Source organism: Drosophila willistoni (genome assembly GCF_018902025.1).
Source record: "Drosophila willistoni isolate 14030-0811.24 chromosome XR unlocalized genomic scaffold, UCI_dwil_1.1 Seg105, whole genome shotgun sequence".
In the NCBI taxonomy this organism is placed as follows: Eukaryota; Metazoa; Arthropoda; class Insecta; order Diptera; family Drosophilidae; genus Drosophila; species Drosophila willistoni.
Genome location: NW_025814054.1, coordinates 4721 through 148899, shown reverse-complemented (window position 1 = coordinate 148899; position 144179 = coordinate 4721). Strand labels below are relative to the sequence as shown.

At 36.8% G+C, this 144179-nt stretch overlaps 12 protein-coding genes across 19 annotated transcripts; 8 read left to right on the top strand and 4 right to left on the bottom strand.

The window, feature by feature from the left end:
* Positions 1-15107: 15107 nt before the first annotated feature.
* LOC111518945 lies at positions 15108-15738 on the bottom strand. The gene has a single exon (XM_023177238.2). The coding sequence runs from the start codon at positions 15660-15662 to the stop codon at positions 15162-15164; it is 501 nt and encodes a 166-aa protein (XP_023033006.2). The 5' UTR covers positions 15663-15738; the 3' UTR covers positions 15108-15161.
* A 5495-nt stretch (positions 15739-21233) lies between these two features.
* Positions 21234-24646, top strand: LOC6645088 (zinc carboxypeptidase). Its single transcript, XM_002067678.4, has 5 exons — positions 21234-21414; positions 21482-21997; positions 22168-22261; positions 24052-24348; positions 24412-24646. The coding sequence occupies exons 1-5, from the start codon at positions 21262-21264 to the stop codon at positions 24603-24605; spliced, it is 1254 nt and encodes a 417-aa protein (XP_002067714.1). The 5' UTR covers positions 21234-21261; the 3' UTR covers positions 24606-24646.
* A 42685-nt stretch (positions 24647-67331) lies between these two features.
* On the top strand, positions 67332-72542 carry LOC6645087 (putative uncharacterized protein DDB_G0271606). Its single transcript, XM_023177204.2, has 4 exons — positions 67332-67476; positions 69345-69534; positions 69604-70534; positions 72270-72542. Exons 1-4 carry the CDS (start codon positions 67398-67400, stop codon positions 72498-72500), a joined length of 1431 nt encoding a protein of 476 aa, XP_023032972.1. The 5' UTR covers positions 67332-67397; the 3' UTR covers positions 72501-72542.
* A 3200-nt stretch (positions 72543-75742) lies between these two features.
* On the top strand, positions 75743-85157 carry LOC6645086 (DENN domain-containing protein 5B). 4 transcript variants are annotated; one of them, XM_047011764.1, is made up of 15 exons: positions 75743-75797; positions 76276-76820; positions 76895-77004; positions 77750-78168; positions 78232-78521; positions 78586-79717; positions 79786-79992; positions 81011-81206; positions 81278-81626; positions 81689-81818; positions 83107-83357; positions 83418-83563; positions 83628-83746; positions 83806-84191; positions 84254-85157. In XM_047011764.1, exons 2-15 carry the CDS (start codon positions 76553-76555, stop codon positions 84679-84681), a joined length of 4431 nt encoding a protein of 1476 aa, XP_046867720.1. In that variant the 5' UTR covers positions 75743-75797; positions 76276-76552; the 3' UTR covers positions 84682-85157. The 4 variants fall into 4 exon arrangements, with proteins under 4 accessions (XP_046867720.1, XP_046867719.1, XP_002067712.2 ...); XM_047011763.1 differs by having other exon boundaries at positions 75754-76008; XM_002067676.4 differs by having other exon boundaries at positions 75754-76029.
* A 1651-nt stretch (positions 85158-86808) lies between these two features.
* LOC111518938 lies at positions 86809-89121 on the top strand. Its single transcript, XM_023177216.2, has 2 exons — positions 86809-88136; positions 88192-89121. The coding sequence occupies exon 2, from the start codon at positions 88266-88268 to the stop codon at positions 88965-88967; it is 702 nt and encodes a 233-aa protein (XP_023032984.1). The 5' UTR covers positions 86809-88136; positions 88192-88265; the 3' UTR covers positions 88968-89121.
* Positions 89122-90149: 1028 nt separating this feature from the next.
* LOC6645026 (choline-phosphate cytidylyltransferase A) lies at positions 90150-100776 on the top strand. 3 transcript variants are annotated; one of them, XM_023177142.2, is made up of 4 exons: positions 90150-90318; positions 95812-96524; positions 98479-98802; positions 98869-100776. In XM_023177142.2, exons 2-4 carry the CDS (start codon positions 95874-95876, stop codon positions 99649-99651), a joined length of 1758 nt encoding a protein of 585 aa, XP_023032910.1. In that variant the 5' UTR covers positions 90150-90318; positions 95812-95873; the 3' UTR covers positions 99652-100776. The 3 variants fall into 3 exon arrangements, with proteins under 3 accessions (XP_023032910.1, XP_023032909.1, XP_023032911.1); XM_023177141.2 differs by lacking the exon at positions 90150-90318 and adding an exon at positions 92680-92963; XM_023177143.2 differs by lacking the exons at positions 90150-90318; positions 95812-96524 and adding an exon at positions 98161-98381.
* Positions 100777-101171: 395 nt separating this feature from the next.
* LOC111518944 (serine-rich adhesin for platelets-like) lies at positions 101172-106553 on the top strand. Its single transcript, XM_047011739.1, has 2 exons — positions 101172-104730; positions 105920-106553. Exons 1-2 carry the CDS (start codon positions 101172-101174, stop codon positions 106501-106503), a joined length of 4143 nt encoding a protein of 1380 aa, XP_046867695.1. The 3' UTR covers positions 106504-106553.
* Positions 106554-109384: 2831 nt separating this feature from the next.
* LOC26530137 (RING finger protein 10) lies at positions 109385-113602 on the bottom strand. Its single transcript, XM_047011765.1, has 4 exons — positions 112858-113602; positions 110220-111764; positions 110000-110154; positions 109385-109933 (listed from the first exon to the last, which is right to left on the bottom strand). The coding sequence occupies exons 1-4, from the start codon at positions 112928-112930 to the stop codon at positions 109508-109510; spliced, it is 2199 nt and encodes a 732-aa protein (XP_046867721.1). The 5' UTR covers positions 112931-113602; the 3' UTR covers positions 109385-109507.
* An 856-nt stretch (positions 113603-114458) lies between these two features.
* On the top strand, positions 114459-129374 carry LOC6645149 (probable serine/threonine-protein kinase yakA). The gene is made up of 3 exons (XM_023177205.2): positions 114459-114674; positions 119909-120326; positions 126099-129374. Exons 2-3 carry the CDS (start codon positions 120184-120186, stop codon positions 129232-129234), a joined length of 3279 nt encoding a protein of 1092 aa, XP_023032973.1. The 5' UTR covers positions 114459-114674; positions 119909-120183; the 3' UTR covers positions 129235-129374.
* On the bottom strand, positions 114979-117398 carry LOC6645035 (protein enabled homolog). The gene is made up of 2 exons (XM_002067671.3): positions 117277-117398; positions 114979-116336 (listed from the first exon to the last, which is right to left on the bottom strand). Exon 2 carries the CDS (start codon positions 116326-116328, stop codon positions 114979-114981), a length of 1350 nt encoding a protein of 449 aa, XP_002067707.1. The 5' UTR covers positions 116329-116336; positions 117277-117398.
* A 1271-nt stretch (positions 129375-130645) lies between the features above and the next one.
* Positions 130646-131826, bottom strand: LOC6645133 (peroxisome biogenesis factor 10). Its single transcript, XM_002067669.4, has 3 exons — positions 131645-131826; positions 131389-131582; positions 130646-131327 (listed from the first exon to the last, which is right to left on the bottom strand). The coding sequence occupies exons 1-3, from the start codon at positions 131721-131723 to the stop codon at positions 130695-130697; spliced, it is 906 nt and encodes a 301-aa protein (XP_002067705.1). The 5' UTR covers positions 131724-131826; the 3' UTR covers positions 130646-130694.
* A 45-nt stretch (positions 131827-131871) lies between these two features.
* Positions 131872-141494, top strand: LOC6645119 (transmembrane protein 184B). Of its 3 annotated transcripts, none has more exons than XM_047011723.1 (9): positions 131872-131903; positions 132056-132197; positions 135565-135826; positions 135895-136060; positions 136521-136779; positions 136848-137187; positions 139050-139124; positions 139200-139284; positions 140949-141494. In XM_047011723.1, exons 3-9 carry the CDS (start codon positions 135566-135568, stop codon positions 141248-141250), a joined length of 1488 nt encoding a protein of 495 aa, XP_046867679.1. In that variant the 5' UTR covers positions 131872-131903; positions 132056-132197; position 135565; the 3' UTR covers positions 141251-141494. The 3 variants fall into 3 exon arrangements, with proteins under 3 accessions (XP_046867679.1, XP_023032912.1, XP_002067704.2); XM_023177144.2 differs by lacking the exon at positions 140949-141494 and adding an exon at positions 139514-140659 and having other exon boundaries at positions 131889-131950; XM_002067668.4 differs by having other exon boundaries at positions 131893-131950.
* The last annotated feature ends 2685 nt before the right edge of the window (positions 141495-144179 follow it).

Below are 144179 nucleotides of genomic sequence, written 5' to 3'. Positions count from 1 at the left end.
ATAGCATAGAACATGGCTAATTCTTGCATGACAATTTCACATTCATAACCCTTTTTCGGTCGGGTTGTTGCCCGTGTCTCGACTCCACTCGATGCGCTGGCTGTCGGTCCTCTGGCTCGTCTTCCGTCTCATAATTATTCTGTAAATTGGTTCAGGCCATCCAGAAGATACGTTACCATTGAGATATTGTTGACCTTTGGCTATTGAAACTTCTAACCAAACTCGTAAGTAATCTGTTACTATATTTACACTTAAAAACGAATTACAAATGATTTTGTTTTTGAAAATTATTCAATTTCGTCAGTAATTACTTATTCAATATTATCGTTAGTAAAACTCCTCAGAGCCTTACAAAATATCTAAGCTCTAAAAAGAGTATTTTAAAGTCCGTATTTTTTTCCACATTCTAAATGAATGTTGTTCTTTTCTGTTGTTTATTTTTAAACCATTTTTATTTCCTAAGGGTTTTCTGTCGTGTTTGGCATTTTTTCGCTATTTCCCTCTCCCAAGGTTTCATTTAGTGTAAGCCAAGCCGCGATTTTGCGATTGTTCTGTTAATTGTTAATTTTTATGGTCTGGTAATTGCCGCAGCGATGGAAGGATGAGGGGAGAGATAAAAAAAATAAAAAAGCAGACAGCAGCAGAATGAAGAAATTAAAATAGCTGGAAGGGAAGTTCAGGCTCTCCCAGGAATGAGCAGCGCGTAACCGAACGAACCGATAAAAATAATTTAGTAAGCAATAAAAATGCCGAAAATAACTTGAAATTGAATTTGAAGCGAGGCAAAAACTGGCAAGTGGCTTCTTCCTTCTTTGGTTTTTTTTGTATTTTTTATTGATAGAGAAATGGTCCAAAATGTTATCTATTTAGGTGGCAGAGGTGGTTCGGGTACACCCACCCACAGCTCTCAGAAAACATCAAAAAGCGAGGCCATTAAAGGCGGTTTTTTTTTTCTTTTTTTTTTGGAGCTTGGCAACCCTTTTACGCACTTACGCATCTTAAGCAAACACAGAGAATGTGTGAGTAGAGAAAATCGAAGGGTTTTAAAGGGGGTGAGTGTTGGTGTTTCAATTTTAAAGTAAATATTTGCCTCTAGGGTGCTCTCTGGATATTTATTACCTTATTTTTTTCCATCGAATGGACGGAGCGGTATAAAAGGGCAATGGCAGGTTGTTGTTGTTGTTAGAACTCAGACTTTGTCTATGGTCAAACAAATCGTGTCGACATTAAGCCACATTGAAGAGCTTGACCAGAAGCAATTTACGAAACGATTCAAATGGCCGGGGCTATATATTTCAGGATTTGCAGAAGGGGGAAAACTTTTACAAATAGGTGGGTAAACAGGGGGAGGTGAGAGAACAATTTCATTTTGATACTTTTATGTTGAGCAGGAAGCGTAAATAACTTGCATTTTTTCCAAAGTTGTTCTTCTATCACATCGTTCTATTAGATAAAAACTGTGTCACCATTCACTTGAGTTTATATATCTACTAAATTTATCTGAGTTTAAATTCGAATCATGTTGCTTTTGCAGTTGAAAACTATTTATTCATTTTGGCAATAATACAACCTAATTTACCATCTTTTCGATGAAACGTAAAGGTAACCTTTATACAAAACGTGGTTTTTTTCTACGCAATTCTTATAAAATTTTTAACTTTTCGCTATTCTTGTTGTTTGAATATTCCATGAATATCGATCAACTATGATCCCATAATAACGATTGTTCGGAAAATTAATGTTGGTAAAAAAAAACGAAAAATGAGTATCGTATAGTATCAATAGATAAAAGCAGCAAATTTTTTAACTTTTTGGCTTCCCAGAGGCTACAACAATTTTAAATATATCAAAACAAACATTAATACTTTTTAACACGTTGACGTCTGTTTATGCCAAATGGGTTTTGTGGATATGAAATATTATGAAATATTTCTGAGGTTATCTAAAGTAATTGTCTGTTTACATATACATATGTGTGATATTTGTTATTTGTGAATGTTTTGTTATAGTTTTGCTCTTGCTGCAAGATTCTTTGACCACTGGCATTTAATTTTGTTTCAGTTTTGACTTGCTTTATTGTCCTTTCCGCAGCAGGGTATCTTACCTTTTGTGGTTGTGAAGAATATATTCTCTGTGTGATACGATTTATGTGCTATCCGTATGTTTTCCTTGTCATACGAATATGTTCGATTTTTTTAGTCTGTCTTTATCAGACTTATAGACGATTTGTATATCCTTGTGAACCTTTGATTTTTACAGGTGAATCCAACATTGTTTTAATCATCTTGCGGGAGATGTCGATGTCGTTTTTTATATTCCACAAACTTCGTTTCTAGATTGTAGTATTCCGCTAATAAAATTCATGGACGTGTTTGTGATCATATTTGAAGTGTGTTTGGAGTGATAATTAATTATTCGTTCAAAGAATGGACGCTTTATATGTCAGTCTCGTTTAATCTGGTTGTCCTTTTTGCAGTCCATGAAGTAAAGAACGGGTAAAGGTGGTATAGGTAGGTGATGTCATTCATTTGCATCTTCAGTGGGAATTTGATATCCTTGTGATACGAATTCATCATAGCCAATATGTATTTATCTCTCACTATTACGAAAATGTCGTCCACATATGTAAATATTTGCTTTATAGTTTTATATTATCCACATTTGTACAAATATCTTGCATTTTAATGTCTGCGTTAATAATTGATGCTAAGAATGCCATCCTTTTAAGTGTGTATAATCCTTGTTATCATATCTAAAATATCTGTCTTCTGTTATGCAAAAAGCAGTCCAAGGATTTGCTTTTTGAAATATATAAAGAAATTTTGTAACTTTCTGTAGATAGAGAAAAATTCTCAACTCAAACCTTTTTTGCACACAATTTTTAAGTTGCAAAGCATACAAAACGTTAAAAATTAATTCTTTCGTTGTCTATTGAAGACTTTTTGGAGAACATTTGCCTCATTAGAATTTTCCATTTGAGAAACGTCATATGTATATAGATTGTAAATTTTTGAATTGTTTAAGAAAAAAAAGTTCAAAATTTGACACAATTGTGTAGATGAAAAATTTAAAATAATACCTAATAACAATTACTTTGATGTTAATTTTGATTCGTGGAATATTTTTGTACAAGTCATTAAATAATCTTTGTTAAATGAACTATTTCTTTCAGTGTGTGATGATTGTAAATTGATTTGAATACAATTTTTGCACTCTTGGAAGTCGGTTGGCATGTATTTTGACTTGTCAATTTGTTAAGATTAACTAGCCGAAATTTAAACAAATTACAATTATGTCTCGGGGAAATGAAAATCCCCTCGAAGCTACCCAGGTACCCAGATACTTATAGCCATGCAGCGAACTGGCAAAGCGACAGCTGACAAATGACACCAGTCGAAGGAACCGAAAGACCGAAGACCAGCATAGACATTAAGCGATTAACTCGTTGAGTTCGGAGGCCAACTTAAGCCATTTTAACATATTGTTAACGTGGGCAAACGAGGCATGTTTTAGCCCCCAAGCCCTATGCTTCCCCCATCCGTGGACCCACAGCAAGATGTCTTAAGGGGATTTCAATGTCCTTGCCTGATGATGCGTTTTTTGGACTTTCAACTGAACAATGACATGCAAATGTATGCAGATCTCTCGCTCTTGCTAGCCTTTTGTCGTCTTTGTTGTCGTCATGTCAACGTAAGGCAGGCAAATCGACAGGCAAGAAAACCCAAAACAAAAAATTCAACAAAAAAAAAAAGAGGAAATTGTTTCTAACCAAATTCAACTCGTTTTATTTTTTTTTTCGGTTATTTGCTTAAATCTGCGCGCATGTTTTGTGTGGTAAATAAAAAATGCAAAATAAATGCGTAAATCTCGTAAGAGAAAGGGATATGAGGAAAAAGTCGGTTGCTCAATCGGACTAGGGCCACTACGTATACATATATGTGTAGTTGAGGAGAGGAAAGAAGGGGAAATGGAGGTAAATATGTCTGCAAACTTTTTTATTTTATTTTTTTGCAGGTGTTTCTTCTGTGTGTGTGTTTGTGCGTGTAAGTGTGTGCAGACAACACAAGGACAACAACGAATAGAGACAGTTCATCAAGTTGACTTGTGATTTCCGGTTTTCTTTTCCTTCTTTTTCGCTTTTTTTTTCACTTTACTTACTTAACTTTAAAAGCGGATTTGGCGGAGACAAACGCCGCCCATGGTGGCATTAGGTATGAGGCATTGTAGCGCTTAGCTTGCTTGTCTGATCGTTGATGTGGGTAGAAGCTTACAAGGAAGTTCCAGGAGGCGGAGAACCCAGAAACACAGCAAACGCAAAGCAGTCCAATAATTCCAAAGTGGCAGTAAGTTAATAATGTGAGAATTGTGTTTTTCACCTTCAGGACGGGAGCCAGAACAAAAAAGGATTTCCTCATAAATCAGAATTTATTTTGCTGCAAACAAATATTAGACTGCAAAATATAGTAATACATAAATACATGTGAGACTGGTTTCTGATTCCGAAGAAATAAGTAGTCCCGTTTTGGTTTAAATTTAGTTATATAGTAATAGTTTTTATTTTACATTATATTTAGGTTTTACTAACTATAAAAATGATTGGATTAAATAGTAAATGTTTCGTCTTTAGGTTTTTAATGAGTGTGTTGTTTCTCATTCGTCGTTACACTTCTTTCATCTTTAATACTTCTTTTACATGTCTTCTCGTCTTTGGCTCGTCTTAAAAAGTGTTCTTCCTCGTTGTCTCGTAGCAGTGTTGCCACATCGTCGTTTTGTGGGTCGCTTGCCACCTCGTCTCTTATGGATCGCTTGCCACGTCGTCGTTTAACAGCTGTTCTAAGATGGTTTGGCCATTCGGCGTTTCCAACCCAAGCCCCACATATGTACATACATACATATGTATTTATAAATACATACATAATCCAATAATTATAATTTGAAATATTTTAGTTTTTAAAAAATGAAACGAAGCGCTTCAGCGGATAGTGGTCGAATTCGTAAAAGTTACACTATAGTATAGTATTAATTTTATGCTATTGGATCGTTGGATCGGACCACTACGCTCTCATATAAACCATGGATCGAGAAGCTTATTGAGAACTATCTCAGTAGAAATATCAAAACATATTATAATTATTAGCATTATCAGAATGGGATATAGTTGTAAACTATCATCAACTTATCTATGTTTTACAAGCACTAGCAACTATGAACAACTAAAAATTTTCCACAATGTCAAAAAAACAAAAAAATTCAAAAATTTTTGAAAAACGAGACTTTAAATTATAGAAAATTTATTGAACAAATTACCGATTTTAAAGGGTGTCTTGATAAAGACCCAATTTAATTACCAGTCTAGCCTTCTTGTCTTCTTCAGGTGTAGCGTGTTGCGTTTTCTACTCGTTTCCATTTCATTTACATTTATTACAATAACTCCCTGTTTCCAGATGTTACATTTGTTTCATTCCAATGTTGCTAAATTGATTCTATTCAAACGTAACATTTAAATTATAAAATACAATATATGTATGTATGTATGTACATACATTTATAAAATCTTTGTATATAAACTTCGTCATAGCCAAAGTTAGTTTTTTTCTAGCTTGCATATGATTTCACAATTTTTGAAATTCAATTAAATGCTAACAAAACACAAAAAAAAATAAAATATATTTATACTAATTCATGTACTTCAGTTTGTTTTCTTTTCATGTACTTCTTCATGAATATTTGTTTTCTTTTTATAGTAGAGAAGTAGGTACTAGACAGTTAGATGCTGTCTGATTAAAACTATCATATTTGAGATATGACAATTCGAAATTGATATAAAAGAAATTGGACCAATTTTTTTGTACCTATGTATGTATGCATGTTAATGGCGAGGCAGTCTTTCCTCCCCCACGTTTGTGACAAATTGAAATATTTTAAAGGTTAACAGTTCGAAAGGTAAAGGTTAATCTTAGTTATTGACCAAAGTCACTGTTTACCACCGATTGTTCCTATGTGAACTATATAATACAGTCATCTTGGTCAAATTTTGTAGAATCATTAATATGCATACGTTGCATTTTGTGAAAAAAAAGGATAACCGAAAAATGGCTCTCTTATTTGTTAAATTTTATATGTCTTTGGTATTACCAGCTAAATATTCATAATGATATAAAAATTTGTTGTTATATTATCGATATTTATAAAAAGGGCGAAACCTGTGGATGTCCGAATAAATGTTGTGCAGTAATAAAAATGTAAATGTTTTTTGTTGTAAATTCCAAATATTGTTTACAGATAAGTTTGAAGATATTAAAAAGAGGACCTCATTTGAAACAATTGTTTGAATAATCGATTATTTTAATTTTTATTCGATTCATCGATAAATCGATTGGAATGATTGAATAATCGATAACTGTCTTTTTTGTCATCACTAGCCACAGCAACTTTGCAAGTTGAAGCACATGTCACATAAGCAGCAAGGCCGGTGAAGAGAGGTTGTGCCGGAGATGGATTTAATAATTCTTATACAAATAAATTGGATCTTTCCGAATAAAGCGTTTATACGCTTAAACCAATTTAATTTAAATTTGGTGCATTACTGGCTCTAAATTACAGATTTTAATCACTTTTTTTTTATGTCTGTCATGTCATCTACATATGTATGTACATACATACATACATACATGTCCAAGTCTTGAAGAGCCGCTGCTGACCGGCGATGCAATCTCTTTGCTCTTTTCGGGTACAACAAGCCGGCCCATATAGTTATTACCATTGTATATTGATATAGCCGGTCGACTGTTGAGTTATTGTCAAAAGTTTACGGTGGATTTAATTCCGCAGACTCCCATACCACATGCTTCCACCATACTTCTTCAAGACGAGGTGCTTTTTACACTCTCCTCAGAGGATTCGTTGCTGGAATCTGAATTCTGTCCAACACCTGAAGAACCGCTCCTAACCGGCGATGCAGTCTCTTTGCCCTTTTCGGGTACCCCAAGCCGGCCCATATAGTTATTACCATTGTATATTGATATAAACGGTCGACTGTTGTGTTATTGTCAAAAGTTTACGGTGGATTTAATTCCGCAGACTCCCATACCACATGCTTCCACCATACTTCTTCAAGACGAGGGGCTTTGTACACTCTCCTCACAGGATTCGTTGCTGGAATCTGAATTCTGTCCAAGTCCTGAAGAGCCGCTGTTGACCGGCGATGCAATCTCCTTGCTCTTTTCGGGTACAACAAGCCGGCCCATATAGTTATTACCATTGTATACTGATATAAACGATCGACTGTTGTGTTATTGTCAAAAGTTTACGGTGGATTTAATTCCGCAGACTCCCATACCACATGCTTCCACCATACTTCTTCAAGACGAGGTGCTTTTTACACTCTCCTCACAGGATTCGTTGCTGGAATCTGAATTCTGTCCAACACCTGAAGAACCGCTCCTAACCGGCGATGCAGTCTCTTTGCCCTTTTCGGGTACCCCAAGCCGGCCCATATAGTTATTACCATTGTATATTGATATAAACGGTCGACTGTTGTGTTATTGTCAAAAGTTTACGGTGGATTTAATTCCGCAGACTCCCATACCACATGCTTCCACCATACTTCTTCAAGACGAGGTGCTTTTTACACTCTCCTCACAGGATTCGTTGCTGGAATCTGAATTCTGTCCAACACCTGAAGAACCGCTCCTAACCGGCGATGCAGTCTCTTTGCCCTTTTCGGGTACCCCAAGCCGGCCCATATAGTTATTACCATTGTATATTGATATAAACGGTCGACTGTTGTGTTATTGTCAAAAGTTTACGGTGGATTTAATTCCGCAGACTCCCATACCACATGCTTCCACCATACTTCTTCAAGACGAGGGGCTTTGTACACTCTCCTCACAGGATTCGTTGCTGGAATCTGAATTCTGTCCAAGTCCTGAAGAGCCGCTGTTGACCGGCGATGCAATCTCCTTGCTCTTTTCGGGTACAACAAGCCGGCCCATATAGTTATTACCATTGTATACTGATATAAACGATCGACTGTTGTGTTATTGTCAAAAGTTTACGGTGGATTTAATTCCGCAGACTCCCATACCACATGCTTCCACCATACTTCTTCAAGACGAGGTGCTTTTTACACTCTCCTCACAGGATTCGTTGCTGGAATCTGAATTCTGTCCAACACCTGAAGAACCGCTCCTAACCGGCGATGCAGTCTCTTTGCCCTTTTCGGGTACCCCAAGCCGGCCCATATAGTTATTACCATTGTATATTGATATAAACGGTCGACTGTTGTGTTATTGTCAAAAGTTTACGGTGGATTTAATTCCGCAGACTCCCATACCACATGCTTCCACCATACTTCTTCAAGACGAGGTGCTTTTTACACTCTCCTCACAGGATTCGTTGCTGGAATCTGAATTCTGTCCAACACCTGAAGAACCGCTCCTAACCGGCGATGCAGTCTCTTTGCCCTTTTCGGGTACCCCAAGCCGGCCCATATAGTTATTACCATTGTATATTGATATAAACGGTCGACTGTTGTGTTATTGTCAAAAGTTTACGGTGGATTTAATTCCGCAGACTCCCATACCACATGCTTCCACCATACTTCTTCAAGACGAGGGGCTTTGTACACTCTCCTCACAGGATTCGTTGCTGGCATCTGAATTCTGTCCTGAAGAGCCGCTCCTAACCGGCGATGCAGTCTCTTTGCCCTTTTCGGGTACAAGCCGACCCATATAGTCATTACCATTGTATACTGATATAAACGATCGACTGTTGTGTTATTGTCAAAAGTTTACGGTGGATTTAATTCCGCAGACTCCCATACCACATGCTTCCACCATACTTCTTCAAGACGAGGTGCTTTTTACACTCTCCTCACAGGATTCGTTGCTGGAATCTGAATTCTGTCCAACACCTGAAGAACCGCTCCTAACCGGCGATGCAGTCTCTTTGCCCTTTTCGGGTACCCCAAGCCGGCCCATATAGTTATTACCATTGTATATTGATATAAACGGTCGACTGTTGTGTTATTGTCAAAAGTTTACGGTGGATTTAATTCCGCAGACTCCCATACCACATGCTTCCACCATACTTCTTCAAGACGAGGGGCTTTGTACACTCTCCTCACAGGATTCGTTGCTGGAATCTGAATTCTGTCCAAGTCCTGAAGAGCCGCTGTTGACCGGCGATGCAATCTCCTTGCTCTTTTCGGGTACAACAAGCCGGCCCATATAGTTATTACCATTGTATACTGATATAAACGATCGACTGTTGTGTTATTGTCAAAAGTTTACGGTGGATTTAATTCCGCAGACTCCCATACCACATGCTTCCACCATACTTCTTCAAGACGAGGTGCTTTTTACACTCTCCTCACAGGATTCGTTGCTGGAATCTGAATTCTGTCCAACACCTGAAGAACCGCTCCTAACCGGCGATGCAGTCTCTTTGCCCTTTTCGGGTACCCCAAGCCGGCCCATATAGTTATTACCATTGTATATTGATATAAACGGTCGACTGTTGTGTTATTGTCAAAAGTTTACGGTGGATTTAATTCCGCAGACTCCCATACCACATGCTTCCACCATACTTCTTCAAGACGAGGTGCTTTTTACACTCTCCTCACAGGATTCGTTGCTGGAATCTGAATTCTGTCCAACACCTGAAGAACCGCTCCTAACCGGCGATGCAGTCTCTTTGCCCTTTTCGGGTACCCCAAGCCGGCCCATATAGTTATTACCATTGTATATTGATATAAACGGTCGACTGTTGTGTTATTGTCAAAAGTTTACGGTGGATTTAATTCCGCAGACTCCCATACCACATGCTTCCACCATACTTCTTCAAGACGAGGGGCTTTGTACACTCTCCTCACAGGATTCGTTGCTGGAATCTGAATTCTGTCCAAGTCCTGAAGAGCCGCTGTTGACCGGCGATGCAATCTCCTTGCTCTTTTCGGGTACAACAAGCCGGCCCATATAGTTATTACCATTGTATATTGATATAAACGGTCGACTGTTGTGTTATTGTCAAAAGTTTACGGTGGATTTAATTCCGCAGACTCCCATACCACATGCTTCCACCATACTTCTTCAAGACGAGGGGCTTTGTACACTCTCCTCACAGGATTCGTTGCTGGAATCTGAATTCTGTCCAAGTCCTGAAGAGCCGCTGTTGACCGGCGATGCAATCTCCTTGCTCTTTTCGGGTACAACAAGCCGGCCCATATAGTTATTACCATTGTATATTGATATAGCCGGTCGACTGTTGTGTTATTTTCAAAGGTTTACGGGCCGCTGTCCATTTTCCTCATTCGGTTCTATTTCAATTTCGTATTCCTAATTCACGGCCGCAACCTGGATTTAATTCCGCAGACTCCCATACCACATGCTTCCACCATACCTGCTCAAGGCGAGGTGCTTTGTAAGCTCTCCTCACAGGATTCGAGAACCTGTCTGAAACTTGATTCCAAAAATACTCACTGTTTGATCCAGAGGAGAGCTTAATGACAGACGACTGGCTACTGTCAGAAGTCTGTTATTCAATGTTTGAGCAGAGTTGAGCACTGTCAAAAACCAATGTGGAACGGTTGACCAGATCACTTGCAATTAAACGGAAGTTAATGTAGATCTTCTTGGATCTACTTGGTCCAACACGATGTCGCCACCCCAAGAGATCCTGAAAAATATTAAATTTCAAAATTTCAAATATACACATATATTTTTTTTATGACATGCAAAATTTCAACTCTGTAGCTCTTACGGTCTAGGAAAAGTTAGCGTCGATCCAGACGGACGGTCATGGCTATACGAACTCCTCTCGTCGTCCTGATCAAGAACATATATACTTTGTATGGTCGGAGATGCTTCATGCTATGCGTTTCACACTTTTGACCAAAATTGATTTACCATTTTTGCAAATCAATATAATAGAGCCAACTTTTTTAAAAATAACCTTTTGGCGAAACCATGGTTAGGGCATTGTGGTTAATTTTCCTACCATTTTAAAGTCGTCTTATGTGTATGTACAATGTACATATGTACATACATACATGACAATGCAATAATCTAACCATAATTACTGATTACTATCATTATAATTACAATGGACTTAGTTTGATAAGCCGGCCTCTTTGTTCATGCAGCTTCGTTACTCAATTACAAGAATCATGTTGCATGGCATTGACACGCCTACTCCGAGAGCAATTACCGAGTACCAAAACAGCCTGACTAACTAACTAACTAACTAACTGACTGAACGACTGACTGATGGAATAATTAAGACACACACACATGCTTACCATACACACACCTGTTGTGTTTGTGTGCCTCAAAGATTTCTAATTGGCAAATGTGCACGCTTGTGTGCCCATTAACCCCTTAAACACTCTCTCCCCAACAAAGACATTCTCAACAATTGCCACTTGGCTTTGATTTCGTTTTTCATATTGAGGTCTAAGACTCTGGGAGTGGGGCACTGGAAATGGAAGTGGGATTGAGAGTGGGCGTGGCATAGAGCGTGTTCAATAAGCGATTATTTTTTCAGTTTGAAATATTTCTCTTTGTCGAATTTTGTTTTCATTTAGGTCGTCGTCGTCGTCGCCGTGTTTGCTTTTTTTGCACATCTTTCTCCTCTGGCTGGCAGCTATTATTTGTTAAATGAAGCGATTTGTTTGTTGACATTATGCATGGAAGCGTTAAACACATTTTCGCTTTTATTTTTTCTACTGTCGAAAAATTGTTTTTGCAATCCGTCAGAGGGCGGTGGGCGGAGGGCAGTAGGGTGGTAAGTGGGTGGGGCAATGTGTTGCCCCCAGGTGGTTGAAGTGGTTGGGATTTTTTGGCACATACCTGACGTGAGGTGGCTATACACAAAAAAGGTGGTTGGGTCTTATGTGTGAATTCCAAACAAGCAGCGGCAGCTGTTGAACATCAATGTGGACCAAAATACAAAAAAAAAAAAGAAGAAAAAAAAACATAAATATTTGCGGATGAACGACAGCGCCAATGAAAAGAGCCTTACAGTACATCTTTCGTTGAAGATGGTTTATCCATTATATTGCAAGAAGTCGCTTTTTAAAAATAGACCTCTGAATTCTATATGTATTCATACAGTAATGTAAATTAAGGGTTCTTGAAGGAAAACTAAAATTAAACTCTGCAGAATTACACAATACAACAAAATTTCAATAGCTTTTGTCGTTCCTCGGCAAATACTCAACCAAAATACAAAGTGTCTTTTTGTTTAAAAGAGAAAATACATAAATCTGAAAGCAGTTTCCAAACTGATGCAAATTTACAGAGCTTTAGTTTTTTAGCAAAGCGACATTTGGTTCTGCAAATTAACCTTGAGCCCCATATGCTTGCATATATTACATGCATTTTATATCCTGATACAGCTCTCATTGGAACGATCAGTATAAAATAGAGATTTTATGGCTTATTGTTGACGTTAGTATCTACCCAAACTTCGCATGGGTGCTAAGTTTAACCAAGATCAACCAAGACCCCAAAATCATCGCTCTCACAGTAAACATTTTTTTAGTTCCTTTCAGAAAGTGTTATAATAAAACGTACGTAACAAGAAAAGGATAACTTTTCCGACCCTACACAGTTCATATATTCTTGATCAGTCTAAGGGCCTTCTTCTAACTGTCACTATCACTTCCTTTATGCCAAAGTTAGGCCAATTTCAGGAGAAATGTTTTAAATTGGTATTACATTGGTCAGACGCAGAGTAGAACACGTTTCAAAAAGTATGTGTACATATTCTTCTGGAAAAGCCGAGTCGATTAGCCATATCCGTCCTTTCATTCGTACTTTACGGCCTCAATTAGAAAGCGACTGCAAAAAAAACTTTAAGCTTTGAATTTCCTGATTGAAATCAAGTTTGACAATTCGTCAGATCAGATCACTATAACATTTAGTTGTCGAAGAAACCATCAATCGAAAAGTCTACTTTATCAAGAAATATCGAATAATGTAGAAATATAGATAAATCTTATTTAAGTTGGCCTGTTCAATGAAATTGGTTGGTTAATCAATTCCACTCCCCTTTCCGACCCGATTTCAAATGTAAATCGAGAGTAATTCCGCCCCGTTTTTGGAGTTGTTGTTCTTAATTCTCAGTGGAACACTTTTGATTCGATATGGTATGGTATCAGCTTAAAGGATTGCCTAGCTTTATAATAATTTAGGTATAAATTTGTTTTCGAGTGCAAATTCTTTCTAAAATACTTTGGGTTTCATTTGTGAATATAACAAATTTGCATTTAGTCTTGGCAAATCAATTTGATTTTTACACAATTTTAACATATATTTCATATCGAATATATTTGTCGTTTATGGGTAGTATTAAATAGTGGCATGAGCCTTTCGATTGATAACGTTCGGATATGAAAATAACTGACCTATTCTCATATCCGAACGTTATCAACATTTCCATTCAATATTTTGCTCAAAACATATTACATCTGGTATAGAAAAATATTAAAAAGTCATAATTTTGAAGGGTTTATAAGATAATTAGCAATTGTTTTTCAAAGACAAACAATTTGAAGCTGAATAATATTGGAAGCGAGAACTGGTCTTAAATCCGCTTTCGACAAAAACATTCAGAATCGAAAACGAGAACAGGACTGAATGAATTCAAAGTGGTTCGCACTACAAGGATAATTGAATTTCGGTGCGTCCCAAGTCAACTTCTTCCTCAAAAACGAATTATTTTCCACTATTTTAGAATATTTTTTTACATACGGATAATGTTTGTGAATCTCTCTTAAAAGTATTCGTCAATAGATTCACTTGCTTGGACGAATATGAGTTAATAACCATTTTCAGGTGAACAATACGTTGTTAAGGAAGCAAAGACTTTTGTGGGGAATATATTGAATGGCTTAAGCTTTTACCGCAAAATGAATATGGGAAAAAATTCGTTATCAGATGTCAATAAGTCAGGCAAGTTGCAGCATTTGCAAGCGTTAAAAAAGGTAATAAAAGGTGCAAAAAGTCTAGAGCCTGGGCTATAATAACTAATCAAGTTGTGTCCCTTGTTTTGTTTGTGTCACCATCATAAAGCCATGTTAACAGTTTAAAAAATGTAATAAAATACTGTTTGGTGAACAAACTCATCAGTGTTCGAAACAAACAAATTTAAATGTGGATATACATACCTTACGTTAAGCTTTAGATCCTATCTAAATATTAGCGAAAAAAAAGAATTAATAATTCGGCAGACACAAAAACCAAAATGTTATTGAAATATTTACGATTTTAACAAACAGCAACCAAGTCTCACTCCCATTATTTGATTTAGTTCAAAAGGTTTTCCTGTACAGGGAGACCACCAAAAGAAAACATGCAACTTCCTTCCTTTCGGTTCAGTCTTTTTCCTTCTTTTTTGGCTTATCCGTTTTGGTTAAGTCTTAGCCGCGTTCTCTGGATGACATTTTTGCCACATGGCATGCCATGTTGCCATTTTGCCAATAGGTAGACATTTTTAAGGCTAATTAAATCCACTTCATGACTTTGAAAAAAACGAAAATGCTAAACGCTATCCGGAACTTTGGCATGTCCTTACCAGTCAGCAAGCCAGTACGACAGGACCTCACCTCAAATTTATGTCATGTACAATTAACAACTAGCAATAGCTAAAAAACAATGGCAAAACGAAAAAAAAAAAACAACTGCAAAATGCCAAGAAATGTCCGTTTGAAATAATTTATTTATGACATTTTAAAGCTGTGTGTATTGCTAGATAACTTTAATATCAAGTCCTTGGGCTGCCTGGCCGCCACCAAAGGATTTGGCCAATTAAAAATGCGGCGTTGGCCTTATCGCACGCTCCAATGTGAGTACTCTTCCCTCCTCCTGCAAGCCCCTGTTCTTCTTGTCTCAACTTAATGTGGTTACAAAAGTTTCAGCAAAGGCAAAAGGTGTTGAAAGTTCTGTTGGGCGGAAGTTTTTACGTGCCCCCACAGGCGTTTCTTCTTCTCTTTCGGTGTCGTCGACGTCCTGTTCCCTGTTGTAATCCTACAAGCGAGCTAGAGCTTTAATCCTAGCTGGCTGCTTAACGGCACTGATAAGAAATAAATGTGAAGATAAACATTTTTTTATTTTCGTTTTTTTGGTTTTCTTTTTAAGGCAAAGGCAATTAGTGGACTGCTAATTTGGTAAAGTACTCAAAAGACTAGAAAGTTTGTACTTCTTTTCAATGGAGAAGTACAAGATCATGGTGCTTTCGACCAGTGTGACAATCTGCATCAGCGCAAAAATCATAAGCTTCACATGTAAGTCAATAGTCGTCTTTATCTCCGCAATAATTGAATCAGAGTGCATCCTTTCCCAGCATTCATGCACGTTGATTATGTAAGAGCCCAAGCAATGCATCACATAGGGCAGCACGAAAATCCATTCATAATGATAACGAGACGCCGGCAATAAGTCACTGGGCACAAGGAGAGCCCCCATAGGCAGCATGGAGAAAATAATCGCATGGATTAGAGTTACCGCTGGACTCGAGATCTCCAGTCCAATGTAAGGCAAAGCCCATTGGCCACAATACACCAATCTGGGGCTTAAAAGAATACTCCAGCAGGTGAACATCAGACTCAAGTAGATGAACAGTAGTTGCATGTATTTATACAAGTTCATTTTAAGTTTCATTTTGTAGATTTATAAATATTTATAACAATTTCTTTACAATTTACCAAGTGACTTTGAAATCTGGGAGTTCTATCCTAAAAAAATTGTAACTAATGTTGTTGGCTCACAAAGATGTTAAAATTTTTATCAGCTTTATCATATAAAAATATTTGCAATTCCATCTAAATTTGGTTATAATTCTTTCAAAAACTGTGTTAGATAAAATCTAATACCTTTTAATAGTTTACAAGTTTTAAAGACTCACTTGCCAATTTTCGAAAGGAAATTTCCAATTGGAGAATGTCCAAAAACAGATCAACATTCTTATGTACATATGAAGGAAGTTACTTCCAATATATATATATTAATATTGTTATAAAGTTGGTATAAAGAAAACTAACGACATCGATTCTATTAACCTCGTCAAAAGTGCAAGTCTGATTTGCATCAATTTGGTTTAGGTACTTAAAGGGCACCTCGAAATTGTGACAGCATTGATTAGCCAACATCGATACTATCTTCAGCCCTACTCCAATCTCTTGAAAAACCAAGTTCCTTCATTATACCCAAACCAAAAAATCATAACCAAACTTAAAAAGACCTTCAACTCTGACACAACCAAGATATAGTTTTTGTTAATAACACACAAATAAAAACCACACACTCGTGCAATTTTTGTTGTTACTCTATCCTTAGCTACAGGCATTAAATTGAAAAATCGGTTTAGTTATCAGTTTTTGAAAATTGGCTTTAATTAAACGGTTTATTAAATAGTCAAGTATTAATTTTAATAACAATAGGGTAACAAGTAACAAAGTTATTGATGAAATTCGCTGTTTTTGACCGCCAATTCCTATGATATAGTCACCCGTTCTCGATCAAATTTATTACAGACATAAATAGGTATATATAAACTGATAAATATAAACTTTTAAAAAAATCACTGTTCGAGATATTGCCTTTTCCCGTTTGCCGAGCTATATGAAATAGAGATACGATCAAGAGATACGAGATATCCAACCCCTGCAGGATATACTGTAGCTTTAACAGTCTAAAAGCAGTTTGCTTTAATCCAGATGGGTCGACATGGCTATAAATTCGTCTCGTGCCGATCAAAAATATATATACATAAATATATAGTTTATATGGTCGGAGTTGCTTCCTTCCATTTGTGAATATATATTCTCTAACGATATCGCTAGAAGCAGTAAATCGTTCGAGATCTACTATAAATGCAACGTAAACAAATTATTTAGCACTTCTTCTTATTTCGTGAGATACAGTATAAAAATCGTACGGTTCGGAAAACAATACCAATTAGTGTTATATGAAAAACAAATGAAGGAGTTGAAGTAACTTTATGAGTTTTAGTTTTTACATTGAAATAGAATATAGAACATTCTAATATAGAACATAAGTTATACTCAATATAATCGGCTCGGCTCAAACGCTTCTGACACACACATAAAGACGCAACTCCACATAAACTCTCTATGCCGATCACTGGCATACCTGAATATGTAAGTGATCACAGGGGTCTCCTCATGAAACGCCGCCTCCTACGGAGCAAGTAGGGCGATATACCAGAAACAGCCCAATAAATTACTTGCCATCATAATAGTCACGTTGACCACACACACACACCACACATGTAAACCATGCTCATACTGTCTTAACTACACTGTGACCCATATCAATCGAAACTACCCACTTGTCCTTGTATTGAGTTCCTATACCTAAAGTAAGCACTTAAACGCTTGACCCAGTACTAACTTCCTATCAAATAGAATAAGCACTTTTGTATTTCAAAGTGTCAACCTTTGTAATCCACCCGCTTATTCTATTCTGAAGAGGCCGCGGTACGATCAATAGCCACTGATCAGCTCTCTTGGCGTATATTTAAGGCAGCCATGTCCGGAGGAAGGGCAGTCTTAGTCTGGACTCAGAACCAGAATTACTACGGAGTAAATAAAAAACAAAAAGGAAACAGTTTTATGGTAAATAAGTGCGTAAAGGAAGATCCCTGTGTATCGTTCTCCTCTCTGCATCCAAAGGTTTACGGTAAGGCCACGACCCGACACCAAGACTCGACAACTCCCCTGTCTAAAATATACAGGATGGATTGAGTGTGGGGTGCCCCCCTCACGATAGGGGCTATCGAAAATAAATGACATATTCCTTTAATCTATTCGATTAGTTTTAAATCCAAGACCCATCTTGGAGAAGGGTTGTCAAAAAGTAAACGGTGTAGAAATTATGGGCCGGAACGGCAACCTTGGCCTTTTAAATTTTTTCAACAACCTTCAGACTTATAACAACTCTTATTCTTACAGACATTATTGCGATTACCCCCTATCGAAATTCAATTGTGATACAAGGCAACACCACAGCAGTGTCATACCCACAACTTTAGCCTCCCGCGCGGCTGTGACGAACTACCACGCTCATTGAAAGGCATAAAAAAGGTAAAGAAGGAGAAAACAGGAGAAGGGACATAACAAGTAGTCACACATCAAGCAAAAAGTAACCAAAAATGAGCGGGTTGGAGTTATCAGCTAGCCTCAAGGAAGCTATCAATGCCGTGGCAGAAAAAGACTCCCAACTGAAGCAGAGTAGAGCTCAGCTCCCGGCAGTTGCGGATGACAATAACAATAAACTATTTCGTCCCAAGGAACCGAGCCGCAGATGGAAGGCCTTGACCAGTTCCAACATAAGCCTGGCAGATAACATGCTCTTCCAGGACTTCGCCAATTCCATTTCAAATTATTATGGGGGGCCTGCTGAGCTCGAGACATGGATTAAAAAAGTGGAATATGGCCTCGAGATATTCGCAGCGGAAGGCAAGCAAGCCGCCTATAACTGCATGTTTTTCCACGTCCTCCAAAAGGTGAAGGGCGAGGCCCGAGCGATCCTGCAAGAAGAATGGAGCAACTTGGATTCCTGGCAAGCCTTGAAAACTAGCCTCAAAATGCATTTCCCGGACAGGCGCACCTGCGATGATATTATCGGCGAAATGGGTGAAATGTACCAAGGAAGAGACTCGGTAGAGGATTACTATCGGAAATTCAGCCTCCTCCATAGACAGTGGCTTGCCAAAATAAACGAGTTCTCACCAGAAGTCAAAGCCGCGCTGACCGAAGTACAAGGGAAAGCGAACACGAATACCTTCATCAAAGGGCTAAACAGAGATATCAAGAAACACATGGCCTTAACCTGGCCAACAACATTAAATGGTGCCCTTATTGAGGCCCAAAAGATAGTGAGGCAAAAAACAGCTCTTCGGCTCTGGGACGACGACAATGACTCACTGAACCAAATTCCCAAGGGAATTAGTAGAAATCGTGATAAAACATTCCGGGGGAGTTACAGAAGCGATAACAGAAGCTCCCCTTACAAATCGAAGAACCATAACCGCGGATCACATCGCTTTGTTAATAATAATAACCAAACACCAATCAACTAGAACTAATCAAAATCGTAAACCCATCCTAGGACACCGTCTCAATCTTCTAACTATGGAACCCACTCGCAAATAAACAAATAAGTCAAACGTGACATGTTTCCAAGGCAGGATAGTCCTATTGCTGTTCCCATTGACACGAGCCATACACACTATTAGATCAAATTAGTCTAAGACAACATACTTTCCTAATTACCTCAACATACAATACTTCTCAATAAAGCGTTACTGGTAAAACACAAAGTAGATTAAGTAATCCGAGCAATCTTATCTTTAACTTTCTATACATCGATGAGGCTGCCGGCTGTATAGGGATTCCGAACGTTGGAACCATATTCCCACTATATCGAGAGAATGTCCGAGGCGCAGTGTAAATGTCGCCGCAAATTTGAAATTTCGAGGCGACATCTGGCAAATAGCCGCGGATTCGCCGTCGAATTTTCGGTGACCGGTACTGAAGCGCAGCGATAGGCACGCATACACATACAGTTTATGTAGCGTTGCGTCTGTGTGCTCAGCTGCTCTGCTAATTCCAGCAATGACGTAGTAGGCTGATGGCAGCGCTGCCGGCAGCATATGAGCAGAGCCCATTTAAATTGGCTGTAACTTGTGTTCTATATATGTATCTGATCGGATTGAAATTTTGGGATTTTATGTTTTATTTCCAAAACTGTCACATTAGTAAATTTTATTTCCCAACTCCTCCACCTATTTTCGTATAGCACTATGTGATATCCGGATGATTTTTATACTTCATCTCAACCACCAAGTTTCATATTAATAGCATTTAAGACGGCTGACTAATACGCATACACACAGACGGACAGATGGAAATGGATATATCGATTCAGCTCGTGCTGATCAAGAATATATATACTTTATGGGGTTGCAACCGTGCGTTACAAACATCTGACCAATTTTAGAATACCCTCTGCAAGGGTATAACTATGTGAGAATTTTGAACCTTTAATATTTTTTACATAAATAAGAAATGTCAAGCTTCATTTGACTTATAATTTGTCCATATTGTCAGTCTCCCATAATACATTTTAAATAGACATCGAAACTTTAATATATTGCTTACAAAGTTGAAATTGAAATTAAAAAAAATATTGGTTAACAAAACTTTCAATTGATCCATTTGGAATTTAGTTTATTAAGGCCAAATGCATTGAAAAACGATTCAATCTTTTCTGATTGGTTAGATTTTAAGTCTTATTATTCTTGATTTACCAAATTTCTGATAAAAAAAAAAAAAAAATTAAAAAAAATAAATAAAAGAAGAAAAATTGGATATGTAGGAAAAGATTTCAATGTTTCTTCCTGGTTGAGTAGTTTCACATCTTTAGCTCATACATTAGCATTATATTAACATTTTGTGCGAAATACTTTCCAAGCAATTCATTCTCATTCACTCTCATCTGCCTGTCTTTTGTTCTGTTGTCTATCTCTCTCGCACCCGCTGCTTGTTACAGCAAAGCCATTTTGATGCGCCTTTCATGTCCAGGCTTCTTTCTGGCTTCTTACTAACTTACTAACGAAAACCTCACGTTGAAGTGCACACACACAGGGACACACACTTACATACCACATATACACCTCATGCGGTGACAACGACTTCTAATACCACCGCGCAAAATATGACCAAAGTCCTTTAAGCGCCTTCGCCCCAGGACAACGCAGGACATAAAAAAAGGAGAAGGCCTAAACACGAACAGAACAGCACAGCACAGAAATCTCCTTTTGCCAGTTCAAGTGGAAAATTTATGTGCCTTCGGGGCGGTAACTTCATTATGCAATGACCTACTATGAAATGCGGGAATGTGCACAAAATTTATGTGCAAAAGTTGAGAGACAGCCTAAGTAAAGTACAAGCAAACGGAAAGGTGGGGACCAGAGGGTACCCAGAACCCAGACAAACTGGAGACGACGACTGCCTGAAGTGTGAATAGTTGCTTTCGGTTTTTTAGTATTTTTTTTTTTCATGTTTTTTTACATTGTGCCTGATAAACACTGAACGGGGTACCTGTCGACCAGCGAGCCAGCTAGCTTCAGCTTTAGTGATAAGCGAACAATATGGTTCCTAATCAGTCAAGCAATTAGTTGATTTTAGTTCCAGTTCATGCCGAGAATTCAAAGTGAAAGGTACTTGAGTGGGAAATGAAAGGGTTAATACTTTTGATTGTCTTGATAGGATGCGGCCTTGTCTGCGGCCTTGAAAGTGTTCGCTATGAGAACTATAAAGTCTATCAAGTGAGAATCGATACCGCAAATCAATACAAAGTCCTGTCGAATCAAGAAAAACAACTAAAGGTAACGCATACAAAATTGGGCTAATTAGTAGAATGTTTGCTGAATGATTATTTCTATTCCTCTCTAGCTTAGCAGTTGGCGTGAAGCACGTCAGTTGGGTGAATACTCAGACATTATGGTTCCACCATCCAGTCAAGAGCAATTTGAACAGTTGCTTAACAATTTCAAGTTTGAATATACGCTGAAAATTGCAAATGTTCAAGAAATTATCGATCAGCAGATACCTAAGCAAAGATCAAGCTCTATGGACTGGACTCAATATCACACTCTAGAGGAAATCTATGACTGGTTAGATGTAATTGAGGCGAGGTATCCTAATATTGTGACACCATTCACAATCGGTCAGTCGTATGAAAATCGCACAATACGTGGCATTAAAATTTCATACAAAGAGGGTAACCCGGCAGTATTCATTGAATCGAATATCCATGCTAGAGAATGGATCACATCGGCAACCATCACATATTTCATCGATGAGTTGCTAGTCCCACGAAGACCAGGTCTTATTGATATAGCTAATAATATTGATTGGTATATCATTCCTGTACTAAATGTAGACGGGTTTTCATATTCCCATGAAGCGGTAAGCGGTTTTTTTTCCACTTAAGATTAGATTTCAATCGCATCAATTAACATGTGCCGCTTTCTTATCGTCATTGGGCTTATCTAGTTCTAATATTTATTAGTTGATAAACTAACTAAATAGTGCTGATCAATTGACTAATCTGTGTGTGTGTTTTTGCCGCCTTCTAGGAACGATTGTGGCGCAAATCGCGTATGCCCTCAGACCCAACGGGCGAATGCATTGGCACTGATTTAAACCGTAACTTTGATTATCTATGGATGTGTAAGTTTTTAATTCGTTCTCTTTTAATATATATAATTATATATATACCATAAGTTTGATAAGAATCTTAAAAGTTATTTACTCTTGACTGTCAACTGTGAGACCAAGTTGTATTTGTCTTCTTTACTCGACTGTTTCTATTAAGCTAGCATAGTCATTCGAAACAGGAAATCTGTTTAGATTCGCTTAAAGTATAATATAATAGTATCATAGAAAATATATGTATATACAGTGGTGGCAAAATTGTAGTTGTAGGTATAGTTGAATTTGAATTTTGTATGGTTTTCTTGGTGTTTAGCAGAGATTTACGGTAACAATAAATTCTAAATTGTTTTTTTTTTTTGAAACTATGACAGAAGGTGAATTAAATTCCCCATCAAATGAGATATTATTAATTCAAATCGGATCAAAAATATATAGACTTCGTCGCCTCTATAAGCTGTACAAGCTATAAATTCGCTCACCCACTTTGTCTCTTTCTATATTGCTAGGCTGCACCTTTCATTTCTCTGCAATACAAACAACAATTTGATAATTCAATTTGTTTCCTCTGCTTGTTTGTTAAGTGAATTTGTGACAATTTGTTTTATGAAAACATGTCAATAGAAAAGACACAGGAAAGAGTTAAGAGTAATTGTTTGATATACATATGTATGTATATGTACGTGATTGTCATCATATTTAAATTCTAAAGTTATTTAATAAACAAATTATGCAAGAGGAGTTAAAACATTATCAATTTCTAAGCTATCCTAGCACATTTTCATTTTCAGGCACTTTTGAATTCGGTTATCAATTCTGCTGACTTGCCAATTGGTAGTATTGAGGCCAAAAATAGTCACAAATGTTAAATGTCAGAGAATTCCATGACACCAACATTTCATTTATGCGATATTAAAAACAAACTGCCCTCGCAATCTCTAGAGATTTCTGTGATATCCCCGACATTTTCATTTCCAATTGTACCTAAATTGAATCAAGAACTGAAATATTGAGGTAGACCAGAGTACGTCAAGTGAAGTGAACTGTGGTTAAATTTAATTAAAATACGAAACATAGATAAACCTTTAAGTTTCATCAGTTTCGTTTGGACTCTAGAAGCAAAAAGAATATGTAATTCAGTCTCTTACCATTTAGGCTAATTAACTATTCATAGTTAGGCTCAATTGAAATGAGTTAATAAGGACACGCAAAAGCGGAAAGACCACGGATGGCATAACATAGGCCAACATCCATTTTGAGGCAAGAAAATCGTCCTTTTTTTGGGGTACCTTATATGAACCGAATATGAACAAAACAGGAAATTCCTTATTTAAAGTATCTTTTAATTATTTTTTGTCTAGATCGAGAATTGGCAATTGAAATTTGTTTTTTGTTATCCTTTTGCAATTGTCCTTACATATTTTGTTAAGTTAATTCTAGACATTAATTATAAATTTGGCGTAGATGAGAGGGTAGATACAATAAAGTTGGAAGTTTTTGAAGAACACGGTTTTGAATTTGAAAATATACCAACATTGTACGCATGTACATATGTTTTCCACATTAAGTTGGGATTTTTTTCCATATAAGTGACAAAAAATTGATATATGTCAATTTTTAGATGCGATGATTTAGAAGCAATTTCGTTCCTTTTATTTTTTGCCAATTCCCATATTATATTAAAGTTTCCAGTGCTCTTCATATTGGTATTTATGTTTATTAATATTATTGTATCTATTTTTATTCGTGTTTGTTTATTATCGAAACCAGCTGACTATAAGAAACGTTTCATTTCGTTTTACTTGCAGTGACCGGGGCCAGTGATGATCCATGTTCGGAAATTTATGCAGGACCTTCGGCCGAATCTGATCCAGAAATAAGTCAAATGACTGCTTACATTGACAATCACATACCGGATGGTAGTATCAAAATCTATATATCCCTTCATTCGTATGGCCAATATGTGCTCTCGCCTTGGGGACACACCGATCAAGAATTTCCCGAGCATTATCCTCAAATGATGCATGTGGCTGAAGGGTTCGCCAATGCCCTAATCAGACGATACGGCACAGTTTTTACCTATGGCTCTAGTGCCACAACCTTATGTAAGTCCATGATTTTCTAAGCAAGTAGCAGAGATACTGATTGAATTAATTTTCTCGTTCTAGATCAAGTGTCTGGATCGGGCAAGGAATGGGCGTATGCCGTTAAGAACATAACCATACCCTACACCATAGAACTACGTGATAAGGGTCAGTTGGGTTTTCTTTTGCCACCAGAAGATATCCTACCAGTGGCTCGGGAGCTGACGGATGGCTTTATAGGCATGATAAATGCTGCACGGGAAGCAAATGTTTTGTAAGATGTTGAAAAACTGAAATAAATCAAACTCCACCACCTTAACCCCCCGCTCTGCCCGCCATACGCCTCTTTACACAAAACGCGAACCCCCTCTCCAGTGACGTTTCTGGCCATTAGACGACGCCACTGCGACGAAAGCTTTTGCTCCGCCCCAAACAAGCAACCCGAACAGCTACAGAAACCGAAGCTTCCAATCAGAGACGAGGGAAACGACGACGAAACGAAACTTTTCGCCGAGTTGCGACATCGTTGCACTGCAGTTTTGTTGCCCGTTGTGGTTATTGTTGTTGGTAGAGTCCCTTGTGTTTCCTACATTGCTTTTTGTTTTCTTCCTTTTTTCGTTGCTGCTTCTGTGTGTATTCTTTTTTTTTGCGTTTTTATTGGCACAGTCTCCGCCTATTTTCAACGCGCGCGCAGCATCCTGCCGACACGGCACAAGTGTGCGAAGAATGCGAGATAAAGCTCCTACACATAACACATATATCGGGAAACGGGCAACAACAATCGAAAGGATGTCGCAACGAATGGCAAACGAGCAAACGACCGAAATATGGCGTCCGTCTTGCCTCAATAACTATATATATATATATATCCTTTTCTACATGGTATCCTTGAAGTGTATATACATGTATATATATCCTGTTAGTCTTATATACTGCTCTCCCCTGCTCTCATCTGCACTTGGTTTCTTGTCTCCTTCATTCATTCCGATGCTGCTTCTCTTCTCTTTAACGTTATTTTTTTTCCTGTTTTTTGCAATTTGTCTAATGAAATTGCGTTTTCCACTTGCGTCGCTCCAAAAAAAAAAAAAGAAAGAAATGAAAATAAAATAAAAAATATAGATACATAGATAGAGGAGAAAGACACTGAGAGAGAGAGAGAGAGGGAGGGAGAGAGAGAGACAGAGATGGGGACAAAATTAAATAAAAATAGTCGTACGAAAAATCTTGGAAAATTTGAGAAAAATATTACGTTCGCACTTTTTGCACAGCTCCTTATGTGAATGTCCTGTGTCTGGCTTTTTACTCACTGCTCATTCTGCATATAAATTGAAATTTACTAGCTACCTTCCCCCACCGCACCCGTGCCACCTACCTCCTTTTGCTTTCAATGAAGCTGCTGCTGTTGCTGCTGATGTTGTTGTCAGTTGCACCTTTATGACAGTTTTCTTCTTGCCTGCCACTTTTCTGTTGGTACCCTATGAGTACCAGAACTGGGTATATTGGGTATATACATATATAGACAGCCAGTTTTAAATACAACAGTTAAATAATCAATAAATTAAATGTTTATTTAATATATACCCACTAAGAATTTAAAGCCCAGAATCTTTAAGACCGAATACGATTTTCGAGGATAATCGAATCGAAATATTCTATTTTGTTTGCCTCTTTTTTGGTTTTTTTTTTAATAAGGTATCAAGCAGTCGGTGCTCCCATAGATTTAATTTATTTTTTTTCTTATGTTGGTTTTGTGTCTTTTAGTTTTCTTTTTTTTTTCTCTTTCTGCTCCCGTGTTGCGCATATTGTGGTGATGAATTTTTCTCTTTGAGTTATACTTACATGGAATGAGAATGAGCTGGCCAAATGGCTGGAAACAGTGGCAATAAAGGAGAAATAGAATTACTTAGCCAAATTGCAAAGCTTAAAGAGATGAATTAAAAAATTTCATAGAAAAGATATTTTCGATAAAGCATTAAACATACAATAAAAAGAAAATATCTAAGAGATAGAAATAAAAACCCCTTTTGTCATTGCTTTGTAAATATTAGATTTAAGATAATTGTAATTATTGAACAAAAAAAATTAATTGAAGTTGATCGATGAAAACTAACAAAAATCGGTTAATGAAATATGTCGTGTAATTTGGTTGCATTTCTTATATTTTTACGTAAACAGCTTTTGAGAAGCAAGATCGTCCTAAATTTACAACTGATTTTCGAACGGCGAAATTTTGAAATATTTAATACCAATAAGGACTTTGGTAATCTTTACGCTCTATTTAATCTCTCATTAAAAAACAATATTTTATTAATATTTATTCTAGTCAACAATGTCAAGTTTCACACAGATATTTAATTTTTACAGTCTAAATGTGTTAATAGCCCAAGAATAAATGAGTTAAGCAAATATTTTTTATTTTTGCAGTGTTATTTGGTCAGTTCTTTGCAACACAGAGAAGAAGATTTCGATCCCACAAAGTATATGTACATATATGTATGTATGTATGTATGTATATATATAAATTTTTCATCAGCACCAACAGCTGATTTAGACATCTTTCAGACTATATAACCAAAAAAAAATATGCGAAAAGAAACTCCGATTACCGTTGCATTTTCCAAAAAAAAAAAGATACCCGAAAAGTGACTTTCTTGTTTCTTTCAGTTTCTTTATATGCATATTAAAGTTTGTATGTTTTAAATTGAAATTACCAGCATGAACATAATGAAATACAAATTTGTTGTTAAACTTAAAATTGTCAAGTTATTTAAAAAAAGGGGGAAACCTATCGTTTAATTTACTTCCCAGATAAGTTTAAAAGTTTTAAAAAGTGGACCACATATGAAATAAGGGTAAATATTTACTTACGTTACTCGGGCCCAAAACGGCCCTTAAACTACATAAATTTGCTATCAAACGAAAGAGAAAATTCCAAGAGCACAACCTCAGGTGCGCCTTGGCGATTTATTATGTAGTTTTTGTGTAAATCACAAAAGAAAAACTATGTTTTTAGCGGGACTATAGCTAAAAATAGCTATTTCCGGCTAAAAGAAGTTGTCAAATTTTGATATAGTGTTGCCAGATGCCAAATGTCGGATACTCGAATACGCGCGCTTTTTGAAACTTTTGTTCGCACTATTCTCAACGATCGAAAATATTGATAATATTTGAGTTTACATTATTTCTTGATTTTAGAGAACAAATATAGTTCAGAATACAATATTCAGCTGCCAGAGCAGCGGAATATTCCTTAATTTTATAATTTAGAGTAAAATATTGACTGCCAGGGCGGTCAAACAACGCGCCAAATAAAAAATAGCATTTGCCAGCACTGAAATCTAGCTTTAGCCGATTTTTTCACTTTTCAACACTGAAATCTCGAGTAGCTTAAGTAAATATTTACCGAAATAAGTGCTTGAATAATCGATTGTTTTCATTTTTATGCGATTCATCGATTAATCGATTAAAATGATTGCATAATCGATAACTGTCTTTTTTGTCATCACTAGCCACAGCAACCTTGCAAGTTGAAGCACATGTCACATAAGCAGCAAGACCGGTGAAGAGTGGTTGTGCCGGAGATGGATTTTTGAATTAAAAAGTACCAATAAGTTGGAACTTTCCGATTAAAGCGTTTATACGCTTAAACTATTTTGATTTAAATTTGATGCCTTAGTGGCTCTAAATTACAGATTTTAATCACTTTTTTTTTATGTCTGTCATGTCATGTACATATGTACATACATGTACAACATGTGGCATGGGAACAAGTACGCCGTTTTAACGTTTTATCTCAAACGTTTTATCTAATTACAATCATGGGCCATAGATGGTAAATTTTTTCGGCTCACCACAGCCCATTTCTATTTCTTAATAGCAGAATTTTGCCGCCCAAGAGCTTGAAAATGCGCTGCAAACTAGTCTCGATCTTTGGCCTCGGTTAGGTGTAGGAATTCTATGAGACAGGTGGCCTCACATAGCCATTTTATATCTTTTGCTTTCCAAACAAAATAAAGAAAAAAAAAAGAAAAGGAAAAAAAAAAAAAGAAATGAATAATGATTCATCTTCCCGTTCTGAGCTTAGATCTGAATTCTGTCTAAATCCTGAAGGGCCGCTCCTAACCGGCGATGGAATCTCTTTGCGTGTGACTTAAAATATATTTGTAGCAGAGTTTGTGCCGGGCTGGTCAATTCTTCCTCAAACCATTATGTTTCCCTCGCCATGCTTTATTCCTGTGTTCTGAATTGGGAGCACCCATTATATTCCATGAAATTTTTTTTTCAAATCTTTTTTTAGCTGACAGCTGACATGAGCGGCTTTCGACGTGAAACTCCACCATTCTATGTCGACAAAACTCGTGGATTCTTTTGGACGGTCGACACGAATGACCGAAAATTGTCTTTAATATTTCTTTCAGTTTTTTGATATGTAAACTAAATTTTGTATGTTTTAAATTGGTATTACCAGCTTAATATTCATAATGAAATAATATTTGTTGTTAAATCGCAAGTTATAAAAAGGGAAAAACCTGCGGATGTCCAAATAAATGTTGTGCGTTAATAAAAATTGATAGATTTGTTGTAAATTCCAAATATCGTTTACAGATAAGTTTGAAGATATTAAAAAGTTGACCACATTTGAAATAAGTGCTTGAATAATCGATTGTTTTCATTTTTATGCGATTCATCGATTAATCGATTAAAATGATTGCATAATCGATAACTGTCTTTTTTGTCATCACTAGCCACAGCAACCTTGCAAGTTGAAGCACATGTCACATAAGCAGCAAGACCGGTGAAGAGTGGTTGTGCCGGAGATGGATTTTTGAATTAAAAAGTACCAATAAGTTGGAACTTTCCGATTAAAGCGTTTATACGCTTAAGCTATTTTTATTTAAATTTGATACCTTACTGGCTCTAAATTACAGATTTTAATCATCATTTTTTTCTATGTCTGTCATGTCATGTACATACATACATACATATGTACATACATGTACAACATGTGGCATGGGAACAAGTACGCCGTTCCAACGTTTTATCTCAAACGTTTTATGTAATTACAATCATCGGCAATATATGGTACATTTTTTCGTCTCACCACAGCCCATTTCTATTTCTTAATAGCAGAATTTTGCCGCCCAAGAGCTTGAAAATGCGCTGCAAACTAGTCTCGATCTTTGGCCTCGGTTAAATGTAGGAATTCTATAAGACCGATGGCCTCACACAGCCATTTTATATCTTTTGCTTTCCAAACAAAATAAAGAAAAAAAAAAGAAATGAATAATGATTCATCTTCCCGTTCTGAGCTTAGATCTGAATTCTGTCCTGAAGAGCCGCTCCTAACCGGCGATGCAATCTCATTGCCCTTTGCGGGTACAACAAGTCGACGCATATAGTTATTACCATTGTATACTGATATAGCCGGTCGACTGTTGTATTATTTTCAAAGGTTTACGGGCCGCTGTCCATTTTCCCCATTCGGTTCTATTTCAATTTCGTATTCCTAATTCACGGCCGCAACCTGGATTTAATTCCGCAGACTTCCATACCACATGCTTCCACCATACTTCTTCAAGACGAGGTGCTTTGTACACTCTCCTCACAGGATTCGTTGCTGGAATCTGAATTCTGTCCAACACCTGAAGAACCGCTCCTAACCGGCGATGCAGTCTCTTTGCCCTTTTCGGGTACAACAAGCCGACCCATATAGTTATTACCATTTTATACTGATATAAACGGTCGACCGTTTTTTCACTGTCCTGAACTCCTGCAATTTCCACTATTAGAACGGCGTCTGAAATATTGCCGTCTGTTGTCAACATGTCACATTTTACACTAGGTATATTTAGTTTCCATAGTGGCAACAAATGTTTTATGCCACCCAATTCATTGTTTCCTCATTGGGTGCTGCGACGAAGAGCCGTCCATTGTACTCCGTCACTGGAGCGACTTCAATAAAATCTAGGGATCCAACGTTCGAAAGGTGCCAAAGAAATCTTCCAGCAGAAACAACCAAAACATAAGGCCTATTTTCGGGCAGAATATCAGTATTGGAGCCGCCGTCCATTTTTCTCAGTTGGTTTTATTTTCATTTCAATCATTTCGATCTGCTCCTAATATCACGAACCGTTCGTTTTATTGATTTTAAAATTCAACGTTCTTACTAACTCACCAAGATTTTTTTGCAAATTTGAACCCACGCTTTAATATTAATTGCAACTCATGATCTTCTATCAATAAGATCGGACAATCTCCACTTTTTGTTAATATTGTTGAGAAATCCCGATTGGTCACTTACTTCGAAGTGTTTCAGCCCTCCAAAAAAGTGTGGGCCCAGCAATTTATCGACTATATCAAGACCGCGGGATGCAACCGATGATCTGGCTTACAATTAGACTTAAATCTATTTTCACAAAGAACTCTGCTTCAATTTAAAACTTACATGTGTTTTGACATCATAAAACACATATCAGAACTAATTAAACTCGATAAATTTTTGAATATTTTTAGAACGGTCTTGTTCACATTGAAAACGTGAACCCATCATATTTGACAGTTCCTTACTAAATACGTTATTGTATTAAGATATTGTACCGAAAAGTTTGTACCTTTGTATGTATATACATATGCCAAGGTGTAGGAGTAATACATTAAGGGCATTAGGTGGTGTTTCTATTTTCAAGATTTGATTTTTCCAACTACCAAGCGATGTTCTTTTAGTTTTTAAAAAATCTCAAAACATTTTGGCGTAAATCAATATTATTTTAAATCTATTATTGAATAGTTTTTTTTTAAGTATTAAATTTATTCATATAATTTTAAAAATCAGCTGCTTAAAACTTGATTTGCCAGCAGAAAAAATCACATCAAAAGTTGCAGCTTTTGTGAGTTGTGAAGAAAGAGTTTTCAAAAGAATTAAAATATGCCAAAAATTGCTAAGTGAATTGTGAATTCTAAATTCTGAATACATTGTATTATTTGTTCAATTGTTTGATGTGTTCTTAATGTGTATTTTATAAATCTAAAGATCTGGAATATAACTTAGAATCGGTAAACATCATGGATAAGAAAGACCAAGTTGAAAGCTTGTTAAGTGAACCTTCTAGAACAGTTCTCTTCTGGGGTCAAAGCAATATCTAAAGTCAACATTTTTAAAAAAGAACGGCCAAGAAACACAAGCTGAAATCATAGATTGTTATTTGTGAAAAATTTTAACAAAGCCTTAGTGATAATCGCATAAACAGCAAAAAAGTTTTTCTAATCCAAATTATTTTTCGATCGATCGTTCCTATGGTAGATATAGGGGAACAATCATGCTGAATCCGAGATATACATTACATACTGCCTTTTAATCTTACCAATGTTTCAAAATTGAAATATTTTGCCATAGTGTAGTCGAAACTAACTACAATTTTTTTACTAAATATCTACTTATATAGAGTATAATATGTACTCGATAGTACTTCCTGAGCAAGGAATTAGGCCCGCAATGTTAAGGGGTAATAGATTCAGTCTTACCCGTTTTAACTTTAATAAAATTAAAATTGAGGCTAATAGTAAGATCTTGTAAATTGGATCCTTCATATGGAATAATGATTTACCTCCAAGAGTTACTAATGTAATGTTTAATTTACCATTTCATGGTATGGTGCAGGGTTTAAGTACCGGAGGGTGAAACGGTGAATTAAAGTCAGAAACAGAAGGATCCAGTCGGGACGATCTAGCTATGCATAAGTTAACTATTAAGTCAACTTATTTAACGGTATTTATTAACTACAAATAAGTGTCCCAAATTCAATTAAAAAAGTTATTACTAAGCGAGTGCTTAGTAGGCAAGGGACGGTAGAAAAATTTTAAACTTTTATTTTAAATAAACTCGATTAGAGAGCATACTTTATACTAAATTTAATGGATGTTGCAGCTAATCAAAGCTAAATACATATAATTTATGGGGTCAACAAAGCTTTCTTCACGTGAACCATAATTTGCAAACAAAATCAGTTAAGATATGGTAGATCAATTGATAATATCGATCAATTTTTTGATTTTATTAGTTGTAATTTCATGGAATATGTTTTCCACTTACACGTTAATTAAATGTTCAAAGCGAAAGCTAATTATTTTATAGAATTTATATTTATATATGGATCCATATTTTACGGACTCAAAAGCAATCAAATTTTGTATTCTGATTAATTCGTTGGTTTTTTTTTTTATTATCCTTTTGTGAAACTAGTCACCATTCAGAATTGATAATTCAATTCTTTCAATCTCGATTGACAACCAATTTAAAAATCAAATCAAAGTTGCTTTGATTTTTCGACCAAGCCTACAATAGCAGAAAAAATGCTTTAATTGCTGCCAAAGCAATAAACTTCAACGGCAATTGACGCTTGACACTTTTGCAAAAGGCCTGAAAGTGGACATAGACCTGGCCACGATGCCAGCTGCTGCTGCTGCTGTTGCTGTTGCTGCTTGGCTACATCAGAGCCGAAGCGAAAGTATGACCATGGATTGGTTTGGTCCAACTTAGTTCGGTCCAATGGTTCAGGCTTTTGGCTATTCCCAACGCGCGTCATGAAGCTGCGGCGTCTAAGCCTTTTTTGGTAGATAGGATCGGCTTGAAGAGGATCGCATATATACACACTCACACTCTGAATACGGAGAGAATTGCGTGCCTGGCGCTCAGTTGGTGCTGGCTACATGGACCCAGAGAGTTATGACAGGCTTTCAGGCAAATCCTTAAATGGCAAAGCAACCAGCAGTTTATGGACTGACGACAACCGACATCCAGACAACGAAGAAGACACACAGAGTAGAGACTGTGGCAGAGGGAAATCTGGTTGCGAATGATTGGTGTTTCGTAAGAAAGTTAACTTTTCAACTCTTTGAAAGGGTTCCCGTTCTCGTTTTCCTGTGAATCTGCGTCGCCTGCGTTGCCATATACGAAAATGTCTAGACAGGTTGGTGGAGAATAAAATCACAGCAGCCCGAAGCCTAAAGCCCGCAAACAGAATCAGAGAATCATTCAGCAGCCAATGCCAAGTTTGGTGAGGCCTTCTTCAATGATTGGGGACCCAATGAATGAAAGAGCAATTAGTATGCACAGATTGTGATCAGTATCAGTCGGAAGTAATGCTAATTTTTTGTTATTTTTTCTCTTCGTTTCTTTTTGCTTTCCTTAAACATTTTTACCTGTATGTTTTGTAGTATAAAGGGTATAAAAAGGGTATGCTAGAGTTAGAAAACGCAATTAATCCATTCACATTCGTTGTTGATCGTTCGTATGAGTCTAAATTTATCTAGAATGTGATTTCACATTACTATCCGTACAAAGAAAAAGAATATTTCAACACATTAAGGGCTTATACAAAAAGGTAAGTATTGGAAAAGATTGTAGGTGAATGAAAACCAAGTAAATTAAATTCATAGTTAAAAGATATTTGTCTATATTCAAAAAGTTCGATTTCGAACGGATAAGCCTGGCAAGATCAACTCGACTTTTGACGCTGATCAAGGAATCTATATAAATTGTGGGTTCAGGAAAACTATCTTCTGCCTATTACATACATATTGAAAGGTGTAATTATCAAGGACTTTCATTGCAATTTAATGAAAGAGGAACTATATTAATGAAAATTGGAAATTTGTATTTAGATTGTTAATATTTGAAGTAATCGGTATCTTAGAAAGTCGTTCATTTGATGAGTCTATCTATATTGATGTGATGCTGCCTTTTGCTATGTATGTTGAGCTACTTTTTCTAAGTCTTTGCTCAAAATGGTCTGATGCATTGGCCCAGGAGATGTCATTAACATTTGTCAGAGAAAGAGTAAAAGAGATAGGTACAAAGAGAGTAGGATGGAGACATAGAGATAACAAGAAAGAGAGAGAGGGAGGGAGATAAAAGAAAAAGGAAAAATAAGATCCAGCAGGTGACTGAATGCAGCTGACAGATGAAGACGAAACCGGGAACGGGACATCCATTATGCAGGCAGCTTGTCTATACCATTAAGAGCGTTAACATTAGTATCCTGTAGGCAACACCTGACAACAACGACGACAACTAGGATGAGGAGGAAGTCGACCAGGACGAGGACCACGAGGAACGTCAACAGCGACGAGGTCAACTCCAGACAAAGGCATGCAAATGCGATTTAGCCGGAGCTTCTTGAAGCAGGAGAAGAAGCGAATAAGGCCTTGTAAAATAAGAAAACAACTTTTGCGTTAAGCAGATAAAAAAAAACACACGAAACGCATTTGCATATACTAACCATGAAGGCCCCAAAAGAACAGAGTGTGAGTGTGAGTGTAAGAGAGATAGAGAGAGAGAGAGAGAGAGAGAGAGAGAGAGCGCGAGGAACTGGGAAACTCTCAAGAAGCGAAATCAAAAGCTTTTTAAAGGATATTTCATATAATTTCACGCAGACCGGACTTGACTCTGTTTGCTTAAGCGGCAGCCGTAAGGAAAGAAATTGGAAAGAAATCCTCCCACCCCGGGCCAAGTGCCTTGTGACTTGCGACCCCACTCTAAACAGCCGTTGCTTTACCCACGTGCCAAGCGGCTTAAAAAAGCAGCATCCTTGCCTCCTTGTCCTTCGTTTGGTGAAATTTGCATGCGACTTTTAAATCAATTATTGTTAAATATTTATTTCTTGACAGTCCATTTGGGGGTTTACTTTTCTTCTTTCTATCTGGGAATGGGAATGAGAATGTATATGGGGAGTAGGGCATATTATCCTAACATAAATTACATGATTGATTTCATTCAGGAGGGCAACAATAGAATGAAAACAACAACAACAACAACGAGCATACTGTGGGCAGATCAACGAGGGACCAGAAAACCCACCAAAACCAAGACCAAGACCAGGAACAGGACCCGGACAAGGACCAGGACCAGGACAGAGAATAAAGTAAACAAAATGCAAATGCGCTTTTCTTTATTTTATATATATTTTTTTTTTTGCTTCCTTTGGATGGCTTGATTAAAAAGCTTAGAAATTAGCATATCATTTGTGCAAGTTCTGACAACAAAAGAAGAGCCAATATTTGGAAATATTTTCAATTGATTTTATGATGGCATGAGACCGGAGCACGGAGGGCGGCGAGGCCCAAGAAGCCACACAAGGAAGGAGGAGAGGAAGGTAACATTTATGTCAGAATGTGGAGGAAACAATTTACCACAGAATAAGTCTAAATATAGTCCAAATTAGCTGATATCGATATACGCATGCCAACTTATATTTTTAGTTCAATAATTTAACCGTTAGCCGAGCTACTGAACAAGTCTTTTGATTTAAATTTGAAATTATTGCTAAAAGCATTTCGGAAACTGAAGGAATAAAATGAGTGCTATAAGCAAATATTAGAGAGATCTGGGTTAGGCTAACAACTGTCACTTAATAATATGTTTTAACTATTAGTCTATCTGCCTACTGAATCATATTCTTTTATTGTTTCTGTTTTTCCAATCAATGCAAAATACATTTTGAATCAATGCCTCATACTTAGATAAGCTGATGTCTTTGTTTGAAGGCTGCTCAGCCTTTTTATACCTATTGAAACTATGTATAAAAAATAATTTTACCAAACTGATCAAAGAAACAATATTTTACTTACTATATATCGCTTATCAAATATATCTCAAGTGAATGGGCCAAATGAAAATAAAGTTTGACGAGTTATTGTTATTTAAAATAGGCATGGTTTGATTTGGTGTACTGCATTACAAGAGCATCTCAAACATAAGCAATAAATAAATACCAAAAATCAGTATTTAAATGGATTAAATGGACATGAAAGGTATTTCATCTGTAAAGGCAAAAGAATTATTAGTGTTTACATTTATGGCAAGTTACAAAGATTATCTTATTGAAGTATTAGAAGACCTATATATACATATTGTCATAGAAGTTGGAACAGGTCTATGATGATGAAAGTGATAATTCAAGTTCTATAGCTTCTAGTTGTTTTAATTCCGTGGACTCAAATTTGTCCTTTCTATATAGGTGTTAAGTCAAAAATAAGTATGCCTTTTTGCAGTAACAACAATAGAAGCAGATTTTTTAATTAAATTCAATGTGTGACTGATTTCCAATAATAGGTATATTTACATGTTTCGTTGAAGCTATTACTTTTAAGCAGAGGGACAGTGTTTAGGCTAATGCTTTTTATCTGTGATACTGTACTGGTTTGTAGTCTAGTGATTAGTATCTACTGGCTTGGAATAATTAGCGGGGAAAGAAGACCCTTTTGAGCTTGTGAAGGTGACATGTTTTCATAAAAGGAAAAATAAAAGGAAACCTTTGTGCTTCCTAACCTAACTTTAAACTAAGATCTAGGTACTATAAAGAGCTAACTTAAATGTAGCGGCTTAGTACTAGAACTAACAAGAAAATGGTCTTAAAAATCCAGGTAGTTATCTAAGAAATATGATGCTCACATACATAAAGGTTGTCGTAAAATTATTGAATGCATAATGGTTTTAATTCCTTTCGATTCATAAATGCTACATAGCTGTTCTAGAGTAACATGGTAAGTTTAACATCAGTTTTAGTAATTTATTTTCGCACAACTGCAATCTTTTGATACGAGTAGCAGCACAGGTGATTCATGTAGAGAATTTGTATAATTTTAACAATTAAAATTACATTTAGTGACCCCAGAAACCACATCTGGATCCATACATAATCCACCATTTTCTATGAGGCCCTTGTTAAGCATGGATTCGTTTGATTTTATGAACGTAATCCCAGTGATCTATTTAAGTTATTTATCCGCATATGTAAACTTCACACCAAAATTGTTATAAAATAATTATAAATTGGCTAGAAATTGGATGACCTGGAAAATAAAGTGGTTTTTTAATTTAGCTTATTGCTTTATTTATTTTATTATGTGTCCTATTTTTATTTAATTTCTTTAGCTTCTTTTACTTTTATTTCGGATTTCATACACATACATACGTACTTATACATGTTCATATATTGTACATAAATGTATGTACATATGTATGTATATACATATATATGTATGTATTTTTACGCTCATCTTGGGCCGTGTGTTTTGCTCACTGGCGCGTTGACATTGCCATCAAAATGCTTTGACGTGGTTTTTGATTGACAGGAAACTCATAAATAATTCATGTCATTAAATCATGTTACATTTTTTTTTTATTTTTTTTTTCTTGCTGCTCCTTCTTTTTGTGCTGCTTTATACTTTTTTCCGTCGCTTTCTGGTCTTTGCTTTTGGTCTTTGGAGGAACATCTTTGAGGTCCAAAGAACGAGTGGTAACAAGTTTGGCTTCCAACCACTTGGCTGGACATTTGGGCCATCATCGTCCTCATCATCATCATCATCATCATCATCACGTTGGTCGTCTTGTCGGGTTTCTAGCAATTAAATGTCAAAAAAAAAGATGAAGAAACAAAAATAAAGCTAAAACTGTTCTCTTTTCTATACCTCAATGTAACTCAATTCCAAGCTCTTCAACAAACATTTTCTTTCTTTTTTGCTTTCATCATATTTTGTTCCTTATACTCTGTCGACAAAACTTGAGCGAAATAAGTTTTCAATGAATATAATTATGCAAAACAGCCGAAAAAAAAAGAAAATCAAAAAAGGAAACAAAAATTAAAGCAAAATATTCTGTCATAAAAGCAGCTTGAAAATTATTTAAATATTTCAACGCCTTCTCCTTCATTTTTTTTTTTTTTTTTGTCCGGTGTGTGTGTGTGGGAGGGGGGGTGGGGAGGGGTAGTAGAGCTGCTGTCCGAATATTTTATTATTGCTTGTTTTAATTCCTTGTCTCATATTTTTACCATTTTTTTTGTATTTTGTCTTTTCTCAATTGTCCTTCAGCTGGAAAGTTTTTAATTCTTATCAAGGAATCGCTCCTGTTTTTAATGAAATTTTTGTTGTTGTTGCTGTGTAAAAGGATTCGCATTTGCATAATTTTATGTCAGAGCCATTTTTAATTTGTGAACGATGTCCTTAAGAAAGAGAGGCGTCTTGCGTCTTAAAGCGAGAAAAATGTTACCAGGATCTTTAATTGCTTTCGCTGCCCAACCGCACATACAGACAAAGGCACTCATACAAATCTGTAGCCCTGGATGTACATGAATACATATATGTATATGTATGTGTGTATGTGTGCCCATAGAGAAAGCTTGATCCTTTTGTTGTTTTGCGGCGATAATAATTACACGTCACGCTGCCATGCAATCAAAACATTATTTGTGCAAAATCACGGAACTGAACTGAAGCGGAAGTGATGAAGGACTTATTGGCTGCACGCTTCTCCGTTCGTTGTTGTTGTCGTCGTCCTCCTTCATTCAGCAATGGAAAAAGTTTAAAAAATATTTCACCCCTCAACCTGCACGATCTCCACCACCCCACCCAAAACATACCCGTAGTCGGCCCCTTTCTGCTGACGCATTTGCATCGCACCCAAGTCTCTTGAAGTCGGTGCCTTCTTCCGTGTTAAATTCCACGCAACGCGTGCGGTCACGTGGCAGGCGACAAGCAACGACGGCGGTGGCTATTGAGGATACGCCCACTTTCATGATAGTCACACAACACACACACACACACACACACGCAAAGAGAGATTTCAACAAAACGTCGAACATCAGTCAGTTAGTCCTTGCCAATCATCAGCTACGGAAAATCGTTCAAAATTATGTAAATTGTTTTCTCTGTTTTTTTTTTTGTTTTTTTTCTGTCGGTGTGTTTTGTTTTATGAATGAAAAGATGGTAACCAGAATGCGAATAAGGGAAAGGAGAACGAAAATTTGCCTAAATGCTTGACAACCGACCAACAAGCAGCAACAGGAGACTGAAGTCTGACAGGAACATATGTTGCCATCATCAGCCCGTCATCAGAGTTATCACTCGTAACCCTTTCTCGTTTCTATTCCTTTAACGCCTTTAATGAACGAATTTAGATGGGTCTCTGAAATAAAGGCCTAAAGAGAAATGGAATGCAAAAATGTTATTTAAGTCGAAAAATTTCAACTTATTTTCTTCAATAATATGTAGGACCAGAGAGTGGGGTTAAATCTATTCTTTGAAAGTTATTTATATGATGAAACAGTAAATAAGTTTATTGAACTAGCATCGTATTAAAAACTGAACTTTGACTAGTCGTTCAACTGAAAGCTAAATATGTTATATAGGCGTTCGACCTTAATAAAGCTTTTCAGAAATTATAATGATTATTTAAAACTAAAAATCTTAAATTTTATTACAATGTCAAACACAAAATATATATAGGTACAACTCTTGAAGTATATTGAAGCTCACAATCAAAATTCCAGCTCTGTAGCCGCGACGGTCTAGAAAAAGTTCGCGTGAATCCAGACTGACTGACGGACAGACATGGCATTTAAACCTGCCTTGCGTTGCACACTTCTGACCAAAATTAATATACCCTTTTTGCAAGCGTATAATACAAGGATTATGAAACCAGATACTATTAGGTAAATATTTTTTTCAGCTACTCTGGCCCAAAACGCGCGAAAACTGCATTTGGTATCAAACGAAAGAGAAAAATTCCACGAGCACGACCTCAGGTGCGCATTGACGAGTTATTTTGTAGTTTTTATGTAACTAAGAAAAAAAAATTTGGTAAATATTTACTTAAGCTAATATTCAAATATTCCTCAATTTTATAATTCAGAGTAAAATATTTGGATGCCAGGGCGGTCAAACAACGCGCCAAAAAAAAAATTAGAGTTTGCCAACACTGAAATCTAGCTTTAGGCGATTTTTTCACTTTTCAACACTGAAATCTCGAGTAGCTTAAGTAAATATTTACCAAAAGTACCTGTTTCCGGCTGAAAGACACTGTTAAACTTTGTGATAGTGTTGCCAGATGCCACATTTCGGATATACAAATACGCGTGCACCTGAGATCGTGCTCGTAGATTTTGTACCACAAATCATGATTCAGAGTAAAATATTCAGCTGCCAGAGCACTCGAACAACGCGCCAATTTAAACAACAAACTGGCAACGTTATAATCCACAAAAAAAAGCGTTTCCCAACACTGATATATAGCTTTAGCCGAATATTGTATTCTGAACTATATATGTTCTCTAAAATCAAGAAATAATGTAAACTCAACAATATTTTCGATTGTTGAGAATAGTGCGAGCACAAGTTTCAAAAATAGCGCGGATTCGAGTATCCGATATTTGGCATCTGGCAACGCTATCTCAAAATCTGACAGCTTCTTTTAGCCGGAAAAATCTACTTTTAGCTATAATCCCGCTAAAAACATGATTTTTCTTTTGTTAATTGCACAAAAACTACATAAGAAATCGCCAAGGCGCACCTGAGGTCGTGCTCGTGGAATTTTTCTCTTTTGTTTGATTTATGTAGTTTAAGCGCGTTTTGGGCCCGAGTAGCTATAGTAAATATTTACCATTTACCGAAATAAGTGTTTGAATAATCGATTGTTTTCATTTTTATTCGATTCATCGATAAATCGATTGAAATGATAACATAATCGATAACTGCCTTTTTTGTCATCACTAGCCACAGCAGCCTTGCAAGTTGAAGCACATGTCACATAAGCAGCAAGACCGGTGAAGAGTGGTTGTGCCGGAGATGGATTTTCTAATTAAAAATAACAAATAAATTGGAACTTTCCAACTAAAACGTTGAAGCGTTTATAAACGTTTAAACTATTTAATCACATTAGTTTAAAAACTGCGGTAGAATTTTTTTTTTTTTTTGCAGACTTTTATGTCTGTAGCTGTACGGCATTTGTTGTGCACTCATGTCATGTACAACATGTGGCATGGAAACAAGTACGCCGTTTTAACGTTTTATCTAATTACAATCATCGGCAATAGATGGTAAATTTTTTCGGCTCACCAAAGCCCATTTCTATTTCTTAATAGCAGAATTTTGCCGCCCAGGAGCTTGAAAATGCGCTGCAAACTAGTTTTGATCTTTGGCCTCGTTAGGTGTAGGAATTCTATGAGACAGATGGCCTCACATAGCCATTCTATATCTTTTGCTTTCCAAACAAAATAAAGAAAAAAAAAAAAAAAAAAAAAAAACAGAATAATGATTCATCTTCCCGTTCTGAGCTTAGATCTGAATTCTGTCCAAATCCTGAAGAGCCGCTCCTAACCGGCGATGGAATCTCTTTGCGTGTGACTTAAAATATATTTGTAGCAGAGTTTGTGCCGGGCTGGACAATTCTTCCTCAAACCATTATGTTTCCCTCGCCATGCTTTATTCCTGTGTTCTGAATTGGGAGCACCCATTATATTCCATGAAATTATTTTTTCAAATCTTTTTTTAGCTGACAGCTGACATGAGCGGCTTTCGACGTGAAACTCCACCATTCAATTGTCGACAAAATTCGTGGATTCTTTTGGACGGTCGACACGAATGACCGAAAATTGTCTTTAATATTTCTTTCAGTTTTTTGATATGTAAACTAAATTTTGTATGTTTTAAATTGGTATTACCAACTTAATATTCATAATGAAATAATATTTGTTGTTAATTTGTCAAGTTATAAAAAGGGAAAAACCTGCGGATGTCCAAATAAATGTTGTGCGTTAATAAAAATTGATAGATTTGTTTTAAATTCCAAATATCGTTTACAGATAAGTTCAAAGATATTAAAAAGTTGACCACATTTGAAATAAGTGTTTGAATAAACGATTGTTTTCATTTTTATTCGATTCATCGATAAATCGATTGAAATGATAACATAATCGATAACTGTCTTTTTTGTCATCACTAGCCACAGCAACCTTGCAAGTTGAAGCACATGTCACATAAGCAGCAAGACCGGTGAAGAGTGGTTGTGCCGGAGATGGATTTTCGAATTAAAAAGAACCAATAAGTTGGAACTTTCCGATTAAAGCGTTTATACGCTTAAGCTATTTTGATTTAAATTTGATGCCTTACTGGCTCTAAATTACAGATTTTAATCATCATTTTTTTTCTATGTCTGTCATGTCATGTACATACATACATACATACGTACATACATGTACAACATGTGGCATGGGAACAAGTACGCCGTTTTAACGTTTTATCTAAAATGTTTTATCTAAAATGTTTTATCTTATCACAATCATCAACCATAGATGGTAAATTTTTGGCCTCATATAGCCATCTTATATTATTTGCTTTTCAAAGAAAAATCATTATCCATTTTTCCCTTCTGAGTTGAGACTTGTCCAGCGATTCGTTGTTCAAAGCCTGAAGAGCCGCTGCTGACTGGCGATGCAATCTCCTTCTCATGGATCATCACCTAAGACTCCTTTATTTTGAAGCTGTGGCTCTGCCCTGCATTGATTAGACGGCACCGCCGCAGAATTTATCTTTATGTGGATATCGTACCGTGAGCGCAGCGATTCCTTTTTCCTTATTAATACCTAATGCGCATCGCAGACTAATACTTTTCATTTCTGTACATTTTGATGACAAGAAAGTTTCTGCTGGTTTCCATTATTGAGATGCTTTAAAGAGCAACAGTTTAAAATTAGTAAATTATTTTCATAATTAATTTCTATTAATACCCACCCACTAATAATTTCTAATAGTAAATTCAAAATTAAGGCTAGTTTTAATACATTTAATGGTTGGTAATACATCCTTTACTGTAAATGTTTGGTTGTTTCCGCCCCAATTTACCCATTTCCCTCGACTAGTACCGGTATGGAATCGCTTTTATTGGAAATATTCCGGGACATAATACTGGCATACAAATTTTTAATAACATTCAAATCCGGGGCTCTGCTCGATCTTTGACCTCGGTTAGGTGTAGAAATTCTATAAGACCGATGGCCTCTAATAAAGAAAAAAAAAAAAAGAAATGAATAATGATTCATCTTCCCGTTCTGAGCTTAGATCTGAATTCTGTCTAAATCCTGAAGGGCCGCTCCTAACCACCGATGGAATCTCTTTGCGTGTGACTTAAAATATATTTGTAGCAGTCTTTGTGCCGGGCTGGACAATTCTTCCTCAAACCATTATGTTTCCCTCGCCATGTTTTATTGCTGTGTTCTGAATTGGGAGCACCCATTATATTCCATGAAATTATTTTTTCCAATCTTTTTTTAGCTGACAGCTGACATGAACGGCTTTCGACGTGAAACTCCACCATTCAATTGTCGACAAAATTCGTGGATTCTTTTGGACGGTCGACACGAATGACCGAAAATTGTCTTTAATATTTCCTTCAGTTTTTTGATATGTAAACTAAATTTTGTATGTTTTAAATTGGTATTACCAACTTAATATTCATAATGAAATAATATTTGTTGTTAATTTGTCAAGTTATAAAAAGGGAAAAACCTGCGGATGTCCAAATAAATGTTGTGCGTTAATAAAAATTGATAGATTTGTTTTAAATTCCAAATATCGTTTACAGATAAGTTCAAAGATATTAAAAAGTTGACCACATTTGAAATAAGTGTTTGAATAATCGATTGTTTTCATTTTTATTCGATTCATCGATTGAAATGATAACATAATCGATAACTGTCTTTTTTGTCATCACTAGCCACAGCAACCTTGCAAGTTGAAGCACATGTCAAATAAGCAGCAAGACCGGTGAAGAGTGGTTGTGCCGGAGATGGATTTTTGAATTAAAAAGTACCAATAAGTTGGAACTTTCCGATTAAAGCGTTTATACGCTTAAGCTATTTTGATTTAAATTTGATGCCTTACTGGCTCTAAATTACAGATTTTAATCATCATTTTTTTTCTATGTCTGTCATGTCATGTACATACATACATACATACGTACATACATGTACAACATGTGGCATGGGAACAAGTACGCCGTTTTAACGTTTTATCTAAAATGTTTTATCTAAAATGTTTTATCTAAAATGTTTTATCTTATCACAATCATCAACCATAGATGGTAAATTTTTGGCCTCATATAGCCATCTTATATTATTTGCTTTTCAAAGAAAAATCATTATCCATTTTTCCCTTCTGAGTTGAGACTTGTCCAGCGATTCGTTGTTCAAATCCTGAAGAGCCGCTGCTGACTGGCGATGCAATCTCCTTCTCATGGATCATTACCTAAGTCTCCTTTATTTTGAAGCTGTGGCTCTGCCCTGCATTGATTAGACGCAGAATTTATCTTTATGTGGATATCGTACCGTGAGCGCAGCGATTCCTTTTTTCTTATTAATACCCGATGCGCATCGCAGACTAATACTTTTCATTTCTGTACATTTTGATGACAAGAAAGTTTCTGCTGGTTTCCATTATTGAGATGCTTTAAAGAGCAACAGTTTAAAAATAGTAAATTATTTTCATAATTAATTTCTATTAATACCCACCTACTAATAATTTTTAATAGTAAATTCAAAATTAAGGCTAGTTTTAATACATTTAATGGTTGGTAATACATCCTTTTCTGTAAATGTTTGGTTGTTTCCGCCCCAATTTACCCATATCCCTCGACTAGTACCGGTATGGAATCGCTTTTATTGGAAATATTCCGGGACATAATACTGGCATACAAATTTTTAATAACATTCAAATCCGGGGCTCTGCTCGATCTTTGACCTCGGTTAGGTGTAGAAATTCTATAAGACCGATGGCCTCTAATAAAGAAAAAAAAAAAAAAGAAATGAATAATGATTCATCTTCCCGTTCTGAGCTTAGATCTGAATTCTGTCTAAATCCTGAAGGGCCGCTCCTAACCACCGATGGAATCTCTTTGCGTGTGACTTAAAATATATTTGTAGCAGTCTTTGTGCCGGGCTGGACAATTCTTCCTCAAACCATTATGTTTCCCTCGCCATGTTTTATTGCTGTGTTCTGAATTGGGAGCACCCATTATATTCCATGAAATTATTTTTTCCAATCTTTTTTTAGCTGACAGCTGACATGAGCGGCTTTCGACGTGAAACTCCACTATTCAATTGTCGACAAAATTCGTGGATTCTTTTGGACGGTCGACACGAATGACCGAAAATTGTCTTTAATATTTCTTTCAGTTTTTTAATATGTAAACTAAATTTTGTATGTTTTAAATTGGTATTACCAGCTTAATATTCATAATGAAATAATATTTGTTGTTAAATTGTCAAATTATAAAAAGGGAAAAACCTGCGGATGTCCAAATAAATGTTGTGCGTTAATAAAAATTGATAGATTTGTTGTAAATTCCAAATATCGTTTACAGATAAGTTTAAAGATATTAAAAAGTTGACCACATTTGAAATAAGTGTTTGAATAATCGATTGTTTTCATTTTTATTCGATTCATCGATAAATCGATTGAAATGATAACATAATCGATAACTGTCTTTTTTGTCATCACTAGCCACAGCAACCTTGCAAGTTGAAGCACATGTCACATAAGCAGCAAGACCGGTGAAGAGTGGTTGTGCCGGAGATGGATTTTTGAATTAAAAAGTACCAATAAGTTGGAACTTTCCGATTAAAGCGTTTATACGCTTAAACTATTTTTATTTAAATTTGATGCCTTAGTGGCTCTAAATTACAGATTTTAATCATCATTTATTTCTATGTCTGTCATGTCATGTACATACATACATACATATGTACATACATGTACAACATGTGGCATGGGAACAAGTACGCCGTTTTAACGTTTTATCTAAAACGTTTTATGTAATTACAATCATCGGCAATAGATGGTAAATTTTTTCGGCTCACCACAGCCCATTTCTATTTCTTAATATCCGAATTTTGCCGCCCAAGAGCTTGAAAATGCGCTGCAAACTAGTCTCGATCTTTGGCCTCGGTTAGGTGTAGGAATTCTATGAGACAGGTGGCCTCACATAGCCATTTTATATCTTTTGCTTTCCAAACAAAATAAAGAAAAAAAAAGAAAAGAAAAAAAAACAGAATAATGATTCATCTTCCCGTTCTGAGCTTAGATCTGAATTCTGTCCAAATCCTGAAGAGCCGCTCCTAACCGGCGATGGAATCTCTTTGCGTGTGACTTAAAATATATTTGTAGCAGAGTTTGTGCCGGGCTGGACAATTCTTCCTCAAACCATTATGTTTCCCTCGCCATGCTTTATTCCTGTGTTCTGAATTGGGAGCACCCATTATATTCCATGAAATTATTTTTTCAAATCTTTTTTTAGCTGACAGCTGACATGAGCGGCTTTCGACGTGAAACTCCACCATTCAATTGTCGACAAAATTCGTGGATTCTTTTGGACGGTCGACACGAATGACCGAATATAGTCTTTAATATTTCTTTCAGTTTTTTGATATGTAAACTAAATTTTGTATGTTTTAAATTGGTATTACCAGCTTAATATTCATAATGAAATAATATTTGTTGTTAAATTGTCAAATTATAAAAAGGGAAAAACCTGCGGATGTCCAAATAAATGTTGTGCGTTAATAAAAATTGATAGATTTGTTGTAAATTCCAAATATCGTTTACAGATAAGTTTAAAGATATTAAAAAGTTGACCACATTTGAAATAAGTGTTTGAATAATCGATTGTTTTCATTTTTATTCGATTCATCGATAAATCGATTGAAATGATAACATAATCGATAACTGTCTTTTTTGTCATCACTAGCCACAGCAACCTTGCAAGTTGAAGCACATGTCACATAAGCAGCAAGACCGGTGAAGAGTGGTTGTGCCGGAGATGGATTTTCGAATTAAAAAGAACCAATAAGTTGGAACTTTCCGATTAAAGCGTTTATACGCTTAAGCTATTTTGATTTAAATTTGATGCCTTACTGGCTCTAAATTACAGATTTTAATCATCATTTTTTTTCTATGTCTGTCATGTCATGTACATACATACATACATATGTACATACATGTACAACATGTGGCATGGGAACAAGTACGCCGTTTTAACGTTTTATCTAAAATGTTTTATCTTATCACAATCATCAACCATAGATGGTAAATTTTTGGCCTCATATAGCCATCTTATATTATTTGCTTTTCAAAGAAAAATCATTATCCATTTTTCCCTTCTGAGTTGAGACTTGTCCAGCGATTCGTTGCTCAAATCCTGAAGAGCCGCTGCTGACTGGCGATGCAATCTCCTTCTCATGGATCATCACCTAAGATTCCTTTATTTTGAAGCTGTTGCTCTGCCCTGCATTGATTAGACGGCACCGCCGGAGAATTTATCTTTATGTGGATATCGTACCGTGAGCGCAGCGATTCCTTTTTCCTTATTAATACCTAATGCGCATCGCAGACTAATACTTTTCATTTCTGTACATTTTTATGACAAGAAAGTTTCTGCTTGTTTCCATTATTGAGATGCTTTAAAGAGCAACAGTTTAAAAATAGTAAATTATTTTCATAATTAATTTCTATTAATACCCACCCACTAATAATTTCTAATAGTAAATTCAAAATTAAGGCTAGTTTTAATACATTTAATGGTTGGTAATACATCCTTTTCTGTAAATGTTTGGTTGTTTCCGCCCCAATTTACCCATTTCCCTCGACTAGTACCGGTATGGAATCGCTTTTATTGGAAATATTCCGGGACATAATACTGGCATACAAATTTTTAATAACATTCAAATCCGGGGCTCTGCTCGATCTTTGACCTCGGTTAGGTGTAGAAATTCTATAAGACCGATGGCCTCTAATAAAGAAAAAAAAAAAAAAGAAATGAATAATGATTCATCTTCCCGTTCTGAGCTTAGATCTGAATTCTGTCTAAATCCTGAAGGGCCGCTCCTAACCACCGATGGAATCTCTTTGCGTGTGACTTAAAATATATTTGTAGCAGTCTTTGTGCCGGGCTGGACAATTCTTCCTCAAACCATTATGTTTCCCTCGCCATGTTTTATTGCTGTGTTCTGAATTGGGAGCACCCATTATATTCCATGAAATTATTTTTTCCAATCTTTTTTTAGCTGACAGCTGACATGAACGGCTTTCGACGTGAAACTCCACCATTCAATTGTCGACAAAATTCGTGGATTCTTTTGGACGGTCGACACGTATGACCGAATATAGTCTTTAATATTTCTTTCAGTTTTTTGATATGTAAACTAAATTTTGTATGTTTTAAATTGGTATTACCAGCTTAATATTCATAATGAAATAATATTTGTTGTTAAATCGCAAGTTATAAAAAGGGAAAAACCTGCGGATGTCCAAATAAATGTTGTGCGTTAATAAAAATTGATAGATTTGTTGTAAATTCCAAATATCGTTTACAGATAAGTTTAAAGATATTAAAAAGTTGACCACATTTGAAATAAGTGCTTGAATAATCGATTGTTTTCATTTTTATTCGATTCATCGATTAATCGATTAAAATGATTGCATAATCGATAACTGCCTTTTTGTCATCACTAGCCACAGCAGCCTTGCAAGTTGAAGCACATGTCACATAAGCAGCAAGACCGGTGAAGAGTGGTTGTGCCGGAGATGGATTTTTGAATTAAAAAGTACCAATAAGTTGGAACTTTCCGATTAAAGCGTTTATACGCTTAAACTATTTTTATTTAAATTTGATGCCTTAGTGGCTCTAAATCACAGATTTTAATCATCATTTTTTTCTATGTCTGTCATGTCATGTACATACATACATACATATGTACATACATGTGGCATGGGAACAAGTACGCCGTTTTAACGTTTTATCTAAAACGTTTTATGTAATTACAATCATCGGCAATAGATGGTAAATTTTTTCGGCTCACCACAGCCCATTTCTATTTCTTAATAGCAGAATTTTGCCGCCCAGGAGCTTGAAAATGCGCTGCAAACTAGTCTCGATCTTTGGCCTCAGTTAGGTGTAGGAATTCTATAAGACAGATGGCCTCAAACAGCCATTTTATATCTTTTGCTTTTCAAACAAAATAAAGAAAAGAAAAATAAAAAAGAAATGAATAGTCTCTTTGCCCTTTTCGGGTACCCCAAGCCGGCCCATATAGTTATTACCATTGTATATTGATATAGCCGGTCGACTGTTGTATCATTGTCAGTTTTTTGGGGGCCGTTGTCCATTTTCCTCATTCGGTTCTATTTCAATTTCGTATTCCTAATTCACGGGCGCAACCTGGATTTAATGTCGCAGACTCCCATACCACATGCTTCCACCATACCTCCTTCAGACGAGGTGATTTTCAATTTCTCCTCACTGTTACTGCAATTTTTCATGGAACTAGCTGGTCCAACACGATGTCGCAACCCGAAGAGATCCAGCTTGAATTTTAATTCTAAAAAATACAAAAGTATAAAATTGAAATGAGAACCTTGGCGGTACGGAAAAAGAGACCATTTGCATTCGTTAGCAGGTATAATATAGACTGCAGATAAAAATATATTTTATATAATCGGAGATGCTTCCTTTTATACGTTCCAAAGTTAATATGCCTTTTCACATATAATGTAAATTTTCAATAAATTCATCGATGCCTATGTTCATCGATGGTTTCAATATTCATAGTCGACGAAAATCGGTCTAAAATCTCGATGTGTGTCCGATGTTTTTCTGAATTAATAAAGTTCATTTCATAAAGTTAACAAACTTATGCTCTCAAATTAGTGTTTAAAATTAATCTGAATTAAAAACAGAGGGCCTTGCAACTTTTTTGGTAACTGTTTTCTTACCTATAGCCATCAAAGTGAAAAAACGTTTTATCTAAAAAGGCTAATGTTTGCGAATGAACGGCCTTCAATCTTAGGATAGGAAATAACGAAGTTATTGATCAAAGTCACTGTTGTTCACCGATTGTTCCTATGGTAGCTATATGATATAGACAATAGCTCAGAAAATAACGAAAGTTATTGAGGAAAGTCACTGTTCGCAACTTTGCCATTTGTATGGGAGCTATATGATATAGTGATCCGATCCGGCTAAATCCGATATATACAACCTGTGCACTGTATACAAGCCTGATCAAAAATATATATACTTTATACAGTCGGAGATGCTTCCTTCTATGCGTTGCACACTTCTGACCAAAATTAATATACCCTTTTTGCAAGGGTATTCAAAGAGAGTGAGAACACTGAAAAAAGAACGAAAACTAGTTACTGTAAAGAGATCTTAATCTTATAAGGTTTAAAGATGCCTAATAGTAAAGTAAATAGACAAAAGTTTCTCGTTAGAGGAAGAAACTTGATCCTTTATTAGTTAGGAGGCCAATGTTCAGCATAATTCTCCGAGTATTTAGCTAAGATGGTCGTTTATAGGTTAAGACAGATCATATGATACCAATTGGAGAAAACATCAATATCAACGATTACGAGCACAGGGACACGGGAGTTGACCAGAACAGTTGCAAAATTTTTGATTGAAAATGGAAATATTTCCTCTTATTTTTCGTAATTTATTGATGACAATTTATTATAAACAAATCAAAGTTTGGGGAAAAGTAGTTGACGAATTTGTTGATGTGTAATTTGGAAAGTATTTCACTTACAATTCCAAGTATTGGAATAAGAATTTTATATCCCGTTTTATAGGTGGATTCAACCCATAACCTGCTGCTAACCTTCAGAGAGTCCTAAACAACTTGGCCTTTGGGTGTCCTTTGGTTCCTAATCTAGTAAATCGAATTTCCTCTTCGTTTTTTGATGCGTAATGGAACGTATTTGAAATATGTAAAACGGCTTTTTGTTTTTTATTTTATTCAAAGAATCGGCAAGAGATTTTGAGGACTCCAAAGAGTGAAAAGTAGATTTAAAAATCATTTTCGAATCTTAAAAAAGTTTAGTTTGTTGCATTAATAAACTAATGTACTACTTTAAATAGCAAGAGAAATTATTCGAAGATTCTTGAATGAATAGCTACCACTTACATTTTCAATTTCTATTCACACAATTTAAATTATAAAAGCATCGTATGGAATTTGTGTGCACAATAACTGATACTTAAAATATAGGATATCTCCTGTTTAAGAGTGCAAGCTTCTCATTTTAGATTGAATAAAGAGAACGTAACACAATAATTGGCAAGAGTATACAAACTTTCTCACTTCGAGACGGTAAGTTACATTTCGAATGATTTTCAGATGTATTCCAATCGGTTGGCATTCAGCAAGGACTGCCAAAAAAGATTTATGATTCAAATATATGTTGGAAATCCACCATATATTCCAGCTACTGCCATCATCCATCGTAGACTAAAACCAAATTGTACGCTTTGTCATGTTCGGCCTCATTAATTTCGCAGGCAAAATCATGGAACCATCGACTTGACCAGCGAGAACTATGGCATTATGATTCGCTCTATTTCCGCTGGCGAGCAGCAACAACAACAACAATAACAGTAGCAAAAAGTATGAACAACCCCTCGGTAGACCTACAAAAAAAAAAACAGACAGAAAAAAGAAATAGTGCGTGCCATCGCCCTTCGAGAACATGTAGATGGGCCATTTATTTATTGCATAATAATGAAGTGAGAAACGTTACAAATCAAAACACTCGACGCCCCAGCATCGAGATAAACTTTTGTCTACTTCCTCGTCCTTGTCCTGGCCCTAACCGTCTCTTTTATTCAGTTTCTCTGTTTCTTTCTTTGTGTGTGTGTGTGTTTTTTTTTTATCATTCTAATATAATATATATTTTTTTTTGGGGCAATTTTTGTGCATTTGTCAGCCGCAACGGAATTGAAACGTTTGCGCTTTTATTGCGACGAACGTGTGTCCTGAATGGGCCCACCCACCCCGCCACCCGGCCCTTTCGATGGATAAAGATGATGTCCTGCTGAATGGTGGGAAAGATGAGAAAATATGAAACAGATAGCAATAGCTGACAGGAAGTAATATATAACAAATGTGCCAAGTCAATAGACCCCCATATTAATGTGATGTATCAAAAGGGAAAAATCAAAACAAGAGAAAGGAACTTCAAATTGCAATGTAATCGATAGTTAGAATGGGAACGACTACCACTAAAAGTTTATCCAAAACATTGAATATAGGGCAAAAAGTACATAAATATTTCTAATATCATTCTATTCCTCCTTATTCATGTGTTATTAGTAGGTACATACTTATAATCTGAAAAAAATGTAAAAATTGCGGAAATTTCAATTGAATTTTTGCCTCTTGGAAAAAAGATATATATCATAAACTATATGTATTCTCGATCAGCAGCTAACGTGTTCTCTTGTTCGGCCGTTTGTCCGTAAGAAGACCTAGATATCAGAGACGATAAAAGCTAGAGCTACCAAATTTGATATGTAGATTATGTCGTGTGGACAAAGATTTAGTGTTTTCCAACTTTTTTGCAACACCCAATTCCGCCCACAAGTTTGTCTCCCATTTTAGACCACTGTGCAACTTTTCGAACTGTAAGCTTTGTATACATATTTTAAAAAATTATGTTTTTTTTGTTTGATTATATTTAAATCAATCAACTGTTAGTTAAATTTGTTGGCTTACCAAGTAAGCAATTTTTTTTATACTCTTGCAAAAATTATAATATATATAATATATATATATTTTTGATCAGCACAACGAGACGAGTTCATATAGCCATGTTCGCGTGTCTGTCCGTCCCTCCGTCCGCCACAAACAGTGACTTTTCTCAATAACTTCGATGTTTTCTAAGCAATTGTCAGAAAAATATTGTCAAAAAATATGCTAGTTTTGTATACCCGTTGAATATAGTTATCCGATGGTAATTAAATTTGGTACAGTCAAAATTAAATTACCATCGGATAACTATATTATATAGTTGTCATATTAATATACACAGCCTAAGCTTATACGCTAGTTTTTAACACAGATTGGGGATGCTAATTTCCACAACAAAATTTTGAAGGAAGCTTTTCCGACCCCATAAACCATATATACTCTTAATTAGCATCAATAGCCGAGTGGATTTAGCCATTTCGGTCGGTCCATCCGTGCGTCTATCCTGAAGAACACCTAGATCTCGGAGACTATAAAAGCTGAAGCCACCAAAGCCGGTATTATGAATTTTGTCAGATATTCGAAATATGGAGGAGACGTTTCCAACCACGTAAATGATATATACTTACATATACATTTGTCGTCAGTGTGAAGAAGTATAGAAAAATCTTGGTAAAGAAGTCTTCGTGAGAAATATCTTTTAAAATACAAAAATATTTGCCAAAAACTAAGGACATAACGATTTTAAAATGACCTGCACTAGAAGGGTAAAACAAGTATCCTATTGGAGATATTTTTCGATAATTAGCGATATTTTTGTTGATGTTGATGTCTGGCGTTAAGTCGATTTATTATCAAAACAGCGTTTTTTTTGCCATCTATAGTTCCCATAGAAACAATCGCTTGAAAACAGTGTCTTTCTTGAATAACTTCGATACTTTTAACGCGTATGCTTTCAAATTAAACATTTGTTAGTTTAATATATCTGTTAATGACTGTACCGAATTTGATAAAGATCGGGTAAGTATATCATAGCTCCCATAGGAACGATCGGTGGAAATCAGTGACTTTGATTAATATCTTCGCTATTTCCTATGCTAAGATAAAACGTTTTTCCACTTTGATGGCTATAGGTAAGGAAAAAGTTACCAAAAAAGTTGCAAGGGTATACAAACTTTGACGCGGTCGAAGTTAGCCACGGCCCTCTGGTTACAATTAGCGCCCTCTCCTCTCAACCCGTCTCTAATGGAGTTTTCCGACTTTCTTAAAATTCAGATCCTGAAATTTTGTTTGATTTCTGGGCATGTCAAAAGGCGTTGAACAACCTAAGGCCTTCTATTATATGTATCTCTTCAATGCAGAAAGTAGAAGAACTCAAATAACTCATAAGCTGAACAAATATTTTATAATTGCACTTTAAAACATTAACCTGTTGACCTTTCTTGAAATCGTATCTCATTTAGCACGGTCCAGATAACAGATGACCCATCGCGTTTCAAACTTAAATGCAATATTTTTTCACAACCCAAAGCATCTTAAATGTTATCGGATAATCCAGGTTTGCCACCTTTTAGCAAGCTTAAAGCTCGAAAAGTTAAACAAGCCTAGTATGACACACTGCGTCCTAAAATTAGTTTTTCTTTACACCTTTCCATATATTCCTTAGTATTCTCTGATTTGCAAGAGTCACCTTTTATCTATTGCTATAAGTCAAATTAATGTAATTGATATATATATGTACATACAGTTGCGAGCAAAAAAATAGTAGAGCAAAACACTTGCCGAAATTTATTACTATAACTTGCAAGATAATTTTCAGATCTGCTTAAAACCTTTAAGTACCGTTATCAGTAATACATTTTAACTTCACTTAAACTATTGCTAGGTTTTTTTTATATCCTTGCAAAAAAGGGATATTATATTTGGTCAGAAGTGTGAAACGCATAGAAGGAAGCGTCTCCGACCATATAAAGTATATATATTTTTGATCCGCACGACGAGACGAGTTCATAAAGCCATGTCCGTCCGTTCGTCGGGATCAACGCGAACTTCTCCTAGACCGTAAGAGCTACAGAGGTGAAATTTCGCATGTATATCTCGGATTCAGCCAGATCGGACTACTATATCATATATCGGGTGACTATATCTTATAGCTATGCAAACTTTGACGCGGTCGAAGTTAGCACCGGCCCTCTGTTGTTTTGCTCTATTTGATGTGTTAAATGTTCGCGATAAAAGATTCATTAAAGTATTCCAATTTGCAGACTTAAATGGGCCTAAAGAGGATTCAGATCAGAAACCTTATGGATGAGGACAAAACATACATAGAAGTCTGTGAAATTTTTAGGTGCTTTCCAACTGTAGTTCAAAATGTGAAAAAGGTAAAAAAAAATATCAGAAAGACGTGGCCGAAAGCTTAAAATCTAGCCCTAATTAGAAAAAAGAATAGGTCGAGACTCAAGGCTTTGCTCTTTTGCATCTGCTGTGGAGATCCAGGAAGAGCCTAAAGTGCCGGCCAGTGTTTGGACAGTGCTGTGAGAGTTACCTCAAAATAACTTGAACGCTCGCAGCCCTCGAAAAAATCCGCTTCTCCCACAGAAGAACATAAATGGACGGATTGAATGCTCAAAATTTAACATAAAATGGCATTTGGAGAAATGGCGCAACATACTGTGGTCAGATGAGTCCAAAATTTTGATGTTTGGACAGAGGGGATATAGGCTGTATATAGTCGGCGACAGAAAAACAAGGAGTACAGTCCACAGTACACCACCAAGACTATTAAACATGGCAAATGAAGTGTGTTGGTGTCGGGCTGTTTTTCCTATTACGATGTTGGTCCTATATGCTGCATATAAGGCATAATGTGTAAGTACGTTAAAATTATTGAAGAAGTAAAGGTACCACATGACGAAGAGAAAATATCACTTTGTTGGATCTTTCAACAAGACCATGACCAAAAATACACAAAGAAAGTGGAACAAGCTCGTATCGATAATGCTAGGGTAGATTTAATGGCCAACACAGTCGACCGATCTGAACCCGATTGAAAATTGGTAGTGCCACGCTAAGAAGGGAAAAGCTGCTGCAAAGCCAACCATTAAAAGAGGTCCTTGGCCTGCTATAGAGCGTACATGAAAGGCCATAACACCAGAAAGGTGTCAGAAAGTGATAGATTCGTGCATGATTAAATTAGATGCCACTAATTTAAAATATGCTGATATTAACTTGGTCTTTATTTTGAAACTATATCCCCGGAATAAAATTCTATACTTTAAAATTTTGTACTCTTAAAAATATGTGCTACTATTATTTTGCTCGCCTCAATTTGGCACTATTGACACAAAATCTTCATTATTTTCGAAAAATCAAAATGGAATGGTTTTTTTTTGTTTATAATATAATTACTAACAGAATAGTAAATTTGCATACCAAGAAGTCTTAGTCTAGCCCCGATAACCTAACTTTCTATGCTATTTATAAAATGGGTGATGCCACTACTATTTTTTTGCTGGCAGCTGTAGGGGAGGGGAACCAATTATGATTCGGGTTTTGAAAAACCTCAAAATTTTTTCCTCAGTTCAGGGAAATGAAATATTAAGAAGTTTAACATTTAAATATTAACCCAACGCAACTGTTTTCCAAAGAAAGTATGTTTATTTGAGTTACTCAAAAAATATTAGAACAGATTTAATCTGGATATATTTTTTAGGCCGAAGTTTTTTTTTTAAGCCAGTTATGAGTCACCTTAAGAAATTCACTGAAGATAAGAAAATATGAAAGGAATGTCAGACCAATTGTTGTGATTTAATGGTTTATTTATTATGAAGGCCTTCAATGGCAAAAACAATGAAAATGCGATTGATCGAGTTGGCAGCGATCAATTTCTTCGGCAACAGCTTTAGGCAAACGATGCAGAATTCTGTTTCTTCATCAGATGATGGTGATGTGGGACATAATGGGCATAACTGGTCACCCCAGCTGAGTCATAACCGGGATTTTATAGACACCACATAATCACATAAATCTATATACAATCACAAAATATACTTTTAATCACTGTTCACTGTTAATTTCACTAAATTTTGGTACTTTGAAAAAAATTAAAATACCTTTTTCGCACGATTTTCAACACGATATTTGGTACGCGTATATACAATGCGATTATTAACGTTGGTGTCTGTCCAAAAACTGCTGAACGTCTAACGAACATGATTTACAGGGCTCAAACTGTCATTCAATACCGCATTTCAAAAATATTTGAAAATATCACAACTGGGCCCTTTCCCCTATATGTACATATATGTATATACATATGTTAAATGCCAATTCCCACTGGCACAATCCACCATCCATCATTTTATGTTTTACTATTGCAAGTGCTGTGTGGTCTTTCTCAATATTACGAAGTATTAACGTGGCCAAAAACAACCATGCTGCAAAAGAGATTGGTAGGTATGGCAATACTAAATATTCTCGATTAAATGTCACATAAAAACTCTTGAATGGTTCGTGATATTAGGAGCACATCGAAACGATTCTGATTTAATTTCGCTATAAATTCCCGTATGGACATACATTTTTACATATGGTATCATTACATACTCTGCGTTTGTTGTTATACCCTTGAAAAGCGTATATTAATGTTGGTCAGAAGTAAGCAACGCATAGAAGGAAGCATCTCCGACCATATATTCTATATATATATATATTCTTGATCAGCTTGAACCATAGGAAAGAGGAAAGAAAACATTTACATAACAATTGAAATAGAACCGAATGACGAAAATGGACAGCGGCCCCCACACTGACATTCTGCCCGAAAATGGGCCTTTTGTTCTGGTCGTTTCTTCCGTGGAATGTGCCAAGGACTTTCGCACTCTGCTGGAAGATTTCTTTGGCAACTTAGAAAGGTTGGATGCCTAGACTTTAATGAAATCGCTCCAGTGACGAAGTACAATTGACGGCTTTTCGTCGCCACCATGGAATGGGTAGCATACCGACCGTTTATATCAGTATAAATGGTAATAACTATATGGGTCGGCTTGTTGTACCCAAGAGATTCCATCGCCGGTTAGGAGCGGCTCTTCAGGACAGAATTCAGATCTAAGCTCAGAACGGGAAGATGAATCATTATTCATTTCTTTTTTTTTTCTTTATGTTGTTTGGAAAGCAAAAGATATAAAATGGCTGTGTGAGGCCATCGGTCTTATAGAATTCCTTCATTTAACCGAGGCCAAAGATCGAGACTAGTTTGCAGCGCATTTTCAAGCTCCTGGGCGGCAAAATTCTGATATTAAGAAATAGAAATGAGCGGTGGTGAGGCGAAAAAATTTACCATATATTGCCGATGATTGTAATTACATAAAACGTTTTAGATAAAACGTAATAACGGCGTACTTGTTCTCATTCCACATGTTGTACATGTACATATGTATGTAAAATCTGTAATTTAGAGCCAGGACAAGGCATCAAATTTAAATAAAAATAGTTTAAGCGTATAAACGCTTTAATCGGAAAGTTCCAACTTATTCGTACTTTTTAATTAGAAAATGCATATCCGGCATGAACACCCTTCACCGGCGGTGGATACCAGTTACTCCCTGGTCAATGTGCACAAGCATTGGCAACAATATCAGGCAGCCATGCGAAAGAAGCCCTGAATATCTATTTTTGGAGTTGGAAGACTTGCATTTATTAAAAAGATATAAATATGAACTTAAACATTTTAAAAGAAAAATTTAGGCAAAGTGCTGAAAAGCTGACCATAAAAAAAAACTTTACACTTTATCAGGACAGCGACCCGAAGTTGGTATGGCACTGCGCCCATAACCTCAAACCGTCAACAGGGACCCCGGATTTGAATGTTATTAAAAATTTGTATGCCAGTATTATGTCCCGGAATATTTCCAATAAAAGCGATTCCATACCGGTACTAGTCGAGGGAAATGGGTAAATTGGGGCGGAAACAACCAAACATTTACAGAAAAGGATATATTACCAACCATTAAATGTATTAAAACTAGCCTTAATTTTGAATTTACTATTAGAAATTATTAGTGGGTGGGTATTAATAGAAATTAATTATGAAAATAATTTACTATTTTTAAACTGTTGCTCTTTAAAGCATCTCAATAATGGAAACAAGCAGAAACTTTCTTGTCATCAAAATGAAAAGTATTAGTCTGCGATGCGCATCAGGTATTAATAAAGAAAAAGGAATCGCTGCGCTCACGGTACGATATCCACATAAAGATAAATTCTGCGGCGGTGCCGTCTAATCAATGCAGGGCAGAGCAACAGCTTCAAAATAAAGGAGTCTTAGGTAATGATCCATGAGAAGGAGATTGCATCGCCAGTCAGCAGCGGCTCTTCAGGATTTGAGCAACGAATCGCTGGACAAGTCTCAGCTCAGAAGAGGAAAATGGATAATGATTTTTCTTTCAAGAGCAAATAATATAAGATGGCTATATGAGGCCAAAAATTTACCATCTATGGTCGATGATTATAATTAGATAAAACGTTTGAGATAAAACGTTAAAACGGCGTACTTGTTCCCATGCCACATGTTGTACATGTATGTACATATGTATGTATGTATGTATGTACATGACATGACAGACATAGAAAAAAATGATGATTAAAATCTGTAATTTAGAGCCAGTAAGGCATCAAATTTAAATAAAAATTGTTAAAGCGTATAAACGCTTTAATCGGAAAGTTAACTTATTGTATTTTTAATTAAAAATATCTCCAAACACTTAGTGAAAATTACTGGTAATACAAAAAAAAAAAAAAAAAAAAAAAAAAAAAAAAAAAAAAAAAAAAAAAAAAAAAAAAAAAAAAAAAAAAAAAAAAAAATAAAAAAAAACAAAAAAATAAAAAAAAAAAAAAAAAAAAAAAAAAAAAAAAAAAAAAATAAAAAAAAAAAAAAAAAAAAAAAAAAAAAAAAAAAAAAAAAAAAAAAATAAAAAAAAAAAAAAAAAAAAAAAAAAAAAAAAAAAAAAAAAAAAAAAAAAAAAAAAAAAAAAAAAAAAAAAAAAAAAAAAAAAAAAAAAAAATAAAAAAAAAAAAAAAAACAAGAAAAAAAAAAATAAAAAAAAAAAAAAAAAAAAAAAAAAAAAAAAAACGATAAACTTATCGGAAAGTTCAAACTATTATTTATTAAGTTCATTTTTATATTAGAAAATCCATCTCCGGCACAACCACTCTTCACCGGTCTTGCTGCTTATGTGACATGTGCTTCAACTTGCAAGGTTGCTGTGGCTAGTGATGACAAAAAAGACAGTTATCGATTATGCAAGCATTTTAATCGATTAAATGATGAATCGAATAAAAATGAACACAATCGATTATTCAAGCACTTATTTCAAATGTGGTCAACTTTTTAAAACCTTTAAACTTATCTGTAAACGATATTTGGAATTTACAACAAATCTATTAATTTTTATTAACGCACAACATTTATTTGGACATCCGCAGGTTTTTTCCCTTTTTATAACTTGACAAATTAACAACAAATATTATTTCATTATGAATATTAAGTTGGTAATACCAATTTAAAACATACAAAATTTAGTTTACATATCAAAAAACTGAAAGAAATATTAAAGACAATTTTCGGTCATTCGTGTCGACCGTCCAAAAGAATCCACGAGTTTTGTCGACAGTTGAATGGTGGAGTTTCACGTCGAAAGCCGCTCATGTCAGCTGTCAGCTAAAAAAAGATTGGAAAAAATAATTTCATGGAATATAATGGGTGCTCCCAATTCAGAACACAGGAATAAAGCATGGCGAGGGAAACATAATGGTTTGAGGAAGAATTGTCCAGCCCGGCACAAACTCTGCTACAAATATATTTTAAGTCACACGCAAAGAGATTCCATCGGTGGTTAGGAGCGGCCCTTCAGAATTTCGACAGAATTCAGATCTAAGCTCAGAACGGGAAGATGAATCATTATTCATTTCCTTTTTTTTTTATTTTTATTTCTTTCTTTATTTTGTTTGGAAAGCAAAAGATATAAAATGGCTATGTGAGGCCATCTGTCTCATAGAGTTCCTACACCTAACTGAGGCCAAAAATCGAGACTAGTTTGCAGCGCATTTTCAAGCTCCTGGGCGGCAAAATTCTGCTATTAAGAAATAGAAATGGGCTGTGGTGAGCCGAAAAAATTTACCATCTATGGCCCATGATTGTAATTAGATAAAACGTTTGAGATAAAACGTTAAAACGGCGTACTTGTTCCCATGCCACATGTTGTACATGTATGTACATACATATGTATATATGTATGTACATGACATGACAGACATAGAGAAAAATGATGATTAAAATCTGTAATTTAGAGCCACTAAGGCATCAAATTTAAATAAAAATTGTTAAAGCGTATAAACGCTTTAATCGGAAAGTTCAAACTTATTCGTACTTTTTAATTAGAAAATCCATCTCCGGCATGAACACCTTCACCGGCGGTGGATACCAGTTACTCCCTGGTCAATGTGCACAAGCATTGGCAACAATATCAGGCAGCCATGCGAAAGAAGTCCTGAATATCTATTTTTGGAGTTGGAAGACTTGCATTTATTAAAAGTATCATAGATATAAATATGAACTTAAACATTTTAAAAGAAAAATTTAGGCAAAGTGCTGAAAAGCTGACCATAAAAAAAAACTACACTTTATCGGGACAGCGACCCGAAGTTGGTATGGCACTGCGCCCATAACCTCAAACTGTCAGCAGAGCCCCGGATTTGAATGTTATTAAAAATTTGTATGCCAGTATTATGTCCCGGAATATTTCCAATAAAAGCGATTTTAAAACGGTACTAGTCGAGGGATATGGGTAAATTGGGGCGGAAACAACCAAACATTTACAGAAAAGGATATATTACCAACCATTAAATGTATTAAAACTAGCCTTAATTTTGATTTTACTATTAAAAATTATTAGTGGGTGGGTATTAATAGAAATTAATTATGAAAATAATTTACTATTTTTAAACTGTTGCTCTTTAAAGCATCTCAATAATGGAAACAAGCAGAAACTTTCTTGTCATCAAAATGTACAGAAATGAAAAGTATTAGTCTGCGATGCGCATCAGGTATTAATAAAGAAAAAGGAATCGCTGCGCTCACGGTACGATATCTACATAAAGATAAATTCTGCGGCGGTGCCGTCTAATCAATGCAGGGCAGAGCAACAGCTTCAAAATAAAGGAGTCTTAGGTAATGATCCATGAGAAGGAGATTGCATCGCCAGTCAGCAGCGGCTCTTCAGGATTTGAGCAACGAATCGCTGGACAAGTCTCAGCTCAGAAGAGGAAAATGGATAATGATTTTTCTTTCAAGAGCAAATAATATAAGATGGCTATATGAGGCCAAAAATTTACCATCTATGGTCGATGATTATAATTAGATAAAACGTTTGAGATAAAACGTTAAAACGGCGTACTTGTTCCCATGCCACATGTTGTACATGTATGTACATATGTATGTATGTATGTATGTATGTACATGACATGACAGACATAGAAAAAAATGATGATTAAAATCTGTAATTTAGAGCCAGTAAGGCATCAAATTTAAATCAAAATAGTTTAAGCGTATAAACGCTTTAATCGGAAAGTTCCAACTTATTGGTACTTTTTAATTCAAAAATCCATCTCCGGCACAACCACTCTTCACCGGTCTTGCTGCTTATGTGACATGTGCTTCAACTTGCAAGGCTGCTGTGGCTAGTGATGACAAAAAAGACAGTTATCGATTATGCAATCATTTTAATCGATTAATCGATGAATCGAATAAAAATGAAAACAATCGATTATTCAAGCACTTATTTCAAATGTGGTCAATTTTTTAATATCTTTAAACTTATCTGTAAACGATATTTGGAATTTAAAACAAATCTATCAATTTTTATTAACGCACAACATTTATTTGGACATCCGCAGGTTTTTCCCTTTTTGTAACTTGACAAATTAACAACAAATATTATTTCATTATGAATATTAAGCTGGTAATACCAATTTAAAACATACAAAATTTAGTTTACATATCAAAAAACTGAAAGAAATATTAAAGACTATATTCGGTCATTCGTGTCGACCGTCCAAAAGAATCCACGAATTTTGTCGACAATTGAATAGTGGAGTTTCACGTCGAAATCCGCTCATGTCAGCTGTCAGCTAAAAAAAGATTGGAAAAAATAATTTCATGGAATATAATGGGTGCTCCCAATTCAGAACACAGGAATAAAGCATGGCGAGGGAAACATAATGGTTTGAGGAAGAATTGTCCAGCCCGGCACAAACACTGCTACAAATATATTTTAAGTCACACGCAAAGAGATTCCATCGGTGGTTAGGAGCGGTCTTCAGGATTTAGACAGAATTCAGATCTAAGCTCAGAACGGGAAGATGAATCATTATTCATTTCTTTTTTTTTATTTTTATTTCTTTATTTTGTTTGGAAAGCAAAAGATATAAAATGGCTATGTGAGGCCACCTGTCTCATAGAATTCCTACACCTAACCGAGGCCAAAGATCGAGACTAGTTTGCAGCGCATTTTCAAGCTCTTGGGCGGCAAAATTCGGATATTAAGAAATAGAAATGGGCTGTGGTGAGCCGAAAAAATTTACCATCTATGGCCCATGATTGTAATTTGACAAAACGTTTGAGATAAAACGTTAAAACGGCGTACTTGTTCCCATGCCACATGACATGAGTGCACAACAAATGCCGTACCTACAGACATAAAAGTCTGCAAAAAAAAAAAAAAAATCTACCGTAGTTTTTAAACTAATGTGATTAAATAGTTTAAACGTTTATAAACGCACAAACGTTTTAGTCGGAAAGTTCCAATTTATTAGTTATTTTTAATTAGAAAATCCATCTCCGGCACAACCACTCTTCTCCGGTCTTGCCGCTGATATGACATGTGCTTCAACTTGCAAGGTTGCTGTGGCTAGTGATGACAAAAAAAAAAAAAAAAAAAAAAGTTATCGATTACTCAATCATTTCAATCGATAAATTCACCAAATTTGGTGTTGGGCAGCTAACAAAACAGATTCTCTTAAAGACTAAAATAGCTAGAGACATAAAATTTAGCATGTAAACTCAATTAGCGCGTAGGTTTTGTTTGTGTAAAAACTTTGCCATGTACGGGGGGGGAAAAATCAAAAAAAAATTTTGGCAATTTTTTTACTAATGCAATTAAATTTGGTGCACTAAAATCTATTGTTAATGTCCATTAACGTAACATTTTTAAACAAAATTTGACTAAAAGCAGCCAAGTTATGCGTTATGCCAAGTTATTATTTATAATTAAATCAAAACAAAAATTAAAAAACGACAGATCGCAATTTTTTTATTTAATCCACTTGTACATTTGTATATTTCAGAATGGGTTCAAACTGCATATGAAACACTTGACACAAATTTTCCGGGAATTCGAGCCTGGAATTTTTTAATTAACATATCTATAATTTGTTTAATTTTACAAACGATAGGTATTGAGTGAAAAGCTTTTCTTGGTCTTTTTATGTACCATTAAATATTTGTTTCTATAAAGATTTTTAATTTTTCAAAGTGACCGCCCTTATTTATTGTATTAATACATTAACTGTGTTATTTTTATATATGGGTGACCATTGTTTATGTATATATTACGATTTTAAAATGTTATATTCTCCTTCTTCAATAAGAACTAAGTTTCCGGAAGCGGGATGGTGACATTTGTTATAAGTGTTTCATATTCACCGTTCATCCCAACCCAAATTTTACGGTTTATGTCAGTTTTGAGTATAAATAAACGCCAAATGAAAAAACCTGTGGCGGCACTGCGCAAAAGCTTAGATACTTTATACAGCGAAAAGCACTTTAACAGAACAAAAAAAAAAAAAGAAGCGGAAAAGCGAAGCGAATTCAAAAAAGTGAAGATAAAGTGCGCTTAGATTTGAAAACCAAAATTCACTATATGTATATAACGTCATACCTTAACGAACTGGAACATAAATTGTCTGATTACCTTTTGTATCATAAATTGCACTAATACAATTAGCGACACCATATTTATAAACATTTACGCAAATATTTATATATGTGTTATATTTATAGAAATTTATAAAAATATGCTAAGATATTTATTTTATGCAAATATTGTCAATGGGCGAATCCCATTCTGTCCAAATTATTAAAGCAATACTTGTTTTAAAATTTAATTCTTAGACTGTTTAAGCCACATTTTGATAGATATCATATGTTTTTCGGATGCAGTCGGATTAGACCATAGAAAAACATTTTCTTATGACGACGATCGACTCAATATCAAGCTAAGTTTATAAAAATCGGAAGGTTATGTTATATATATACATACATCCCTGTATGTGTATTATGTACACAGGTGGGATTAGGTTAAATAGTAGCTTAAACATGGAAGGGTTCTTCGTGTCTTCGTGTGTTGAGGTATGTGGTGAGGTCTGGGGTGGAGATTTGTTGTGTTTGATTTTGACCAAAAATTAAAGAAAAAACGTACTATAATTGCTGACTCAAATCTTTAAACTGATCATTTCGGGCATGAAAACCAATTTTTCAAGGTATGCACTTTTTTCACTTTTTTCTTTTAATTCAACTCCGCTTTTGTTTAGTCGTCGACAGCTCCATTAATATTGTGCCACCGAAACGGCGTTTGTTCGAAACAATATTATTACCCCATATTATTAATAATGGCTTATCCGAAGAAAAACCGTTATAAGTTCGAAACAATATTATTACCCCATATTATTAATAATGGTTTATCCGAAGAAAAACCGTTATAATATACATGTACATTTGAATATCAAGTGACCTACATGAAAAGGCTCTATTGAATTTACCCAAGGCAAAAAGGAGAAAGAAAAAATTTCGGCAAAGAGGAGTGTCAGCTAGCATAAATTTCAGCATACAACGCGCGTCTCGGCACAGGCAAAAAGGAGAAAGAAAAAATTTCGGCAAAAAAAAAGAAGAAACACACACACAGTTTTCCGCAGTTTCCATCGAATGATTGAAATCAAATAATTAAAGAACGAAAAATCTAACAACAATAAAAAGTTATTGAAAGTTCCTTGCTAGTGTTTAAAACGCGAACGATTTGTAAATAAATTTGCGGTAAATCAAACAAGTTTCCATTAAAAAAAAAAAAAAAAAAACAAGAAGAAAAAAAACACACACACTACACAGCGAAAACCCGAAAAGAGAAAATTTTGAAAGGAGGAAAAACGTCTGCGGCCAAATGGAGGGAAATCATAAATAAAACATAAATTATGTTTTTTTGGCAGGCGGCAAAACAAAAATTAAATTTCCAAAATAAAAAGGCACAACAACAATAACAACAACGACAACATATTTTAATTTATAAAAACCGAAACGGATATATTGTTGTATATATAAATACATACATATATATAAATATATATATAGGTATATATATATATATATATACATTTATATATTTGATTGTGTATGTGTGTGTGTGTGTTTTTTTTTTATAAATAGAAAAATCAATTTCGCACGCAGCTAGCACACGCTCCCTTGGATGTGTCTCGTTCTCTTGGGCTCTCTCTCGCCTGTTTATACTTGGGCTACCCTCTCTCTCTCTTCTGCATGCGCTCTTTCGATTTATTTGGCGCGCGCCTGTCTCCGTGTGTGTGTGTGCGTGTGGGTGGTGTGCGTTTGTGTGGGTGTCTATTTAGTATGTCCAGTGAGTTAAATGACTTAGCTTTTGCCTGAGATATTGTATATATCTATGTATGTGTGCATGTACATATGCATATATAATTGAATACAACTCAAGTGCTTTTCTTTGGCTACGCTGCCGACGTAGTTGTTGTTTATTATTTGTTTAAATTGTCAAAAAAATAACAAAACAGAAGAAAAAAGGGGCAAAAGCCAGTGTTGAATGAAGGAAACAAAAAGCGCGCGCGCCATTCAAATAAGAGATGAGAGAGAGAGAGAGCAAGACAAGCGAGAGAGAGCAGCAGCAGGGACTGTTATTAAGAACGACGAGAGAGCTTACCGTTGTTTTACTGCAGCCCTAGACCAAACCCTTTTATAGGTTTGTCCTGTTTACAAAAATTGAATTTCCCAGCCATAGCATACAAGGATACGCAGAGCCAACAAAAACAATAACAAAAACAACAAGCACGAATAACGAAAAGCCTAAAAACAAGTGGTTGGGCCATCAAGAAAACTGTAATTTCCGTTCGCTCGCACAACCTCCCATCCATACCCCCAGCCCACCCGCGCTCTATGGATAAATCAGGGGTGGCAGGTGGGGGTCACCACACGCATCACAACATTTCGAAAGAGGCAGCGGCAGCAACGGCAACAGCAGCAGCGACGTACGCAAGCAGCAGCATCAACAAATTAAATAAATTAAATTTACACACATAGTTAAATTAGTGAAAATTGAAAAAATTGTCGACGACAAAAAACAACAACAAAAAAAAAACCAACAACAAATAAATAAATAAATACAAAAAAAAAAGAGAGAGATACAGTCATAGAAACATAGAAAAAGAGAGAGAAAGAGAGAGACCGAACAAGAGATAGATAGAGAGAAAAGAAAAACACGTAGAACGTGTCGAGCAACAAATTAATAATAACAACAACTGAGATATCGTAAGCAGCAGCAGCAGCAGCAGCGACACCAGCAGCAGCAGCAGCCGCCGCACTAGTTCAAGAGGAAGATGGGCTGTGGACAGAGCAAGATACATTTATATCCCAGGAAATCGAAGAGTAAAGCAAATGGCAAGAAAGGAGGACATGGTGAGTATTACTAGCAACACACAGTAACAGTAGTAGCTACTAGGACCAGGACCTTTTTGGGCAGCATGATGGAGAGAGAATGTGAAAGAGAGGGGATGGGGATGTATGAACAAAAGCTTACACGCATGACGACATCAATTTGTCTGATAAAACCTCCAAACTATATGTATACACTTGCACACACACACACATAAATATATATGTATATTTATGTATATAAATATATGTATGTATATAAATATATGTATGTATGTATGTGCTTGTGTGTGTATGGCCACCTGTTTCCATACAATGAGGACATCATCATTGATTAATATGTCACTAGCAGAAGCAGAAGGCATTTATTGGCCTAATAATAATAAAATCAAAAGTAAATCTAGACATTTGTGTCAACTCTCTAGTCAGTTGATCTTTAAAGGGATAACTGTTGATTCTAATTTATAGGCCTCCTCCACACACACACACACACACACATAATGTTTCTTGTATTTTTTTCTCGTTCTAACCTAGAGCATATTAAAATACTTTTGGTTAGAAGAAAGGGCGCCTTCTTTACCTTGCTGGTTACTGTTACTGTGTTTATGTATAATTAACTGCTAAAAAGGGCAACTTGTTGTTGCTAAAATGGGATGGGGCGGGTGTGGTCCTTTGCCCCCCCCCCGCTTCTCTGTCTCTTTCTTTCGCTTTGTGTTTGTATAAAAGGGTTAAAGGCAAAATGTATAGCATACACAAAGGCGCCATTGTGCTCCCAAAAAAAAAAAAATTACTTATAAACGACCCAAATTTTTAATTTTAATTTCTACTCCCCCCCAAGTCATCCATTAATTTTTTTTTGTGTTGTGTTGTGCTGTGTGTGTGCGTGTGTGTGTGTGTTAAGTCTTCGCCTTGAAACTTATATTGCTAGATTAATTATAAAGTTCTTTTTCGCTCATTCAAAAAATTTGAAATTTTTGCATCAAACGATTTGTTATACCCTTGCCAGAATCGTATGTATATTATAAAGCATAGAAGGAAGCATATAAAGTATATAGATTACTGAATAGGCACGATTAGCCATATCCGTGAGCTTTAAGCCACGATCATATAGCCATATCGGTGGAAAAAACTCCCTCCTAGACCCTTGCAGTGCTGAAACTTCGCACGTGGGCACTTCTCGGGCTCAGCAGGATCGGTCCACTATATCAAGCACAGTGACTTTTATCATTAACTTTGTCAGTCTCTAAGAGACTAATAATTGGGTCAAACGTCATCAAGATCTAGTGAGTGTATTATATAGTAATGATAGGAATGACAAAAAATTTTTTGCTGATGCAATTACCACTAATCCAGTTTATTTACTTACGCTCAAATTAATCCACATTTCTGGCTAATTTAAACAAATTCGAAACCCTAAATCATATAAACATACAATAAAATGAATCAATACGGTTCACCAGATATTTTTGGGAATGTTTGAATCAAGTTTCCAGTTCAGAGCCTTACGCGAATATCTCGATAAATAAACAGATTTCATCATCGAGTTCCTAAGCTTAAAATTATTGTAAACATGTCTTTATTTCATGCAATGTCATTATTTTTTGTATAAACTAGTGTAATCCATGAAACTTTTCAAGCTTGGTTAGAAATGTTTATATTCACACAGTTTTAGATTTCAACAAAAATATTGATTGACGGGAATTTTCAATCGCACAAATACATGTTTATGTATGTAAATATTGCTTTAATTTAGCTTAAACGCAGAGAATGTAATTTAAGATGATTTCATTGCCAAAAAAAAAAACAAAAAAGAAAACTGCAAATTTTCTGCCAACTCATGTTGTATCATATTTTGTGGTTTTTTTCCTCTTGTGGCATTTTGCAATGTCTAGCCGATTCAGATGCCGAAACAGATGAGGACGAAGGCCATATCGAGGACGCCGAAAAGGCACAGCAACAACAACGTGAACGCGAAAAGCATGATGAGTGTGAAGAGCAAAGCAATAAGGACATACAAGATACAGAGGAGGATGTGGCTGTTTCGCTGCTGCGTGCCAAAAATCTATCTTTGCTGCAGAGCCAGTAAGTAATATTTTATGTATATTTCTACTCGATATCCTTCAATTGATTGATTAAAATTCGCTATTGCAGAGAAATCTCGTCAAGCCAACAGAACTTCTTTCGTATGCTCGATAGAAAGATTGACGAGGGACCCGATTACGATTCTGGCAGTGAGACAGAAATCGCCTTGGAGGAGGCTCGACTGAATGCCCTGCGACAGCATTGGGAATCGGCAAGCATAACCGCCTCGATATGCTCGTCCACGGCCAGCCGATCACTTCAGACAACGCCTATACGGCAGGTTCAAGTGCAGGTGCAACAGGTGCCACTGAAAACTAAGTTGCTGATGCAGCCCTCGTCCTCTGCGACGGCAACGGAATATTTGCCCCAGCATGTTTTGGTGGGACGGCAACAGCAACAACAACAACAGCAGCAGCATCAACAACAACAACAACAGCAGCAGCAGCAGCAGCAACAACAACAACAACAACAACTCATTCTTCTGCCTCAACTGGAGGCAAGCGTTGTCAATACGTCCACAGCAGCTGCTGCTGCTCAGCTAGCCCAGCTCCAGCAGCAGCAACTCTACCAACAACAACAACAACAATACCTGCTATCTCTTCCCGCCGGAGTTGGTGTCGGTGTAAGCCCTAAACGGATTATTTACACCGGCTCACCCACACCCGTCGTCACTAGCTCATCCTCTGGTGGTGCTGGTGCACTTGCTCCACCTCCTCCACCACCTGCAACAGCCATACAGTACATGCAGCCTCCACCCGGTGGAGTTGGCTTCCTTAACGGCGCCGGCGCCCTTCAGCTAGCCTACTATGGTCAAGCGCCGCCGAACACTGCCACAACATCCGCTCTCCCTCTGAATGCTTCTGAAACGTATCACGAATCATCACAACTGCAACAACAGCAGTTGCAAACCGCTCCACATGGCCAAAGTCAGCAAATGCAGCAGCAACAGCAGCAGCCACCACCAGGCGCCTACTATGGCGACATTATCCATGGGGTGCAGGTGAGTCTTGACCAAATCGATATGAACTATATAGCCTAATGGATGAGCAAAGTATTTGAGGAATCATAGACCTTCTTTTCACATGATATGTACATACATATATTCTACATTCTCTGGTTGTTATTACCATAATTGCTCCTACTTTGATTTTACAAGAAATCCGTTCCCTGTGTCGTTTAAAGTTAGTTAGTGCTTGTTATTTAATCAAAACGTTTAGACGCCCAGTACAGCTAGAGATAAAGAAAGCAGGCAAAAGAGTCCACTGCTTCCTGTTGATTATACTCTCTAGAAATAATAAATAATAATAGATAAATGTCACACCGACATTTTTGAGGTTATGATAAAGTGTTTTAAGTACCCTGTACTTAGTTTTTGTCCCTCACGTCAGGTTTTCGAAAAAAATGGGTTGAAATTATTCAAAGTAACTGCATTTGCAATATTTTATTGTATAATATCAACATAATATTATAAAAAAACATTATTATTTTAACCTGTTAAGATAAAAAACATAATTTAATAATAAATTTACAAAATATCAAAGTGGTACTTCTTTGCTATAATGCAGAATATCTTACACATTAGTTCTAAAATGTGTTAAATTTTACCCCCAAAAGTATGCTATAAATAGTTGAAGAATTTTCTTGCATCTGAGAAATTGTTTATTAGTAATGTTTCCAATCGAAGGCTTTTTTTCCTTAAACAGAATATTCTAAAATCTGTAAAAATGTAAATAAAAAATCTGTAGCATACATTTGGGTAACTATTTTGATGATATCGTCTGATTTTACAAAATCTGAACGTGTTGGGCAAAAACTGAGTTCATATTCAGAATCAGCTTACCCGAATTATATATATGTATGTAGATCTCAAGTTAACGTCACCAAAAATCATGTCGAACTGTGCTATTAATACTCAAGTCTATCAGCCGATTAGAATTTTGAGATTTGATAACTACATACATATGTACATACATATATACATATGTATGTATGTAAAAATATAGCTTAAACTGAGCAGATTTTCGCAATATCAAGGGATTCATAACATTTAAAGTTGTTCGTAATTCGTAAATCCCAAATAATGAAATAATAATGATCGTAGAAAAAAATTTAAATTTCACAAGCCAAAAATTCGTTTTCCACAATTTATGCAGCTTTTAGCTCTCTTCTCTGCTTTCGTAATGTTCTCTATGTTATAGTGTCCCGATCCGTTGAATTTTCATGCTCTTCAAGTGTCATCTTAATAGCGCTTAAACTTAGACGTGAAAGTAATTTAAACAGATGGATGGTCATGAATAATACGACGGGGTTTCACTTCCGGATCAAGTATATATACATCATGGACAACCATTTCACCTATTTTTGTCAATTCCTAGACTAAAATCTACTACAGTAGAATCTGGTTATAAAGACTCTCAAGGGACCGACGATTTTCGTCGTTATATCCGGAAGACGGAGTCCCTTTCATATAAGTTTGTATTGGGACTAACCAATCACTCATTGAACTTTAGTCGCTATAACTGGACGGACGTTATAAGCGGATTCTGCTGTAATTGTTGCCGCCCAGTTTCTAGGTGTTTCCTTTAGGCGAATTAGAACACACTTCTCATTACAATAATGATTTCAAAATGTTCATTTTTGAGTATGTATGTATATTATAAGTAACGATGAAACATCTGAACATTAAATTGTTTTTAGCTATTTTCTCTAACTGTTTTCTTTGCTTTGTTTTATAGCCTGCTCCAGCAGCAACGGAATACAAATTTCCGCCAGCCATAAGCGTACAGAGATTGGCTCCCCAGGTACAGAGGCAGCTGCGAGAGACACAGGAACTCATAAAAGACTCGTGCCCGCAGCTTTATGCGGCGGGCTATGGCAGCCCAGGACCACCGATACGCAATCCCAACAGAAACCCAACTAGAACTAGACCCACCCTGGAGACACAGTTCTCTCAGGAACTCTCGTGATATCTATATATATGTAAAGATCAAGCAAAATGAACAAACAAACCAAAAAAAGAATAAAAAAAAAAAAAAAAACAAAAAACAAAAAAAAAAGGAAAGTCGGAATTAGTCAACTGCGCCAAAGAAAGAAAATTTACCAAAACCGAAAACAAGAAAAACTAAAGCAAAAACTAAAAGAGCCAAAAAGTAAAAAAAAGAATATAAAGAGAAAAAAACTGCACTCAACGTTTCAGAAACCCCTCTCCAAAAAAATATACGACTAAATGTATGTAAATGTATTATAATACAACCAGAAAGAACTAACCTATATACCTATGAGGAGCAAATGCATTACAAACAAAAAAAAGAAATGAAAAAAATCACAAAATATTCAAAATGGAAATTCGAAAGTCGGCAGGCAATAAATTGAGATAGATGAACCGAAATTGTAATGAATAAATATAGATCTAGTAATCTCAGTGTATAACGATAAAATGAAACGCAACCCGATGAACAAAAAAAAAACAAAAAAACTTGAAAAAAACTAAAAAAAAAAAAAAAAATGAAAAACACAAATCATATAAATGACTTCTACTACATTCTCACAGCAAAACCAAAATTTTTGTTTAGTCATAATCTCATGGTGTAATTTTTTAAAACGTACAACACAAAAGCAAAACATAGCAAAACAAAAAGCAACAAAAAAAATGAAAATGAAAATACATAAATATAAAAACAAAAAAGAGAATATTTTCCTGTAAAATGTGTGTGAAGAAAGAAACTAAGCAAAAGCCACTAAATGAATGAAACAACAACAAAAAAAAACATAAAACAAAAAGTTGTCAAAGAAAAATAGTAACGATCGATAAATTAATAGAAAGAAAGAGAGGGAGAGAGAAAGAGGAAGGGATATGGTTACGGATAGAAAGTGAAAGGGCAAAATGATTTAACAAATTGGATATATACTATACTATATGTATGCATATACATACATATATGTGTACATACATACATACACATTGATAAGTACGATTATATTAAATGTGAATGATATATTATTTGTATGTACGATGGAAGCTGTCTTAGTAATATTTGTATAATTTAGTTCTATTTATTATTATGATAATTTTGGATGTATAATAGTTTTTTTCTTATATGGAATATATATATATAAATATATATTTAAAAATGAATGCGAAATAAAAAGCAAAATCAATTAAGTTTAAAAAACAAATGTTTTCAATTTATTCATTGTTTTTTAACTTCATAAGCATCAACAATTCTCTTTCCAAAAATATTTTAACTCAAAACATACTAATGCACAAAAATTGCATTTGTTTATCAATCCTTAATCTTTTAATACACATTTTCAGAATATACACATAGGAGGATCTAGGGCTGTAAAATGGGTGAAATTTGCCCCTTAAAGTATGCAACATAATATTTATTGTTTTCAACAAATGTATAACTTTTCGTATGTCTTACTATTCAAAAAGTCTCTATCAACAATATTTGCTACGAAGATTGTTATTTACGCACAGTACATTCCAGAAGTTCTTTGAATGCTACAAAAGACGCATTCCTGGGCTGCTTATTGCATACTTTAAGGGGCACATTTCCCCCCTTTTTACAGCCCTAGATCCGCCTCCAATCTGTTATACAGATAATTTAATTAATTTCTTCAACATTCTTAAATTGATTTTTGCATATCCCAGTAAAATTGATATTTGTGGATCATTTGTTAAGCGTATTACAGTTGTTTAACTAACGGTAACTACAAATAGGATCATATTCGAGAAAGTTTAAACTAAAATCAAAATTTTGGTGTGCCCTAAATAATATTTATTTCATATTCAATCTTAAAATTTCATTTTTAAATGGCAGAGCAAAACATACATCTACAAATTTTTTCAAGTCTCTACAAAATTTAAATATTATCAACCTAAAATATAAAGAATCCCCTTACAAGTAAAAATGTCTTAAAGTATTCTGAGATATTTGAAACTCTTTGATCATTGAACGTAAATATTATTTGTATCGTTCGTCACGGAAAATAATGTTCTTTTCGTTTAACAGTAATAATTTTTGCTTTGCACTTAAAGTAAACAAAAAAAAAACCATTTGTTTATAAGGCGTTCTATTATAAGAAACAATTCTCAAAGTGTGTAACGTCCGCAACAATTCGTAAGTTCTTTAAAAATAATTATTATTGAACAAATGCAGAAATCAAACGTATCATTGATGGTCTATAAATTATAATTGAGGACGTAGACGTTGTAAGCACTAGATATAAAGGTATAACTGTAAATTAGAGCAATAGACAAATATATTTGATTTTCAGAAACAAGGGGCGGTAGACGGAGTAGGACTTGTGTTTTAAAATATTAGCACAAAATATTACTATAAAGAAGGCCTTGGACTTCACAAGATAACTAAAGCTAATACATGTAAGAAAAATATTTCCTATCTATATTTAAAAAAAAAACATTTTTGATGTTACAACAAGGATAATGGTTTAAAATGGAGAAATATATCACGTGTGAAGTCCCAATATCGACACATACAGAAATTTCACATGCAGAAAACTACAAGCCTTTTTTGTTGGTCGTTGTGCGAAACATTTTTCTCAGGAAAGTTTCCCAAGTAAAAGTTATTTTATAATTTTAAAAATTTATTTCAATTTGGTGTGGCCAACTGAAGGTATCAAAAAAATTTTATCGATGTCGTTGCTAGTGTTGGTACCGCCGCCTACCAAGTGAAAAGGTGGGAACAGAAAAGATACAGGGACTTTATTTGAAAAACGGAGAAAAAGCTTTGTTAAGGAAAAAGAAAAGACTAATTTTCAGCAAACAACATTCAGGGACTGATTGCCTAGCAGAGCAAAACGGCTGTTGCTACCAAAAATAACAATTTTTCTTAAGGAAAAAGCCACCCGAATTGGCGGAAAAGGCTTTACTCTTGTGAAGTGAAGTGCACATTTTTCCAACATATTAGATTTCCCGTTGTTCGGTGGCGTCGCAATAGAAAACTCACAAATCCTATTGATGAGCTAGTGAGTTCGGTCATCTGCAGAAGGCACGCAAGCAGGAAACAACAATGGATTTTCCCATTCATTGTCTGCAAATAGAAATGCTTAAATTTATCATTGACTTTCTTGAGCTCAAAATACTGGGCTCAGTAAAAATAAGGGCGGTATTCAAGCGATAAATTGTATATCGAAAATAAAATCGATGTTGCAAAAACATCGTTGTTTCCAGCCCTGCTTGCCAATGTGCGTGTGCGAGTGTGTGTATAACAACAATGTTGACATATTTACAACTCGTACGTTTTGCGAGTAACTTAAATCGAATATAAGAAAGAAATAGTTTATAATTAGGTCTATGAACCAAATATCAGCAGTTTGCACAGCTGTTGCTGTTTAGTGTTATTTAACAAATAAGACCCGAATATATGTACATATGTATGGACTTTTAGATTCTGCCAAAAATTCAAAGATAGAAACAACAAATGCATTGTGGGTGTTGAAGACATTGTGAGTGAAGTGTGCGAGAAAGTGAGTGTGGGGGGGATGTGTATTGATTGATACAGGGGAAAGGAGATGAAGACAATGAAGACAAACTGTGTGTTTGCCATTGGCATAGAAAAGTTTTAGCATATATGTACATATCTATGTACTATGTATGTACATAGGATGACATACAAACATTAGTACGCATGTAAAAATATAAGAAAAAAAATATATATACATTCAATTGTATATATGCAACTAAAAATAATTACAACAAATTGAATTTTGCAGACAACATCATTAACTGTGAAATTGGAAAGTGTAAAAATTGCCAACCAAACTAACAACGGTAATTTACACACACAGACAAACACAGAGAGAGAAGCAGCACGCACACAATGAGTGCTTAATGCATACATATATGTATGTGCGTGTGTATGCGTGCATGTGTGTGTGAACAAATCGGAGTAGCATAAGAGTGCCGTGCCTCCGTCCTCTCCCCCGCCACTCACAAGACACACACACACAAAAACAGAAAATTCACAAATTTTGAAAAATAGAAAAAATTATGACGACGCGTGAAAATGTCGTTGCCAGTCGTCTATCCAAATTGATGTTAAATAATGCCAGCCCAACAACAACCTCACCACCTACAACAACCAATCATCCAAATCCAGCATCACAAACGAAACTCCAATCACCCATTTCACCTGGCGAGCAATCCGAGTTGAATCAATTGAAGCGCGAGGCTGATCCACAATTCTCGCGTTTCGCCGATTATTTTGTGATATGTGGCCTGGATTTGGACACGGGCCTAGAGCCAGATCGTTTTGCTGGTAAGCCAGTTTGATTGTTTTTTGTTATCAATTGCAGACAGTAATAAATATGTGTTAATTTCTTTAATTTCTAGGAGATAATTTGCACTGCTCACCCTTGGACAGGGCTTACAAAAGCAAACCTTTGGCTCATTATCCAGAAAATGTCTCCTGGAATCCATTTGATGCCCATGGCATATGCATGGTATGACAAAAACTATAGTTGATTACTATATCGTAGGAAGATGGTAAACTAGCTATGCCCAGGCTGCTTTTTATGTATGATAAATTGTTTAAATAGTTAAGAGCGATTAATTTCTTAAACAAGACTTACAAAAAGTTGTCTTAAATTCTTGAAATTGGAAAGTTATGATAGTTGATGCCAGAAAAAAGTGCATTATTTTAAGTTACAAGTAGAATTAATCAAAGGATATATGCACATAGGAAGCTTTTGTTTATTTATATGTAAAATCTAGAGTATACTAGTTAAGTTAAAATCAGCATCAAGTAGATTCTAGATAGAACTGAGAAAGTTGTCTATGTATATGCATATATGTATATACATATGTATAAATATGGATGAGGGTGGCGAGGCCATTCAATTGAGCTCAATTGGCTGCCCGACATGCGTTGACGATAGCCCTTTCCAATTCAAATTGGAAATTTCAAAATTCATGGTTGGCTGGCTATGAAACGGCAGCGGCAGCGGCTGGTTTTTAATTGATGATGCCACATGGCCATTGGCCCAGGCAGCGATGGCGATGACTTTGGCCTCGCCAGATAGCTTATCATATAGATAGATCGAGTAAGAAATATACATATATATATATATATACAGTGTTTATATGTGTTGTTTGTTGTTATACACTTTAAATCAATGGATTCCACTTATAAACTAATCTCATTCATTATCTCATTTTGCTCTTGCTGTCTCTTTCGTTTTGGTGTAGCTCTCCTTGCCGCAGGGTTTGCGTTTCCGCACCCAAAAGCACAACATTGAGCCGAAATTTCATTCGTTTGCCACCACCCGTGAAGATGGCAAGCGATGCTATGGCTTCAGTTTGGTTTTCTATGAGGAAATACGAAATCGTAATATATGCGGAGCTATACATACTCTGCAATCGATGTTCATTACCGAACTCTCGAACGGCCAACAGGGGCATTCGTTGAATCGCGTCAAACAGGACGGCGATGGTCCGGTAAGTCGTTCTCTGCCCCGGCATTTCAAGGTGGCTGGCCAGGCCCCCCAGTCCGCACAAAGTTACTATGACATCAACAAAGATAAGTTATATGTGGCGAAAAGTATATCGTTAATATGCCAGGCTCCCTATGCCTTTGCGGCTCAGATGTTTCTCAAGAATCTGTATAGGTAAGTGACCACGACACAAGCACAATTTAGACAAAATAATGATTAAACTCGTGCTCTGGACAGGTGTCTTCCACGTCAGCCTGGTGCTGGTATCAGCCTGGAATCCTATGTATACAATATACTCTACGAGGTGATGCTGCCACAGCCGGGGAAATCCATACGGGTTTATATGCCGCCATCCGAGCCGCATTTATCAGCTGTTGCTTTGATCCTGCAGCGACCTTTATTGGCATTGGAATTGCCACTTTTGGATTTCCCTTTGCGTTTGCTCTTTAATTATCTGGGCGTGGAGTGTGTCATCCAATTATTGACATGTGTGCTTCTCGAGAATCAAGTTCTCTTACGCTCCACAGGTGAAATTGACTTTAAATTAAGGAATGTTTCCCATTTGCAATGTCTGATTTCTTTGTTTCTTAGACTACCAAAGACTCATGATTGTGGGCGAGTGCATTAGCGCGCTGCTTTTCCCATTTGTATGGCCCCATGTCTATGCTCCCATCTTGCCGGCTGCGTTGCATCACTTCCTGGATGCTCCGGTGCCGTTTGTTATGGGTTTGCATGCCGAATGCGAGGCAGCCCATAAGATCGGAAGCGAAGCGGTTCTCTGTTTTGTGGATATCGATAAGAAGCACATTCAATTGCCCGAGGAGTTGCCCACTTTTCCGCATAAAATGGATTTTATGGCAGAGATTCGTTCGGTGCTGGATAAGTTTGATATATGCCGAGATACACGAGGGGAGCAAGAGATCGGTTTAAAAAATGGACTTCGTGGTAATGGGATCGGTGGTGGTGGAGGTGTGAGTGGTCCAGGTGGCATCGATGCCATGATCTCAAGTTGCACTTTGCCAACAGGCTTGCAAGCGGCACGACGCAGCAAAGAGCGTTTCCATCAAATGCAGGAGACGGTTTATACACTTTCATCCGCAGGATCGCCAGCGCAATCGCCGGCTGTGGACTACCAGCCTCTAATTGCCCATCCATCAAAGATTGATCATGTGCCGCGGATTGCCGACTTTTTGCGTCGCAAAGGGGGCATACGCAGCGGAGGAGGAGGTGGTAGTGGGAGCGGGCAATCCCCTGTGGGTAGCCCTACATTTTCGCTTTCCTCCTCGCCAGTTGTTGCGTATCATGATGTGGATGCTGTTGATGCCACCATGCCCCCGCCCTCCTCTCGCCTGGGCTCTCTTTCCAGACGCACCGAGAAACCCAAACTGACTTTGGTGGAGCAATACTATCAGGATTTGCGAATCAATAGCTCGCTGCGTGAGATCTTTCTCAATCGATTCGTTCACATGTTCCATGCATATGCCGACTTTGTTATTTATCCCAATCAGGCAAAGGACGAGTGGCTCTCGAATCGTGAAACGTTGCAGAACTTTGACAAATCTTCGTTCCTCTCCGATCAGCCAGAACATCATCGGGCCTTCCTCTCCCGCTTCCTCGAATCTCAAATGTTTGCAACACTCATTGATAACAAAATTTTGGCCATGTGGGAGACCAAACCAGATGAGCAGTTGCAATTGTTCGATCAGCGAATTAAATTACTGAGGTAAATGTGAATCTTTGATCTCTGTAGATTCAATGTTATTCCAATATTGTTCTATTCACTTATTGCAGACGACGCCATGGCGAGAACATGATATGCGCCACCAGTTATGAGCCTTGTGTGGTCAGCCAGGACTCACAGCAGGCGTTTGAGAAGCGTCTCAATTGCATTGATATCGAAGTCACACCACCCAGTGAGATTCTATCAAATCGCGCCGCTTACTTTCGCAGCTTTCCACTGCTGGACATGGGTGTTTTGAATCAGGAGTGCGCCTCGAGGTAGTTTTTCCTTTGTTCTACTACTATTTGACTATAGACTATCTATCTTCAACAAGCACGTCCACCAGCAATACTTTTTTAATTGAACAACTATCCCCACAGTTTAGTTAGCTAATCATCCCATGTACCCAAGCCTCTAACTGAAAGGCTTGTCCTAAAAATTAAAATTTGATATTATGCTAAGTGTTAAAAATTTAGTTGTAAATATTTGCGTGACCTTCCTCCTTTATTTGATTGTCTTGTTCAAGTCTCGTGTTGTCGTCCAGCCGGGAAGATCTGTTGGCATATCAATTAAGGCAGAAATAAATGATCAAAAGAATTAGAAATATCGTAGATATGAAATAGAAAATTATAGATAATTCGTAAGAAAATTCGACAACTAAATAAGTTTTTTAACACTCGATGCAAAAACATATATATTTTTTTTATTTTGGGTAAATTCTTATTATTATCCCAAATGGATATTAACTAAATTTAAAATTATTATTACTTTGAATTTCTTTCTTTCTTCTATCGATATGCCACAATATCATCTGCCCAATTAGCAAGTTTATAAGTCATTCGAATTAATTTATTTTGTTTAAATTTAAATGTTAAATTATAATTTTTTTTTTTGTCTTGGTCTTTTTTTTTTTTTTGTTTTTTTTTATTTGTTTTGATCGTTAACCAATAAATTTGTTTTGCCAAGTTAACCGAATATGTATATTTTGTTTCTTTATTTTAGTTTGTAACAGTTTGAATTCATTTTGCTTCGACAATTGCACCGCATGCCAGCACATATACAAGATTGATAACCACACCCATCTATCCAATCCACTCCACTCCACTTTTATCCACTCCATTTTGGTCCAGTTCTTTCTGTTGACATCCTTAAACTAATCTGCTTTCTATTTATTCTCTTCAAAATTCAACTAAAAACATAATAAAAAAAAAAACCAAAACAAATGACATGATTACTTAAAAATCTCATCCGCGCTAACCTCCATAAAAATAAAAACAACAAATTAATCGCGAACAGAGGCAATAGCCTGCGTCGTGTGAAAAATGGAAACAAATGGCGTGCCAGGGAGATTTCGTTGGATCAGAAATCGAACAATGCCAATAACTCGAATGTCAATAATCTGAATCGATTGTCAGCAAATCTTTCCTCAGCGGATGTGAGTCCTGCCCTGATAGCCCAAGCCAATTGGACATTTGTTGAACGTCTCTTAAAGGTAAAATCCGAGACTTGATTTCTACAAATTCTATTTATATATAAATGATCAATTTTCCCCTCCCAATAAAGGACATAAAATCAAAGACTAAACGTATGCTACTGGAGAAGATGGGTAACGAGGCGGTTGCCTTGGGCCTCAAAGGCGATGGCATTGAGGAGAATACTCTTATAGCCAGCATGTGTGATCTGCTGGAGAAAATCTGGTCGCATGGCCTGCAGAACAAACAGGGCAAATCAGCTTTATGGTCGCATCTATTGGCCTATTTGGAAATGCAAGAGACACGCAATGGTGGAGAACGCAATACAAGATCTGAACAGCAGTCCAGTACAGTGGTCACCAGCAGTCCTAGCAATAAGATGAATATAGCCTCAGCATCACCAGCTCTGGCTTGGAATGCCATGCGTAAACGTATGGATTGTAAGTGGCCGACAAATTGCATCTTCCATCTGAGATTCGCTTACAAATTTGTTTGTATTTAGATCTTTCCACATTCCAAACGGATTTTGATAGTCCGCCAAGTCCAAATCGAAGTCGTTCAAGGGATCGTAATAAATTTGTTGGCCTAGAGCAGTTATGTCCACTACCTGAATCTTTGGAGTTCGATGTGAAGTATGATAATAATTGCATTAATTTTAAATTTAAACAATTTTAGCTGCGTGTGTGCATTTGTCGCTTATTTTTTGTTATGGTTAGGATAAATATTTTCTTAATTTTTAACTTTGATGTGATTATTGATTAGAAATGGACTTATTCAGCCAAAGTTTCGGTATAAAATATATTATAGGATATATGTATGTGCAAATATCCCTAAGCTTTTAAGCAATATTTTCATCTACTGAACACGTGAGGGAATTAGATTCAGATTCTTGACGTCGCCCTTAAACTATTTAAAAGTAGTCATCATTTATGCGGAATACTTTAGCTCAATCATAGAAAAGATTCCAAATCACTTAAACAACTATCCTAGTTAAAATACTTTATGCTTTTTGCAAATAGTCTCCTTAACAAACTTGTAAGACTAGTGGACTTGTAGTTAATCGAATGGTTATATGGTTTTATATTCACTTTTCTGCACTATCTATATATTTTAAAAATATTTGATAAACACTAGATTTAACTTTAAGGGGATATATACCAGGGGGGTTGCATGAGTTCATTTCAATCTTATTTGGGCAGAAAGTATAAGAAAACACACTTAAAACATTTACTTACAACTAATTGGCTTGGCCGGAATCGCGTTAATCTAGAGTCTACCATTTCAATATTGGCTAGACAATGTCGATTAATCGTTGAGTAATGCCAGGGAAGATTGTATATCTGTTTTCTGATTTTGTTTTGACTGACTGACTGACATCCGACCACATTGGTTCGCGGTAGAAGGTTATTGCTTGGAAAATAGACCGCAACCAAAACATTTCTTCATTTAACTTCGTTTTTCAATTTATTAATAGGTAAAGCAAGCCAAAGCTTTTAGTTTTTTATTGTATCATTTATAAAGTCTCTAAACATCAGGCTCTTGTATCTAGTGTGATGCCCAAGTATCTGACACTCGAATTTCACTTTATGTTTTCCGTGACCAATCTTGTGATGGATGTAGGGACGTAGTTATCCTTAGGTGTTTGTGTGAAGAATATTCGTTTTATTTTCCTGAACAAAATACGATTTTCCTTTCGCAAAAATATGAGGCTACAGAATTATATGAATCTTTGCAAATATTATATAGCACAGAGCAAAAGATGAAGTGAATTAAAATCGTCTAAATACTTTTGAAAACTTTAAAGCACAAGATAAAAAGGTATCAAATTGGATATATAAGAAGAGAAATGTAAAATGTAAAAATTTACTAACAGATTATTCAAATTTAATATCTTTTTATTTGTTTTTTTTTTGTATAAAGAAATGTTCTGGCCATGGCTGATATTAAAACGCACATTGGTTATACTCGGGCATGGGTGCGTTTGTCTTTGGAAAAGAAGCTGCTTTCTCGCCACTTTCGGACTTTATTGTCGGATGAGACCCTCTTGCGGAGTATGTACAAGCGATCGGCATTTCTGCGCTGCGAGGAGGAGAAGGAGCAATTTCTTTATCATTTGCTTACACTGAACACAGTGGATTACTTTAGCTTTACCAACATTTATCCCACAACGAGTAAGTAGCCAGGCCCGGAGTTAATCCCTGAATCATACTGATAACGTTTGTATTCCATAGAGTTGCCCTATCGCGTTGTTATCTTCCCTTCAAGAAAATATGGCTCTTATCACACTTCGAGCAATGTTTGGATTATGGTGGCGGGAACTATGAATGAAACCCAAAGGGTGCCCGTGCCCAAGGGCTCACTAGAGTTCATTTTTCATGTATGTTGAATTCTAGTTAATGCATTATCATTTGGCTAATCATTTCCGATTCCTCCTTTTGTAGTATAAAAATTTGGGCCTACTAACCACCATGCGATTGGGGCATGATAATACGGGAGCTAGTCACAAGTGGCTGGTGGAACAGGTGGTGATGCGAAATGAGGTCACTGGACACACCTACAAGTGAGTATGCTTACGGTTACCAATTAACTTTAATTTAATTTGCATTAATGTATGTTCAGATTCCCCTGTGGCCGCTGGCTGGGTAAGGGTGTGGATGATGACTCAACGGAACGCCTGCTGGTTGGTCAACGTGTTTCAACGAGTGCCAAGAATGCCGAATTAGAGCCCAACGCCGCCACCAATCGTACTCCGCCCAGAACTCGCAGTCCCAGTGTCCAGAGGCAGGAATCGGTGAATCCCTCGGAAATTCAGCATCAATTGGGCAATTGTGTCAATGTCATTGTCAAATGGCATTACAAACCAAGTCGAGATCGGGATGTTGGTACTTTAACGAATCTGTTGTGTGGAGATGATGGTTTGGTTAAATGCCTAGAGCAAGTATTTCTTTGTGGATTTCGGTCAACTCGTTTCTTTGGCAGAAATCTTTACATTTGGGATTACTTTAGTGAGTAGATTGGCCCTTTTGCTGGTGGACTTTAATCATAATGACAAATTTTTTACTTTTAGCGAAAATAAAAGAGCTCTTCGAGCAGAATCTACAACAAGATTTGGAGGATTCTGCATCCAGCATGGATTCGTCGTTTAGTAATGGCAGCAGCAGCGGTGGAAATAGTTTGCAACGCCGTGAAATCTCCAGCATTTGGCGTCTCTATGTCCAGCTGATGGATGAGATTAACAGCAGCACCAATAGCCTGGGTAAAGATGGCAAATTCCAATTACTCATTTGCCTGAGCCTAAGGGAGCATTTGCTTACACGCCTCATTAAACCCATGGCCCTAACGAAAGTCACCCATGAGATGTACGAGGAGGATAGTTTTTTGCGGCGACGAAATCTATTGACTTTCCTTATACAAATTCTCGAGCCGCTCGATGATTGTCATATTGTTTTGGAGAATTCCATTACCCAAGGTATACGCATTCCATCACAGTGTTGATATGCAGATCGTAAAGAAGGATGAGACGAAGCACCTGCACCAATTCACCCCACTGACATTTAGCAACCAGTGACCTAGAGAATACTCATATACATATGAAATCTCCCAACACACACACACACACAAAACACATTAAACAACCATATAAATCTCGAATTTCTTGTTAAATCCTTAAATCCTTACCTTAACCCTTAATTGCCATCCACAAATCAAGTCAAAAAAAAACAAAAAAACAAAAACAAAAAAAAAAAAAGAAAACAAAAACTAAAAAATCAAGCCAAAGTTTAACTAAAATTCCTCGAATTTTGAGAATGATAAACAAAAAAGAAACGATAAAAATTTATTGTGCAATTAATATATGTTTACTACTCATAAATGGAAAACTGATTTTAAAATGTTGTTCAAAGTAGTTAAGATACTCATATTCCGTATACCAATGGTAAATTTTGTTTTATTTTTTTCTTGTCTTTTTTGCCTTTTAATTGATAACAAAAAAAACCAAAGAATCTTTTTTCTACACCATATTATTATATTTATTATGAACGAAGGAGTGAGAGAGATATACCAAGTGAAATGCAATAGAATGGTGTTTATTGTTTGAATTAAGTTTTATATTTTTTTTATTCATTTTTATTCTGTAAACAAAGCAAACCAGAAGACATCAATTTTCAAGTTATTAGCTTTAAGTTGTAAAAAAAGGTCAATAAATATGCAAAAAACAGAAAGACATTCAGAGAACTATAAATTTTCACGTCTTTTCAATTAAATAAAAATTATTAAAATGTTTGTTGGTTAAGAGACATGTCATCTAACAATAAGAGGGTTTTCCTGGTTGGGAGTCTGTTTTTTGACCATTTGAAAACAGAAAGAGTTATTGGAGACTCCTTCAACAAAACACCATCAGCTTTAACCAAAGACGTATCCTCAAAAATGATCGAAAATTAAAAACCAAAAGACCGGGGCTAACTTCGAGCGCGCCGAAGTTTTTATACCCTTGCAAGTTTTTTTGTTGTTAATCTTTCCTTACCTATTGTCAATGCCTACAATCTTAGGCTTATTGATAAAAGTCACTGTTTTCGTCAGATCGTCCCTATGGAAGCTATTTGATATAGTCATGCGATTTTGATCGAATTTGCTACAGTCATTTGTAGGTGAACGAAACTAACAAATAGCTTTAAAAACTGTTCGTGACTTTGCCGTTTGTATGGGACCTATGTATATAATATAGTAATCCGATCCGGCTGTGCAATATATACAAAACTAAATGCAAAATTATCAGTACCGTAGCTCTAGGGGTCTAGGAGGAGTTTGCGTTGATCCCGACGGATGGACGGACGGACATGAATATAAGAACTCGTCTCGTCGTGCTGATCAAGAATATATGTATATACTTTACGTGGTCGGAGACACTTCCTTCTATGCGTTACACAATTTCAACCAAATTTAATATACCCTTTCTGCAACGGTATAAAAATCGATAAGAAAAATAAACTGTTATGTTCAATTAAAAATAAAAGTAGGCCTTGTGTTTCTTCTGTCATTTTAATTTTCAATACCCCAGATTCGGATCGGATTCATTTCAGTAGCAAAGCACAGCACAAAGCGAACACATCAAATACTTTCAGTGAATTGAGTACAAAAATAAAACAAAATTTTAAAAAAAATGTAAAAAAAACCATAAAAACAAAAACACAAATGGTAAGTGAGAACAAAAGATGGAGAGAATAGAAAGGACTTGACTTAGTAAGTATAAGATAATGCCCAGTTTTCTCTTCTAGGACAACGCTCGCAACTCTGGCTGGAGGAATCTGATCCGAACGATGGCCTCTTATATCAATTTTCTATTTAATTACGACAATCGGTTGTTTGGTCAAATGTGCAGTCATGTTTGGTTGATGTGTTGGAGCTCCTTGAAAGCCAGAACAAAGGCCTTAATACTGACAAATGGGCCAATGAAGAAATATAGGATCCATGTTTGGAAGACAATACCACAAACATTTGTCCAAATGATGAGGTTGTACTATGGATAGATTCTGTAAGTGTGGAATTTATAAGGAGCAAGTGTAATCAACTGCACTACCATTTCTGGAAGATCACATTCGAATTTTGTCCAGGAACACGATTCGAATGTGATCTTCCAGAAATGGTAGTGCAGTTGATTACACTTGCTCTTTACGAATTCCACACCAACAGAGTCTATCCATAGTATAACTTCATGGTTTAGACAGATGTTTGTGATATTGTCTTCCGAACATGGATCCAATATTTCTTCATTGGCCCATTTATCAGTATAAGGGCCTTTGTTCTGTTTTTCAAGGAGCTCCAACACATCAACCAAACATGACTGCACATTTGGCCCAATAACTTTGGCTCGTGATAGGCGCAAATATGTTATAAGATCAACCGCCTGGTAGTCTTTGATTAAGCAAAGAGTTTCCGATACCCAATCCATAGTCCAAGAAAACTCACTTGATAGACGTCCCGCCACACCAGCAGCAGGAAGTTTTGTCACTGAACCTGTGTCAATTCAGGAAATCGTGGCCGCAACAAGCACACTAAAGCCGAGTAAGGCACTAGGACCAGATGCCATCCCCAACCGGACCCTCAAGCTGGCAATGGCGTTGCGCCCAGACTCATTTTTGGAGGCATACAATAAATGCCTATATGAAGGAGTTTTCCCCACGATCTGGAAACGGCAAAAACTGGTTCTGATCCCGCAACCAGGGAAACCCACAGGAACGGCCTCATCTTACAGGCCCATCTGCCTGGTGGATACTATGGGCAAAGTTCTAGAGGATCTTATATGTACCCGGCCTCACAGAGCCATAAATGCCGGAGGGGACCTATCGTCCAATCAATTTGGATTTCGCAAAGCCAAATCGACGGTCGACGCCATTGGTTGCCAAGGTTGTCAGTATACCCGCGGCAGCCATAGAAGGCACTCGATGGAAGCACGGGACGAAGGAGTACTGTCTGATTGTCACGCTAGATGTTAGAAATGCTTTCAATACTGCAGACTGGGGATGTATTTTGGACGCATTATACAACTTTGGAGTCCCAGAGTATCTACGCGCAATTATCTGGAGCTACTTCGAGGACAGGCAACTGTGCTTCAGTACAACGAACATACTCGGTTTCTGCAGGGGTACCCCAAGGCTCCGTTCTGGGGCCGCTGTTGTGGAACATTATGTATGACGGGATCCTTCGCTTAAACCTGCCGGCTGGCTGGGAAATTGTTGGATATGCTGACGATGTCGCTCTGGTCATAGTGCTACGGAGGAGAAGAGTGATCCCAAGAAGAAGAAACCAACCATATCATGTCTTCAAGGATCTCAAAAAATTGGAACATTGACTGTAATTGCTGAGGTTAAAATTGATAGTGACCCCTCAGAAAATAATCCGGATGTCGATTATAGTAGCGATTCATTAGAAGGTGCAGATACGTGTCCAGAAAGGTATGTGTAAAATAAAATGTTATATGAATGAATATTACAGGTTTTGCAAACTTAGCCAAAAAGTGTTTCCTAAATGAAAGCGATGAGAGTTTAGAGAATGCTTCGGAGTCGTTACATGATGCTTGCGGTATGGTTAAATGTGATATGAAGCCCAGAGCTCCATCACCTGAAATGGATGTTGAAATGACAATGCCCCAGGAAAAAGGAACGGCACCTTTCCTAAGAATTTTCCCCGAGAACAGGCAATATATTATCGTGGTTTCATCCGACTGCAACGACAGAGTTTATTGCAATTTGCTGAAAGATTTTTTTCCACTGCAGACCGGCGATGCAATTTCTTTGCCCTTTACCATGGAATATCGGCATACCGTTGGATCATTGTCGTTAATACCCGCCATATCCACCACGAGGTCGACATCTGCGACATTGCCGTCTGTTGTCAACATGTCACATTGTCTACTAGAAATATTTGGTCTCCATGATGGCCCCAAAGAACAAATGTATCGGGCCGCCCAATCCATGGTGTCGAAGTTGCCAAAGAAATCCTCCAGCAGAGTACAAAAGTTCTTGGCACATTCCACGGACGAAACGACCAAAACAAGGACTATTTCCGGGCCGCAGTCCATTTTCCTCAATCAGTTCTATTTCAATTTCGTATTCCTATTTCACGGGCGCGATCTGGATTTAATGTCGCAGCCTCCTATACCACATGCTTCCACCATACCTCCTTCAGACGAGGTGCTTTGCAAGCTCTCCTCACTGGATTCGAAAACCTGTCTAAAACTTGGTTCCACAAAAACTCGCCGCTTGATCCAGAGGAGAGCTCAATGACAGAAGACTGCTTACCTTCGGTCGACTGAGTTCAGCACCTTTATGAACAACTGAAAAAGGACATTCTTCTTGGAACTATCTGCTTCAAGACGATGTTGCAACCCCAATTGATCAATCAAATCTATTGCAGTTAAAAATATAAAAATTAAATACAAATATAAAACTAAAATGAGAACAATGGGGGTAGGGATTTGCAGATATAATATAGAGATATAGTATAGAGGGCAGGGTTTTAAAATATGTGAAATTTGTACCCAAAAGTATGCTATGTATAAGGGTTTTTTGTTTATACATATATTTCCCCCTCCTTTGACAGTAGATTTGGGGATTTATCTGTTATTTTAGCAACTTTTATGCCTATAATTTAGGACACTTTTAAGATCTGTTCGAATATTTTTATACTAGTTTTTTTTTCTTACCCTTTGCAAGGCCTTAATAAGCCAAAATAAAATAATATTCTTCACCTTCTGCTCACTGGAGCACTGATCCTTCCTTTCCGTTTATTCAGAAAAATTGCTGTCTTAAGATTCACTTCTTTTGTTTTTTGTTTGTCTTTTTTATGTTTGATACTCAGGCTTGACCTTATTGCTAGATTGATTAACATGGACTTCTCTATATACCATAGTTGCTTCACCTGTTTTACATTTTCGAAGATGACCCAAACATTTACTCTTTTCTTAGTTATCTCTCTTGTGAGTGAAGGATATATGCTTCTCCATCCGAGCTGAGAGCAGCTAAATGTGTAATGTGTCGAACATGGAAACCTAAGTGAGGATTTTTTTGGTCTTAAGAAAATAACTTTTTTGACTCCCGAAAATTAAAAGTAATAAGATCAATTTATTTTATTCAGCATTATATTCATCCCAATTATGTTTTGTGTTTTCCCAGGCAAAAATTCCATCTTATTTCCAATTCCAAAGTCCGTGTCCAAGTTCGAATGCAATATCCATCCATCCTTGAATCCTAAATCCTTCAAGCTAGTAAAGAAAGGTTCCAATTTTGAATTTTAAGAGAGGGCGGGAGTTCAGCAAGAGCGTGTCCACTCAATAAAAGCGATAAGAATATCGATAGTGCTGGCCAAACATCGATGTTTTATAAAAATACAAAACCATCGATGTATCGATGTTATTTCCAGCTCTAATTTATCATTCTTATTTTGCGCACGAAGTGTTGTTGTTTTGCTACGGACGCGCACGCGTTTTTTCAAAATAAAGACCGAGTTTCGTTCATATTGTTATAAAGAAAAAGGCTGAAAACACACGCGTCGGCAACTTTTTGCAATCGATTTTTAGCCAATATCAAGAAAAAGCGCCTAAATCATTGTCTTGAAATTTCTAAAGAAAGTGTGAAAGTAAGTTCTGTGTCAAAAACAAATGATGACGATGACGTGTAGCTCCTGTGACGTGAGCAATAATTCCCAACCGCACTTGGTCAGTCTTGTTGTTGTATTGGTTGGTCCTAGTGTGGAGGAAAATAGATTTTGCCCAAGAGAAATGTGCGTCTTTAACTCGGTGACTATCGTCTGATATGATTTGTTGATGCCACGAGTGAGAGAGAGGGTGAAAGAGGGACTTCAAGGCTCTTTTGTTTACATAATCGTAGTTTGGGGCTTGCCTAGAGATATCTATGAATGTTTATATGTATACATACATACGTACATACATATATGCATATCTGTTTATTCGCTAGAACAGCTGCTGGCCTATTGATTTGTGTTATTTTTCTTCCCTTTTTTCGTGAGTTTTTAGCCGGCAAGACGACGCCACGTCATTTCTCATGACATGTACTACCTACCACTTGTGTGACCCTCTCCCCTTCCTCTCACCTTCCGCTGTCCGTACGTCCCATTCTCCTCTGCTGCTGCTGCCACTTGCATATTGTGAACTTTAGTCTAATCGTACGATTTCCCCAACAGTTGTTGGCATCATCACCGTCGCCATCATCAAAAACAGCGTTAACGTTAACCAATGTTTTTGTTTGCATAACGAATATAATTTATTTAATTTTTGTTTTTTTTTTTTTGTGTGTTTGTTGTGTGTGTGTGTATGGGGCAAGTATTAGTCATTTATGAACGGAAAGCTGTCGTCGGCAGCGCTGCTTGGTCCACTTTCCCATGCAATGGCACATACCACCATGACAATTCTCTTACCGTTAGATAGTAGGTGTGTGTGTGTGTGTGTGTGTGTGACTGTGAAAGCAAGTGGGAGAGGGTGAGTGAGATAGAATGATCGCATAGCACTCACGCACAATCTGAGTCAGCTGTTTCTCAATGAATTGGATTTTGCGTTGTTGTTGTTGTTGTTGTTATGATATTCGCATGCGTAAGATAAACAATTTGCTTACCGCTATATTTCCAGAGATATATTTATTTCCGTGACTGATTCTTCATGTGTTTTGAAACGTAGACAATACTCCAGTAAACTGTTCTACTAAACGAAAATAAGATCTTTTAAACAATCTTGTGGATCACAGAATTATTTGGCTCTGTCCGTCCAAGAAAGCTTTTACTGTACTTAGAATTTGTGTGCATCATCAAAGATCACCTCATCGATATAGTTTATATGTACATAGTATTTGGCGAGTCAAAATAAATGAGAATAATACGGAGCCAAATATCACAATCAAACAAATGTAACAAAGCGAGCATCCAAAATAAAGATCATTCGTTCACATTTAATCAAAAACGTATTACGATTATTTAAAAAATAAAACATTTCCACACAACTTAAACTTGAGACTTTTGGTCAAAGAAGTGATCAAAAACCTTGGCCAAACCTTTAATATAATCTACTATATATTACTGAGTATCAAAAAGTGTGCAAAACTAATAATAAAATAAACATACATACATACATACATACATATATGCAGTTTTCGATAAGATTATCTTGTCAGCAGATAATTACCAACGTTTATTAGTGAGTCAACAGCGTTAGCTATAGGTACGTATGTACATATATAAATGTTTGGAGAGTATCTTTGAATTCAAGGAAACAAAATACAAATTTATAAAAAATATATAATAGTTTCAAAATCACTCAAGACAACCAAAATTTTGGACTCATAATAATATAATATGTTTAGATTCACTAAACAAACGATTCACTACGAATTGTAAGAGGAATATGGTATCCCTTTGAGTCCCTTCATTCCTGGTCATCGGATTTTAATCGTGTTTTCTTTGCTTTTTCTTGTTAAAAGTAAATACAATGCTGAAACATTACTTCAGGTTATAAGTGATATAATGTGGTTGTATTATAATTGATATGACAAAAGTCATTTATCATTTCCTGGTAACGTGCTCTGAAATTAAAATAAAATTCTTATGAATTTCCAAAATTCTCACGTATTCATACAAAGATACAGTATGTATGTACATACATACAATACAGCATCCCGTATGAGTGTGATTTTTTGGTACCTCGAGAAGGTTATCGCAATAATATACTAAATATACATATATATGAGTAGTACATATGCATAATATAAAATAGTATCACCATCCTATATATAGACAACTGTGTGGTGGCTGCTTATCAATAACAAAAACTGACATTCATCGTGTATAGGAACAAAACTCTCGAACTCTCGAGGAGGAGGGTTCGCCATTAACTGTACTTTCACCAGTTCAGTTCAGTTCAGTGGACGCGGCCAAAAACGACGAGGCAAGCAAATCAAAAAAAAAAAAAAAAATTAGTTTTCTTATTTGCCAACATAGCACAAAAAAATATTTTTTGAAACGAGTATGAGAGCTAAAAGTTAGAAGTCCATTAACCCTGAAATCGTAGAACGATGTCAGGCGAAAGCGTGTGTTGAAGAATGAACCGGATCCGCTGATGTTGTATGCGATTAAAAACAGTTATCGCCAGTGTATGTGTGAGTCCATGTTTGGTGGACATTACGCGGGTCATTTTTATCTTCTTGTATCAGTTTAACTTGTTTGGTAAAGTGTGCCTAATTACCTTTTATTTTAAAGTGCAGCGGAAAAGAGATAAGGTAAGGGCATCTCATCACGGTAACTACCCACATGCCTATATACATACATGGGTTGCAATCTAATCTAGTTGTTGTTTGTTTATACCCTTGCAAAATGAGTATATTCATTTTGGTCAAAAGTGTGCGACGCATAGAAGTTATTATACGACCACATAAAGTATATAGAGTGGCTTACAGCTTAGGAGAAATGGCCCCAAATTAGGCTAGAAGTGACCCGAAAATAAGTGGAATTTAGCGAAACGGGGGTCATACTAAGTTCTAACTTTAGTTAATAAGTTTCAGACTTAGTTTTTGTATGATAAGGTTTCCTTAGTGGCATTGTTTTTGATTCATTTTTTAGTTTTTTATTTATTATATAATATTGAAAAAATATTAAGAAAATATATAAAATAAAAAAAAAAAATTTATAATTTTGAACCCCTGACTAACTGTACTTGAATTTTTCGAAATCCCCTTTAGTTTAGATTTTATACACAGTCAAATATTTTTAAAGGCGGTGGTTGTTATTATTTGTGAGGCACTTTACGTCTGTCCGTCAAGGTCACCTCAAATTCCTCCTAGACCGTAAAAGGAACAGGGCTGAAAGTTTTCCATGCCCAGCTTGAATTTGTCGTCTGTAGGTAAAGAAAGAGTAACAGAAAAACTTGCAAGGGTATACAAACTTCGGCACAGCCGAAGTTAGCCCCGGCTCTATGGCTTTCCTTTTAGTACCTGCCAATTTTGCAAATGATTCTTTTTTTTTTTACACACACATTTTCAGTCCATTCACATACCACCTCTCCTCTCTCTCTGTCTATTGCTGTTTTTCTGTTTTCTTTTTTGAGGTTTTGTTTACATTTTTGATTCATCGTTGACGCCCTTCTGTCCTCCAACATCACACTACACGGTCTTAGGTGGAATCGTACGACTTATGCCTTGTGACGACAATGACGATGGCGCCGTTGCCTCGGTAGATAAGTTAGATATGTAGTCAACGGTGGCAACTGATTCACTTAACCGCTTGGTAACTCAGTTAGCATTTGTTTTGGGCGGGCTCCAACCTTACTCAAATGCTCTGGGAGATAAATCATTTAGAAGGTTAGACCTACCCAACCCCAAACCTTTGGCTAACAATTAGAGATATCTCTCTCTCTCTCGCTATCTGTCTGACATAACAGAATGTGATCTGCCACGAACTATACTAGTAGATATATACATAAATCATGATGTATATGTTTAATATGCATGCGTCTTCCTAGACGGTGTTGGGGCAGGGTACGAAGTGCAGTGATGCCAAAATTTGTCAACAAATATAGCTGAAACGAAGGCTGACGCCCTAACTTGCTCCTAAAATAGCTAAAAAAAAAATAGCTAAAATGAAATTGATATTGATATTGTTTTAATAAAAATTCAACTATTCAATCTATAAATTAATCTCAACTCGAAGCAAATTTCGATATTCTGCACAAAATTTTAACTATTTAAACTATGGTTTATGCAAATGAAAGAGATTTGCCTTTATCGTGCACTTGCAATAAACACAGTTCACTTCAGTTGGATATGTGGACACTTGTCTCACCCAGTTTTTATCTTTAGGCAAAAAAAATGATCGAAACTAACAAATATGCAACCAATTCCGCTATTAAATCACTTGTATTTTAGCTAATTACGATATTTGAAAATAGCTAGATTAGTATTATAGCAATTGGCTTTAAAATGTAGTCAGATCTAGCTACAATATAGCTGATTTGACAGCACTGGTGGTGTGAACCCCTGTGTTATAATTGTCTGGCTAAATTTAATTTAAAGCACGCAGCAAACAGCTGATTCAGTGAGAGAGACGCGTTCTCTCCGCCTCTCTCCCTCTGTCTGACTCGCACGGGACCCTAGGCTGGGCCCTATGCCCCCAGGGTATCAGGTGGGGTCTTAAAGTGTGACGAAAGAAATTAGAAATTTCCATATCATGTGGTAGGTTAAATGTCAGCAGTTGGAAAATATGTGCATATATTGATTTTAACAACTTTTTTTATATATAAATAACAGATACATACATATGTATATGTATGTTAGTATGTACATATGTACATATATAGACCGAACGGGAACTTCAAATTGTATTATGTAAGAGTAGGGGGAAAGGAATTGGAAAATGCACTCAAATCAAAATCGATGATAGTCATGACTAATCTTATAACATTTTTAATATTCATGGGTTTTTCAATATTCATATACATTTGTATTTTTGTTAACTTTCCTCATACTTTTGCCTATTTACTCACAAATTTTTTGTTGTGTTTGTTCTACAAAATTCCCGTAAAGTTTATTATATACATATGTACCTACATAATGCTTAGTTTTGAATGTTGAAAATCCTCTTGGGGATTGTAGGTCATCGTAAGTGCGACCCATGTTATAGCAATTATCCTTCAATTTCTCGGTCTAAAAGATCGAGCACAGTTCATCTGATTCCTTGCACCAGCACCAACAACAACCATGCCCCCTAATCGTCCCTATCTGTCCATTGTAGTAGCGCTTGGTGATTATTTTAGTCGCTTTAGTCTCTCGATTTAAGTACGTGCCAAAATGTTGCGTTATTTTTGTTGTGATTTATTTTAGCTGCCTTTTTTGTAAAGAATTTGTATGGTGCATATATAAATACGTCGAGATATATATATATGTATATAGGTATATAGTAAATATTCGCGTGGCAAATCAAAATCATTTTCCGTTGGCAATTAAAAAAAAAACAACAAACAGAAACAAAAACAACAAAAAATAAAAACAGAAACCGAATTGATTTGACCATGGAAGTGTCACGTGGTTTAAAGCGTATTCATTTCTCATTTCCCGTTTTGGTTTCTTCTTCCAGTTGGATGCCCGTCGTCATTGTGAATCTACTCGAGGAAAGCACATCATCAGATAGACGCTGCGATGGCAACTTCATCGGTAATCGCCAACAATAACACAGCAATTAACACATCACAGGGTGCTCCAGGCTCTAGCTCCAGCTCCAGCTCTAGCTCTAGCTCCTCCACCACGACATTGACCACACGTAAACGTACCTACGAGACGTCCATCGGCATGCCAGCACCAATAATTGTTGCTGTAGCTCCAGCAGCTTCTGCGCCAAATCATTCATCTTCTTCTTCCCATTCGCATCCACATCGCACAAGTCCGCGTTTGGAGAGTATCAAAGTGGTGGGATCAACTATGACGTCGGCGGCGGCGGCGGCGGCGGAGGCAACGGCAACGGCGAAACCAACAGCAACAACAGTAACAACAACAAGTAGTGAGCCATCCACATCGGCCATCACATTGAGGGACTCAACACGAACAATTTCTCAAAGCGATGCAGATGATGGCATCGAAGCCGGCGCTGCAGCAGCGGAGGCGGATTTTCAAGTCGCAGGCGCCTCTTCCGTAGCGGATTACCTTAATGGCGGCGGAGTCAAACGCAAATATGTACCACAACAACAACGAACCATTACACAGATTCCAGTTCCCATTGCAATAACAGTTCCAGCCTCCATCAACAAATCCCAACAGAAATTCTTCAATGGCAGCGGCACAGCCGATTTGGCGGTAAGTTAATACCAACAACCACAATGTTTTTTTTGTTCACGATCAAGGTCAAATCGCATCATCTTTGTCTTGTCTCTGACTGACTGAAATATTCAATATATGTATGTAGATTTATACGATTCAGTGGAAATTTGTTTTGGCCTAAATACATCTATTTCGAATCTATATAAATTTAAAAACTATTAACTATTTAGACCTAACAGATGCCAATAGAAACATATGTATGTGTTTACATGCCACTCGAAAATGCACACAGAGACCACCCGCTCCTCCCACGCAGTCAACGAGAACGAGATTTTTTGGAAAACATTTTCAATGCCAATTGAAATTCGAATTATTTATGCAGTATTCCTTTTACAAGCAAAGTGAATTTATTTAGCAAACAATTTCGCCAATTTTTAAATTGAGTCAACTGCGGTGATGTCATAACGAATTGTATATACCTTATAATTTCCACTCCGAAAGCTCTTCTTTGGATAACATACATATCTGATGCATAAAAATTCAAAAAGGAAATACGCCATAATTTAGGTGACAAATAGTTTTAATTGTTCGAAAAAAATGTCTTTAAAAATGGAAGGAAATACAGGAAAAATTTTGAGTAACCTCAGGAGGTTAATCCATCAGATGCATTTAAAGCTCGCTTCATTTTGGAAAATTATGACAAAAGTCCTAACCCCAATGTTTCGATTTCAGAGTGTCCTTACAAAGGTTCTTCTAAAAGCCAAAACTAGTGGACAGAAAATGACGAAACATATCGGATTATGTTCCTTAACGAATAGAGATCTATATCATTGTGGCTTCACTTGATGAGTCTAAATGAATATAGATGCTCTCAATTTCCCTAAATCGAATAGTTATGCAAATGAAAAGGTGATCAGAGAAGATTGCGTTTTTGGTGGATAAAGAATCGAGGACTGTATTTCCCTGCCTCTAGCCGTTGGAATACCTAGATAGATCTCTCGGGCAATAATATTAATTGTCTTATTATTAGAAATCCCGCCGAATTCATGTTGATGTCAGTCAAGACTTGGCTATGAATTTTTGGCAAACTCTTTAATTGATTTTGCATTGCGATGATGAAATGCCTTTTTGTTTAGCTTTGATTGGCGCCTTTGTTATTAAATGGGTGATTTATTTCGTTTTATTTTATATGTATATATGTCCCCCGATATAGTACCTATGTATGTGTATGTATCTACATCGCCTGATTCTTTTTTTTTTCTTTTTTTTTTTGTTCTCTTGCTTCTTCTAATGCTCGTGCCAAGTCGGGTGACTATTTTCCTGTTCATTTTCAATTTGCGGCAATTGAAATGAAATGCCAGGCCCAAAGATAGAGAGAAACACGGAGAACGAGAAAGAGAGAGAGAGACAGAGTGGGAGAGAGAGAAAGAGTGAGAGTGTGTGTGACAGAGATAGAAGGGGAGAACAGCAAGAACGAGAAATAGAGACTTGGTCTTCAATTGTATTGATTTACCGCCAATTAAGTTGAGCGAGATGCGCAATTCCAAGCGCACCGATCCTCCAGAGCCGAGCCCGAAAGAACCCTCTATATAGTAAGCCGAGCATTTTATATTAAAGAGCGGTTTTTTTTTATGTAATCAGTCACCCAAGTGAAAGCATCTGGATCAGATCATATATTTATTTACATTTTTTTTTTGTACACAAAAACAAGGAACTCTAGCCAACAGAAACTATTTTATTTTAAATAAATATTTATTAGTATATACATTTTGAAGAATCATGGATGAAAGTGATCCAGCACCAGCGACACCCGTACCAGTATCCATACCACTCCCACTACCCATACAAAAAGAATTTAAAATGTTGCCACTCATAATGGACTTCAAGGAGTTTGTAAGGGACTGCCATCACCCACTGATCATATCTCTGTGCATCGCGGAAAACTAATCTTTGCCTTTGTCTCTCTCAATTTCTCTCCATGTATTTGCAGACCATTTGCAAACCAGCTCCGTTTGCCTGTGATGAGGAAGCAATGGTGGAACGCCAACGCTGCGATTATACGCAACGAATTACTTATCAAATGGCACGATCTGGTCAGACGCCGCGCAGGGTGCGGGTGTATGCCGATGGCATCTATGATCTATTCCATCAGGGTCATGCGCGACAACTGATGCAGGCAAAGAACATCTTTCCCAATGTCTATCTTATTGTGGGAGTGTGCAATGATGAGCTCACTCATCGCATGAAGGGACGCACTGTGATGAATGCTTTCGAACGTTACGAAGGAGTGCGTCATTGTCGTTATGTGGATGAGGTGAGTGCGAATCAATAAATGAGAAAATGTTGTCTATTATTATATTTTTTGGGTTCTTTATTACAGATTGTTCAGGATGCTCCCTGGACTTTATCTGATGAGTTCATTGCCGAGAATAAGATTGATTTTGTGGCCCACGATGATTTACCCTATGGCCATGATGGTCTAGATGACATTTATGGTCCACTTAAGGCACGCGGCATGTTTGTAGCCACCGAACGAACTGAGGGTGTCTCGACCTCAGATATTGTGGCACGAATTGTCAAGGATTATGATCTGTATGTGCGCCGTAATCTGGCCAGAGGGTATTCGGCCAAGGAGTTGAATGTATCTTTCCTTTCGGAGAAGAAGTTCCGTTTGCAAAACAAAATGGATGAGCTGAAGTCGCGCGGCAAACGTGAATTGACCAAGGTTAAGGGTGACATAATTACCAAATGGGAGGAGAAGTCGCGCGAATTCATTGATACGTTCCTATTGCTTTTTGGACGCGAGCGTCTTAATCATCTTTGGAACGAATCAAAGGGTAAAATCATTCAGGCCCTAAGCCCACCCGGTAGCCCCTCGGGCTCTGTTAATGGTGATGATCTCGAGGCGGCCGATGATGGTGATAATGGTGATTCGAGTGATGAATATTTAGAACTGCCACCAGAATATAATACCACTGGCACCACGGGATCTGGGCCGGGCAGCAGTACTTCGCTGAATGTTAAACAACTGGCACGTCGCAGTTATCAGAGTAGTTATGTGGCGACAGATGGAAATGATGATGATGATGACGATGAAGATGAGGATAACGATAATAATGATAATGATAACGATGATGTAGAGTATGAGAGGCGCAGCAATTGAGGCGATTGATTCATCAATTTTCACTTTCTCTCTATCTTACTATATCTATATGTATCTGTATCTATATCTTTATCTGCATCTATCTATCTAGCTCTTACCACTCTTTACCTCTAATTCACTCTCAAAATGCTATTGTAAATTAATATGTTTGTTAAAGGAAAAAAGATGATAGAACTATATTATAATTAGTCTAAATGGGGTTAAACAATAACAGAAACACCAACAAAAGATATCTAAATTAGCGAAATAGACAAATAGAGCCACAGGAAAAGATTTAAACACACAAAATTATTAATGCAAAACAAAGAAAAAACGAAAAGAAATTTGCATCAAACATTTATTTGTGCCTTTTCAAGATCTTACATAATACCACCAGAGTTTTAAGAATAATTTTGTTTTTTTTTTGTTAAATTCCTATACAAACATACATAAACATAAAATAATGCGAAATTTCGCAATTTTAAAGGAGGCCAAATTGTGCTAGCACCTATTCCCCGCTACTCCAGTTTACCCCTATCCTATCCTATACACAACAACAATCAATTCGCATGAATACTATTTACATCTAGTTCTATAAAATAGTATTTTGTAAACTTGGTAGACTTAGCTTTAGACAGCACTTGCGTGCCAATTTCTCTATCATTCGAGTCACGTCACTTTTCACCAGTAGCAAATTGATTTTAGCCAAAAAGAAAAAAGTGGAGAAACGCGCAAAAACTCAATCCCATTCAAAAAAGAAAAGCAAAAGATAAAGAAATTCAAGTAAATGATATACATATATATACATACATATATACAAACAAACAAACAAAAAATTAACATAGAAAAAGACTCATTTTTGTATTAAGCATTAAAAGTATAACACACAAATGTGGGCATGAAAGAAATGTTGAAAGAAAGGAAAAAACATACTACCGAAAAATTAATATATAGAAATATTTATATTAAATTATTTCGCATCAAACATTTTAACTATAAGTTAAAGAACAAAAACAACAAAATATACCCATACACACACACACACACACACATGGCAATATGTGAATTGTATTGCAACAAAAATGCTTTGTTAAATGATTTTTTGGTAATATAAAAATGGAATAAACAAATGAAAGAAACGTAAAATGTATTTTTTTTTTTCCCCCCGTCTTCCCGTGAAAGCCAGAGGTTCCTTAAATTTCTATGAAAAACTTCAAACGAGAGCAGCCGCTGGTCGAAGAGACTTTGTAGAAGTCACTAGTCAATCAAAAAATTTGATTTTGGTGGGAGATGTTAAGAAATGGCGCATTGCCAGATCAGGTTTTGATTAGAATTAGTTAAACTATTCAAGACACAATGATTATCTTTTGGATAGCGAACCCTCAAAGTTAATTGAATTGAAATTTATGCAAGCTTCACATTCTAAATTCCCTTTAAAGACTATACTATTTTATGGCCCATTTCTTTGCTAAATCACTGAAAGTGTATAAAGTCAATCGACAATCGCGGACATCCATTTAGTTTTAAAAGAAAGCCCAGAGATGTTACTGCTGCCACTGCTGCTGCTACTTGCCGGACAAGAAGCCTGGACTCAGAGATTCCAGATCCAATTACCAAATATCTTTTCCGCCGGTGGTTCAGCTAATAACAATAACAATAACAATAACCGGAGACGACAGCAAAACAATAATAACAACAATAATGCCGCGAACTTGGCGAATTATTTGGCAATTCTCAATGCAAATGCCTATCACAATAGTTATCTGAATACTCTTTATCAAAATAATGCTCTAGCACAATGGAATCTCTACGATTATTACTATGGATTGGGAAATCCAAATTCGCCATTTTTCCCAACAACATCGGCTCCAGTGACAACTACTACAACAGCATCGCCGACAACATCCACTACGATTGCAACTTCGACAGAAAGTCCAACTACATCAACAGCGATTCCCACATCAACAGGAAGTCCAACAACATCCACGGCTATACCAACATCAACAGGAAGTCCAACAACATCCACAGCAATTCCAACATCGACATCCTCAACAACAGGAAGCACAATTTGTTTACTGTTTCCCAATCTGCCAATTTGCACGACAACAACTTCCACAACAACCGAATCGACATCATCCACAACTGAATCGACCACTTCCACGGCTGTGGCTGACTCCTCAACATCATCCACAACCGAATCGACAACATCTACGGCTGTGGCTGATTCCTCGACATCGTCCACAACCGAATCGACCACTTCTACGGCTGTTGCTGACTCCTCGACTTCATCGACAACTGAATCGACCACTTCCACTGCTGTGGCTGATTCCTCCACATCATCCACAACTGAATCGACTACTTCCACGGCTATACCAACATCAACAGGAAGTCCAACAACATCCACAGCAATTCCCACATCGACATCCTCAACAACAGGAAGCACAATTTGTTTACTGTTTCCGAATCTGCCAATTTGCACGACAACAACTTCCACAACAACCGAATCGACATCATCCACAACCGAATCGACCACTTCCACGGCTGTGGCTGACTCCTCAACATCATCCACAACCGAATCGACAACATCTACGGCTGTGGCTGATTCCTCGACATCATCCACAACTGAATCCACAACTTCCACGGCTGTGGAGGACTCCTCAACATCATCCACAACCGAATCGACCACTTCTACGGCTGTTGCTGACTCCTCAACATCATCCACAACCGAATCGTCCACTTCTACGGCTGTGGCTGATTCCTCAACATCATCCACAACCGAATCGACCACTTCTACGGCTGTGGCTGACTCCTCAACATCATCCACAACCGAATCGTCCACTTCTACGGCTGTTGCTGACTCCTCAACATCATCCACAACCGAATCGTCCACTTCTACGGCTGTGGCTGATTCCTCGACATCTTCCACAACTGAATCCACCACTTCCACGGCTGTGGCTGACTCCTCAACATCATCCACAACCGAATCGACAACATCTACGGCTGTGGCTGATTCCTCGACATCATCCACAACCGAATCGACCACTTCTACGGCTGTGGCTGACTCCTCAACATCATCCACAACCGAATCGACAACATCTACGGCTGTGGCTGATTCCTCGACATCATCCACAACCGAATCGACCACTTCTACGGCTGTTGCTGACTCCTCAACATCATCCACAACCGAATCGACCACTTCTACGGCTGTGGCTGATTCCTCGACATCATCCACAACTGAATCCACCACTTCCACGGCTGTGGCTGACTCCTCAACATCATCCACAACGGAATCGACAACATCTACGGCTGTGGCTGATTCCTCGACATCATCCACAACCGAATCGACCACTTCTACGGCTGTTGCTGACTCCTCAACATCATCCACAACCGAATCGACCACTTCTACGGCTGTTGCTGATTCCTCAACATCATCCACAACGGAATCGACAACATCTACGGCTGTGGCTGATTCCTCGACATCATCCACAACTGAATCCACAACTTCCACGGCTGTGGAGGACTCCTCAACATCATCCACAACCGAATCGACAACATCTACGGCTGTGGCTGATTCCTCGACATCATCCACAACCGAATCGACCACTTCTACGGCTGTGGCTGACTCCTCAACATCATCCACAACCGAATCGACCACTTCTACGGCTGTTGTGGACTCCTCGACTTCATCGACAACTGAATCCACCACTTCCACGGCTGTGGCTGACTCCTCAACATCATCCACAACCGAATCGACAACATCTACGGCTGTGGCTGATTCCTCGACATCATCCACAACTGAATCCACAACTTCCACGGCTGTGGAGGACTCCTCAACATCATCCACAACCGAATCGACAACATCTACGGCTGTGGCTGATTCCTCGACATCATCCACAACCGAATCGACCACTTCTACGGCTGTTGCTGATTCCTCGACATCATCCACAACCGAATCGACCACTTCTACGGCTGTTGCTGACTCCTCAACATCATCCACAACCGAATCGACCACTTCTACGGCTGTTGCTGATTCCTCGACATCATCCACAACTGAATCCACCACTTCCACGGCTGTGGCTGACTCCTCAACATCATCCACAACCGAATCGACAACATCTACGGCTGTGGCTGATTCCTCGACAACATCCACAACTGAAGCAACATCAGCTACAACACTGAGTTCTATTTGTATGCAGTTTCCTCATCTACCAATTTGCACTACAACTACATATACAACAACAACAACAGAAACCACAACAACCGACGGGGATACCACTACTGCGTCGTCCACATCCAGCACTACAACTGACATAACAACATCTACTGCAGTTACTGATTCATCAACGACAACCAGTGGAGATACAACAGAATCCACCACGGCAGCAACGGATTCTACTACTGCGTCGTACACATCCAGCACTACAACTGACATAACAACATCTACTGCAGTTACTGATTCATCAACGACAACCAGTGGAGATACAACAGAATCCACCACGGCAGCACCGGATTCTACTACCGCGTCGTCCACATCCAGCACTACAACTGACATAACAACATCTACTGCAGTTACTGATTCATCAACGACAACCAGTGGAGATACAACAGAATCTACCACGGCAGCAACGGATTCTACTACTGCGTCGTCCACATCCAGCACTACAACTGACATAACAACATCTACTGCAGTTACTGATTCATCAACGGCAACCAGTGGAGATACAACAGAATCCACCACGGCAGCAACGGATTCTACTACCGCGTCGTCCACATCCAGCACTACAACTGACATAACAACATCTACTGCAGTTACTGATTCATCAACGACAACCAGTGGAGATACAACAGAATCCACCACGGCAGCAACGGATTCTACTACTGCGTCGTCCACATCCAGCACTACAACTGACATAACAACATCTACTGCTGTGGCTGATTCGACAACCAGCACTACAACTGACATAACAACATCTACTGCAGTTACTGATTCATCAACGACAACCAGTGGAGATACAACAGAATCCACCACGGCAGCAACGGATTCTACTACTGCGTCGTCCACATCCAGCACTACAACTGACATAACAACATCTACTGCAGTTACTGATTCATCAACGACAACCAGTGGAGATACAACAGAATCCACCACGGCAGCAACGGATTCTACTACCGCGTCGTCCACATCCAGCACTACAACTGACATAACAACATCTACTGCAGTTACTGATTCATCAACGACAACCAGTGGAGATACAACAGAATCCACCACGGCAGCAACGGATTCTACTACCGCGTCGTCCACATCCAGCACTACAACTGACATAACAACATCTACTGCAGTTACTGATTCATCAACGACAACCAGTGGAGATACAACAGAATCCACCACGGCAGCAACGGATTCTACTACTGCGTCGATCCACATCCAGGCACATACAACTGACATCACACAGCAACGATTCTACTACCGCGTCGTCCACATCCAGCACTACAACTGACATAACAACATCTACTGCAGTTACTGATTCATCAACGACAACCAGTGGAGATACAACAGAATCCACCACGGCAGCACCGGATTCTACTACCGCGTCGTCCACATCCAGCACTACAACTGACATAACAACATCTACTGCAGTTACTGATTCATCAACGACAACCAGTGGAGATACAACAGAATCCACCACGGCAGCAACGGATTCTACTACTGCGTCGTCCACATCCAGCACTACAACTGACATAACAACATCTACTGCAGTTACTGATTCATCAACGACAACCAGTGGAGATACAACAGAATCCACCACGGCAGCAACGGATTCTACTACCGCGTCGTCCACATCCAGCACTACAACTGACATAACAACATCTACTGCAGTTACTGATTCATCAACGACAACCAGTGGAGATACAACAGAATCCACCACGGCAGCAACTGATTCTACTACCGCGTCGTCCACATCCAGCACTACAACTGACATAACAACATCTACTGCAGTTACTGATTCATCAACGACAACCAGTGGAGATACAACAGAATCCACCACGGCAGCAACGGATTCTACTACTGCGTCGTCCACATCCAGCACTACAACTGACATAACAACATCTACTGCAGTTACTGATTCATCAACGACAACCAGTGGAGATACAACAGAATCCACCACGGCAGCAACGGATTCTACTACTGCGTCGTCCACATCCAGCACTACAACTGACATAACAACATCTACTGCTGTGGCTGATTCGACAACCAGCACTACAACTGACATAACAACATCTACTGCAGTTACTGATTCATCAACGACAACCAGTGGAGATACAACAGAATCCACCACGGCAGCAACGGATTCTACTACTGCGTCGTCCACATCCAGCACTACAACTGACATAACAACATCTACTGCTGTGGCTGATTCGACATCCAGCACTACAACTGATATAACAACATCTACTGCTGTAGCTGATTCGACAATAAGTACTTCCACAGATATAACAACATCTACTGCAGTAATTGATTCGTCGACATCCACAACTACCGAAAATATGTGTGTATCCAATCCTAATCTTTCACAATGCAAAAGCAAATTGGCGGCCGAGGTGGAGCACGTTCCAACTGTACTTAGTGAGCCATATACTGGTCCGGAGCATCAGTTGTCTATTCAATCGAAGCCCCAATCTGTGTCTTCGCTCTGCTTCTACTATCCTCGTCTTTGTACGAAGCCGGAAGAGGCACAATTTGTACGATTGACTGATGGACATGGAAAACCTTTGCTTCTCATATCACCGAACTCGATTTCCAGCCGTTCTGCCCCGACAACCGGTCTTTGGCGAGCCATGAGAAGAAGACTTCGAAGAGCATCTGCTAATTGAGTTTCTTTTGTTTAATTTAAATAAATAAAAAATGTAAAATTTTACACCAATTGGGCACGATTTAATTAAAACAGAAACCAAAACGAAAAAGTTAATTTTATTCTACAGATGAACCGTTACGTATCAGTTAAATATCAAATGTGACAAAAGCATAAATAAACATAAAACTCAGATCACAATAGAAATGGAAACAAACTGATTGGAATTTAAAATTGGGTTCTGACATGGCACACATGAATTTTTGTCAACTCATGAACAGAGTGCAAAATGTTCCCAAAGACGTCTATTTAAATCTATTAAAAACCTCATAAATTATCAACATTTAAGAGCTTAAAATAAGTTTATCAAAATAAACTATGCAAATATGAAGTATATTTAGCTGCTTCCCAAACTGCCAGCTACATACATAAGTCGAAGCTGAATGTCTGACAAGGGGAACTTCAGGTATGCGAATCACCGATTTGGATGAATTTTGGATATGTTGTAGAATACCCCGTCATTTGAAGCTGTGTGAAATATTTCGGCGCACTATTCTATATTTTCCTAATAAATCGGCTTTAAAGTTATAGCTTTGGTGACTTATAAGTAAAACGCCGAGTGGTCAACAAGCAGCTCGACGGTATAAGGGGTAGAGGTCCTGCCTAAAATCGACGGAACTCTGGTTCAACCCCCGCCCGAAACTAGTTAGTTTTGGGTTTTCATTTTTTTGCTTTTTCAATAATTATTTTTGTCTAATAACGTTATAGGTCTTTTGATGAAATTTCTCGATTTTCTTCTATAAGCGTTAAGAAGTTTTGCATCCGCTTTATCATATTTTAAACTTGCCTAAAAAATACAGTACATAATGGCGTGCGTATAGCTGGTATTACCTTAAGCGTACAAGTTAATAATAGATAATAATAATAATTTGCATCTACAATAATTTCAACATACATAAAAAATATAACGTTATTAGACAAAAATAATTATGGAAAAAGCAAAAAAAAATTAAAACCCAAAACTAACTAGTTTCGGGCGGGGGTTGAACCATAGTTCCGTCGATTTTAGGCAGGACCTCTACCCCCTACACTGTCGAGCTGCTTGTTGACCACTCGGCGTTTTACTTATAAGTCACCAAAGCTATAACTTTAAAGCCGATTTATTAGGAAAATATAGAATAGTGCGCCGAAATATTTCACACAGCTTCAAATGACGGGGTATTCTACAACATATCCAAAATTCATCCAAATCGGTGATTCGCATACCTGAAGTTCCCCTTGTGAGAGAGCAAACGATGAATTAGTCCAATATCTCAATTATGAATTCATTATAACTCCATCCATTGTTCTATTCAAGAACATAAATACATAACTATACATATCTAGGTGTCATATTAGCTATCACTGTTGGTGGCCGTCCATTAATTGGGAGTATAATCAAGCGTCACGTGACACATTGTATTGGCGCTCTTTTGTTTGTCAGTTAGTGGCAGAAAGCTTCTAAAAACCATATTGAAGTGTAAATCTGTTAACTATCTATTCAAAAAGTTCTGAAAACATCAAATTTTGGTGTTCAGAAGGGGGTCTGGGATGGTAACATCGTGTAATTACGGGGGGTCTCAGAGGATTAATGCATTTTTTTTTAGATTTCTAATTTTATTAAGTTATAGTTATAAGAATGAATATGGAAATACTCCGAAATTATATTAAAGCTTTTAACTATATATCTTCAATTTGTTGCAGTCCTAAGTCAAGAACAATATATAGTCATCAGGTAATGTTCCTAAAATCGGTCGATTAGCCAGTATTTTTAATTTACCCTAGCTAACGTTTGAAATCACATCTGTAAACAAGATTTGATTATAAAAAGCTGTAACATTGGATTGGATTTCCTTCATCAGCTTAGTTGTGCAGATGGCTCCACGAAATATTCTCTTATATCCGAATCATGTCAAATGTATTAATTTGAATATAAAAGTACTATACAATTCTTTACAGAATTTCTCAGTATAATTTGTCTTTTATAGGGATTCCACATCGAAACCTGCATTGCTAATTTGTCTCAATTGATAAATTTCAGAGTCGATCAGTTTCTGATATTGTAAATTCCTCTAACCTTAAATCCAAATGTCAGTAGTAACAACGAATTTCTTCAAAGGGAAATTAAAATGTAACGATTTTTTAACTCTGTATGCCCTTTCATGATGCAATTAAAACGTTTAATAGATAACTTTACCCTCTTTAAATGCTTTAATTAATTAAATATAGCTATCTAAACTATTATACTGAATGATCATTCTTCTGAGTCTTTTAACTATAACGTTCCATACTTATCTTAGACGTAATTTGGTGCAATATACTAGTCAAATAGCCTGCTGATGGACTTGCTATTGTCTTCTTTGTTACTTCGTCTTTTAGTCACTTTGTGGTAGTTGCTGCCTTTTGATATTTGAAAGTGCCTCTACTCAACTGCTCTTGATGATGAATCACATGTATACGAATGTATTTGCATAATTTATATAGTCGGAGCCAGCATTTGAAATATTATATAGTCCTAATCGTTAACTGTTATCCTAAGATCCAAAACCCAAGACCTTGATTCCAATTGGTTTGTCTGTGAAAATAAATTTTGTAAAAATATATAAAAAGTGTGCAACAAGACGCAATCATCAAATGAATACCTCTGTCCTTAAAAAACCTTTATGCAAATCGCTGAACTAAAGTTTATCACATTTAATCCTATTTGAAAATTAGGTGTTTGTTGCATTTTTCTATGTTCTGATGCCTTTATTAAGTAACTTTAATTGTTACAGAGGATTAATGCATATATGTAAGTATATATCTTATTTTGTAACATGAATAAGGGAGAATTGGTTAAACAATAAAATTAGTAGGCAAAAAAAACCGTTTGCATCATTTCAATATTCATTTCCTTTGCGTCTCGGGCGCGTCAAAAAAAAAGAAGAAAAAATAAGTGATTAAAAATATATGTCTAATATGACGAACAATCTGTTATTTTAAAGCTCCTATGGAGCTCGGTTCATCCCAGTGGTAAATAGGGGAATCATTTTGGCCTTGCCCTTCTTGTGTTTTTTAGTGTTCGATTCAGTTGAAGCTTGTGGTGCATTGGCATTGCCATGGTGTTGCTTCTTCTGATCCAAGGCCCCAACAAGAAGTTCTCCGAGACCCCAATGGCCCACCGAGCGCATGTCATCTTCACCAGCAGCGCCAGCAGTGTTTTTGGAGGCCGACGGATGAACAGTTGGTGGTGGAGGCGGAGCCGAACGTCCCCAAGCACCCACATGAAAATCTAACGAAGCACTGGTGCCTGGTGACGATGAACTGCCAATTGAGGGCCATAACTCCTTGGGACTGGGACTCAAGGGAGTAACCAAAGGTGTAGTATTACTGGCATGGTTGATGGTCATGGGCAAAGCTTCCTCAAAGCCGCACTGAATACAAATAAAAAAGATTTAATTGCATGGAATGGAGGGCAATGATAGATAATTCATACTCACTGTGGGAAACTCATGTGATGATTCTAGATTCAAATTGGCTGCACTGGCTATAAGTTTGCCCATTTGGCGGTCATTCAACTCATTGATTTGCTGCTCCCGTTTGCGTTCCTCGCGTTCACGTCGCTGACGCTCCTTGTGGCGATTGTGTAGATCCTCTGTGGGCACAAGAAAGGATTCATGAATAAAATGTGTGAAAAATGGAAATGCACAAGTAATTTACTTTCAAACAACTTCAATATTCCTCCAGAGACTATGGGCTGTTGTAGTTCCACTTCTACGACTGAAAACTGACAAGTCAATGGCAAGTGACCCAAACAAGTGAATTTTCTGCGATGTTCTTCATCCATTGAGTGTTGTTCCTTTTGTAAAATGTTTGCCTCGATCACCAAAGGAGCCAAATCCAAAGAGCCATAACAGGCTTGCAACATCTTCACATTCAATGGGTGCAAATAGATATGTTGGCCATCATTGGATTGATAAAAATAATAATATTTAATGGTGTTATTGCCATTGCCAAACGTATTGGCAGCAGATGAAGATGAAGTTGAAGCCTCGCCAGATGATACAGAGGCTACTTCATCGGTGTCAACTTTCGTATCGCCTTCATTGACCAAAGTAGTTTGCTCTTCCAGATCTTCGACATCGTGGTTATCGTTTGCAACTAATTTTTCACTACGTTCGTTAAGCATAACAAGAGCCTGCTGTATAAATATATCCTCCGGACAGGATATGTCGGATTCGGACATTAACTCTCGACGTTCACGCTCTATAATGCTCTTGACATCTGCACGTTTGGCTATTAGAAATTTAGTATAGTGCTTGGCCGCCTCATCATGACTGCTCATCAATGGGAATCTCTCTGTACCGGCTGCACCTCCTGTTGCATTTATCCCAAAACGCTCTATATACATTGAGCCCTTGCGACGACGCATCAGCTGAAAGGTTATGCGATCACCCACATTCATTGCATTTTGCTGCTCGATGTGGCAGCTCTTAAGATCGGCTGCATGTATAGCATCATAGCAAATAGGACACTTGCGCCATGTCTTATCGCTTAGGGAGAGATAATGGAGTAAACAGGGCCAACAGTAGGCATGACCGCAGCGGGTCAATTTTGCTGCCACAGGTGGATACAGACAGATGGGGCATTGCGGTTCTTCGGTTGTCTGTATGTTAATCTGCTCAATGTACGCCCAATCAATAAGGGTATCTGGCGATCCCATGACCTGAGCCCCCTTGCAGCCATTCGAACTGATGACAAACTGGAAATTGGCCTGTAAGAATTGCTCCTTATTATAGCGTGGTTTGCGCATAATTGCACCACCGCCTCGAGCTCCCGCCGAACCATAATCCGGAGTATCTCGGACGCAATGAAAGTTAAGAAGGTGATTCAAGTTCTGCTTCTTACTTCCATGCGCGTACACAGAGTTTAGTTCATAATCAAAATCGCCGCTACGAGAGTAGCCGCCGCCTTGGAAAACTGCTAATCCGGCGCCGCCATAAGACCCGTTCTCACTGGTGGCCATAGATTGACCACCGCCAGCAGCTCCACTCCCATACTGTGCATTACTGCATCCACCACGCGCCCGAGGACGCTTGTCCACATTGGGACGTAGTTTGGCAGCTTGTTGTTGTTGTTGCTGCTGCTGCTGCTGGGCTTGTTTTCGTGGTTGCTGCTGCTGTTGCTGATCGTTGCGCGGTGTGGGCAGCTGTTCACGACGTCGTGAACTGCGCGTCGGATATTTATTGTTGTTGGTATGCAGATCTATAAGATAGAGAAAGAGAAATAGATAAAGACAAAAATTTAGTTGGAAAAATTCAACAAAAAAATATCAAATTGTCAGCTATGGCCCTCCAAATGTTATCCTTTAAAAAGTTTCCAAAATTCTGTTGTTAAATAAATTTTGGAATATGTACACAATGAACTTCACCTAGATAAGTTAGAAAATTAGAAAAAGTTGGCATCTAAATTTTGAAGCAATCTGAATCAAGCAAAAGAAAGGAAATGTTTATACCCTTGAAAAGAGGAATGTTTGGGAGACGTTTCTGATCCCATAATCTGTATATGAATGTTCTTGAACAGCGTAAGAAGTCGATTCGTTATGGCCATGGCAGTCCGTATCTACGCTCTCAATCACAAAAGCTACTTGAAACTTGGTAAATTTCGATCATAAAGCCTAATTTATTGAACTATAGAAAAATCTTATTAAAATAGGTTTGGTAAGAAATTTAACAAAGAAACGATTAAGTGTCATCACTGGTTGCAATTATTACCACAGGTTAGGCGAAAATTTACCAATGCAGATTTAATTTAATTTTTTAGGCAAACATTTTAAATAAACTTAATCCCCGTACACCTTACACGACTCCGGATTGCAAATTTAATGGTTCTAGATTTTATAGTGTTCAAGATCAATGTGTTCATAAGAACAAACGGACGGAGGTGGCTTAATATATGCCTATATATATATATTATGGGGTCGAAAAAGATTCCATTTGTCTGTTACATACTTTTCGGCAACTTTAAAATACCATTTCACGCTATGGGTACATGGAATTATAAGTAAAACTTATTATGGATAAAATGAGATGAAAAAACGTAGCTATAATGACTTTTTACGGAGATCAATGGTATATAAGTGGCCGAAAACGTTTCCTGCGTTTCCACATAGACGTAATACATAGTGACGAAAGCATTTGCTTTTCCTAACAGATTAAAATTTTCTTAGATATGCAGCGAGTTGTCATAATCTTATTGGATGCGATGAAAGTCATGTACAAAGGAAATCTAAATTTATTTGATTTTGCTAATGTCAAAAATAATTTAGGCCCACATATCGAAGGACCACTGTACTCACCACTGGCAGACGACTTGCTGGATCTGACATTGTGATGAGATTGTTGTTGCTTCTTGCTGTTGTTGTTTTCCATTTTTAATGTTGTTGTTGCAGCGTAGCTCGCAGAAATTTGGGATGGCAAGGGGGGGTGAGGAAATGTTGTAGGATGTATGAATTTTTTTCGACTGCTGCAAATTGGCAGCAAATTGCTTATAGCCTTGATCTCCACTCGGCGGAGTGCGTTGGGCAAATGATTTTCGTTGCGGATTCATGTTTATTGAGCCATGATTATCAATACGATATGACCAGAAATAATACTTTCGTAATATTTCCAAAAATTGATTGAGTTTGATGCAAGGAAATTGCAAGCAAATCAAAGTAAAATGTACTAGATAAAGTACTTAACTATTGCGTTTGACTTTGATTCCTCTGCGCGAAGGCGAATACGTTTGTTTTGTTGTTGTTCTTTTGGCGGCGTATTAGTGTTAGTGCTTGTCTCTATTGCTATCTCGCTCAAACGCAAAGGTGTGACGACGACTTGACTTCTTTTTTTTTGGGTTAAAAATGAAAACGATGGTTGCCTACGACGAATTTGATTTGCCAAATGCACGCACTACAACAAAAAAAACAGTCACAGCTAGGGATTTTAGACTTTGATATTTGGAAAATAACAAATTTTTGATAGAAAAACCAAACAACCTTTTGTAAGGTTGAAAAATTCGCACCCGTTATGCTCTCTCTCTAGCTCAATTTGACGATAACGACAACAGTGGTGATGGGAAATCATTGGTGGTCTGCCCAGACCGATAGCGTCCGCTTCGATAATTATGTATATCAATAATCGAAAATGAGCGTCAAAATATAAAAAGGCACGCAATGCAAGCGATATGCAATTTTAAACCATTTATTAAATATTTAAATGCACTCACTTTATGTTTCAATGGAAAATTCTACATTAAATGGACTTTCAATTTGGGACAAATATAGTGCGATAATCTTTCAAGACTATCGATACCTTACCTCTATTAGTGTTGCCATCTAGCCTTTTTTGATCTCTTTCGCACTCACGGATTTTGTAGTTGTAAAATGTAGATGGCAACACTGACCTCTATTGTACTTTGTCGACATTCTCTGTTACAATTTTTTAGAGATGGGTACTTAGTCGCATCTGTGACTGCGATGGTGTGCGGTGTAGATCATGCCTAATATGTAATACATATATTACAAAGGCCGAATGCAATGCAATGGAAAATTTTACATATTATGGCATGGTAAAGTTTTGTAGGAATAAATGTATATCAAAGTAGACCTTTACATTATTGATCTATCTGCTCAACTATAGTTTTTTTTATTACAAATTTGTTTTTATTCTGTTTTAATAAGAAACATATCCATATTATTATTGTTCTATGAAGTTTCGAAATAACAATTTGATACTGTGACTCCCAATCAATGATCCACATATATTCCTCTGTCTGTTAGATTCAACTCTGTGACTTTCGATTCTCTGTCACTGTGATGCTTAGAGACTCCGTGATAAATTAAATATCGCACATCTCTAGTTTGTTAGGTCAGCACGAGTTGACTTTTTTTTTTGAGAAAATTTTTAGAATTGGAAAGAAAAGGCAAAAATAGTCATATCGACAAGCATATATAAACAATTTTCATTGTTCAGAACAGATTATTTCTAATAAATACATACAGCAAACGAAAATCAAAGCAATTTTATCTCTGTTTGTGCATTTTAATCGGTGGCGGTGGCCAGCAGAGATCAGGCAGAGGCGTCAACGTCGAGAATTATTATTGCATTTTGTATTGGTTTTTTCTTTCGATTGATGGTGAGTAAAATATTCATTGAATAAAAACAAAAAAAAAACAAAACAAGAAACGGAAAACTACCAGAGCGTAAGAGTAAAAAAATGAATGGAGCAACCTCAAAAAACAAGAACAACTCTAACTGCAAAAAAAAAAAAAAACGCAGATGCTGCAATTTATAGCTTATTATTGATTTTTCCATGTGTTAATTAGGAAAATGTTTGTGAGCGCTTTGTATTTGTTTTCATTTCTTAAATTGGTACAGTTAACACACTTCGTAGATATGAGCGAAATTAAACAAAATGTAATAATAATAGAATAGATTAATCAATACTTTAAGCCACGCGATCGTAGCGTATTTGGACGATTTGATGCCAAGCCAAAGACGGGGCCCTGTTGTGGTTGTTGTGGAGGAGCTGGCAGAGGCGGTTGGGCCGTGGCTGGTCCCCGATTGATGCCGAGGCCGTTGTTGCGTAGTCGGGGAGCCACATAAGGACGCTGGCTAGTTGAGATTCCCAGTCCAGGAGGCGGTAGTCCCCCTCCTGTGCCTATGCCTATGCCTATTCCAGCTCCTGCCGCTGCTGCTGGGACCGGTGCTGGTGCTGGTGCCGGGGATTGGGGAGGCACTGGTAAAGGTAGTTGGTTCGATGGACTCAGGGCAGGCACAATAGAGTTAACAGACGAATAATTGGGCAGCAACACTGGAGCAGGAGGAAGTGTCGGTGGTTGTGGTTGTATTTGGGTTTTTTTGGTTAATGACGGTGCCAGATAGGGATGATTGCCACCTCCAGTTCCACTGCTATTGCTCTGGGGTATATCATAAGTTCGACCGGAGGGCGTCGTCACCTGTATACTATTTCCTGGTGACTGCGCCGGACCACATGGCTTTGAATAATCATAGCCATTGGGAAGAGCTTGGACATAGTTATCAAAATATTGGCTAACCTGATGCATTGGTGTCGAGTAATTAACATTTATTAGAGATTCGCGAGTGCGCTGCGGTGCCGACAATTGTTGGGCTTGGAGCCTTAATATGTTCACTTGTTTGATATGTGGTAACAGCTCGGCATCGCCCTTAATCTTCTCCACAATTGCTTCATCGCTATCCACCGGCTCCGTTTCCGGTTCCACGGTGGGTTGCTTGGTAGTAATATCCTCTTTAGCGGTTTCCGGCTTCGCACTCTGCACCTTTTTTTTCGGCTGTTCCTCCACCTCCTCCTCCACCGAGGATGCGCTGCTACTACTACTACTACTACTACTACTGCTACTGGTAGCGGTCTTCTTACGGTTTACAAACTCAAAAAGGTCATCAATGTCAGGCACATCTGGTAGACTGCCATAGGAATCAAAGTTATCACGAAATGCACTAGCCCATTCTGGATTTTTATGCAGGGCCGGATTAATGGCCAACTTCAGTTGCTTCCTGTTGCTATTAGGCGGCGGCAGGGCAACGCCTGCTGCCTCTGCACTGGCGGTGCCAACTCCGCCCAGGTTCTTAATCACTGTGATGGTCTTAACGCGTGTGCCCTCCTTGGAGTCAATGTTGGTAGCAGCATAGCTCAAACTGAGATCCCGTTTGACCTGACGCGTCTGCTGATGCGGATATTTGATGCTTATGATCGTGGTGCCATGGACACCAACTAGGAGGAGCAACACCAGGCTCACAGCGGCAGCCATATTATATTCTGAGAGATCAACAAAACAAAAACGAAGGAAATTTTATATACAATTTCAACATAACTAAAGGTTTAGTAAGGCCTTTAGTTGTTTCTCAATTATTAAGGAATTTGTGATTTTTTATTTTTGTTTCTTTATTCTCATTACCTTCGTAGCTTCTATTAAATGTTTTATTCTTCTAATTTAAATCTTCATTATCTAAAAGATCATTTCTAATTATGTCTATTGTAGAGCATTTCTTTAAACTCATTTTTTGAATACCTCAATATCTAAATGATCAAAAGGACAATTAAATGTATACACAATATCTAAATATAGAAGAGAACTAAGTTTTCTTCAAATCTATTTTGAAAATCTAGAAAAACAACCACATTAATTTAAGAGAATCTATTCAAAGGTAACTTCATTTTACTTTTATATGTAAAACAAACTGCCTTGCCTCGATCCCCTATTATTTCTATCCAATTATGTTCCATCGAAAAGGTAACAAATTATTGATAGATGTTTTTAAGCATATAATTGCATTATTCTGATTACTCCAGTCTCCTATTCCTCTGAAGAACTACAAATATGTATATATATATATAATCCATTAAAAACTCAATTGAATCGTTAAAAACTCGAAAATATGAGGATCTTAGATTTGTTGCTCCAAATTCGAATAATTTGATTTGGTTTCTCGGTTTTGTATTCAGCAAAAGGTAATGGTATTCTTATAAATATTAATGCTAATTACAGCAGTGTTTCAATATCTTATGAAAACGTTTTAGTTAACTGAGTTTATCTTAAGATGTTTCGAAAGTGGGCTTAGAATGTAATCAAGTGTCTACAAGATCTTTTCGAAAGATGTCCAAGAAACCAATGGATACCTGCATTACTACAAGTTACAAATATTAGGAATCCATCAGCTTCAAGCATAACAATTAAACGCTGATGTTGATCACTCACTGTTGTGCAAAATGAAACTTTGATTTTCGTTTATCTGTTTTGTCTTTTGATTTATTTCTTAATCCACGATGCACGCGAATAGCTTGAAAAATCCGTGGGTGATGCCGTGTTGAGACGGATTGGACGGTTGGTTACGCGGTCAAATCTTTTGTATTACTGCCGACCCAAATGGCCAACAATGCCTATTTATATAGCGAAGCGGAAGGAGTTTTGCAGTCAGAGTCTGTGCAGTGTGTAACGTGATGTAGTGTTCGACTTGGCTTTGGCTCTGACTCTCCTGGCTCTGGCACTTGCCTGACTTTGGGTTTCCTGTAATGTTTTGTGCGCTAATCAGCGGCGTTGGCAACATTTTGGCTGTTGTTGTTGCTGTCTTTGACACCAAATAAAAACAAACTCTAATCGAATGCGAAACGAAGAAACCGGGCAGACACAGACAGACCTTCTTCAGGTTTCTTGCGGCCGGAACGGACGCGGATGGTGGGTAGTAGGGGAAGGTAAAGACAGTAGCAATTGAATTAAAGCTGCATAATCGCTTTGCAATTACGTCTCAAAACGATCAACGGGTTTTCAATGTGCATTTCATTTTGGAAAAGCAGTTCATGATCCTTCTGCACCTCCCCCTTCCCACCATACAGAGACACACACATACTGGACTCTCTCTCACTATCTACGTTTTTGTGCGTATGTGTGCTGGCTGACAGCTAATTGAGTGCGTCTAATGAGGAAATTGAAACGATCAATTCAGGCGTAATGATCATAGATCACATCCAATGGATATATAAGTATTTACGCGAATATATTCAGCATAGTTGATGTTAGGGAGGAGGGACATAGTAGCATAGTTTCTTTCGTCCAACTGTCATCTCCATCACACTACACCTAAAGATCATGTGCGAAGGTCACCTTTTGGGTAAGTGACAATAACGCTGTGCCTACCAGTGGGAAAAAAAAATGTATTTTAACAACGGAAACTGGTCGCTGGTTTGTTATGCAACATCCTAAAAAGTAATCGCCACCACCCGCCCGCCATTTGGAAACAAATCAAGTCTAATTGAGTGTGTTATAAGCTACAAATATGTATCTCTCACTTGATGATGTGTGGTGGATGGGAATGCGATTAATGTGTGTTTTACACCAACAGATTTTGAATGCGATAAAACCGTAGATAACAATCACACACAATCAAGGAAGTAAACAATTGTAAAAAACATATAAATGAGGAATCAGTTTCCAGCTTACATTCCTTATGACTAGAAGGAACATCACAAGTAACAACCTAAGCGGTATTATTCCTTTACAGAACCTGTCTCTCCAAACGACAAAGTAAAAACATCCTAAATAAATTTGGTTGGAGATAAAATGAAGAGTTCTGAGTTCTGATCGAATGTGTCTACTATAAATTTCGTTTCATAACATTGGTGTTCGGTTATTTGTTTTCTCCCTTGGAAATGAAAATACTCTCGATATTTAATACTATGCTTTTAAGGTTGTGGCCTAGAATCGAACAAATATTATGTCATTTAAGTTTAAAAACTTGATTGGTTTTAACTTGTAGATTGTAAGTTATGAAAAAATCATCCTAATGAAGAATATCCAAGACTTATGATCAAATCTATAATCTGCAACAAAAAGCTTTTGATTTTATAGCTGTATTAGCTTTGAGAATAAAAGAAAGGAAAAGGCAATGTTAAACATTTGATTTGAGGATAAATGCTAAGAAAGATTAAGCTTATGATCATTTTTGTTAATAATATAATGTATAAAAATCTGTAAATATTGCACGAAATTCACAACAATACTAGGAAAGGTGGGTGAGCACAAGGTTAAAGGGAACTAACATAAAAAAAGAGCAAAATTAGAAAGATAAGATATTCGATTTTCAATTTTTTAAGAATTATTGTGCTTGGCTCTTAAGTTTCAGAAGATAGGTAGTAATCTGCATATATTTGAAAAGACTTCCCAATAGTACTTTGGACTGAAGCATTTTTGTGTCGGAAATAGGGCCTAAATACACTGTAGCACCCCAAAGAATTCCACTAACGATTTCCAATTTTAATATTTTAAAAAACAAACAACGGCTTGAAATTCCCAAGCAATAAGCGGGGTAAGTTTTCCTTTTTTTTTCACGAATTTCGAAAATTCACCATATAAAAATTCTTTGGAGAATTTGCGTTTTTTGGGGATAGCTTACCAGTCCATTTTTGGTACAAGGGCTAAGGTCCTAGGCTAAGTCCTTAGGTTTATTTGTTTGGTGCTATTCAAGCACATTTTGTCGACTTTATTTACCACTTTGACACATAGATGCATGGTATACAAAAGAAAAATTTGTAATAATAAAGAAAAATAAGAATCTGACCAAATTTAGCCTCTACTATGTTTAACGTTCTATACTAGTTTAAGAGTTTAATAGAAGTATGCAATTTATTAAATGGTTATTTGTTCTCTTTCTTACCCAATTCCCGTAAATTCAAAATAATAAACTATAATAGTATATAAATTTCATAAAAAAGAGGTTCGGGTATGGAATAAAGATGATTGGAAGGATAATAGAAGTTTCTACTATATATACTATATACTATACTATACTATATATGTTTATCTGATAATTTGATTTTGTTAACTTTCTTTGCAGATATACGGAAGATTGTGACTTACAACGGATCTTCTTCCCATTATTCACTTTAAGGTGGAGGTGGAAGCTTTGTTAAGGCATTGTGGATGAACTGGAAGAGAAGCAACCGAAAATCAAACTACCCACTGTGCCTTTCTCATCGCCTTCTCCGTTTTGTCTCGACATCGTCTCAGTCATCGTTTCTCATCATCGTCAGGCTCTCGATAGAGATCAAAATAAAATAAATAACTAAAAACTTCTCATAAAAAAAACAAAACAAAACAAACTAATTCAAGATGAGTGTGATTATTCGTTTGCAAAATCTGCCGTGGACGGCAAATGCACGCGATATACGCAATTTCTTCACGGGCCTCTCCATACCAGAAGGTGGTGTGCACATTATCGGCGGCGAAATGGGTGACGCATTCATCGCTTTCAGGTAGAGTTAGAACCTATAAAACAACAACAACAACGACAACAAACAAATATGTAATATTGAAAAGTAGAAAGGGCACTCCCTTCTGCCACAGTGCTCGATAATAGTGATCTATCAGCTATAAGCAAACAAAATATATATATGTATATATGATACAGCTGAAAGTCACTATAACCGATTTCTCGTATAAGCTCACAATTGAAATATCGGATCTCTTGCTAGTAGTGCTTGATATTAACAAAGAGGATCTCTTACTGACATCTTTGCACCTGGCATGGAATGCCTTCGATCATCAGTTATATAAACGGCTATAAACGGATGAGAAATATTTAAGGTCCAAGTAATTTAAATTTTAGTCTTTGCATCTGCTTTAAAAATTTTGTGGCAGGATGTCAAAAATCTGCTAAAATTTTGTTAGGTAACACTTGAACGGCTCCTTAGAACAGTAATTAATATTTAGTGCTTGGGTTTAGTGGATGCTGAACAAGATTAATAGCCCAGTATATAGCTGGGAGGAAGGCTCCAGCCGCAAAATTTATATCTACATATCCTACGATTAATTACCATCGTTAGAGGTGTAGCCTGCTGGACATTTGTGAAGAAATTTTTAACCAATCTATATTTATTTTGGTGGTATTCAATATTTAGAAGCTTTAAAACAGCTATTCTCGATGTTTTAACATATGCTTTACAGGTTTCCGCTGATCGTTCGGAAATATTCTTGAACTTTTTCTCTTGTACAAATCGAGATCTTGTCCAGCCGGATTGATGTTCAGTACAATAAATGACTGTGAAAATGTATTATGGCGTCATACGATTAGGATACACTTTATGTTTCTCTGTCTATTCACAGAGATCAAATGCTAATTTTGATTTTTGACCCGACGGTCATGCTATAATCGGCTGTTCACAGATACACGAGCCGAGCGATTGCCGAAGTAAATGTAAATTAAAGGCAAGTCATATATCGGCTCCTTTTTACTTACATTATCTCTCTTTCCTTTGGAATCTGTTCTCTCAATAAATGGACAGTAAACATAATATTCAATCATAATATACAGTAAATAGCTTGGAGGATTCTGAATTTATTATTTTTAAGCCTATATACATATGGAAATTTTAAAGATCACATTGAAACCATCAACAAAAAGGTTTTGCGGTGACCATTATATTTCTGAAGTGACTCATCAGAAATCAAAAGGGTTTTGTCAAAGTAATGTATCATCATGTCATAAATCGAAGGAAAAAAAGTTGGATAATATGGAGGCTTCCTTTTGGTTTCAGAAATAAAAATACTCGGATTTAGTACTAGAAAATATAGATCGATTTAGGAGAAATCGGTTCAGCCGTTTCAAAGATATCTTGGTCACCGACTTCCAAAACAGGGTTTTTAGAAAAAACAAGGTTAAAGTTTCAAAGTTTTTTTTTGAGGAGGCACGGGGTTTTGGAATTCCTTTCCGTCAAACTCGCGACATTTGTTTCTACTTCTATAATAGGCGAAAAAAGACATGGTCTTTTTTTATTTATGGTGATGGTGATAGAAATCTGATGATGGAAATCTGAAAACTAGAACTGAGTTAGTTCCACCAAATACCTAAATTAGGCGGAAATGCTACGAACATCTATTTATACAGTTGGCAATAATGTCTTCGTACATCTATATTTGGTATAGCCTTGCAGAGGGTTTTAAAAATTGCTCGAATGTTTGTTACGCAGAGAAGACTATTCCGACCCTATAGTCTATGTTTATTTTTATCAGCATGAGAAGTCAAATCCATATAGCCATGCCTGCCTATCTATGTCGTTCTAATTCTCTAAACATTAAAGCTATTGGATTGAAATTTGAAACATTTTTATTATTGTAGGTAGATCAAGTTTACGAAATTAAGCATTTCGATAGTTTTTAATGTATTCCCATACTCCCAAGTTTTAATACCATCGGACAAACAGAACTCAAGTTATAGTTAATATTGAGCTACAGAAAAATATTTCGAAACATATGATAATTTGATGGCCAAACTTAATTTCTTTGATATTTTACTTTATAGTTAAGAATTTAACTATTTAAATATGTATATTTTTTCACGGAGGCTTTATGATGAAGTTTAAAACAAGACTTTAAGATGGTGTTTTTGGAGTAAAAAGCTAAGTATGCACACTTTGTGCTTTGCTTCGGTTCGTTGTCTTACTGGAGGTAATACTTTGATCAAACTTCCAAATCCAAGATAGATTTGAAAACAGACGTCGTTTCCCGGACTGACAAGTTTTCGACCTCTGGAGCCGCTACTTTAGAGTATTATTGCTTAATGAATTTGCGATATTCGCTGTGTGCATTTTCCATTGTTTTCAATAAAAATGAACAATCACAGAAAAGTTGCCTATTTAAAAATTCAGCCCGAAAATATCATCTAAAGTACTGTTATCATCAAGAAACGGTTTCGCTGAATCGACGTGGATCAGAAGGCAATGTATGAAGTGATAAGTTTTAATCAAAAATTTCCCCTCTCCTGGGTTTATATATTCAATAAAAATGATTTATTTTAATATTGTAATAAAATTATTTTCAACTTTTAAGTAAAAATTACAGATGTACGAAAACATTGTTGGCCATTATCGGCGTTTGCCGAGCGATTACCATAAATACTATATCGCCGTCACTTTCACTCGCCTTTGTTTTCGTATATCTATCGCTCTTACTAAAAATATTTCTAAATTATATTTCGGCACTCGTAGTTTAATAAAAATACCTCAAAAGTGGTCAAATGTGTGCAGCTCATGGAAAATGAATCTCCGACCACACAAAGCATATATTTTCTTGATCAGCACGACGAGACGAGTTCATAAACCGGTCTCCGTTCGTCTAGATCAGCAGAAACTCCTTCTACTTCGACAGCTCTTCTAGCTCCTATACAAACGGTAAAGTCACGAACAGTGAGTTTTCTCTATAACTTTTTCTAAGCTATGGTTATGAAAATTCATATTTGTGAGTTTAATATACCTTTAAATGAGTGAGTTGTGTGCCAAATTTCTTAAAGATCAGATGACTATTTATACCATACACCCATAGGGTGAAATGGTATATTAAAGTCGCCAACAGGCAGAAGGAAGCATCTGCGACCCCACAAAGTATATATATTCAGGAACAACAACCGAGTCGATCTAGCCATGTCCGTCCGTCTGTCCGTCCGTCCGTCCGTCCGTATGAACACCTAGATCTCGGAAACTATAAGAGCTAGAGCCACCAAATTGTATGCAGTCTCGTGTAGTATGTACGCTTATCGAGTTTGTTTCAAATTTTTGCCACGCCCCCTTCCGCCCCCGGAATTTACAAAAAACAGATTTTCTTAAAAACTATGTAGGCTACCTACATTAAATTTGGTATGCAAGCTAGCTTAATAGACGCGCAGATATTGACTATTTAAAAATTTTGCCACGCCCATTTCCGCCCCCGAAAATTAAACAAAACTGATTTTCTCGAAAACTAACAAAGCTAAAGTCACCAAATTTAGTATGTATATTGGCTTGGTATGCGCGCAGAATACATATATTTTAATATGTTGCCACGCCCACTTCCGCCTGCATTTAGAAAAAACCGATTGGGTCTTGCAATTTTTTGACCATCGCGATTAAATTTGGCAGACTAATAAATCTTATATATTTCTATCAAACTACCAAATTTGATTGAAATCGGACTAGAAACATGCAAAATATGCGTATGAACGTATTTTGCTACGCGATCCATAAGGGCAGAATTGGCCGTTGGCTAGTGGCGGCGCTAGAGTGCTCGTGTGTTTGTAGAGTGAGCGAGATAGCATATGGTTATGAGGCATGTTAAAACAATTTAATAGACATACATTTGGTTTTCGAAATTTTAAATATTTGTTTCACCTGGTGTATGGTATACCCAAGTCGGCGAGACGACTTACTTACTTCATTTTTTTATAGCTTCCATAGGTAGGATTGATCGAAAGCCTTTTTAGATAAAACGTTTTTCCACGTTGACTAGCTAAGTAAAGAGTAACAGAAAAAACTTGCAAGGGTATACGAGATTCTGAACGGCTGAAGTCAGCCCTATGATTCAGAAATTCTTTGTCATTTGTTGACTTATTGACAATGAGTAATTAGTTCAAAATATTCAAACAAAATAAAACAAATTTGTATTTCGTTTGCATGTGTTTTTGTTTTTGTTTTGTAAAGCTTTTCAAATGGTTTGGCATTGTATACCCTATTTTTTACAGACATTGTCATTCATTTTTGGCCACTCCTCTGCTGCTATAGATCCGATTTGGTCGAAATTGATCGCTTTCGGACCCCTCTAGTTCACGTTCATCTCAATTGGATTGAGGTCCATTGATTGTCAGTGATGTGGAAGAAGGACCATATGCTTAGGATTATTGTATTTAAAGTTTAGTCTTTGTTCCTTGTTGGTTATTCGGCAGCTAAGAAGTAAGCTTCCAGGTGGTCAAGGTCCCACAGGTGTCCACCTTTCATCTAACATTAATATTTTCTCACGCTTTAGCAAAGAAATTGGCGAGAATTCACGATGACAGTCACATATGGTTAAAATTCCCATTCAGTAAAATAGTTGAAGCAGATATTTAAGCAGAAAGTCGATTTTTTTTACTTCTACAGTGCTTCAAAGCAAAATGAGTCCCATTCTTTCACATATTCACACATAGCCCACAGAAACGCACGTCATAGCATTCAATTAAACTTTTGGTTCGGACGATGTCTATATGCTATAGTTGTCCAAGCATTCCGATTTCGAGAAATCTTCAAATCATATTACAAGTCGAGCTCTTTTGTGTTTGAATGGCAGCAAATTTCAAGAAAGCCAGGTGTAAGGAGTTTAGTAGATATTTGTAGATTCTCAATAAAAAGATATTACAAGTTTGGATATACCGCATGTAAGATCAAAATGGTTTATAATCGGTAAGGTTCGTGTGAATATGTATGTATATGGTAGTTTTGTTTCTTGTACGATTCTCACGAAACTCAATAATAGATAGATTTAATAAGCTAAAATTCTGCCAAATGGGATAACCATATCATATAGCTCTTATAGAAATATACGGTTGAATTGCATGATATATGGGCCACATTATTTCGGAATAAGTTTATTCAGCGGAATTTCTACCAGGCACTTTACCTCCTGTAAGTAGGACATAAACAAGTGTAAACAAACTTCAGCTTTCTGGTTTATTTTCGGTTTTCAGCGAACTCGAAAACTTATTCCGGGCACGATGTCCTTCAATGAAAAATTTCCAAAATGGTATTTGAGCACTTTTTGTGATTGATAAAAGAGGCTTGTAGGAACTGCAACTAAACCGAAATATTTCGAGAAATTCCATTTAAACACAGCGTTTTTAAAACATGATCTGTCATTATCATTCCCATCATATCCGACCCTTATACTCTTCCAGTTTAAATTTCAGACGTTATCATATCGGTGCATGTTTTTGGCTAAGTATTACTTACTATGTTTGAACACACAAACAGAGTATGTAGGTTCCATAAATGTCCATACTATACACTCTACAACATTCCAGCATGATATTGATTGGAAAAGTGTTCGGTGGAGTATTGGCTGACAATACTTAAATGGGTGTATATAGCTATTAAATGGAAACACTAAATAGAGAACTATAAATAGAGGAGTGTCCTTTTTGTATACTTTATATATGTATATATATATTTTATGTTTATGATTCCTGAAATGTTTTCTCTTTCCTTATGTTATGTATTTTGCTTTGGTTTACTTTTCTTCGTTTTTAGCACCGACGAGGATGCCCGTTGTGCCATGCTAAAGGATCGTGAAAAGCTAATGGAGGTGCAAGTCCGTTTGTTGCTCTCCTCGCGTGCCGAAATGCAAAAAGTCATTGAGACGGCCAGACTGAGGGCAGCGGCACCTCCTTCAGCCGCAGCTTCAGCCACAGCTACGGCAGCGCTGTCACCCGCTCTTGCGCCAGTGGTGGTGGCAACCAGCAAACCACGCCCAATTGTGGTACCCTCGCCACAGGTGACACCAAATCCACCAAACATAGGCGGTGGGCTAGGTAGTTTTCTAAGCTCGGTCACATCGGCTACACAGGGACCATCCTTCTTGGATTATCAACAACAGGCGGGCGTAACTCTGATCGATGTATCCAATTCGAGTGGATCTTCACGTCGTCAACATAGCCGCAGTCGAAGCCGAAGTCGCAGTCATTCTACCAGTTCAGATGACTCCGATCGTAGTCGTGAGAGAGATCGTGGACGAAAGCGTCGTTCGGAACGTCCGGACAGCAATGAAAGAGAACTGAAAGTACAGCCAGTTGGTGGTTTAGGGAATCTCTTGCCTTGGGCAACTAGTGCTGTGGCATCAGTTGCTGGCGGTGTGACATTGCCAGGATTGGGCAATCATCAGTTGCATATGCCACCAGTTTTGCCCTCACTGCAGAGCTATAGGACCAGCAGCAGCAGCAACAGCAACAACAACAACAACAACGACGGCAACAACAATAGCAACAATATCATGAATCCAATCATCAGCAACAACTATAACACCATGCCAACACCACATAATCACATGGAGACCCCAAACCATATGATGAATGCTGTTCCTGCTCCTGTGGCGGTTTCCTCTCCAAGTCCTCAGAACCAAGAACCCATAACCTTTGCCAGTGTCAATCCATATGCCCAAATGTATCCGCAGCTGTTCCAGCAACAGCATCTCATACTTCAACAGCAGCAGCAGCAGCAGCAACAACAACAGGGCTCAAATAAAGCATTGTCCTCAGGTAGCGGCTCATCGCCGTCACAAAGTGTTGTTGTCGTGCCCATTGCTGATACTTGCTACATTAAAATTAGTGGCATGTGCCCCAGCACCTCGTACAGTGATCTAAGAAAATACTTCTCTGGCCTTTATATACCCCATAATGGCATTAAGATCATGACGGTCCATGGTAATCGCACGGGTGTGGCATATGTTGAGTTCTCCCGTGTGTCTAGTGCCCAAAAGGCCTTGTCACGTAATAATACCATGTTCCGTGATCGCTTAGTACAGATCGTGCCCATTGGAGATGAGGAATTCGAACAGGCTGAGGAGAAGTTACGACAAGCGGGCAACAATGGAGGTGGCCGAGGAGGTGGAGGAAATGCCAGTGGCGGAGGAGACAGAGGCAGCGACCGAAGCAATTCATCATCATGCCAAACTACTGTGCTATATGTCGAGGATCTACCTCAGTTGACCACCGAGCAGGATATTATGAAGATGTTTTCGGCCACCTGCACAATTGTGGACATTCTTTTGGCACCCAGCCCTCAAAATCGTCGGGAATTTGTAGCTTTTGTGCTATTCGCCCGTGAAAATGAGGCGCGATCGGCTCTAGAGGATACCTCTAGCCATTACATTGGTTTCCGGCAATTGCGTGTGCGCTCCAGTAGCCAGGCCGAGATGCAGCATGCCAAGGAGAAACAGCGAAGAGCTAACGAGCAGTTAATGAAAGAGGAAGAGGAACTCCAGCGGAGGGAGGAGCAGGAGGAAATGCTTTTAAAGGAGCGGGAGCGAGAACTCGAGAGAGAAAAGGAGCAACAGGATCAGCTTGCGGCTGCCATGAATGTTCGTTATCAGAGTGATCCACGTCGCCGTCAAAATGGCAATGAAAATCAGCAATTGCAGCATCAGCAACAACAGCAGCCCTTCCAAATGCAGATGCAACAGCAGCAGCAGCAACAACAACAGCCAAATGTGCAGCTGCCACCCTTTGTGAATATGAACGGGATGCCGCCGATGCTTAATGGTGGCACATTTAATGGAAATCCACCGTTCCAAATGATGGATAACAATCAACGCAATCATATTGGCGGCGGACCAAGTGGTAGCGGTTGTGTTGGTGGACCAGGACCCCAACAATTCCCAAATCCTACCAATCAAGAGAATAATTTCGTGCGTGTCCACAATTGTGAGTATGGCACACGAATCAATGATCTGGGTGAACTGTTCAGCTCGGAGAACTTGCGCATTGAGCACATCGAACAGCTTTACAAAGATCGCCAAAGATCTGGTGAATTCATTATCGAATTCTCGGATGAGGTAAATGCCAAACGTGCCATACGCGAATTTCATAATCGTCGCTTTCGTGGCCGTGGCATACGTGTGGTTCCCATATCACCCCAAGAGATTGCCGATCGTATGAATAAACCATTTATGACATATGTACCTGGAGGTAATGGCCCCAGAACTACTGATAATAGTAATAATGGTGGCAACATTAGTGGCGGAGGTGTAGGAGGAGGAGTAGGAGGAGGAGGAAGTGGCGTCATCGGCGGCATTGGACTTGGCAGCGGAGATGGGAGTGGCAGTGGAAGTGGCGGCGTTGGTGTTTCACCTACGATTAATAATCAGCCACCAGTTTCTAGACGTCGTGGTCCCAGTCGTTTCGATGATCCCACAAAACATCAACAACAACAGCAGCAACAACAACAACAACAACAACAGCAACAACAACTGCACGATAACAACGAAGAAACCCCCAAGCAACAGCATCAACGTTTCAATCCATTTGCCCGCAATGATATTGATCAAAGTCCGTCAATATCATCACCTCCGAATCCTTCTCTCCAATCGCCAAGTGACAACCAGCAAATGCAGGACCAAGACAATGGCGGCATCCCAGACAAGTTTAATCACCCTGGCTGCGTTGTGGCCATGCGCAATGTTCCCTTTAAGGCTGATCTTAAGGATATTCTGCGCTTTTTCAACGACTACAAGCTCAGTCCCCACGATATTATCCGCCGCTTCAATGACGATGGTAAACCCACGGGCGACGCTCGGGTAGCTTTCGAGAATCCTTCGGAGGCTCGCTCAGCATTCGAATCGAGGCGAAGGAAACAAATTTTCAATCGCACCGTCTATTTGGACATAATATAATAAGTTCTATAATTGTAAGACTATGTCTAGACTAGTAATTTAGAGTTCACATATTGAAAAGTGACCAAATCTTATTAGAGACACTTGGTTGCTTCCAAAGCTTTTTTTTTTACATAAGAACCGATTTATACATATATGAACATATATCGATTTAATTTAAAAAACTTACATACATATGTAATAACCACATGGATTACACATCTATGATTGTATATAAATATACTCTACATATAAAACGAAACAAATTAAACAATTATGTTTGACAACACAATCTTATCTTATCGATGTAGGTGAAGATAATTTAACCACAACTAGGGTCAAAAAAGAAACCGGGTCTTTATCCCGAATACTAGAACGATAAGAAACAATCCGCAGAGGAAGAAACTTGTAAGTTCTTAAGTTTTACATTTATACAATGTTATGTTTTCCACATTTTCAAGAAGTTTTGTGTTTTTGTAGATAGTAAGCAGTTCGATCTTAATCCTGCATTTCAACTTGGTTTGAAATTATTAAAAACAAAGTGTATAATATAAGATGTTAAGAGATTGTCTAGGCCATTTTGTTGGCCATTGAAGCAATGTAGTAAAGATCGCAGTGTAAGGTTTTCTTCGAACCTTTTCCCTTAACTTGGAGGCGTTTTATTTGCCTTATACAGGGCCAATTTGCATCTCAAGCTTCAGCCGCTTCTATAGTTTCCAAGTTAATATCCTATCAAGGGTCATTCCAGGATATGTCGCTTGCCTTGTTTTTGGAATTGAAAGCCCTTCGTATAGTACTTCGGGACATTTTTCTTTCCATGGTGTAAATGTCTGGGCCATTCTAGGAACTGTTTTAGATAATCTTTAATCTTGGCATTGCAGTCATATTGGCAGTGTCATCTTACCAATATACCAGCGTCGTCAGTAAATGCAGTTGCCAAGAGCATATCTCTTTGGTAGTGTATCATACAGACTACAGTCCAAATCTAAAACCCTGACGGCAGAATCAGTACAAATTTTAATGGTAACCGAAAAAAATGAACTAATCGGTTAAAAGTTTTAACAGCTTGTGATCAATATAACGAAAGATGAACTCTTTGGATATTGCAATATCTGCTGAGGGTTAATTTTAAATCGGACTGAAAATAGGGAAGATGTCTCACTTAGTTTATGGTAAGTAAGTTGTTACTTATAATTTCTTCTCAATTTAAAAGTAATCACAGGACGAGTAAAAAAATGATAAGCCTGAGGAAGGGATCCCATTATTACCATTTAAAATATGTCAAGAATAAATACAATGAGTCGATAGAAATATGAAACACGATATAAGTATATCATAGAGTTTGTTAAAATAATTAAATATATAATATGTATATTAAACAGGTAAATAACATGTACAGAATGTGTGTATAAAACTTGTAAAATCAAACATCTTAATATATGGGATATAAATCCCATCCCTTCTTTTATTTCTATTGCATATCAGACAAAATTTTGTAGTTGTATCACTTGGGATTTCTTTAGAGATTCCCGACACAAGGGACACTCATCGCGCTCCTCCAACCAGTCGAGAATGCAGCTCCAGCAGAACAAGTGTCCACAGGGAGTTAGACTACAATTTGTTCTAGCTTCCAGACAGAGAATACACTGAGGAGCATCTGGTATTGTAGACTTTTCCTTAGATGATTGTTTTTGGAGCAGGAAACGTTTGCAGGCCTGCTTAACGGCTTCCATTTGCTGGCGTTTGTGCTCTCGCCACATATCCCAACTGCTGATTGCCAATGACACGGTGACCTGAAGGAATGTAATAGCACCCAGAATTTTATACCCATAAAGAGAGAACTCCGGCTGCAGCCAGTGACGAATGAGCACATAATTTATTCCAGTCGTTCGCTTCGACAACTGGTATTTACTGGCATCCAGATAGAAAAGGGATTTGTGCAAAGCCTTTACATAGCTAGGTGACTGTCGTAATCGATGGATGAGTTTCTTTATCTGTTGCTTCGCCTCGGGGCGAATCTCCTCATGATTGGCAATAAAAACTTCCGATTTGTGCAATAGGCGCATGAACAAAGAGTCACCACCGAATTCCAAAATAATGGCCAACAATTGAAGCTGCAAAACAAGTAGTAACAATTGTTAATGCCAATCCAGGAGCTGGAGAATGCCAACATACCAGGCGACTTGGTATCTGCTTGTATTGCCCATCCACTTGTATGATTCCCGTGTATTCCTCTCCAAGAGTTTGCAAATTATTAACGGAAGCGAAACCATGGTAGCTGAGTTCCGCCAAGAGCTTGCACAATTGATTGTATTTGATCCAGTTACGGGGTCCAGTCAGACGTAGCACGTCTGACAAATCCTCAGCCACTGAGCATTTGAAAATCGGTCAATTAGGAGTGTGTTACATTTGGCGTATTTTGTTCACTCACATTCATTTGTATAGCGGGCATCCTTTTGCACGGATCGCACAATTTCCGGCTGCCTGGCACGGGCATTCCGAAAGTCCATTTGGGAAGAACAGAAAGAAAATAAATCTTACACAATTTGACAATTGTTCAAAGTGCGCCCCGAGATAAACAAAACGGGAGGAAAAAACAAAATAACGTTAATGTTTACGTTAAAGAATCGAAAGCTATCGTTATCGAGTCGATAGTAACGTCATCGATGGTTGGCCAGCTCTATCGTGTCGTGCGTAATTTTCACATAATTTTTTGCTCTGTTTAATATTTTTTTTTGTAAGTTTTGTTGATGTGATTGTTGTGTTAGTTTCTGGATATCAAACGATTAAAAGTGTTAATTAAACACAAATAATAGTGAAATTTATTTATATTCATTTGCAGCACCAACAAAAAGTAGCATTCCGTCATTCAAAGTGCAAAAGCAAATAACGTTAGAGAGAGAAAGAGAGCAAGAAAAAATTAAAAGTTATTTTCAACTGTGAAAACGAACAGGCAATCGTGGAGAATTGCATTTGGAAAAAAGGTAATTAAAGCGAAGATAATTGAAAGTAACATATTTGCCAGATTGTCCGACTATATATATATGTATATGTGTGTGTGTGTGCAGTGTGTGAAAAAGTTGTTTTCCCTGAAAAGGAGAAATAACCAAATTTCGATGACGAAATTGAAGAGTGATTTCCAGTTCCAGTTGTTCTCCATATACGTATGTATATATGTGTCTCTGTGTATGCCTAAACACTAGTATGTGTGTGTGTGTGTTTTTATTTTCAATATTTTTCGCATTGATAAGCTAACAGAGTTTGTTAAGAAGGGGGGGGTGAGGTGGTTTTTGGGTGGTGTAGGAGTTAATGTGGAGAGTCTCCAAAAGGTCGCATATGCTGGCATTTAAGTTGCTGACTTTATTTACTGTCAGAAGCCACACAATATTATACATATACCTCCCTCCCTCCCATTCTGTCACCTCCTCCACACACTTTGCTTTGCTTGTCCAAAAATATATATGTAATTAGCAGCTCCCATTCCCCCCAATATGCCATTCCGTTAGCTATGGTGTCCACGCATTTTGCGTTGTCAGTTAGTTTGCCAGCAGAGTCTTCCTCTACCTCATTGGAGAGTTTACTGTTGTGGTTTTTTTTCTTTTTATTTCTACTTTGGAGACTTTTCTTTGCCAATTTCTGTGTATCTTCAGCAGCAGCAGCAACTTGTTGTTGTTGTTTTTTCTTCTTTGTTGTTGATTTCTTCTGGGTTTCAGTATTTTTTCAGTGTCATTGCAACAAAAATAACACATACAACAACAACACTTTGCACGTCAATTGATGTTTTAACGCATTTCATTGTTGTTTCTCCACTTGGCACAGTGGATTCGCATCGCATTAAAGTTCAAATAATTTAAAAAGTAAACCTTTTCCTTTTTTTTTTTTTTTGCTTGTGAGTCATTTTTGTGCCCCTTTTCGTTGTTGGGGATTTTGTATATTTATTTTTATAAGATAAAGATGGTGTAATCGGAAATTTGCAAATCGCTTATATCAATGTGTGTACATGTATTTATATACATAGATATGTATATGTATGTATTTCTGATCAGCTGCATGGCTGGAAATATCTCAATCTCAAAATCTCAATTCTTTGATCTAAAATCTCTCTGTTTCTGATTGAGGTCGCTTTAAGAAGTTAATTTCGCGAAGATCGATTTCCCCACTAAGCTACAAATGATCTCGAGTTTGTTAAGGGTATCCAATAGCCGGCACTTCAACTTGGGCCTTAACTGTTTTTATTTAATTACAAGGGCATCCCCTTTTGTTCGAAGTTTGTTTGGAGATATTTTTGTAAAATTATACTTCCGGTTTGTTTAATCTTTTGACATTATCAATTTCATGGGCTAAAGAACTGGTGTGCACTGAGCAATCACTTTATGACCATCTCCTCCTCTTACGCGGAAAATATGTATTTCTGCGATCATAAATTTTTACGATGCTGTTTACCTGAAAGAGAGAGCGAAAGAGATTGAGAAAGGGAATTCATTATTTCTTGTCCTACCTAATAGTAGGAATTTCCAAACTCGGATGAATTTGTGACCCACTCTGACATATTTTATCTCTAATAAACTTCAATACTTTGGTAAATCAGCATTAACAGACTTAAAGCTGAACAACGTTTAGAAATATTAAAAATTTACCTCCTGTCCGCGAAAGTTGCCCTTCATCTAAAAGATAATCCGGTGATGTACATTCCCATAAGATCCAACTGGGGCAAGATTTGAAGCCGTTGGATGTGTCGTAAGTTTTGGTGAATAGAATTTCTGCCATATGACCGAAGAGCTCTATAAGTTTGTAAAAGTTGTTCAGGTATACTGAACAACAAATCTAAGATAAAGACATCTGCCTCTAGTCATTTCCAGGAATTAGCCAGGAAAAATAGGCATTTACAAATATAGAGTTTTTGGGGTTTTTTACAACTTTTGATGGCTATTTAAAGAGCCCAGATGGTGGCTTTAAGTCGCTGCCGGCTAGCTAGAGTTGGGAAGTTGATAGTCACCAATTGCCTTGTCACGTTTTATCGGGTACCTGAGGGCAATTGGTGACATTTTCCCTTTCATCTCGGGGAAATGAAACTAGAAAGTTGTAGCATAAGGATCTTCCTTTTATTTATAAGCAAAGGTTCAGGAAAAACGGTTATAATTGGCCCCGGGAACTCCTCCATTCCAAAATGATAGAACTATCGTTTGTTCCAAAGTGAAAGCCCGCCTGGATAGTCTTTTCTAATCATAGTACGAATAGGAGCACTGTACATTACGATGATGTACACGGTAATTATACATACATCATATGGATGTATTTGCACTTTCTTAAAACCAAATTCATTTGCTTGAAGTTTATTTCTCTTTTGTACTTGACATTAGTCACAAATGATTGTTGTTTATTGATTGAAACAAGTCTAAGCTATCTAGCCATTAATATTTCAAATGGTATTGATTTTGGCAATAAAATTAATTGAATGTAGTGTACACAAAGCAAAAACTGTTTGCTGTATGTCAAAAGGAATCGAATTGACTAGTAGGTGAAAGGATTATTACTCATAATGAGAAGACACAGTAATGACAAGTCCTTTGATCACTTGTATTTCAGCTTGCTATCAATAGATCAAATTTGTCATTTGATGCCTTTAGCAATTATTTGATCGTCTCCTGCCCATATATAGCTACACCCATGATGACTTGGCCCATAAAACAATATCTTTAACCAATGCAGCAGTGTCGTCGGTTGTACATATGATATATATAAATATATATAATTGAGGTTTTCCATTTCATTTGGCCCCATACACGTACATATGTACATACATACATACATCGCGTGTTGTTTTACGCTTGTTTGTTCATTGAAGGGAAAACGGGCGGTGGCTTCATTTGGCTTATGTTTAGTTGTTGGTTAGAATCAATATGGGACTATTAGAAATGACCCTGAACCGAGGTGCCGGAATGTTAGGTCTGTCGGGGTCTGTAGGTCGTAAAATATTTCTACTGCTCCTGCGACTTTTGTTCTGTTCTGTGTCCATTATTAATGCATATCTGAATTTTCTTTGCTAGCTTTTTGCGTTGCGTGTGAGGATGATGATGATGATGATGTTGATGATCTAATGCGTCCGTTTCCTCTTTTGCTTTTTGGTTTTTTTTTTACCGTTTGACCCAATTTTTGACTTGACAAAATAATGTTGGGAAATTTTTGTTGGCTGTATCTTTTCTCTCTCATCTGACTTAGAAATGAACGTCACTCGCTTTTCTGTTTCTAGCTTTTGCTCTTCTCATTGTTTAATATAGATATATATATATATTAGTGTAATTAAAGAAAAGTTGATCAAAGTTTTTTATTCTATATTTCTTTTGCCGGCAGCATGAGCACAACAGCCGCCAGTCTTATTGAGGCGGCTCTAAATGCCAGCAATTTATCTACAGCAGCCACATCATCTGCTTCTGTTGCATCGACCACAGTGAAATCCAATTCAAATTACATTGTTGCAATGAAGGATGATCCCATAAGTGCGCCATTGGAACCCCTGCTCCATGTGGGTGATGGCATATTCCTGCAAACAAAGACGGCTCAAATCCTGGCCGGCGTCTGTGTGTGGGCCGCATTGTTTATAACATGTCAACAGGTGAGTGTTTTCCAAAAACTACTACTACCGACTATCTAAACAGCTCAATAATTGCCATTTCCTTTTAGATCTATCAACACTTGCGTTGGTATACTAATCCTCAGGAGCAGCGATGGATTGTTCGCATATTGTTCATAGTGCCCATCTATGCAACATACTCATGGATAAGTCTTTTATTCTTTAATTCAGACAATGTCTACATATACTTTTTCACAGTTCGAGATTGCTATGAAGGTAAGAGTGTCTAAAGATAATCCCAACCATATCCTGGTAGTCTAGATTATTAACGTTTAGGCAGCTAGCTTTGCCTCTCTGAGGTTTTTCTGTAACAACGTATCTTCGGCTGCCCAGTTTACTTCGTCCTGAAAAAGGAGTTTAAATTTAACTCTGAATCAACACTTCGGTGTGGAAAATCAATCAAGGACTTTTAGATCAGGCCAAATTGTGAAGCTAGTCAAATGAATTTAGCGAGAAAAGTGTCATGAAATCCACAAAGTGTGAATACTTTAGAGTCTAGTAGTTTAGAGAAAGTACTTAAGATCAGTAATATGCGAAAAATTTCTTCCACATATGCTCGCCAGATAATAACTTAATATTTTTGCATTAGGCGACCTTAGATTAAACAAATTTTGATTTGAATTGAATTAACATGTCTCTAAATATTACTCTCTTCTTTTGTTTTTTTTTTTTGCAGCTTTCGTGATCTACAACTTTTTGTCCCTGTGCTATGAGTACCTGGGCGGAGAGGGTAATATCATGTCGGAGATACGTGGCAAACCCATTAAAACTTCTTGCTTATATGGCACATGTTGTCTAAAAGGCAAGACCTATACAATTGGATTCCTAAGATTCTGCAAGCAGGCGACATTACAATTCTGTTTGGTTAAACCGCTCGTTGCATTTATTATAATTTTCCTACAAGCTTTTGGACACTATCATGATGGTGATTGGAGGTTTGCGATTAATTTAACTCCATGTACATATATGTGCTTAGACTAAACTTTTGCATCTTTTATTACAGTGTAAATGGCGGTTACATCTATATTACAATCATATATAACATTTCCGTATCTCTGGCTCTATATGGTCTCTATCTGTTCTACTTTGCCACCCGGGATCTATTGACACCATTCGAACCTGTTCTGAAATTCTGCACCATCAAATCGGTTATATTTTTATCATTCTGGCAAGGTGTTGGCTTGGCCATACTCGAGAAGGCCAATGTGATCTCGCCCATTGTGGACAGTGCTGGCGCTGTCACCGCTGAGGCGGGTACCGTGTCGGCTGGTTACCAAAACTTTTTCATATGCATCGAAATGTTGTTTGCTGCCATTGCGTTGCGATATGCCTTCCCCTATCAGGTGAGTAAGCTCTCCACTGTGTGTGTGTGTGTGTGTGTTCTTGTTGAGTGACTTGATTGGGCCAAGATTTGACAGGTATTTATGAGAAACTATGACGACAAGATAAGATAGGCAAAACGATTGTCAACCGTCATTCAAAGTAGAATTTCACGTTTTGGTGGGGAGCAAACATGTTCTTGTTTCTTGTTATTACTATTTTACATTAACTTTCGATGATTGTTCCTATTGTCAATTGCCTCAATGGCGCACATAATATTACATATATACCCTTTTATTTTCTTTTTTGATTTCAAAGTATGTGTGCAGAGAGAGCTATGTATACATACACAATGCCCGTCGATATGACTAGTAAAGGCTTCTTTTTTTTTGTTGTGTATTCAAAAAATTAATTTGTTTATAAAAGATTTGCAATTGTATTGTATTTTGACAATACGACCATCCTTCGGTGAAGAGCAGAATGCACAGATTTTCTCTTAATTTAATACGGCATTCATTTTTTTTATTTCAATACTTTCGACAAGTACAGATTCAATATTTTAGAGGGGTTAAGGGGACTACTCTTCTTCTATGTTGCAAATTGTGAATGTAACTGACTTATTAGAGTTTTATGTTTTAAAGTGAACATATTAGCCATCGTTTTTCTACAAGATATTCTGTAGATGATGACTAGATGATCATATTAGTAGGTATTAATCATCAAAGCATAAGCAAGCGATTAATGACAACGACCTTTTTCAAAACCGTTGACCAAGAATCTTTCCTATAATTAATAATGCAATGATTCATAACTATAATGGCAATTTATTTGTGGTGGGTCATGCTTAACCATCATTATCGAAAGAAATATTGCACATATGTACATTAAAAAAGTAATGACACACTTGTAGAATCAAAATTCTAAGTGATGTAACTATTTTTTGACTACAGCTATAACTAAATGAATAACAATGTTTATTAAACTCATGTACTATATTAATCTTAAAGCATAGTATTAAAAAGGAAATATAGGCACAAGTTTTCGCCAAAAAAGTTGTGAAGTGAATAAGCGTAATCACATCAATATTTTGTTGCTTCTCCATTTGACTGAATAACCAATGGCAAACGTATGTATCTTCATACTAGTTAACAGCCTTGACTTTTCATAAATGGTAAATTTGGCCAATTCAGCGCGTTGGACCTCCATTAGAGAATTTGTTGAACTTATGTGATGAGATCAGATCTTTCGTTTCAGTAAGTGCTACGCATTATCGATGGGCCTGGAATTCGGTGATTGGGGGAATGTTTCGAATTGCCTGCAATGGGTATATGAGCAACTACTGCACAGAATAAGACGAATATTTTGGGTCATTGTCTTACTGAAACTTCCAATCGGTGTCACTCAGATCTAGTGCTTGAACACTTGGATTTAGATTATCTTTGAGAATGTCTATAAACATGCTAATCCATACTATTATTAACAAATGCGCAGTTACCAACTCCAGAAACAGCAAAACACCCCCAAACTATTACGTTACCTCCACCTTATTTAACCGTTTTGAGTACTTCTGAAGATCTTTATTAGTTTTGCGCCAGATTTTGTGAGCTCTATCAAACCCAAACAGATTAAATTATTATGTTTTGTTTGGCGAATTCTAGAATCTTTTTCTTCTTTACCTTTCATAAAACAGACCTACGCAGGGTATTTCAAACAGTTTGTTGAGTAACAAACACTGTCAAACGAGTCCTGTACGGCACCCGTGGATCCAAAAAACATGTTACAATAGAATCTGACAAGATAGTATATATATAAATATATCATACAATTAAACTCTTATTTCATCTCTTATCTTATCTCTTTAATTTACTCTAATTCATCTTTCTAGGTCTATGCACGCAGCTGCATTAGCGATGGCCATGGACGATCTGTTACGATGCAGTCGATTTCCAGCAGTCTTAAGGTATAAAAAGAAATATTGATAAAATTATGAATCGAAATTGTAATTTATATATTTTGGTTGCTTTTTATTGCACAGGAAACAATGAATCCTAAGGATATTATGACAGATGCTATACACAATTTCCATCCGCAATATCAGCAATATACACAATATAGTTCAGGTATGTGTGTGATTTTAGTTCTCTATGGAACACTTTGTGCTCGTCTCTATTTCTCCTTTTCTAACTCTCTTTTAAAAATTAACTCTCCTTGAATGTTTGTTATTTGCCTGCATTTGCTTGTCTGTTTTACATACATATATACATATATCGTTTATTTTCTTTCCTTTATTTATAATCAATTTTTGGTTGATTTTTGTTCTTTCTTTCTTTGTTTTCTTATCTTTTGCAGAAGTAACCTCAACTCAGCGTTATGAAAAGCTCTAAACAAATATCTTCTAACGAGGGTCAAACAAAAACTAAAACAAACGACAAACTGCAAAACAAAATCAAAAACAAACAAGTGTACTTATAGCTTTTAGGCTACTCAGATACGTTTTCAGGCCTTAGTTACTTATACACACACACAAACACACACACACACACAGATACACACTCACACCCACACATACACATGTTAAAATGAGAGAAAAGGAAAGCGCGCACTCAAAAACTGAACCTTAGGGCTATATTCATTAAAGAAAACAAAAATTAATATTTAGTATTGAGGAAAATGAATTTCTTCACTCTTCCTCTGCATCCCCGCACTCTAAGAAATTTTATGTTTTTACAAAACATTCAAATTTTTCCAATCCAAAACCCTGCCCCCCTATATTCCACTTGCTGATGTTTTACTACGTTTACGTTTACTCTTAAGAATACTTTTTTTAAATCAATTTTATTTAAATTTTAGCTCTATAAATCTTACATTACACATGCTGCATAAAATAATTCTGAGTAATATTGTAAAATATTATGTAATTTGTTAACAAAGATTTTATTATTATTATTATGTGTAACACAGCAATCAAACGACTTGTCGTTTGTTCTTTCCAAATTGCATTAGCCTAATTAAAATTAGCTCAACATAAATAGCAAAAAAGAAAAAAGATCAAGCCAGTTATGTTTTGTGTTATATATATATTTAAAAAGATCAAGCAAAGAAATTACAATATCAATATATTATTTTGTTCGATTCTATTATCAAACTTAGCTCAAAAAAAGAACAGAAAAATAAAAAAAGGAAAACAAAAATTATTAAAAAGCTTAAGCTTATCCGCTTGAAAAACTCAAAAAGCAATGTGAAAATTTCTCTATGTAGCTCTGAAATTTTGTACTCTCTTAAGGTTTGCCTGTATTATTATATAACAAACAGATATTTGCCAATTCTTTGTAACGATCTTATTTAAATTTTTTTTTTTTGGTTTTTGTGTAAAAGTGCTAGAAATTGAAAGCGTTAGAAGAAGAAAAAAACAATGAATTCCAAAACATTTTACACAAATTTATCCTAGTTTCATTTTACTTACTTTTTTCCCATAAATTGTTTTTTTTTTTGTGATAGGCTCTCGTGCTTTTATTTTTTCTTTGTAAATGTTTTCTAAAAAAAAAAGTATATATGTATAAATTGATATCGATAAATTTATAATTAAATGTATTGAATAAATGTAAAATAAGCTTAACAAACGTTTTTTGCATTGTGTTTTTTGCATGGTATGAGATATGCTTACCCCGTTCTCTGTATATACAAACATTATACGCAATTGAGTTATATATACTTGATTCAATATCCTATTAAATATACTGAAGTATGACTCTCTGCCTCACTTGACTAACTTGTATGTGTTTAGGTGGCAAAAATTCTCGTGGCATACGTGTCTCCAGCTATGATCCCGATGATCCCAACAATGGTGGAGGTGGCAACGGTGGTGGGGCCATTCAGCAATCGATAAACACCTCAAGTGGAGGATACAATGCGGTGGCTACCAACGGTGGAGGCAGTGGCGGCGGCAACGGAAACGGTGGCACTGTGGCACCAAAAACATTGGGCAATCAAAGGAAATTCATGCCGGGTGGTCAGCGGGTGGCCACCATCAGCCAGAACTACAATGAGAAGACCATGCTGCTAAGCAGCGATGATGAATACCAGTAAAAACATAAAACAAACGAAACGATGAAACCAGCAAACAAAAACCAAATAGTTACTTCCAACACGAAAACTAGTTTCCTCGTCTCGTTTCCAAATTAAGAATTGTTGCCATTTTTTTAAGATTTTCGTTTCCTGTTTTCACTCTTCCATTTTCTTTCATACATTTTTGCTTGTACAATAATCTTAAGTAGCGAAAACTTTAGAGAAAATGGAGGTATTTATAAAATAAAAAATATATATACATGTACTTATACATATGTATGTATGTATCTATATATATATCTATATATATTGTGTATATCATATGACAAATTTTTGTATGCTAATGTTAGTTTTCAAATTCGATCACAAAACAAAACAAAAAAAAAAACTAAAATGATAAAAAAAAATCAAAAAAAAAAAAACGAAAAACTTGCACTTTTTGCGTCTAAAAAAACCGTCTTCAGGCTGCTTCTACAATAAATAAAAATAATTAAAATGGAACAAAACCCAAAAGCAACAAAAATATGAAATAATATGGAACGCATAAAGAACCCAACAACAAAAAGAAACATATTTAGCGAAATTTTTAACTATGTCTTGTGGAAATGTATAAATCAAAAAAAATGTAAAACCAAAAATTTTAATCCCTGTACAAATTGTTCCAACAAAATCCACTGAAATACAATATTTTCATATATTTAGAGCCAGCTTCTCATAAACGGCAACAACAAGCCAAGCACATAACATTTTGAGAGTGAGTATAACAAATACAACAACAAGGTGCAGAAAATGCAGATAATGATTAAGATACGAATGCGGATAAAACAGATAGCAGATAGGAGAAGATCGATTATCGATCATGATGACCGACCATGACAATGGCATAACAATAGGCAAAGTCAAATTATGTAATATGAAACAAAATCTGATGTTTTTTATGTATATTTTATGTTAATACAATATTAACAAATACAAATATGGAAAATAAATGTCATAAAACAAATTCATACAAATTATATATACATACATATATGTTTACAATAATATTTAGCAGGCTGGACCAAAATGAATATAAGGATCGTGGTCGAATCCCACACTTTCTTTACGAAAAGGAATTCTAATGAAGTAAGTAAGTCGACTCGCCGACTTGGGTATACCATACACCATATGAAACAAATATTTAAAATTTCAAAAACCAAATGTACATATGTCTATTAAATTGTTCTAACATGCTATCTCGCTCAGTCTACAAACACACGAGCACTCTAGCGCCGCCACCAGCCAAAGGCCAATTCTGCCCTTATGGATCGCGTAGCAAAATACGTTCATACGCATATTTTGCATGTTTCTAGATTTCAATAAAATTTGGTAGTTTGGTAGAAATAGATAAAGGTTAATTAGTCTGCCAAATTTGATTGCGATAATCAAAATATTGCAAGAGCCAATCGGTTTTTTCTAAATTATGGAGGCGAAAGTGGGCGTGGCAACATATTCAAATATATATATTCTGCGCGCATACTAACCCAGTATACATACTAAATTTGGTGACTTTAGCTATGTTAGTTTTCGAGAAAATCAGTTTTGTTTAATTTGTGGGGGCGGAAATGGGCGTGGCAAAATTTTTAATTAGTCAATATCTGCGCGTCTATTAAGCTAGCTTACATACTAAATTTAATGTCGGTAGCTGTCATAGTTTTTAAGAAAATCAGTTTTTTGTAAATTCCGAGGGCGGAAAGGGGCGTGGCAAAATGTTGGAACAATTATTTTCTGCGCGCTAACTAAACGAGTATATAAAACAAATTTGAAGTCTCTATCTGTTATACTTTTTAAGAAAAACAGTTTTATGTAAATTCTGGGGGCGTGGCCGAAATTCCAATTAACTCTATACATTTACATACCACACGAGTCTACATACCAAATTTGGTGGCTCTACCTCTTATAGTCTTCGAGATCTGCGTGTTCATACAGACGGACGGACGGACAGACGGACATGGCTAGATCGACTCGGTTGTTGATCCTGATCAAGAATATATATACTTATGGGGTCGGACAAGCTTCCTTCTGTCTGTTACATACATTTTAGCGACCTTAATATACTATTTCACCCTATGCGTGTATGGTATATTATTATTATTATTTTTTTTTAATTTAAACGGGGTTTGACTGCTTTTTTTTTACTGTTTTATATGGTTTAGATAGCAAAATTTAATCAACGTTTTTATTGTCTAATTTTCATCTCTAATTCTAATATAGTTGGAACATTAACTCCAACAGATGTAAACAAATTCACAATTATTACAAATTCAGTCTTTTTATACCCTTGCAGAGGTTATTAAAAAATTGGTCAGATGTTTGTAACGCACAGAAGGAGACGTTTTCGACCCCATAAAGTATATAAATTCTTGATCAGCATGAGAAGCTGAGTCGATATAGCCATGTCCGTCTGTCCGTCGGTGCGTATGCGCTTTACTCAGCCATCTTAAGAGCTAACGCGCTGAAATTTTTTTCTGTGCTTTTTAAGGGGGGAGCCTGCTTTAGGAGGCTCAAAAAATCGATTTTTTTTTTATTGCTTAAATCTGTTTCTAATATATCTAAGAATATGTCTGTCAATTTGGGAAAGACAATTCGAATTATTTTCGAAGATACAGCACTAAAAGCAGTCGGGCGGGCCGAGCAGGTATACGAGTAAACCGTAAACTTTAAAGCGCGTTCTCTCGAGTTTTCATTTTTGAGATTTTCCAAAATTGGCGGGCAAAATTACAAAAAAAGTATTCAACCAATCGTAAAAAACCAAAGTTTAATAGATTCAGTATCTTATTACCTCCTCTGTAAACCTAAAAAGTTCTTGAAAAAAAAAATTCTAAACTATTTTTTTAGTAAATTAAAGTTAGGTTTTTTGGTGAAAAATTCAACGTTTTTTTCAAATCTAAAAAAAAAACTTTGATTTTCG

What these genes read in the sequence shown, in the direction of transcription:
- LOC26530137 (XM_047011765.1), bottom strand. Translation starts at nt 112,930, where the DNA reads ATGGAAAACAACAACAGCAAGAAGCAACAACAATCTCATCACAATGTC. An exon ending in CAGCAAGTCGTCTGCCAGTG is followed by an intron (nt 111,765 to 112,857) that starts GTGAGTACAGTG and finishes TCTATCTTATAG; the next exon opens with ATCTGCATACCAACAACAAT. An exon ending in AATATTGAAGTTGTTTGAAA is followed by an intron (nt 110,155 to 110,219) that starts GTAAATTACTTG and finishes TTGTGCCCACAG; the next exon opens with AGGATCTACACAATCGCCAC.
- LOC111518938 (XM_023177216.2), top strand. Translation starts at nt 88,266, where the DNA reads ATGGTTAAATGTGATATGAAGCCCAGAGCTCCATCACCTGAAATGGAT.
- LOC6645088 (XM_002067678.4), top strand. Translation starts at nt 21,262, where the DNA reads ATGAAAGGGTTAATACTTTTGATTGTCTTGATAGGATGCGGCCTTGTC. An exon ending in ATCAAGAAAAACAACTAAAG is followed by an intron (nt 21,415 to 21,481) that starts GTAACGCATACA and finishes ATTCCTCTCTAG; the next exon opens with CTTAGCAGTTGGCGTGAAGC. An exon ending in CTCTAGTGCCACAACCTTAT is followed by an intron (nt 24,349 to 24,411) that starts GTAAGTCCATGA and finishes TTCTCGTTCTAG; the next exon opens with ATCAAGTGTCTGGATCGGGC.
- LOC6645149 (XM_023177205.2), top strand. Translation starts at nt 120,184, where the DNA reads ATGAGTGTGATTATTCGTTTGCAAAATCTGCCGTGGACGGCAAATGCA. An exon ending in GACGCATTCATCGCTTTCAG is followed by an intron (nt 120,327 to 126,098) that starts GTAGAGTTAGAA and finishes CTTCGTTTTTAG; the next exon opens with CACCGACGAGGATGCCCGTT.
- LOC6645087 (XM_023177204.2), top strand. Translation starts at nt 67,398, where the DNA reads ATGGGCTGTGGACAGAGCAAGATACATTTATATCCCAGGAAATCGAAG. An exon ending in TGGCAAGAAAGGAGGACATG is followed by an intron (nt 67,477 to 69,344) that starts GTGAGTATTACT and finishes TGCAATGTCTAG; the next exon opens with CCGATTCAGATGCCGAAACA. An exon ending in ACATTATCCATGGGGTGCAG is followed by an intron (nt 70,535 to 72,269) that starts GTGAGTCTTGAC and finishes TTTGTTTTATAG; the next exon opens with CCTGCTCCAGCAGCAACGGA.
- LOC6645119 (XM_047011723.1), top strand. Translation starts at nt 135,566, where the DNA reads ATGAGCACAACAGCCGCCAGTCTTATTGAGGCGGCTCTAAATGCCAGC. An exon ending in TGTTTATAACATGTCAACAG is followed by an intron (nt 135,827 to 135,894) that starts GTGAGTGTTTTC and finishes ATTTCCTTTTAG; the next exon opens with ATCTATCAACACTTGCGTTG. An exon ending in TATCATGATGGTGATTGGAG is followed by an intron (nt 136,780 to 136,847) that starts GTTTGCGATTAA and finishes CTTTTATTACAG; the next exon opens with TGTAAATGGCGGTTACATCT.
- LOC111518944 (XM_047011739.1), top strand. Translation starts at nt 101,172, where the DNA reads ATGTTACTGCTGCCACTGCTGCTGCTACTTGCCGGACAAGAAGCCTGG. An exon ending in CATAACAACATCTACTGCAG is followed by an intron (nt 104,731 to 105,919) that starts TTACTGATTCAT and finishes CATCTACTGCAG; the next exon opens with TTACTGATTCATCAACGACA.
- LOC6645086 (XM_047011764.1), top strand. Translation starts at nt 76,553, where the DNA reads ATGACGACGCGTGAAAATGTCGTTGCCAGTCGTCTATCCAAATTGATG. An exon ending in CAGCGAATTAAATTACTGAG is followed by an intron (nt 79,718 to 79,785) that starts GTAAATGTGAAT and finishes CACTTATTGCAG; the next exon opens with ACGACGCCATGGCGAGAACA. An exon ending in CACTAGAGTTCATTTTTCAT is followed by an intron (nt 83,564 to 83,627) that starts GTATGTTGAATT and finishes CTCCTTTTGTAG; the next exon opens with TATAAAAATTTGGGCCTACT.
- LOC6645026 (XM_023177142.2), top strand. Translation starts at nt 95,874, where the DNA reads ATGGCAACTTCATCGGTAATCGCCAACAATAACACAGCAATTAACACA. An exon ending in GCGGCACAGCCGATTTGGCG is followed by an intron (nt 96,525 to 98,478) that starts GTAAGTTAATAC and finishes ATGTATTTGCAG; the next exon opens with ACCATTTGCAAACCAGCTCC. An exon ending in ATTGTCGTTATGTGGATGAG is followed by an intron (nt 98,803 to 98,868) that starts GTGAGTGCGAAT and finishes TCTTTATTACAG; the next exon opens with ATTGTTCAGGATGCTCCCTG.
- LOC6645035 (XM_002067671.3), bottom strand. Translation starts at nt 116,328, where the DNA reads ATGGCTGCCGCTGTGAGCCTGGTGTTGCTCCTCCTAGTTGGTGTCCAT.
- LOC111518945 (XM_023177238.2), bottom strand. Translation starts at nt 15,662, where the DNA reads ATGAAACTTAAAATGAACTTGTATAAATACATGCAACTACTGTTCATC.
- LOC6645133 (XM_002067669.4), bottom strand. Translation starts at nt 131,723, where the DNA reads ATGGACTTTCGGAATGCCCGTGCCAGGCAGCCGGAAATTGTGCGATCC. An exon ending in TGCCCGCTATACAAATGAAT is followed by an intron (nt 131,583 to 131,644) that starts GTGAGTGAACAA and finishes TCAAATGCTCAG; the next exon opens with TGGCTGAGGATTTGTCAGAC. An exon ending in AGCAGATACCAAGTCGCCTG is followed by an intron (nt 131,328 to 131,388) that starts GTATGTTGGCAT and finishes CTTGTTTTGCAG; the next exon opens with CTTCAATTGTTGGCCATTAT.